At 39.1% G+C, this 144179-nt stretch overlaps 3 non-coding genes and 1 pseudogene across 3 annotated transcripts; 3 read left to right on the plus strand and 1 right to left on the minus strand.

Moving 5' to 3' along the window:
* The first annotated feature begins 31186 nt into the window (after positions 1 to 31186).
* On the plus strand, positions 31187 to 98240 carry LOC148580175 (uncharacterized; annotated as a pseudogene).
* LOC148580176 (small nucleolar RNA R71) lies at positions 42225 to 42332 on the plus strand. The gene has a single exon (XR_015895601.1). It is a non-coding gene; the product is annotated as a small nucleolar RNA R71 (small nucleolar RNA).
* On the plus strand, positions 57793 to 57899 carry LOC148580177 (small nucleolar RNA R71). The gene has a single exon (XR_015899293.1). It is a non-coding gene; the product is annotated as a small nucleolar RNA R71 (small nucleolar RNA).
* Positions 85672 to 85779, minus strand: LOC148580178 (small nucleolar RNA R71). The gene has a single exon (XR_015894728.1). It is a non-coding gene; the product is annotated as a small nucleolar RNA R71 (small nucleolar RNA).
* Positions 98241 to 144179: the final 45939 nt, after the last annotated feature.

Raw genomic sequence — 144179 nt, forward strand, 5'->3', positions numbered from 1 at the left:
GTAGAACTTACAGAACCACTGGAAACACCTATCCCAAGGCCATTACCACCCAATACAAGCTTCAAGTGGGTACAATCCTTAACCTTTAACTTTATTTTTCCACTTTAATATGGTTTGCTTGAAACAGATGGCCAGCTTAGAGCTCTCTGCGGCTTTAAGAGTAAGAGGGAAATGGCTCATACTCAGAGCTGGTGCACAAGGTTCAATAAGGTTCCACGCTTCAACTCGAAGTGCACGGATTGGTCTCATGTTCAATCGAATGGATCTCGGAAAATGTTTGGTCATCCTGGTGAGAATCTACTTTCTAAACCGCCCGGATGGAAAAATATAGATCAAGACGAAGGCGGATTTAACAGCAAAGTTTGGGATCTTGGAATCTATTCTGACATTCGTCACCCCGGGAGCCTGAGGACCTGTTTGAAGCTGCTCAAAAGTTTCACATGCCTAGTTTGGGATCCCGGAGGCTGTTGGCATTCCAAACATTGGTGGAGATTTCTGGATGAATTAAAGCACAAGCCACCATAACAGGAAGCTCATCTAATGTCCAACTTATGGACTTTAACTAAAAGTGCTAGTGGGAGACAACCCACCATGGTATGATCGTTCCTATTTCCATTTTATTTCGTTTTGTTTATTTTTATATTATTTTATTTTCATTGAACCTGGATAGTATTCGTAAGCATTTGCATTAGCATTACATACTGCATAACTGCATAATTGCATATTAAAAAAAAAAAGAAGGCATGTGATAAACCAATATTTTATGGTTTATATTCTGTTTAATTGCGTGGTTTTATCATGATCCTGACCCACTTATTCATTAAAATAGCATGCATTTATATTTCCTTCCTGAAATTATTACATGAGTGAAAAACTGCTTCCTAGAGACTTTTAATTATACATTTTACTTCTCCTTTATTCCATTCGATGCCGTGATCTGTGTGTTAAGCGTTTCAGGCTATATAGGGCAAGAATGAGTTAGAGATTGGAAAGGAAGCTAGCAAAAATGGAAGAAACACAAGAAATTGAGGAGATGACCAGCGAGAAGCGACGCGGCCACATGGACGACGCGACCGTGCGGAGAAGATCAAATCGCAGTGACGCGGCCGCATGGATGACGCGACCGCGCGAAATGAAAAAGCACGAGCGACGCGGAGGCGTGGACGACGCGCCCGCATGGTGAAGCGAAACGCGAATGACGCGTCCGCATGAGCGACGCGATCGCGTGGCATGCGCGATCTGCATAATTTGCAGAATCGCTGGGGCAATTTTGGACCCTATTTTGACCCAATTTTCAGCCCAAAACAGTAGACTAGAGCCAGAGAACATGCAGAAACCAGAGACAACATTCATTCTACACAGTTTTAGTTTTTTTAGATCTAGTTTTTACTCCTCCTCTAGGTTTTCTCTCTACACATTCATAGTTCTTAGGATTTAATTTTCTCTTACTTTTTTTGGCATTGGAACACTGAGAAGAGTTATTACCTCATCAAGACTTCGTCATTCTAGTTCATTTTCTTTACTTGGCTTCACTCTTCCATGTTCTTTGCTTTGTTAATTTTACCATTGGAATATTTTTAGGATTATTTAATACAAGGATCACCTTTATTTTTAATTGACTATTTCGATTTTTATTTACAATGTCTTCCTTTAATTCCTTTTTATATGCTATGAATTTTACATTCACAATGAGCGAGTAATTCCCTAACTTCATGGGGAATTGATTGACAGGAACCCTTGAGTTGGAAGGCTTGAAAGAAAAATTGTAATTGGGTTTATGGTTGGATTGCCTCTTAATCACTAACACCAATCCCTTTTAATTAAGTGGATTGCAACTTATGAACGGACGTAGCATTCCAACTTGTTTGACTTTCCTTCACCTAGTGAAGGATAACTAAACAGGATAACCTTTAATTGTCAAATAATCCTGAGAGCATTCCAACAATAATAGGGATTCCAACTAATCAATTCCCAGTCAAGGCTTTTATTTACATTATTCAAATTCACCAATTTAATTTCCTGTTTACCCAATTCAAACCTTTTTGAAAACATCTGATTAATAAAATAGCACACTTTTCTGCAACTCGTTGGGAGACAACCTGGGATTCATACTCCCAGTATTTTAATTTCAATTTTCTGTGACACCTTTCTAAATTGATAGGCGGATTTCTGGCGAATTAAGAACTATACTCGCAACGTATATATTTTAATAATTTTTAATTCGCCAATTTCTGCCCGTATCAATTTTTGGCGCCATTGCCGGGGAGTTGCAATAGGGTGCTAAAGTTATTAATTAGAATTTATTTATTTGCATTTTATTTTATTTTGCTTCTATGAGCTGCATGTTTCTTTCGCTAGATGACGCATTCACTTCCTGACCCACGCTTGCCAGTATTCGATCTTGAGATTGAAAGAACCATCTCACGAATAAGGCGAGCTCGGCGTCGGTTAGTCCTCTCTGAGGGCGGATTTGAAACGCCATCTGAGGAAGAAACCAGCACCTGTTCTACTGATTCGGTTGATTTACGTGCAGGTAACATGGCGGCAGCCAGAAGAGTTACCATCCAGGAGGAAGGAGCCCCTAATTTTACAATGCAACCGTTTCAAGTGCATCACCCAGCGGTGGCTACAGATTTCGAAATAAAGACCGCACTGCTCAATTTGATGCCCAAGTTTCATGGCTTACCTGCTCAAGAGCCTATCAAGCACCTGAGAGATTTCCAGGCAGCCTGTTCTACTGTCAGGCGAGATGGTACAGATGAAACTTCAATTCTGCTAAAAGCTTTCCCATTTTCTCTTGTGGAAAAAGCAAGAGAGTGGTACTACACTCAACCCCTAGCAAATGTATCCAACTGGGATACGCTCAGAAGAGAGTTTTTGGAGAAATTATTTCCATCTGAAGTTACTGATAAACTGAGGAAAGACATTTCCACGATTGTTCAAAATGACAACGAGACTCTCTTTGAATACTGGGAGCGCTTCAATAGTCTTCTGGAAGCATTCCCCCACCACATGATCGACAAGATAGTGTTGCTCAGCTACATCACACAGGGTATCAGGCCCCAAGATAAGACCACATTGGAAAGTGCTAGCAATGGGTCTATGAAGAAGTACAAGACCACTGATGAGGCATGGCAATTGATCAGCGACCTAGCTGAATCTACTAGGAACCACAGACAGAAGCAAGGCCGTTCAAAAGTCATTGCAGAAGTACCCTCTAGCAGAGAGACTGCTGCTCTGACTCAGAGTATCTGTGAAATGACCAACTTGCTGAAGCAAATGCAATTGAATCAACAACAAGTTCAGCAAGCTCAACCTCCTTCACCATAGCAAAACCAATAGTTAGTCCCACAGAGAGTTTGCAGAATTTATGCTGATTATAGCCATTATACTGATGAATGCCCGCAACTCCAACAGGAAGACAACATGGTGGCATCCACTCATAACTTCTATGACCGCCCCAACCAAGGGTACAATCAAGGTGGAAATAATAGCCATGGATGGCAGGACAATTCTAACCAGAATTGGAGGGACAACAATAACAGAAGAGGCAGAGATAATAAGGGAAATTAGAGGTGGAATAATAACAACAACAGGCAGGAGAACCAACCTTACAGAGCACCTCACCTGAGGCAGTCCCAAGGACCACAGAATACCCAACAGCAGACCTCTCAATTCACTCATCCTTCTTCATCTCCTAATGAAGAGCTACTAAAATTTTTTGAGCGAAGTCAACAGACCATGGAAAATAACATTAATGCTAGTCTGAATGGTCTGACCGCTACTTTGCAAGCTCTTGTCTCGCAGATTGGATCAATGCGAAATTCCAATAACCAACCTTGAAGTTCCACTGGAATTCCCTCTCAACCATTACCCAATCCGAAGGGGGGCATTAATGCCATCACCCTAAGGTCCGGAAACACACTACAGGAGAGGAATCAGGAGGAACCAAGCTTACCAGACCACGCCTCAGCTGAAGAGGTCGTAGAAATAGAAGATGTTGAAGAGGAAGAGGACATATAGGACATAACTGAAAAAGAAGAAGCCCAACCACAGGAGGAAGCACCAAGAGGCGCAGATACTGCAGAAAACACCACTCCCATTCTATTTCCACAACTTGCAAGGAAGCCCAGGAAGCAACTGGAACCCGATCCCAAAATGATATCAAAAAGGTTGAGGTAACCGTTCCTCTTTTTGATGTTATTCAACAAGTACCTAAATATGCAAAGTTTCTAAAAGATTTATGTATACATAAGGACAAAATTCATGAATTAGAAACTATTCCTTTAGGTAGTTCCATATTTGCTTTAATGGGAGGATTACCTGAGAAGTGTAGTGACCCAGGTCCTTGTATAGTTAGTTGTACTATTGGTGGAGTAGTAATTTATGATTGCATGTGTAATTTAGGAGCCTGTGTTAGTATAATGCCTTTGTCTATATATGATATTTTGAGGCTCCCACCCTTAAAAAAGTCGGCAGCCCGTTTTGTGTTAGCAGATAAAAGCATTATTACAGTGGCTGGAGCTGCTGAAGATGTTTTAGTGAACATTAAAGGGCTTACATTTTCCACTGATTTTTATATCTTGGAGATGCCCCATAATGACTCAGATAAGCCATCATCAATCCTACTTGGAAGACCATTCCTGAAGACATCAAAATTCAAATTGGATGCTTTTTCAGGAACATACTCTTTTGAAATAGATGGCCGCATAGTAATCTTCAATCTGAATGGAGTCATAAACAACCCTCCAGAAGATCATTCTATCTTCCAGTGTGATGTCATAGATCAAACTGTAGCTGAAGTTCACAAGGAAGAGTTAGAAGAGAGGCACATTGGACAAGGTCCAAGTGTGGGAACCATCTTGACTGATAATGAGGGCACCTCAGCATTTGCACAAGCTCCAAACAATCCAGAGCCTACCCATGATCAGAAGTTGGAACTGAAACCTCTTTCTCCACATTTCAAATATGCTTATCTTGAAGATGAACAGAAGTTCCCCATTATCATTGCAAGGGAACTCACTTCCCAACAAGAAGAGCAGTTACTTGATGTACTGAGGAGGCATAAGAAAGCAATTGGGTGGAGTTTGGCAGACATAGTAGGCATCAACCCTCAAGTATGTGAGCACAGAATATTTTTAGAAGAGGGAGCAAGACCTGTCCGTCAACCCCAAAGAAGATTGAATCCCACTATCTTGGAAGTTGTCAAAAAGGAAGTGACTAGACTATTGGAGGCAGGTATCATCTATCCCATTTCAGACAGTGAATGGGTTAGCCCAGTATAAGTGGTACCCAAGAAGTCTGGAGTCACTACAGTAAAGAATGAGCATGGAGAGCTCATAGCAACTAGAGTTTAGAATGCTTGGAGAGTCTGCATTGATTACAGGCGTCTCAACCAAGCTACCCGTAAGGATCACTACCCACTTCCATTTATTGATCAAATGCTGGATCGCCTGTCAGGTATATCACATTATTGCTTTTTAGATGGTTACACAGGTTATTTTCAGATTCATATAGCTCCCGAGGACCAGGAAAAGACCACTTTTACATGTCCTTTTGGGACTTATGCTTACAAAAGAATGCCCTTTGGCTTGTGCAATGCACCAGCTACTTTCCAAAGGTGTATGATGAGTCTTTTCTCTGATCTTATTGAGGACTGTATGGAGGTTTTTATGGATGATTTTAGCGTTTATGGTGATTCTTTTAGCCTTTGCTTAGATGGATTATCTAGAGTATTAGATAGATGTGTTAATACAAACCTTGTATTGAATTTTGAAAAATGTCATTTTATGGTAAAAAAAAGGATTGTATTAGGACATGTGGTTTCTAATAATGGCATTTCTGTAGACCCAGCAAAGGTGAGTGTTATTTCTAGTTTACCTTACCACTCTTTTGTGAGGGAAGTCCGTTCGTTCCTTGGCCATGCAGGTTTTTACAGGAGATTTATTAAGGACTTTAGTAAGGTAGCACTTCCCTTATCCAGATTACTACAAAAGGATATTGAGTTCGAGTTCAGTGAAGATTGCAAGCAAGCGTTTGATAAGCTGAAGGCCGCCCTGACTCAAGCTCCAATTGTGAGAGGACCAGACTGGAGCCAGCCGTTTGAAATCATGTGCGATGCTTCCAACCATGCAGTAGGAGCAGCGCTGGCTCAGCGCGAAGGTAAGGATCCTTTTGTTATAGCTTATGCGTCTAAGACTTTAGACGTTGCCCAGTCCAATTATACTACTACTGAAAAAGAGCTTCTTGCTATTGTTTTTGCTCTGGATAAATTCCGAGCTTATTTACTTGGTACTAGAGTAGTAGTGTATTCGGACCATGCAGCTTTAAAGTATCTATTATCTAAAAAGGAATCCAAACCAAGGCTCATACATTAGATACTGCTATTACAAGAATTTAATTTAGAAATAAAGGATAGTAGTGGTAACCAGAATTTAGTGGTAGACCACTTGAGTCGCCTTGAGCACATTAAGGATGATTCTGCTCCTATAGATGATAATTTTCCATTTGATAACCTGCAAGCAGTATCTGAGGTATCTCCCTGGTATGCACCTGTAGCTAATTATCTAGTTAGCCGCACATTTCCTCCTAACTTTTCTAAGCATCAAAGAGACAAGCTGAAAAGCGAGTCTAAATATTATATATGGGATGACCCATATTTATGGAGATGTGGCGCTGATCAGGTAATTAGACGGTGTGTGCCTCAATCAGAATTCCAGTCCATCTTAGAGGCCTGTCACTCATCTGAGAGTGGAGGACATTTTGGCCCTCAAAGAACTGCTAGAAAAATCTTAGACTGTGGATTCTGGTGGCCTACTCTTTTTAGAGACGCTACTAAATTTTGTAAATCTTGCCCCCCATGCCAAAAATTTGGTAATATATCTAGGAGGGATGAGATGCCTCAACAAATTATGCTTTTCTGTGAAATTTTTTATGTTTGGGGCATTGACTTCATGGGTCCATTTCCAAATTCAAATGGTTATTTTTATATATTATTAGCTGTGGACTACGTTTCCAAATGGGTGGAAGCAATTCCTACCCGCACTGATGATGCTAACACTGTTGTTTTCTTTGTGAGAAACCATATTATCTGTCGCTTTGGATCCCCGCGAGCAATCGTGAGCGATCAAGGCACCCATTTTTGTAATAGGAGACTAACAGGACTAATGAAGAAGCATGGGATAATTCATAAGGTTGCAACAGCATACCATCCTCAGACCAATGGGCAAGCCGAGGTGTCAAATAGAGAGATAAAGCGTATTTTACAGAAGATAGTCAAACCTCATAGAAAGGACTGGAGCACCAGGCTACAAGATGCACTCTGGGCATACAGAACAGCATACAAAACACCCATTGGGATGAGTCCGTTCCGCTTAGTTTATGGAAAAGCTTGTCATCTCCCTGTTGAGGTAGAGCACAAAGCCTTTTGGGCAGTCAAGGAGTGCAACATGGGGATGGAGAACACCGGAGCTGAAAGGAAGTTGCAACTGCAAGAACTGGAAAGCCTTCGCCTAGAAGCTTATGAGAACTCAAGACTATACAAGGAAAAGATGAAGGCTGCACATGATCAGCACATCAAGAGGAAAGAGTTCCAACCTGGGGATTTAGTCCTCCTTTACAAATCTTGTCTGAGGCTCACGCCAGGCAAGTTGAGATCCAGATAGGAAGGTCCATACAGAGTAGAGAAGGCCGAACCGTACGGAGTTTATCACCTAAGTCATCCTTCAAGTTCTGAACTTATCAAAGTTAATGGACAACGCCTGAAGCTATACCATGGCGAGAAGATGCAGAAAAACAAGGAGCTTGAGATCTTCCTCTTGGAAGATCCCCACATAGCAGAAGATTGAGCTAGTGGAGCATCCAACTTACGGACGTTAAAGCAAAGTGCTAGGTGGGAGACAATCCACCATGGTATGATCATTCTTTTCTTTATTTTTAGTTTTTCATATTCAATAACTCTTCTCTTTATCAGTACTTTCGTGCATCTGCATATGCATATTTATAAAATAAAAAAAGGGTGCGCGACGAGACCGCATCACCCATGCGATCGCGTCAAATGGCGAACTACACTTCCCACGCGACCGCGTCATCCACGCGGCCGCGTGACCTGGAGATCGGTATAAACATCCAACGTCCAGAAAGTTAGGCTGGAATCGTGCGGCCACTGTGCGTTTCGCACAAATGGCCCACGCGATCGCGTCCCTCCCACAATACCAATCCCACGCGACCGCGTCAGCGACGCGACCGCGTCGCATGGATTGTACGAACACCCCAAATGAGACAGAGAGTTGCGCTGAAACGACGCTGGATTCGTGCGTTTAGCACAAATTTCAGCGACGCGATCGCATGCCCCATGCGATCGCGTCATTTACTCTTTTTGCCCTCCGCGCGATCGCGTCATCCACGCGATCGCGTTAACCACTTTTTTCGCTCCAGCCACGCGACCGCGTACCCCACGCGGCCGCGTGGATTCAAATTATAACCCCCCCAGGTCACGTGAAACTCTATTCTCGTGCCCCCCTAAACCCCACCCCCTTCATTCTCTCCTCCTCCAACCACAACCACCACCCAGCCACCACCGCGCCACCACCCAGACGCCGCCGACCACCCAGACACCGCCAACACCCACCCCCCTCCCTCCTTCCCCCTTCTTTCTTCCTCTTTCTTCTTTCTCCCTCCTCCTCCGCCACTGCTCCTCCGCGAACCACCACCCACCGCCGCCGCCCGCCCCAGCCGCACCCCCCCACCAGCAACACCACCTCTTTCCCCCTTCCCTTCCCCTACCCCCATCACCCTCTCTTCCCCCCTGCCCCGAACAGCCGCGCCGCCGTGCCCAGCAACGGACGCCACCATCATCACCACCCCAGCCACCTTTCTGCCTATTCTCATTATTCGGCCTTCCAGGCTCCGCAACACGCAATCCCTTTTATCCGTTCATAGTTTATTCTTATTTTTCCATTTATGTTCATGTTTAGGCTAGTTAGATATGCATGTTGTAGTTGATTTTAGGTTGTTAGGTAGCCTAGGATGTGGTTAGTGGATTTAGGTCTGTTTACTTGCACTGTTCATGTTTCTCTTTTATCAAATCTGCTGTTGCTGTGATCTTGTTCATATGCTGTATTTCTTGTATATTGCTGCTCTTTACACTGAATTTTCTTGTTTATATTCATTATATGTAATTGCAGCTTGATTTTTTAATTCATATGAACTGTTTGATTGCTGTTTATTTTCCGGGAAAATCTAATTTTAGCCGGAATGCTGCCCAAATTTTTATAAATCTTTTTGTCTTTCATTCATGTTTTGATTTTGGAATCTTGAGCTCTATTTTCCTCTACTTTAACCAAATCATTCATGAATGCCAGGGCATGCATTCTTATCCTCTTTGATTTCCTGGTTCCTAAACTGCAATTTTGATGTTTGATTCCTATTTTTGCTTTCTTTATCTCTATTTGAATCATCATCAAACTGTTTTACTTTTTTGAATATGAGTTACCTATAGCTTCTACCTGTTATTACTTGTTACTTGGACTATTTTCATTATGCCTCTTACTTTAACCCATTTTTCACTAACTCACTAATTTTAACTCTAACCAACCTAACCTTTTCAAAACTTCTTTTTTTGCTTTTCTTTCACTTTCTTTTAACATTCTAACCAAGGCATGATGTTAATTTTTCTATTTAACTTGCATTTAATTACATTTTGGATTGTGATTTCTTCTTTTCAGACTTTTCACTCCTATACAATCCCAAATGCACATTTTACTTCACTCGTATTCATTATCCTATTGCTTCTTTGCCACTTTGTATTTTCTTTGATTATTTGCCTATTTGCTTTCCTATTTTTATTATATCCTGGTTTTCTATTTTTTAGGATGTCAGATTCTCAGCAAAAGGAAAAAGGCAAGGCCACTACTAGCAAAAGCAAAAGAGGAGAAGCCTCTGTGTCTATCATCGACCTCATGCATGATGCCTCCTTGCGGGAGAAAGCCTTTACCCCGCAGGAGAAGGCCGACCAGCTACTTCCCGCCAATGACTCAGTAAAGTTTGCAAACTGATACCGTGAGCTGAAGTATCCAGTGTTTGCAAACTCCAGGAACCTATACCTGGAGCGGACTTTGAGGATCCCAGAAGAACTCCAGCAATACACCTCTGATCAGATCAAAAAAAGAGGCTGGTTCTTTCTGGAGAGACCTCTGATTGAGGTTAATGCATCTTGGGTTAGGGAATTCTACTGCAACTACTTCAAAACTTCCCTAGATGTAGTGAACCTCAGAGGGAAGCATATTCTGGTTACTAAGGAGGCAATAGAAGAGGTTCTGAAGCTTCTGCCTAAGACTGATCAGACAGATGGCTATCAGAAAGTTGAGGAGGATATGCGCTTTATGCGTTTTGACTGGGATGCAGTCAAGGCGAGGATCACCCTTGACCCGTCAGTTCCTTGGATCATGGGTCAAAACACCACCATTCCCAAGAGGATCAAGCGGATTTACCTGAATGATGAGGCTCGGCTATTGCATCAGATATTCAGCAACTACATTATGCCGAGTACTCACGAAACTGAGATACCAGCCGCTATGATCACCCTTCTATGGTGTGTGATGGAGGGCAAGGACCTGTACCTGCCACGCTTTATTTGGCACTATATGGCCAGGGTCCACGTCCGAGGCACTCTTCCCTTTCCCTATCTGGTTACACAGCTGGGCCGTCGAGCTGACGTACCATAGGAGGATGCTGATGAGAGGCCACCTGCTGCGGAATGCAAGAAGATTATCCTGCACAGCAGGAACTTCCTGGCCTTGGGCTACAGACCTCCATTCCTGACTGCCACTGCTGATGATACAGCTACACCATCTGCCGGTCCCTCTCCCTCCACTGCTGCACCACCTACCCCTGCCACCACCACTGCACCTCCACCTGCCACAGAGCTTGTCTATCATCTGGTGCACCGCTTGTTTCGACGACTTGACCAAATGGAGCATCGCAACAAGCGACGCTATGAGCACCTGAAGCTGATGATACGATCCGGCGACATCCCCTCCGAGCCTGACACACCATCCGAGGCATCTGAGGAGGCGGCAGATGCGCTCGAGGCAGAGACCCATCCCCAGGGAGAGGCAAAGCAGGCAGACACCCAGCAGGCAATACCCCAGCAGATCCAGGCTGCAGATCCTGAGATCCCCATTCAGACAGCCCCTCCTCTCCAGCAGCCAGACATTCAGCCAACCACCACAGAGACCCCAGCTACCATCCCTTCCGGTGATGACACCCCTTCACACCCGGCTTGAGTGAGCGTCGGGAACGATGCTACATTTTAAGTATGGAGAGGTCGCCATCTCTGGCGTATTATTTTGGTGAACCACTACAGACTCTTTTTCTTTTATTTTGGATATTTTTTTGTATTTTTCTCTCTATTTTTATTTTTATTTTCTGAGTTTTTATACATTGCTACTTTTATGTATTTTTACTCTATTTCTGAATTTTGCATTTTTAGTTCATATTTTAGCCACTTAGTTTAGTTGCAATTCTAACTTATTAGTTATAGAAATTGTGGATTAATTAGTATAGTTTACCCTTTTTAGCATAAGATAGCTTAGTTTAAATTGGAAAATATAAAAAGGGAAGTAAACTAGAGACTTTAACAGAATCAAAACAACCCACACCTTGTATATATAGCATTACATGTTAGTTAACAACACTTCATCAAGGAGAAACACTAGAACTTTAAAGCCATTCAATATAAGTTTTACATTGAGAATAATGAGAATTTTTAACTTAAGCTGCATGACATACATAAGTGATAAATGATTTTTGAGCTAGAGAACACATAGCCTGTGAGTTTTGAGCTTAATTGTATGGTTACATTCAAACCATAATTTTTTATTCCTGTGTGTTCCGCCCTTCTTTTATATTCTAGTATTCTTTACTTTGTTTTAATCTATATGTCCGATTATAGAATGTAGATATATACCAAGAGAGTGATTGAGGCCATTATTTGATTTTAGCTCACTTATCCTAAAATAGCCTACCTTTTACATCACCCTTGTTAGCCCCCTTGAGCCTTTAAATCCCCTTTTATTCTATTAGCCACACTACTAGCCTTAAGCAGAAAAACAAAATAAAATCCTAAGTTGAATCCTTAGTTAGCTTAAGATAGAAAATTATGAATAGTTTAAAATGTGAGAAACCTATTGGGAACATGGATGATAAAAACAAAAGGTAGAAAAGTTGAAAGGAATAAAATAACTCAAATTAAGAAATTTTGGGAAGCATGCTCATGAGAAATCAAAGTGATTAAATTACCATGTTGATGCCAGTATATTTTGGCCAGTTTCACTGACCTTTTCTTTACTGTTTTTAGGTTAGTTTCATGCATTTCTTTAGGAAATAAGCTAGTTTTGGGTAGATATTCACCTATGCCTTGATTCAAGCATACATTGTGCATTTTACATAATTTCATGAGGATTTTGCATAAGTTTAGTGACAAATATTATGTTGCATTACTCATGACTTGGACTAGAGCTTTAATGCACTTTATTGCTTGATTTCAGGACCAAAAGGAAGCAAGAAAAGGGGAGGTAACTTGCAAGGTTAATGAGAAAAGTGATTGCCAATAACACTCTCAAAAAGCCATCAATGCCCACGTTAGAGAGTCACGTTAACTAAGTTAACGTGAACTCTAACGTGGAGAAAAGAAGTTGAGCCAACGTTAGTGACACTTAACATTGTCACTAACGTTGGCAATTACTCATAAGTGGCCTCTAACGTTAAGGGGGGAAGAGAAGCCAACATTAGTGACACTCAACATTGTCACTAACGTTGGCCTATGATACAAAGTACTACGTTAACTCCCACGTTAACTTGGTTAACGTGAGAACTAACGTAAGGGATGAAGAGTTGTCGACAACGTTAGTGACACTCAACATTGTCACTAACGTTGAAGCAACCACACAACCCCCAAGAGTCACGTTAACTTCCACGTTAACTAGGTTAACGTGGAAGCTAACGATGAGGAATGAAGGATGAGCCAACGTTAGTGACACTCAACATTGTCACTAACGTTGGAATGGCTAAGGATGGCCACGTTAGAAGCCACGTTAACCTAGTTAACGTGGACTCTAACGTGAGACCAAGGGGCACATTGGAACGTTAGTGACAATGTTGAATGTCATTAACGTTCTCGAAGGATGGCAAAGGCCACGTTAGAAGCCACGTTAACCTAGTTAACGTGGGCTTTAACGTGAAGCAAGAAGGGGCACACTGGAACGTTAGTGACAATGTTGAGTGTCACTAACGTTCTCGAAGGTTAACAAGGCAACGTTAAAAGCCACGTTAACCTAGTTAACGTGGGTTTTAACGTGAGGCAAAGGGGTGCATTGGAACGTTAGTGATAATGTTAAGTGTTACTAACGTTCTCGAACTTATATTCTCACTAAATATTAACACCCCTAACGTCCTGAACTAAAGTCTCCGCCCACTTCGCACTTTCTCTCTGCAAGTAAAGCCAAGCCCAAATAAAGAAAGGAACTGCTTCAAACTCAAGATCCAAAGGCCCAAGACTTGAAGAATCACACTAGAAGCTGAGAAGAGTAGTATATATAGGAGTAGCTTTGAATTGATAAGGAGTTCTGGTGGCTCGAAAAAGAGAACTACTCTCTGTATTTTACTTTCTTTGCAAATTCTAGTTTTAGGATGTATTCTCCATCTTTGTTTTCATTTTCAAGAGCTATGAACAACTAAACCCCTTTCATTGGGTTAGGGAGCTCTGTTGTAATTTGATGGATCAATACTAATTTTCATTATTCTTCTTCTATCTTTCCTCTTGATTTTACTTGAAAGCTTTCGATCTTCATCCAATTGAGTAGTTATCTTGGAAGAGAAGCTATTCAAACTTGGATCTCTTTTGAACCTTGAAAGAGGAATGAAGAGATCAAACTAGAAATGCTTTCTCATGTTGGACCAAATTGGGTTTGGATGGGTATGTGACTATAACCCTCTCAATACTTGATTTGGGAAATGCATGTGGTATAATCAGTGACCATACTTCATCTCTTCTCATGAGCAATTGACCAAGGAATTGGCTATTGATCAAGATTTGAGAGATTGAATTGCAAGAAATTGTAATTTAATCACTTAAGATTGCCAAGGAGATCAATGAGTGCATTGATTGAGGAAGAGATGAAAATGAACTTGATCCGGAGAATTGCAACATCTCCTAAGCCCAATGAACTCCCCATCTCTGATCTTACCCATTCTCTTTAATTTCTGCCATTTACTTTTATGAGCAAATCCCCCATTCCCATTTACAATTCTGCATTTTATTTTCAGTCATTTACTTCCAGTCCTTTAATTCTAGCATTTACTTTTCTGTTATTTACATTCTCGCTATTGTATTTTCTGCAACTCTCAACCCAAATTCTGGATTCGCTCAACTAGAACATTCTTCTAATTAAAGTTGCTTGATCAATCAATCCCTGTGGGATTCGACCTCACTCTATTGTGAGTTTTTACTTGACAACAAATTCGGTACACTTGCCGAAGGGAGATTTGTTGAGAGACAAGTTTCCACCCGCATCACATGTGCATTCAAAAAAAAAGTTATTTTTCAGTATTTAATAAAGGGGATACAAAAGAATTCCCCAAATGCAAAATAAAAGCAATGCACATGGAATAAAAATAAAAATTGAAACATGAGTATGTAACATCAAGTGGGAAAATATGGGAAAATAGGTAAAGAAGTTTTGTTTTACTAAGTATGTATGTTAGGTGAGATCTTAGTCTAATTAAGGATTCACTTACTAGCTCACTTAGCCTTATACATATATCCTTACCTTTACCTTGGCCCCATTACAACCTTAATTAAAGACCTCATAATCTGTGGTATGACTGTATTCTATAATTGTTAATTGGTTAGATGAAGAACAAAGTTATAGAAAGGAAGAATAAAAAGAGGAATAGAGTGATTAACCCAATAAACACTGAGTGACTAGAGAGTAAACACAAATCCAGTAAGGGTTCAATAGCTCATTAACATTTATCTCTGTTTGAATTATCTAATTGTCTTGCAAGTTCATAAAATGCTTTTTCTCCCATCTCAATTGTAAAAGTGCTTATTGATTATCTAAGGCTTGGCTATATATACATATATGACTCCTTGAGAATGTGAATTAATTTAACTACCTGTAAGCTTTATATATGAGTGAATAAATTAGAATTGCATGATGCATTTAGGTAGTTGCATTTAGATTAGATTGCATTGCATGACATTCCATCACTTTAACCTTACTTATTACCTTGGATTTAGCATGAGGACATGCTATTGTTTAAGTGTGGGGAGGTTGATAAACCCATATTTTATGATATATTTTGTGCTTAGTTTGAGTGATTTATTCAATCCTTCACCCACTTATTCATGTTAATTGCATGGTTTTACTTTTCCTTCCTTATTATGCGATGTATGTGAAAAACATGTTTTCTATGCTTTTAAATTAATTATTTTAATCACCTTTAATTCCATTCGATGTCGTGATTAGTGTGTTGAGTAGTTTTCAGATCTTCTAAGGTAGGAATGACTTAAAGGATGGAAAGGAAACATACAAAAATGGAAGGAAAGCACAAAACGGAGCTTCTGAAGAAATTGGCATCCACGCGATCGCATGGGCGACGCGAATGCATGCAAGGTGCAAAGAAGCAGTGACGCGGCCGCATGACTGACGCGACCGCGCACCTTAAGCAGAACGCACATGACGCGGTCGCATGACTGACACGACCGCGTGGCAAGAAAAGCTCCGAATGACGCGACCGCATGACCCACGCGGATGCGTGACAGAGGCCACGCACCAGAAATTGCAGAAAACGCTTCCAGCAATTTCTGAAGCCCTTTTTGGCCCAATCCAAGTCCAGAAGGCATAGACCAGAGGTTATAAAGTGTGGGAACGCATCCATTCAGAGAGAGCTCGCCAATTTAGTTATTTTCCCATGTTTTAGATCTAGTTTTGAGAGAGGTTCTCTCCTTTCTCTCTCGTAGGATTTAGGACTTCTCTTAGTTTTAGGAGTAACTCTCAATCCCAGGTTCTTTATTTTTATTTATTTTTCCAATTTAGTTTATGAACCCTTCATGTTAGATAATAATTTCCCTTATTAATGTTATTTGAGGTATTTCAATTCATGATTGCTTTCTTTAATTTATGTTATTATTGCTTTATATTTGAAGGCATTTTTATTCCAGCAAATTTACTTTTTCCTCTTTTGGTCTTGGTTAAGAAAGCAGTAACTCAGGAGTTATCTTATCTCAACATAATTGATAACTGTTATCTTTGCTAATTGAATTCAGCTTCAATAATCCCAACCTTTTCTTAGGAAATAAATAGGATTCGAAGATCAAACTAATTAGTCCTTTGACTTTTCTTTATTTTAGTAAAGGTTGACCAAGTGGAATTAAGATTCGACTTTCATTGTTATTGATAAGGATAACTAAACCTGGACTTCCAATTTCTCATACCTTGCCCAAAAGTTTGCTTTACAGTATTTATTTATTTTTAATTTCCATTTAAATTATTTGTCATATTTGTTCCTCATTCTTGAAACCCCGAATTTACAATCTCCATAACCAATAATAAGAACATACTTTCGTGCAGTTCCTTGAGAAGACGACCCGAGGTTTGAATACTTCGGGTAACAATTTATTTAGGGGTTTGTTACTTGTGACAACTAAAACGTTTGTACGAAGGAATTTCTGTCGGTTTAGAGACTATATCTACAACGCGAATGTTTTTATGAAATTCTTTACTGGCAAAAATCCTAACGTCAGCGTGCGACGCGATCGCATCACTAAAGCGTTCCCGTCAGTTGTGAAAAATACTCCCACGCGTCCATGTCATTCACGCAGCCGCGTGATCTGAAAATTGGCGTAAAAATCCAACGCCCAGAAATCTAGGCTGGAATCGTGCGGCTGTTGTGCGTTTAGCACAAAACGGCCCATGCGTTCGCATCCCTGACGCGAATGCGTCACTTGCACAAAACCCATCCCACACGAAAGTGTGAGCGACATGTTCGCGTCACGTGGATTGCACAACACCCCAAAGGAGACAGAGAGTTGCGCTGAAACGACGCTGGAATTGTGCGTTTACCACAATTTCCAGTGACGCGGTCACGTGCCTCACGCGACCGCGTCATTCAGCCTTCTACCCATTCCATGCGATCGCGTCACTCACGCGATCGCGTCAACCCTTTTCCACCCTAGCCACGCGACCGCGTGCCCCACGCGTTCGTGTGGATTTAAATTCATTAACCCCCAGTCACACGAACCCTACCCCGTCGCGCCCCCCATTCCCCTTCTTCTTCCTTTCTTCTCTGCAACCCTCCCCTGCGCCCATCAACCTCCCCACACTTAAAAACAAAAATAACCAATAATATACTTTTGTTCCTAAGGATTTTATGGTTTATATTTGAAGAGAGGGAAGATTGAAGGTTTAGAATTCAAAATAAATTCTCGTTGCAAGTATAGTTTCTAAACCAAGCAATCAACCTTTCTTACAAACGTTTTGGTTGTCACAAGTAACAAACCCCTAAATAAATTGATAACTGAAGTATTTAAACCTTGGTCGTCTTCTCAAGGAACTGCAGGGAAGTATGTTCTTATTATTGGTTATGAGTTTTGTAAATTGGGGTTTTGAAAGTAAGGAACAAGTAATTTAAATGACAATTAAAATAAATAAACAACTGTAAAATAAACTCTTAGCAAGGTATGAGAATTTTGGAAGTCCTATCCTAGTTATCCTTATTAATGGTGATGAGAATTGAATTTTAATCCCACTTAGTTAGCCTTTACTAAAGCAAAGGAAGGTCAAGTGGACTAATTAGTTTGATCCTCAGGTCCTAGTCAATTTCTAAGAAAAGACTAGAGTTATTGGAGTTGAATTCAATTGGTAAAAATAACAATTATCAATCACGATGAGTTTGACAACTCAAGAGTTACCAGTTAATCAACCAAGCCAAAAGGAAGAAAATGTAAATTATTAATATAAATAAAGGAAAGTAATCATAATTTTGAAATACCTCAAGTCATATTAAATATAAAATCAAATCTAAACATGAATGGTTCATAAGCCAATTTGGCAACAAAAGTAATTAAAGGAAAGCATTAAAATATCTGAAAGCAAAAGGGAAATATAAAGTAAAGGAATATTGAACCTGATAAGGAGTTGGAATACTAAATTGAAATAATAAGAAATCCTAATCCTAAAAGCTAAGAGAGAGGAAAGAACCTCTCCCTCTAAAAACTACATCTAAACTATGAAAAATGAATAATTGGAGATCTCTCCCATATGGATGCATTCCCCCACTTCATAACCTCTAATCTGTGCCTTCTAGACTTGGATCTGGGCCAAAAAGGGCTTCAGAAATTGCTGGGGGCATTTTCTCTAATTTCTGGTGCGTGGCGTCTGTCATGCGTCCGCGTGGGTCACGCGGTCGCGTCATCTGGAGTTTTCCTTGTCACGCGTCCGCTTAGGCCATGCGTCCGTGTCATCTGTGTTCTGCTCATTGCCTTAGAAGATCTGAAACTACTTAACACACAAATCACAGCATCGAATGGTGATAAAAGGTAATTAAAATAAATAATTTCTGAAACATAAGAAACATGTTTTTCACATATATCACATAATAAGCAAGGGAAAGTAAAACCATGCAATTTACATGAATAAGTGGGTGAAAGATTGAATAAATCTCTTGAATTGAGCACAATATATATCATAAAATATGGGTTTATCAACCTCCCCACACTTAAACAATAGCATGTCCTCATGCTAAGTCCAAGATAAAGAATAAGGTAAGGTTAAAGTGGTGGAATCTCATGCAATGCAATCTGTCTAAATGCAACTACCTAAATGAGTCATGCAATTCTATTTTTTTTATTCACTTGTATATAAAACTTACATGTAGTTAAATTAATTCACATTCTCAAGGAATCATATATGCATAGCCAAACCCTAGATAATATTAAAGCACTTTTACAATTGAGATCGGTAAAAATATTTTTCAAACTTGCAAGACAATTAACAATTTAAGCAGAGATATATGGTGATGAGCTATTGAACCCTCACTGGATTTTGTGTTTACTCTCTATTCACTCAGTGTTTATTGGGTTAATCACTCTATTCTTCTTTTTATCCTTACTTTCTATAACTTTGTTCTTCATCTAACCAATCAACAATTATAGGATACAGTCATACAAAAATCATGAGGTTTTTTTCAAGGTTGTAATGGGGCCAAGGAAAAGGTAAGGGTATATGTATAAGGCTAAGTGAGCTAATAAGTGAATCCTTAACTAGTCTAAGATCTCACCTAACACACATATTTTGTAATTCAAAGCTTCTTAACCTATTTGCCCAGATTTTTCACACTTTGTACTGCAAGCTCATTAACTTAAATTTTATCCCATGTGCATTGATTCTTTTTATTTTGCAATTGGAGAATTTTTGTATCCCTTTTATTTAAATACTGAAAATAAACTTTTTTTTAATGCACACGGTAATTCAATTGATTTCACATGAGCATGCTTCCCAAAATGATTATTTTGAGTATTTTTATTCTTTTTAACTTTCTACCTTTGTTTCTATCATCCATGTTCCCATAAAGTTCCCCACACTTAAACAATACACAATTTCTATCTTAAGCTAACCAAGGATTCAACTTGGGATTTTTATTTTGTTTTTCTGCTTAAGGCTCGTAATGTGGTTTATATAACAACAGGGGTTTAAAAGCTCAAGGGGGCTAACAAGGGTGATGTAAAAGGTAGGCTTATTTGGGATAAGTGAGCTTAAACAAGTAATGGCCTCAATCATCTCTTAGTATGTATCTATACTCTATAATTGGACATATAGATTAAAACAAAGCAAAGAACATCAGAATAAAAAGAAGGGCAAAACACACAGGAATAAAAATTATGGTTTGAATGTAACCATACAATTAAGCTCAAAACTCACAGGCTGTGTGTTCTCTAGCTCAAAAATCATATATCAGTTATACATGTCATGCTAACTATCACATGCTAAAGGGTAAACTATACTAATTAATCCACATATTCTATAACTAATAAGTTAGAATTGCAACTAAACTAAATGGCTAAAATATGAAATAAAGTACAAAATGCAGAAAATAGAGTAAAAACACATAAAAAGAACAATGTATAAGTACTGAAAGATAAAAATAAAAATAAAGATAAAAATACAGAAAAATAACCAAAATAAAATAAAAGAGTATGTAGTGGTTCACCAAAGAACACTCAAGCTAGGTGTGAAGGAGTGTCATCACTGGAAGGATGGGCTGCTGGAGTCTCGGTGGTGGCCTGAGGATCTGCAGACTGGATGAGCGTGGGAGGATCTGTCTACTGTAGAGGAGGCTCTGACTGGATAGAAATCTCCGGATCGGCGGTCTGTATCTGGTGTGGCTCCTCCTACTGTAGCGCAGCCTGCTCCGGGCCTGCCTATGCAGCATGGGTGGGTGTCTCCTCCTCGTCAGTGTCCTCCTCCACCTCAGATGTATCAGAAGGGGTGGCAGGCTCGGAGGAGATGTCGCCACCGGAATGGATCGTCAACTTGACGTGCTCATAGTGTCACTTGTTGCGGCGCTCCATACGGTCCAAGCGGGCGAAGAGGCTATGCACCAAATGGTAAATAGGCTCAGGAGCAGCTGGAGGTGCAGTGGGTGGGGCAGGTGCAGCAGTGGAAGAAGAGTGGGCAGCTGATGGTGTGGCTGTCTCATCAGAAGCAGGAAGGAATGGAGGTCTGTAGCCTAAAGCCAGAAAGTACCTGCTGTGAGGAATGATCTTCTTGTAGTCCGCAGCAGGTGGCTTCTCATCATCATTCTCCCAAGGCACGTCAGCTCGACGGCCTAGCTGGGTGACCAGGTAAGGGAAAGGGAGGGTGCCTCTGACATGGACCCTGGCCATGTAGTGCCTGATGAAACGAGGCAGATACAGGTCCTTACCCTCCATCACACACCAGAGGAGGGTGATCATAGCAGCAGACAGCTCCGTCTCATGAGTGCTCGGCATAATAAAGTTACTCAGGATCTGGTGCCAGAGCCGAGCCTCATCATTCAAGTATATCCGCTTGATTCCTTTAGGCATGGTGGTGTTCTTACCCATGACCCATGGGACAGTAGGGTCAAGGGCTATCCTTTCCTTGACAGCGTCCCAGTCGAATCTCAGAAACCTCATATCCTCTTCAGCCTTTTGGTAACCGTCAGGCTGATCTGACTTAGGCTGAAGGCACAGAATATTCTCAATGGCCTCTTCAGTGACCAGTATCTATTTCCCTCTGAGGTGCACTGCATCCAGGGAAGTCTTGAAATAATTGCAGTAAAACTCTCTTACCCAGGAAGCATTGACCTCAGTCAAATTTCTCTTCAAGAAGAACTAGCCTCTTTGTTTGATCTGATCGGAGGTGTACTGCTGTAGTTCTTCTGGAATTTTCAAAGTTCTCTCCAGGTATAGATTTCTGGAGGTAGCAAACACTGGATACTTCAGCTCACAGTATCAGTTTGCAAACTTAATTGGATCAGTGGCAGGGAGGAGCTGGTCAGCCTTCTCCTGCGGGGTAAAATGCTTTTCCCGCCAGGAGTCATCATGCATAAGCTCCAGGAGAGACATAGAGGATTCACCTCTTTTCTGTTTGCCAGTTGTTGCCTTTCCTTTTCCCTTTCTTTGAGGGTCAGACATCCCGAAAAACAGAAATCTAGGATATAATAAAAGCAGGAAAACAAGTAGGCAATTAACAAGATAAGCACATAGTGGAAAAGGAGCAGTAGAATAATGAAATGAGTTGAATAATTAAGCATTTTGGAGTGTTTTGGAGTTAAAAAGCTGAGATGATAAAATTACAATCCAAAATGTAATATAAATAGAATTCATGTTAATTAGAAAAAATCATAATCATGCCTTGAGTTAAAAAGTAAAAGTAAGGAGTTAGTCAAAAATCAAAGGGGGTTGTTAGAAAGTTAAAAGTGGTTTTAAATTGAAAAAGAGGTTAGGAAGCAAAAATCAGTGAGTTAGTAAAAAGAAAGTCAGAATAAGTGGCATGATGATTGGTTTCGAAGTAACAAGAATTTCACAATTTGAAGCAACAGACAACTCATATTCAAGCAAGGAAATTAAGTTGTTGATGATTCATATAGATATACCAATAACGAAAATTTGAAATCAAATCATCAATAATGTGATTTATTAACCGGGGAAACAAAAGGAATAAGAATGATGGCCCGTGCACTCATGAATTGGTTTGGTGAAAGCTAAGGAAAGCAAAATTGAAAATGCCAAAACCAATACATGAATGAGAATCAAAATGATTTACAGAAAATTGGGCATCATTCCGGCTAAAATTGGATCTTCCCGGAAAATAAACAGCAAGTAGAATAGTTCATATAAATTAAAATAAACTGCAAATAGATATAAATAATATGAACATGAAAGAGCAGTCGCAATAGCAGCATGAATAGTAAGAACATCATATGAACAATACTAACATCACAGCAACAGCAGAATTGCGAAAATTATAAAATAGGTAGTAAGAACAGCGTAATTAATCAGGCCTAAATCCATTAACCACATCCTAGCTACCTAACCACCTAGAATCCACTACAATATACATCTCTAACTATCCTAAATTTAAACATAACTGAAAAAAAATATGCAAATAACTAGGAATGAAAGAAAGGTGGCGTTCGGTGGAACCTGGTAGGCATATGAACTAAGCTAAGGAACTGAGAGATGGCGGGGGTTTTGTTGTGGTGGTGCTGCGGCATAGCGTGGCGCGGCGGCGAACCTTGGTGGCGGCAGGGATGGTGTTGTGGTGTTGGGTGAGGGCTGGGGTGCAGGGAGGGAAGGTTAAGGGGGAAGGAAGGGAGGGGGTGGGCGTTGGTGGTGGGACGCGCGGTGGTGAGGGTGGTTGCGGAGGGGGTGGTGGTCGCGAGGGGGAAGCAGTGGTGGTGGAGAGAAGAAGAGAAGAGAAAGAGAAGAAAGAAAGGGAAGGAAGAAGGGGGGTGGGTGTTAGTCGTGGCTGGGTGGTCGACGGTGGTGCGGCCGGTGGAGGTGGCTGGGGTGGTGGTGATGGGCGCAGGGGAGGGTTACAGAGAAGAAAGGGAGAAGAAGGGGAATGGGGGGCGCAACGGGGTAGGGTTTTGCGTGACTGGGGGTTAATGAATTTGAATCCACGAGAACGCGTGGGGCACGCGGTCGCGTGGCTAGGGTGGAAAAGGGTTGACGCGATCGCGTGAGTGACGCGATCGCATGGAATGGATAGAAGGCTGAATGACGTGGTCGCGTGAGGCACGCGACCGCGTCGCTGGAAATTGTGCTAAACGCACAATTCTAGCGTCGTTTCAGCGCAACTCTCTGTCTCCTTTGGGGTGTTGTGCAATCCACGCGATGTGAACGCGTCGCTCACGCTTTTGCGTGGGATGGGTTTTGTGCAAGTGACGCGTTCGCGTCAGGGATGCGAATGCGTGGGCCGTTTTGTGCTAAACGCACAACAGCCGCACGATTCTAGCCTAGATTTCTAGGCGTTGGATTTTTACACCGATTTCCAGATCACGCGGATGCGTGGGGGGTGTTTTTCGCAACTGACGCGAACGCGTTAGTGATGTGATTGCGTCGCACACCTTCTTTTTTTTCTTTAATATGCAATTATGCAGTTATGCAGTATGTAATGCTAATGCAAATGCTTACGAATACTATCTTGGTTCAATGAAAATAAAACAATATAAAAATAAACAAAACGAAATAAAATGGAAATAGGAACGATCATACCATGGTGGGTTGTCTCCCACCTAGCACTTTTAGTTAAAGTCCTTAAGTTGGACATTAGATGAGCTTCCTGTTATGGTGGCTTGTGCTTAAATTCATCCAGAAATCTCCACCAATGTTTGGAATGCCAACAGCCTCCGGGATCCCAAACTAGGCATGTGAAGCTTTTGAGCAGCTTCAAACAGGTCCTCAGGCTCCCGGGGTGACGAATGTCAGAATAGATTCCAGGATCCCAAACTTTGCTGTTAAATCTGGCTTCGTCTTGATCTATATTTTTCCATCCGGGCGGTTTAGAAATTAGATTCTCACCAGGATGACCAAACATTTTCCGAGATCCATTCGATTGAACATGAGACAAATCCATGCACTTCGAGTTGAAGCGTGGAACCTTATTGAACCTTGTGTACCAGCTCTGAGTACGAGCCATTTCCCTCTTACTCTTAAAGCCGCAGAGAGCTCTAAGCTGGCCATCCGTTTCAAGCAAATCATATTCAAGTGGAAAAATAAAGTTAAAGGTTAAGGATTGTACCCACTTGAAGCTTGTATTGGGTAGTAATGGCCTTGGGATAGGTGTTTCCAGTGGTTCTGTAAGTTCTACTCCCTTGTAATCTTCTGTGAATTTCTCCACTTCTTTGCAAAATTCTTCAAATACATCTGTGTCCTGATCAAAGTCTTCTATGTCTTCCTCATCGCTCAAGTCATAAATTGGAGGTTGAGAAAAATCTACCTCCGCATCATCTTCGTATTCGCTTGGGGAAGATTCTTCAATCTCGGAGAATTCACTCCCGGATGTAAGTTCATTACTAGGAGAACTTGACTTGAGACTATCATCATCAAGAAAACGTGCGTCTGGGGTTATTCCATTTAGTTCTTCATGAAATACCTGCTTTGGGGGTTGTGCACTACCTTCCTTAGCATCAATTGTAATGTCCTTGACGGAATTCTTTACTACTCTGGATTCCCATGAAGGTTCAGCATCTCCTAAATCTTTGACCAGTACTTCTTCTTCTTGGATAATTTGAGCTTCCTCCAATTGTTCCAGAACAAAGTTATGCTTATTGCTGTCCACTGGGGGTTTCTAGTGTCTCCTTCATGCTACGTTTGTCATTAGATTCTCCACATAAGACTATTGGAGTTCCTTGAGTGTCTAAACGTCTGGAAGAAAATTGATGTATTGCTTGCTCCAGCTGATGAAGGGTTGTATGAAGTTGATCTACTGTTTCCTTGAGGCGAACCTGTGATTCTCGAGGTGATGGACTTGGACATGGTACATAGGGAAGTGGTGGTGTTTGGGATTAATTGGATTGGAATTGGGGGAAATAAGGATCGTATGGTGGTGAATGGTGAAAAGGAGCTTGTGAGTGTGGTGGTCCAAAGTCATGTTGAGAGGATGGTCTATAGGCACAAGGTGGGGCTTGTTGGTAGTTACAAGGCTGTCTACCATATCTATTAGCTTGGTTTGCGTTGTATAATGGTCTTTGTCCATGACATCTTGGAGGGTGTTGTTGCCTAAAGGGTTGATCAAATCCTCTTGGCTCCATCCATCTTTGATTTCTCTGACCTTGATGCATGTTCCTGCTATAACTTCCGTTCGCTTCAACAATATTAGAACCAAACTCAAAGCGAGAGGGGTGAGAATTCATAGTAGCTAAAAGAGGTAAAAAGGGAAAAACAAAAAAAAACAATTAAACAAATAAAAGAAAAATATTTACAATAACCAATAATAAGGCACACGATTGCAGCTCTCCGGCAACGGTGCCATTTTGAAGCGAGGGAAGATTGACGGTTTAGAATTCAGAATAAATTCTCGTTGCAAGTATAGTTTCTAAACTAAGCAATCAACCTTTCTTACAAACATTTTGGTTGTCACAAGTAACAAACCCCTAAATAAATTGATAACCGAAGTATTTAAACCTCGGGTCGCCTTCTCAAGGAACTGCAGGGAAGTATGTTCTTATTATTGGTTATGAGTTTTGTAAATTGGGGTTTTGAAAGTAAGGAACAAGTAATTTAAATGACAATTAAAATAAATAAACAACTGTAAAATAAACTCTTAGCAAGGTATGAGAATTTTGGAAGTCCTATCCTAGTTATCCTTATCAATGGTGATGAGAATTGAATTTTAATCCCACTTAGTTAGCCTTTACTAAAGCAAAGGAAGGTCAAGTGGACCAATTAGTTTGATCCTCAGGTCCTAGTCAATTCCTAAGAAAAGACTAGAGTTATTGGAGTTTAATTCAATTGGTAAAAATAACAATTATCAATCACGATGAGTTTGACAACTCAAGAGTTACCAATTAATCAACCAAGCCAAAAGGAAGAAAATGTAAATTATTAATGTAAATAAAGGAAAGGAAAGCAATCATAATTCTGAAATATCTCAAATCATATTAAATAGAAAATCAAATCTAAACATGAATGGTTCATAAGCCAATTTGGCAACAAAAGTAATTAAAGGAAAGCATTAAAATATCTGAAAGCAAAAGGAAAATATAAAGTAAAGGAATATTGAACCTGATAAGGAGTTGGAATACTAAATTGAAATAATAAGAAATCCTAATCCTAAAAACCTAAGAGAGAGGAGAGAACCTCTCCCTCTAAAAACTACATCTAAACTATGAAAAGTGAATAACTGGAGATCTCTCCCATATGGATGCATTCCCCCACTTCATAACCTCTAATCTGTGCCTTCTGGACTTGGATCTAGGCCAAAAAGGGCTTCAGAAATCGCTGGGGGCATTTTCTGTAATTTCTGGTACGTGGCGTCTGTCACGCGTCCGCGTGGGTCACGCGGTCGCGTCATCTGGAATTTTCCTTGTCACGCGTTTGCTTAAGCCATGCGTCCGCGTCAGTCACGCGTTTGCGTCGCTGTCTTTTCGCACTAGGCATGCGGCCACGTCGTCCATGCGTTCGCGTCGCTGCCAGTTTCTTCAAAAACTCCATTTTGTGCTTTCCTTCCATTTTTGTATGTTTCCTTTCCATCCTTTAAGTCATTCCTGCCTTAGAAGATCTGAAACTACTTAACACACAAATCACGGCATCGAATGGTAATAAAAGGTAATTAAAATAAATAATTTCTGAAACATAGAAAACATGTTTTTCACATATATCACATAATAAGGAAGGGAAAGTAAAACCATGCAATTTACATGAATAAGTGGGTGAAGGATTGAATAAATCTCTTGAATTGAGCACAATATATATAATAAAATATGGGTTTATCTTATAGCAGATAAATCCTCGTTGCAGGTATAGCTTCCTACCCAACAAAAGTCCTTTCTTACAAACGTTTTGGTTGTCACAAGTAACAAACCCCTAAATAAATTGATAACAGAGTATTTAAACCTCAGTTTGTCTTCTAAAGGATTGCAGAGAGGTATGACTTATTATTAGCTATGAAAAAGGTAGAATTTTAGGTTTTTAATGTATAAGATAAAAAGCAAGAATAGTATATGGCAAGAAAGTAAATTGTAAGGAATTAATTTAAATAAATAATAAAACTCTTGGCAAGGTATAAGAACTGGAAGTCCTATCCTTATCAATTGTGATGAGAGTTGGATTTTAATCCCACTTAGTTAAGACAAGTGGACTAATTAGCTTGATCCTCAAGTCCTAGTCAATCCCTGTGGGAAGACTAGCTTTAGAGCGATCTAGATCAATTAGTAATATGCCAATTTCAACCACTGCTTTATTTGATAACTCAAGCGTCACCAATTACTTAACCAGAGCCAAAAGGGAAGAGAATCTACTCGAATGAAAATAATTTGGATAAATTGAAAGCATTCTTAGCATAAATAAAACAATCTTATAACTGAAATACCTCAAATTATATTAAATAGAATATTCAAATCTAATATGGAAAAGTTCATAAATTAAATTGGAAAAATAAATAAAAGGAATATTGAACCTGTGATGAAGAAACAGTCTTGAAGGTAAGAGAAATCCTAAATCCTAATCCTAAGAGAGAGGAGAGAACCTCTCTCTCTAAGAACTACATCTAAACCTAAAATTATGAATTATGAATAAAATTTAATGTTAAACTTGTTTGAAGAAATATTATACTGGAACATGGTTTAGAGCTCGAACACACAAAACCTGTGAGATTTTTGAGCCTATTTGAATTGGTTGCATTTTCCCAACCAATATTTTTTTTTGTGTGTTTTTCTCTCTAAAATTGTGATTTTTGTCTTTCTTAATTCTATATTTCCATGGTTTGATGTATGCATGCACTTATATGATTGAGGCCTTTGTTTCACTGAGCTTACATACCCATATGGCCTTACCTTTCATTATCCTTTGCAAACCAATTTGAGCCTATTTTACCCCTTTGTTCTTTACTTTAGCACATCATTAACTCTAAGCGAAAAACAATAATGTCCTTAATTTGAATCCTTGGTTAGCTTAGACTAGTGAAAGTGTTCATGAATTAAGTGTGGGGAAAAGTGGGTTTGGAAACGTTTGGTTTAAGAATTGGGCATTGTATATCTTTATGAAAATGTGAAAGAAATATTTAGGACATATTCATGCATTCAATAATTTAATCATAAGCATTGAAAAAAAAATAATAATACTAATATAAAAAAAGAAGAGAAAAAAAGAAAAATAGCAAATAAGAAAAAGGGGATAAAATGCCCCAAAGTAAATGGTGAAAGCAATGCATATGTACTGTACTTGAAATTAGAATGCATGAATATGTGGAAAACATGGTTAATGGATTGTTAGATGTGATATTATGATTACATGGATTGTCTAAAGTTAGGTGGAAAGTTTAAGTTAATTAAGGATTCAGATTTTAATCCACTTGGCCAAATACAATCCTACCTTGACCAAGTTTGATAAACCTACCCCATCGCACCACCATTCCCTTTCTCCCCCCTCCCCAACCACCCTCTGTTCCCTCTCTCCTCCCCAACCTCCTCAAACCTCAACCACCACCACACCACCAGCGACCGCCCAGAACCACCAGCGACCGCCCAGAACCACCGCGATGCCACCCCCCTCTCCCCTCTCTTTCCCTCTTCCTTCCCTCCCCTTCTTTTCTCTTGTCCTCCCTCCACCACCGCTGCCCCCTCCGCGGCCAACCACCACCACCGCGCCCTCACCACCGCACCTCCCTGCACCCCAGCCCTCACCTAACACCACAACACCATCCCTGCTGCCACCCTACGCCGCCGCAACACCACCGCAACCACACCCCCGCCATCTCTCAGTTCCTTAGCTTAGTTAATACGCCTACCAGGTTCCGCCAAACGCCACCTTTCTTTCATTCATAGTTTTTTGCTTATTTTTTTTCTTTTCTTCCCGTTTATGTTTAAATTTAGGATAGTTAGAGATGTATGTTGTAGTGGATTCTAGGTGGTTAGGTAGCTAGGATGTGGTTAGTGGATTTAGGCCTGTTTAATTGCGCTGTTCTTGCTACTTGTTTTCTAATTTTCGCAATTCTGCTGTTGCTGTGATGTTAGTATTGTTCATATGATGTTCTTACTATTCATGCTGCTATTGCGACTGCTCTTTCATGTTCATATTATTTATATCTATTTGTAGTTTATTTTAATTTATATGAACTATTCTGCTTGCTGTTTATTTTCCGGGAACATCCAATTTTAGCCGAAATGCTGCCCAATTTTCTGTAAATCGTTTTGATTCTCATTCATGTATTGGTTTTGGCATTTTCAATTTTGCTTTCCTTAGCTTTCACCAAACCAATTCATGAATGCACGGGCCAACATTCTTATTCCTTTTGTTTCCCCGATTAATAAATCACATTATTGATGATTTGATTTCAAATTTTCGTTATTGGTATATCTATATGAATCATCAACAACTTAATTTCCTTGCTTGAATATGAGTTGTCTGTTGCTTCAAATTGTGAAATTCTTGTTACTTCAAAACCAATCATCATGCCACTTACTCTGACTTTCTTTTTACTAACTCACTGATTTTTGCTTCCTAACCTCTTTTTCAATTTAAAACCACTTTTAACTTTCTAACAACCCCCTCTGCTTTTTGACTAACTCCTTATTTTTACTTTTTAACTCAAGGCATGATTATGGTTTTTCCTAATTAACATGAATTCTATTTATATTACATTTTGGATTGTAATTTCTCATCTCAGCTTTTTAACTCCAAAACTCTCCAAAATGCTTAATTATTCAACTCATTTCATTATTCTACTGCTCCTTTGCCACTATGTGCTTATCTTGTTAATTGCCTACTTGTTTTCCTGCTTTTATTATATCCTAGATTTCTGTTTTTCAGGATGTCTGACCCTCAAAGAAAGGGAAAAGGAAAGGCAACAACTGGCAAATGGAAAAGAGGTGAATCCTCTATATTTCTCCTAGAGCTTATGCATGATAACTCCTGGCGGGAAAAGCATTTTACCCTGCAGGAGAAGGCTGACCAGCTCCTCCCTGCCACTGATCCAATTAAGTTTGCAAACCGATACTGTGAGCTGAAGTATCCAGTGTTTGCTACCTCTAAAAATCTGTACTTGGAGAGAACTTTGAAAATTCTAGAAGAACTACAGTAGTACACCTCCGATCAGATCAAACTAAGAGGCTGGTTCTTCTTGGAGAGGAATTTGACTGAGGTCAATGCTTCCTGGGTAAGAGAGTTTTACTGCAATTATTTCAAGACTTCCCTGGATGTAGTGCACCTCAGAGGGAAACAGATAATGATCAGTGAAGAGGCCATTGAGGATATTCTGCGCCTTCAGCCTAAGTCAGATCAGCCTGACCGTTACCAAAAGGCTGAAGAGGATATGAGGTTTCTGAGATTCGACTGGGACGCTGTCAAGGAAAGGATAGCCCTTGACCTACTATCCCATGGGTCATGGGTAAGAACACCATCATGCCTAAAGGGATCAAGCGGATATACTTGAATGATGAGGCTCGACTCTGGTAGCAAATCCTGAGTAACATTATTATGCCGAGCACTCATGAGACGGAGCTACCTGCTGCTATGATCACCCTCCTCTGGTGTGTGATGGAGCGTAAGGACATGTATCTGCCACGTTTTATCCGGCACTATATAGCCATGGTCCATGTCAGAGGCACCCTCCTTTTCCTTTACCTGGTCACCCAGCTAGGCCGTCGATCTGACGTGCCTTGGGAGGATGCTGATGAGAAGCCACCTGCTGCGGACTACTAGAAGATCATTCCTCACAGCAGGAACTTTCTGGCTTTAGGTTATAGACCTTCATTCCTTGCTGCTTCTGATGAGACAGCCACACCTTCAGCTACCCCCTCTTCTTCCACTGCTGCACCTGCCGCACCCACTGCACCTCCAGATGCTCCTGAGCCTATTTACCATTTGGTGCATCGCCTCTTCACCCGCTTGGATCGTATGGAGCATCGCAACAAGCGACGCTATGAGCACCTCAAGTTGATGATCCGTTCTGACGGCGACATCCCATCTGAACCTGACACCCCTTCTGATACATCTGAGGTGAAGGAGGACACTCACGAGGAGGAGACACCCACCCAGGCTGCACAGGCAGGCCCGGAGCAGGCTGCGCCACAGCGGGAGGAGCCACAGCAGATTCAGGTCACAGATCCAGAGATTCCTATCCAGTCAGAGCCTCCTCAATAGCAGACAGATCCTCCCATGCTAATCCAGTCTGCAGATCCTCAGGCCACCATCGAGACTCTAGCAGCCCATCCTTCCAGTGATGACACTCCTTCACACCCAGCTTGAGTGAGCATCGAGGACGATGCTTTATTTTAAGTGTGGGGAGGTCGCCATCTCTGGCGTATTCTTTGGTGAACCACTACATACTCTTTTATTTTATTTTGGTTATTTTGCTGTATTTTTATCTTTATTTTTATTTTTATCTTTCAGTACTTATACATTGTTCTTTTTATGTGTTTTTACTCTATTTTCTGCATTTTGCACTTTATTTTATATTTTAGCCATTTAGTTTAGTTGCAATTCTAACTTATTAGTTATAAAATATGTGGATTAATTAGTATAGTTTACCCTTTAGCATGTGATAGTTGGTTTAAATTAAAAATAAAAAGGAAGTAAACTAGAGACTTTAACAGAATAAAAACAATCCACACACCTTGTATATAGAACATAACATGTTAGTTAGTTAACAACATTTCATCAAGGAGGAACACTAAAACTTTAAAGCCACCCAAGAAATTTTACATTGAGAATAATGGGAACTCTTAAATTTTACTTGCATGACATGTATAACTGATATATGATTTTTGAGCTAGAGAACACACAGCCTATGAGTTTTGAGCTTAATTGTATGGTTACATTCAAACCATAATTTTTTATTCCTGTGTGTTTTGCCCTTCTTTTTATTCTGATGTTCTTTACTTTGTTTTAATCTATATGTCCAACTATAGAGTATAGATACATACTAAGAAATGATTGAGGCCATCATTTGATTTTTCCTCACTTATCCCAAATTAGCCTACCTTTTACATCACCCTTGTTAGCCCCCTTGAGCTTTTTAAATTCCCTCTCGTTCTATAAACCACATTACTAGCCTTAAGCAGAAAAATAAAATAAAAATCCCAAGTTGAATCCTTGGTTAGCTTAAGATAGAAATTTTGTATTGTTTAAGTGTGGGAAACTTTATGGGAACATGGATGATAGAAACAAGTAGGAAAGTTAAAAAGAATAAAGATATTTCAAAATAAAAAAAATTGGGAAAGCATGCTCATGTGAAATCAAAACAATTGAATTACCATGTGCATTAAAAAAAAGTTTTTTTTCAGTATTTAAATAAGGGGATACAAAAACTCCCCAATTGCAAAATAAAAAGAACCAATGCACATGGGATAAAATTTAAATGCATGAGCTTGCCATACAAAGTGAGAAAATCTGGGGAAATAAGATAAGAAACTTTGAGTTACAAAATATGTATGTTAGGTGAGATCTTAGACTAGTCAAGGATTCACTTATTAGCTCACTTAGCCTTATACATATACCCTTACCTTTACCTTGGCCCCATTACAACCTTGAAAAAGACCTCATGATTTGTGTATGACTGTATTCTATAATTGTTGATTGGTTAGATGAAGAATAAAGTTATAGAAAGTAAGGATAAAAAGAAGAATAGAGTGATTAACCCAATAAACACTGAGTGACTAGAGAGTAAACACAAAATCCAGTGAGGGTTCAATAGCTCATCACCATATATCTCTGCTTAAATTGTTAATTGTCTTGCAAGTTTGAAAAATATTTTTATCCATCTCAATTGTAAAAGTGCTTTAACATTATCTAGGGTTTGGCTATGCATATATGATTCCTTGAGAATGTGAATTAATTTAACTACATGTAAGTTTTATATACAAGTGAATAAAAAAATTAGAATTGCATGACTCATTTAGGTAGTTGCATTTAGATAGATTGCATTGCATGAGATTCCACCACTTTAACCTTACCTTATTCTTTATCTTGGACTTAGCATGAGGACATGCTATTGTTTAAGTTTGGGGAGGTTGTGATAAACCCCGATTTTGTGGTTTATCTTGTGCTTATTTTGGGGGATTTTATCAATATTTCTCACACTTATTCGCAAGAAATGCATGGTTTTGTGTTCACTTCCCAATATTGCTCCATGATGGAAAACATGCTTATTTTGCCTTAAAATTGCCATATTTTAATCCTCTTCTGTTGCCATTCGATGCCGTGATGTATTTGATGAGTAATTTCAGGAATTATAGGGTAGGAATGACTTAGAAGAGAGGGAGAAAGCATGTACAAAGAGGGAGGAACATGAAGAATTGAAATCTTGGGAAAAGAAGCATCGGCGCGCTCGGGCACTCCACGCGGACGCGTGGATGGGATTGGCTGGAAGCGGCGCACAAGGATGGACGCATCCGCGCAGATCAGAAGATTCCTATCGACGCGCACGCGCACTTGGCGCGCACGCATGGATCGCAAAAGCAATCAGCGCGCACGCACGCATGACACACACGCGTAGGAGGCTGCACGTGACCTCATTAAAGGAAATCGTGCCTGGCAATTTCTGAAGCTCATCAGGCCCAATTTCAAGCTGTTTCTGCATAGAAAAGACCCAAGGATGCTAGGGGGAAAGGGGGGATCAATCATTTTTACACTAAGACATAATTTTAGCTAGTTTTTGGTTCTTTGGTTATTCTAGGGAGAGAAACCCTTGTTCCTCTCTAGATATAGTTTTAATTTGATCTTCCCTTGTTGATTTATGAATTGGATCTTATTAATTACTAGTTTTAATTGTTCAATTTTAATTCCTTGTTACAATTTTGCTTATATCTAGTGATAGTTTTATGAATTCTTGTCTATTGTCATTTTATACCCATTTCATGAATGTTGTGAATCTTGACTTGTTGATGTTACATTGATGATTCCTATGTTTAATCTTGTTGTTTGGATGATTGTATGTTGATAATTGTTATTGGGTACTTGTAGATTTCAATTTAATTGCTATTTTAAACATGTCTTTATTTAATGCTTACCAAGTGTTCAATGAATTGTTTACTTTGATTATGGAGTAGTCTTCTTTACTCTTGGCTAGGTCAAGGAAATTGGGTAAACTTGAGTCATTCGGTCTAATGGATTTGATGATTTGAGAGCCCTTGGTGGTCAATTTGATACTCATTGATGCCAACCCACTACTAATCCAATTAGTAGGTAGGTTGGGACTTATGGGTTGATGTGATCAAAGCCATTTGACGTACTTCAAGTCTAGGAGTAGATGTCACGTACTTAAGACTTTGAGGGTAGACTTAATGAGCTTGGTTCCTCATAATTGTCAAGATACGGTTGTTAGACAAGGATTATGACCCCAATTCCCATGCCTAGCCAAGAATTGCTTTTATTATTCATATTTGAAAACCAATTTTCCCAAATTATTTGCTTTAGTTACAGTTACTTGCTTGGTTTATAATAGAATTAAGTGGAATGTTGCTTGTTCATTGGAATTGCTCATGTTTTGCTTAGATAGTTGAATTAGTTTGTTGCAATTTAAGATTACTTGCTTGTTAAGATTCCCATTTATTTTCATGCTCATAACTCACAACCCCGGATTTCTAACCAATGTTGAAGCACATGTTTGCCCATTCCATGTGAGACGACCCGAGGTTTGAATACTTCGGTTATTTCTATTGGGGTTGAACTTGTGACAACCAAATCCCTCTCTAAATTTGACCCCCGAGGATTGTTGTTGGTAGAGCTATACTTGCAACGTGGTTTTATTGGAGAAAATCTTTACCAATACACCCTTGGGAGCCTGTCAAATTTTTGGCGCTGTTGCCGGGGAATGGTTGCAACATATGCCTTGATATTGGTTATGTGAATATGTGAATATTATTGATATTTTACCTCTTTCAATACTTAGCTATAGTTTAGATTTCTTTTACATTTGTGCTATGACTTTCAAGTTTGATGATTCGGTCTCAACTGAATTCTAGCTTAGCCAATTTTGATCCAGAGATCGAAAGAACTTCATTACACACTCGGCAAGCTAGACGGCGGTTGGACTATAGGCCTAGTACTTCGGCCTCTCTTGAGGAAAATACCGAATCACTAGACGTCACCGAGAGTGACTTGGAGTCCGCTACTTCCTATTCTTCTGTTGACACTACTAATACATCTTTGCATCCTACAGGTGAGCCACACATGGCGGAGCCACGCCGGATCACTTTGCATGATCAAGGAGCTTCGGATATCATACTTCAACCGTTGTAAGCAAGGTATCCTAACTTTGATCCAAATTTTGAGTTGAAGAGTAGCTTGATAAATCTACTTCCTAAGTATCATGGGTTGCCGGGTCAAGACCCCATCCGACATTTGAAGAATTTTCAAGTTGCTTGTTCTACGGCTCGAATGCATGGAGCCAATGAGGTAGCTATCATGGTTTTTGCATTCCCTTTCTCTCTTGAAGCGCAAGCAAAAACATGGTTCTACTCGCTACCGGATGATATTGTGACTAATTGGGATTTCTTGAGAAGAGAGTTTCTTGATAAGTTCTTCCCACCGGAGAAGACCGACTACATCCGAAAAGAGATTTCAGGTATAATGCAAAGAGACCAAGAGAGTTTGTACGAGTATTGGTCTCGGTTCAAGAGGCTATTGGAGTTATGTCCACACCACGGAATGACCACTCACTTGCTCATTAGCTACTTTACTGGAGGTCTTTGTGCGGAAGATAGAAGATTGCTCACCGCTTCTAGTGGCGGTTCCCTTTTGAAAAACAAGACGGAGGGAGAGGCTTGCAATTGGATAAAGGATGTTGCCGAAGCTACACAACACACAAGGGTGAGAAGTAATCCTCTTAAGGGTATGGTAGAACCATCCCCTCCGAAGCAAGTCTAACCAAGGCACTTGGGGATATGACCACCATCCTTACACAAATCCAAAGGGATCAAAAGGAGTACTACTCCATCCAAGCCGTCCAAGCTCCACCTCCGGTTGCTCAACTTGAAGGCCATCCTAGAATTTGTGGTTTATGCTCTAGCACCACACATTACACCGACCAATGCCATCAAATTCAAGAGGAACATGCCCTTGTGGTAGCCAATGTGAATTACAACAACCGTCCACCCTACCCTTCTCGAGGTCAAAATAACTACCATCAAGGTGGTAATCAACATCAAAGGTAGAGAGATAATGCACAAGGAAGCAATCAAAACCAAAGGTGGAACAACACTTCTTCTCATCACAACAACAACCAATCTTCATCCCAATACCACCATAACAACACCAACTACCAAGTCAACCAAGGCCACTCCAACCAAAACCAAAACAACTACACCAAGTACCAAGCACCACACCATAGACAACAAAATCAAAACCAAACTCCTCCATCTTCCAACAATCAAGTTGATGAGCTTAGAGCCGCTATGGAAAAATGAGATGAGAGTAACAAGGCTCAATTCGAGGTCTTGAATACTCAATTGGCCAACCTCACCAACATGCTTTCAAAGATGAACATGTCAAGCCAATCACCAACCCCCAATAACAACACCAATCAACCCTCAAGTTCCTCTAACCTTCCATCCCAACCCCAACCAAACCCAAGAGGCGGTCTCAATGCCATCACTCTACGGTCGGGGACTACATTAGAGAAGATACCTCCAAGGGTCATGGGAGAAATTCATGAGGAAGAGGTAGTTGTTGAAGCTCCACATGAAGAAAAGGTGGTAGACAAAAGGCATGAGGAAGAAGGAGTAAACCTCAAGGAACCCAAGAGGAAAGCTATAGTGGATGAGTCAATTCTTATTCCATTTTCTTCCATGGTGAAGAAGGCGAAGAAGACACCGGAGTTTGATTTGAACATGCTTCAAGTGTTCAAAAAGGTTGAGGTAACCATACCACTCCTTGATGCTATTCAACAAATTCCAAAGTATGCAAAATTTTTGAAAGACTTGTGTACACACAAGGATAGGATAGGAGAATTGGAGACATTATCCTTGGGTAGTTTAATTTCTTCCTTGATGGAACCTATTCCAAGAAAATGTGGTGACCCTGGACCGTGCTTAGTGTCTTGTTGTATTGGTGGATACACTTTTCATGATTGTATGTGTGACTTGGGAGCTTGTGTAAGCATCATGCCACTTTCTATCTATGTGCGATTGAATTTAGCTCCATTAAAGAAGTCAGCGTCGAGGTTTGTCTTAGCCGATAAGAGTGTGATCACAGTAATGGGGATAGCGGAAGATGTACTCGTGGCAATTAAGGATTTGGTTTTTCCGGTTGACTTTTACATCCTTGAAATGCCTCCAACAGAAAATAGAAGCTCCTCCTCTCTTCTACTTGGTAGACCCTTCCTCAAAATCTCCAAATTCAAGTTAGATGCCTTCACCGGTATATATTCCTTTGGGGTTGGAGACAAGACTATCAAGTTCAATTTAGAGGAAGCCATGAAACATCCTCCCGAAGAACATTCCGTGCTCCGATGTGATGTGATTGATGAAGTGGTAGCAAAAGTGCAAGAAGAAGACCATGACAATTCAGTCTCAAGTTTTCACTTGACACCTTCACGCCACAAGCACATGGTTAGGGACAACTTGGTTTAGCTGCTTAGGCCAGGATTTTATTCCTTTAGGCCCTCCTATCCACTGATGCTCAAAGCCTTGGGATCCTTTTTGTTGCCCTTGCCTTTTGGTTTTAAGGGTTATTGGCTTTTCTGCTTGCTTTTTCTTTTTCTTTCTATATTTTTTTTGCTACTTTTTTTCTTTTTTCTTTTTTTTTTCTGCAAGCTTTGTTCTTTGCTGCTTTTTCTTGCTTCAAGAATCATTTTTATGATTTTTCAGATTATCAAATAACATGTCTCCTTATCATCATTCTTTCAAGAGCCAACATATTTAACATTCTTAAACAACAACTTCAAAAGACATATGCACTGTTCAAGCATTCATTCAGAAAACAAGAAGCATTGTCACCACATCAATATAATTAAACTAAGTTCAAGGATAAATTCGAAACTCATGTACTTCTTGTTCTTTTGAATTAAAATAGTTTTCATTTAAGAGAGGTGATGGATTCATAGGACATTCATAACTTTAAGACAAAGTTACTAAATACTAATGATCATGTAATGAAGACACAAACATGGATAAGCACTTAACATAGAGAAAACGAAAAACAGAGAATGTAAGAACAAGGAATGAGTTCACCTTAGTGATGGTGGCGTTTCCTTCTTGAGGAACCAATGATGTCCTTGAGATCTTCTATGTCTCTTCCTTGTCTTTGTTGCTCCTCCCTCATTGCTTTTTGATCTTCTCTTATTTCATGAAGGATGATGGAGTGCTCTTGATGTTCCACCCTTAATTGTCCCATGTTGGAACTTAATTCTCCTAGGGAGGTGTTGATTTGCTCCCAATAGTTTTGTGGAGGAAAATGCATTTGAGGCATCTTTGGGATCTCATGGTGATGAGCTTCATGCGTCTCTTGAGATCCATGAATGGGCTCTCTTGCTTGCTCCATCCTTTTCCTAGTGATGGGCTTCTCTTCCTCAATGGGAATGTCTCCTTCTATGAAAGCTCCAGCTGAGTAACATAGATGGCAAATAAGATGAGGAAAAGCTAGCCTTGCCCCAGGAGAGGGCTTTTCGGCTATTTTGTAGAGTTCAAGGGAGATAACTTCATGAACTTCTACTTCCTCTCCAATCATGATGCTATGAATCATGATGGCCCGATCCACAATAACTTCAGATCGGTTGCTAGTGGGGATGATGGAGCGTTGGATGAACTCCAACCATCCTCTAGCCACAGGCTTGAGGTCCAGTCTTCTTAATTGAACCGGCTTGCCTTTGGAGTCAATCTTCCATTGAGCTCCTTCCACACATATGTCCATGAGGACTTGGTCCAACCTTTGATTAAAGTTGACCCTTCTAATGTAGGGGCGTGCATCTCCTTGCATCATAGGCAAGTTGAACGCCAACCTCACATTTTCCGGACTAAAATCTAAGTATTTCCCCCGAACCATTGTAATATAATTCTTTGGATTCGGGTTCTTACTTTGATCATGGTTCCTAGTGATCCATGCATTGGCATAGAACTCTTGAACCATTAGGATGCCGACTTGTTGGATGGGGTTTGTTAGAACTTCCCAACCTCTTCTTTGGATTTCATATTGGATCTCCAGATACTCATTCTTCTTGAGCTTGAAAGGGGCCTCGGGGATCACCTTCTTCTTGACCACAACATCATAGAAGTGGTCTTGATGAGCTTTGGAGATGAATCTTTCCATCTCCCATGACTCAGAGGTAGAAGCTTTTGTCTTCCCTTTCCCTTTTCTAGAGGATTCTCCGGTCTTAGGTGCCATCAATGGTAATGGAAAAACAAAAAGCTTATGCTTTTACCACACCAAACTTAGAATTTTTCTTGTCCTCGAGTAAGAAAAGAAAGAATAGATGAAGAAGAAGAAGAAGAATTGTGGAGAAGAGGGGGAGAGGTATATTCGGCCAAGAAGAGAAGAGAGTGGTGTGTTGTGTGAAAATGAGGAAGAATGGAGGGCTTTATATAGGGAATGGAGGGGGGGTTAGGTTCGGCCATTTAGGGTGGGTTGGGTGGGAAATTGATTTTTAATTTTGAAGGTAGGTGGAATTTATGAGGTAGGTTTATGGGGAAGAGTGGATGGATATGAGTGGTGAAGTGGTGATAGGGAAGAGAGATTGAGGTGATTGGTGAAGAGTTTTGGGTAAGAGTGTTTATGGGATTGTGTGAAAGAGGGGTGAGAAGAAGTGAGTGGAGGTAGGTGGGGATCCTGTGGGGTCTACAGATCCTGAGGTGATCCTGTGGGGTCCACAGATCCTGAGGTGTTCAAGGATTTATAACCTTACACCAAATTAGGCATGTAAAATGCCTTTGCAAACAACTCTGGGCGTTCAGCGCCAGATTGGTGCTTGTTCTGGGCGTTGAACGCCCATTTGTTGCCCATTTCTGGCGTTGAACGCCAGAACCATGCTTGTTCTGGGCATTCAGCGCCAGCTCCTCTCCAGGGTGCAATTCTGGCGTTCAAACGCCCAGATGCTGCCCATTTTGGGCGTTCAACGCCAGAACCATGCTCTGTTCTGGCATTGAACGCCAGCCAGGTGCTTCTTACTGGCGTTTAAACGCCAGTAAGGTCTTTCTCCAGGGTGTGATTTTTCATCTGCTGTTTTTGATTCCGTTTTCAATTTTTATATTTATTTTGTGACTCCACATGATCATGAACCTAATAACACATGAAAAACCATGAAAATAAAGATTAGATAAAAATTGGGTTGCCTCCCAACAAGCGCTTCTTTAATGTCAATAGCTTGTCAGTGGGCTCTCATGGAGCCTCACAGATGTTCAGAGCATTGTTGAGACTTCCCAACACCAAACTTAGAGTTTGGATATAGAAGCTCAACACCAAACTTAGAGTTTGACTGTGGGGGCTCTGGTTGACTCTGTTTTGAGAGAAGCTTTTTATGCTTCATCTCCATGTTTACAGAAGGGTAACCTTGAGTTGTAAACACAAGGGAGTCCTCATTCAATTGAAGGACTAATTCACCTCTGTCAACATCAATCACAGCTCTTGCTGTGGCTAGGAAGGGTCTTCCAAGGATGATGAATTCATCCTCATTCTTCCCAGTATCTAGGACTATGAAATCAGTAGGGATGTAAAGGCCTTCAACCTTTACTAACACATCCTCTACTTGTCCATAAGCCTATTTTCTTGAATTGTCTTCCATCTCTAATGAGATTTTAGCAGCTTGCACCCCATAGATTCCCAGTTTCTCTATTACAGAGAGGGGCATGAGGTTTATCCCTGAACCAAGGTCACACAGAGCCTTTTCAAAGATCATGTTGCCTATGGTACAAGGTATTACGAACTTTCCAAGATCCTGTTTCTTCTGAGGCAATGTTAGTTGATCCAGATCACTTAGTTCATTGGTGAATAGGGGAGGTTCATCTTCCCAAGTCTCAATACCAAATAATTTGGCATTCAGCTTCATGATTGCACCAAGGTACTTGGTGACTTGCTCCTCAGTAACATCCTCATTTTTTTCAGAAGAGGAATACTCATAAGAGCTCATGAATGGCATAAGGAGGTTTAATGGAATCTCTATGGTCTCTAGATGAGCGTCAGATTCCTTTGGTTCCTCAGAGGGAAGCTCCTTATTGATCACTGGACGTCCTAGGAGGTCTTCCTCCTTGGGATTCACATCCTTTCCTTCCCTTACAGGTTCGGCCATGGTGATTATGTCAATGGCCTTGCACTCTCCTTTTGGATTTTCTTCTGTATTGCTTGGGAGAGTACTAGGAGGGATTTCAGTGATCCTTTTACTCAGCTGGCCCACTTGTGCCTCTAAATTTCTAATGGAGGACCTTGTTTCATTCATGAAACTCACAGTGGCCTTAGATAGATCAGAGACTAAGTTTGCTAAATTAGAGGTATTTTGTTCAGAGTTCTCTGTCTGTTGCTGAGTGGATGATGGAAAAGGTTTACTATTGTTAAACCTATTTCTTCCACCCTTATTAAAGCCTTTTTGAGGCTTTTGATCCTTCCATGAGAGATTTGGGTGATTTCTCCATGATGAGTTATAGGTGTTTCCATAAGGTTCACCCATATAATTTACCTCTGCTATTGCAGGGTTTTCAGGATCATAAGCTTCTTCTTCAGAAGATGCTTCTTGAGTACTGTTGGATGCAGCTTGCATTCCATTCAGACTCTGAGAAATCATATTGACTTGCTGAGTCAATATTTTGTTCTGAGCCAATATGGCATTCAGAGTATCAATTTTAAGAACTCCCTTCTTCATAGGCATCCCATTACTCATAGGATTCCTCTCAGAAGTGTACATGAACTAGTTATTAGCAACCATGTCAATGAGTTCTTGAGCTTCTACAGGCATTTTCTTTAGGTGAATGGATCCACCTGCAGAAGTATCCAATGTCATCTTAGCCAATTCAGATAGACCATCATAGAATATATCCAGGATGGTCCCTTCTGAAAGCATGTCAGAAGGACACTTTTTGGTCAATTGCTTGTATCTTTCCCAAGCTTCATAGAGGGATTCACCTTCTTTCTGTCTGAAGGTTTGAACATCCACTCTAAGCTTGCTCAGCTTTTGAGGAGGGATGAACTTGGCTAAGAAAGCCGTGACCAGCTTGTCCCAAGAGTTCAGGCTATCTCTGGGTTGAGAGTCCAACCACACTCTAGCTCTGTCTCTTACAGCAAAAGGGAAAAGCATGAGCCTGTAGACTTCAGGATCTACTCCATTAGTCTTAACAGTATCACATATCTACAAGAATTCAGTTAAGAACTGAAAATGATCTTCAGATGGAAGTCCATGAAACTTGCAGTTCTGCTGCATCAGAGAAACTAATTGAGGTTTCAGCTCAAAGTTGTTTGCTCCAATGGCAGGAATGGAGATGCTTCTTCCATGTAAATTGAAATTAGGTGCAGTAAAGTCACCAAGCATTCTCCTTGCATTATTGTTATTGGGTTCAGCTACCATCTCCTTTACTTGTTCGAAATTTTCAATAAGGTTGTCTCTGGATTGTTGTAATTTAGCTTCTCTTAGTTTCCTCTTCAGAGTCCTTTCAGGTTCTGGATCAGCTTCAACAAGAATGCCTTTTTCCTTGTTCCTGCTCATAAGAAAGAGAAAGAGAAGAGAACAAGAAAAGAAGAGGAATCCTCTATGTCATAGTAAAGAGATTCCTTATTGTTAGTAGAAGAAGAAAAGGAATAGGGGTGAAGCAGAATGAAGAATCCAAACACCAGGGTAAGGATAGGAGCAGTGATGTGAGATGAAGAGAAGTGTTAGTAGATGAATAAATAATTAGAAGGAGATGAGGGAGAGGGATTTTCGAAAATTATTTTTGAAAAAGGGTTAGTGATTTTCGAAAATAGTTTTTGAAAAAAAGTTAGTTTTCGAAAATTAAAATCAAAAATTAAAATAATTAGTTAATCAAAAAGAAATTTTGAAAAAGAGGGAAGATATTGAAAAAGATAAGAAACAAACAAAAAGTTAGTTAGTTAGTTGAAACAAATTTGAAAATCAATTTTGAAAAGATGAGAAGATAAGAAGTTAGAAAAGATATTTTAAAATCAAATTTTTGAAAAAGATAAGATAAGAAGATATTTTTGAAAAGATATGATTGAAATTGGTTTTGAAAAAGATTTGATTTTTAAAATCACAATTAATGACTTGATTCATAAGAAATCACAAGATATGATTCTAGAACTTAAAGTTTGAATCTTTCTTAACAAGTAAGTAACAAACTTGAAATTTTTTAATCAAAACATTAATTGATGATGTTATTTTCGAAAATTATGTGATAAAGATAAGAAAAAGATTTTTGAAATTTTCGAAAATAACTAAGAAAATTGAAAAAGATTTGATTTTTGAAAAAGATTTTGAAAAAGATAAGATTTTTTTAAATTGAAAATTTGATTTGACTCAGAAGAAACAACTAGATTTTAAAAATTTTTGAAAAAGTCAAATCTAATTTTCGAATTTTATGAGAGAAAAAAGGAAAGATATTTTTTTGATTTTTGAATTTTTAATGATGAAAGAGGGAAACATGAAAATGAGGCAATGCATGAAGATTTTGGATCAAAACAATGAATGCATGCAAGAATGCTATGAATGTCAAGATGAACACCAAGAACACTTTGAATGTCAAGATGAACATCAAGAACTTATTTTTGAAAATTTTTATATGCAAAGAAAACATGCAAGACAACAAACTTAGAAATCTTTAATGCTTAGGCACTAAGAATTCAAGAATGCATATGAAAAACACCATACAACACAAAACAAGAAAACATCAAGATCAAACAAGAAGACTTACTAAGAACAACTTGAAGATCATGAAGAACACTATGAATGCATGACTTTTTCGAAAAAATGCAAGATGAATATGCAATTGACACCAAACTTGAAATTAACTCAAGACTCAAACAAGAAACACAAAAATATTTTTGATTTTTATGATTTTCTATTTTTTTTTTGGATTTTCTTTTAATTTTTTCGAAAATCATTTTGAAAAAGAAAAATAAGGATTCCAAAATTTTTAATATGAATTCCAGGAATCTTATGCTCTTTAGTCTAAAGCTCCAATCAAAGGGTCAGGCATGGCTTAATAGCCAGCCAAGCTTTAGTATGTAACTCAGACATGACACGCCTGACATTCCCTACCCAGAAGGATTAGACATGGCTTTACAGCCAGCCAGGCTTCAACATGCTTCATGAAACACTAGAATTCATTCTTAAAAATTATTAAGAAAAATATATTTTTGAAAACATTTTTTTTTCGAAAACAAAGGAGAAAATTTTTGAAAGATTTTTGAAAAATTTTTGAAAACTTTTTGAAAAGAAAACGAAAAGAAAGTTACCCAATCTGAGCAACAAGATGAACCGTCAGTTGTCCAAACTCGAACAATCCCCGGCAACGGCGCCAAAAACTTGGTGCACGAAATTGTGATCATCAATGGCGCCATCAACATGGTACGCTCAATTGTAATCTCAAATTTTTATCACAACTTTGCATAACTAACCAGCAAGTGCACTGGGTCGTCCAAGTAATAAACCTTACGCGAGTAAGGGTTGATCCCACGGAGATTGTTGGTATGAAGCAAGCTATGGTCATCTTGTAAATCTCAGTCAGGCGGATATAGAATGGTTATGGAGTTTTCGAATATTAATAATAAAATAGGGATAGAAATACTTATGTAAATCCTTGGTGAGAATTTCAGATAAATGCATGGAGATGCTTTCGTCCCTCTAAACCTATGCTTTCCTGCTGTCTTCATCCAATCAGTCTTACTCCTTTCTATGGCTGGCTTTATGTAAGGACATCACCGTTGTCAATGGCTACTTTTGATCCTCTCTGGAAAATGGTCCGATGCGCTGTCACTGCATGGCTAATCGTCTGGAGGCGTTACCCTTGCCAATGGCTGCATCCTATTCTCTTATGAAAATGGTCCAAATGCTCTGTCACAGCACGGCTAATCATCTGAGGTTCTCGATCATACTGGAATAGGATTCACCCTCCTTTTGCGTCTGTCACTATGCCCAGTACTCACGAGTTTAAAGCTCGTCACAGTCATTCAATCCCAGAGTCCTACTCGGAATACCATAGACAAGGTTTAGACTTTCCGGACTCTCATGAATGCCGCCATCAATCTAGCTTACACCACGAAGATTCTGATTAAGAGATTCAAGAGATACTCATTCAATCTAAGGTAGAACGGAAGTGGTTGTCAGGCACGCGTTCATAGGGAATGATGATGATTGTCACGTTCATCACATTCAGGTTGAAGTGTGAATGAATATCTTAGAAGCAGAATAAGTTGAATTGAATAGAAAAACAGTAGTACTTTGCATTAATCTTTGAGGAACAGCAGAGCTCCACACCTTAATCTATGGAGTGCAGAAACTCTACCGTTGAAAATACATAAGTGAAAGGTCCAGGCATGGCCGAATGGCTAGCCCCCAAAACGTGATCACAGGATCAAAAATACAATCCAGGATGTCAAATACAATAGTAAAAAGTCCTATTTATACTAAACTAGATACTAGGGTTTACAGAAGTAAGTAATTGATGTATAAATCCACTTCCGGGGCCCACTTGGTGTGTGCTTGGGCTGAGCTTGAATGTTACACATGAAGAGGCTCTTTCTGGAGTTGAACGCCAGGTTGTAACGTATTTCTGGCGTTCAACTCTGGTTTGTGACGTGTTTCTGGCGTTTAACTCCAGACAGCAGCATAGAACTGGCGTTCAACGCCCTTTTATGTCGTCTAAACTCGGCCAAAGTATGGACTATTATACATTTCTGGAAAGCCCTAGATGTCTACTTTACAACGCAATTGGAAACGTGCCAATTTGAGTTTTGTAGCTCCAAAAAATCCACTTTGAGTGCAGGGAGGTCAGAATCCAACAGCATCAGCAGTCCTTCTTTAACCTCTGAATCTGATTTTTGCTCAAGTCCCTCAATTTCAGCCAGAAAATACCTGAAATCACAGAAAAACACACAAACTCATAGTAAAGTCCAGAAATGTGAATTTAACATAAAAAATAATGAAAACATCCCTAAAAGTAACTAGATTCTACTAAAAACATACTAAAAACAATGCCAAAAAGCGTATAAATTATCCATTCATCAGCTACCCCATTGTTGAGGAGACGGATGACCAAGAAGATGAACATGAAGAAGTTGTCGAGAATGAATCCCATGAGATTGATGAAAAGAAACCTCAACTTGAGATAAAAAGTGAATTGAAGCCCCTTTCATCTCATTTGAAGTATGCTTTATTAGAGGATAACCAAAGGTTTCCGGTCATTATTGCTAGTGAGCTCTCAAATGAAGAAGAGGGAAAGCTCTTAGATGTTCTCAGAAAGTACAAGAAAGCAATAGGATGGAGCCTAGCAGATATTGTGGGAATTGACCCCCGCAAGTGCATGCATAGGATATTTCTCCAAGATGGAGCTAAGCCGGTTAGGCAACCGCAAAGGAGGCTCAACCCAACCATACTCGATGTAGTGAAGAAAGAGGTCACTCGATTACTGGATGCGGATATCATATACCCAATTTCTGACAGTGAGTGGGTGAGACCGGTTCAAGTTGTCCCCAAGAAGTCGGGCATCACAACGGTCGAGAAGGACGACGGTGAAATGGTCACTAAAAGAGTACAAAATGTGTGGCGAGTATGTATTGACTACAGAAGATTGAACGCCGCCACATGGAAGGACCATTACCCCTTACCCTTTATCGATCAGATGCTAGATCGCTTGGCAGGTAAATCTCACTACTGCTTTCTTGATGGATTTACTGGCTACTTCCAGATACATATTGCTCCTGAAGATCAGGAGAAGACCACGTTTACTTGTCCATTTGGCACCTTTGCCTATAAAAGGATGCCATTTGGACTATGTAACGCACCCACTACTTTTCAGCGGTGCATGACGAGTGTCTTCTCCGATCTAATGGAGAATTGCCTGGAAGTCTTTATGGACGACTTCAGCATTTATGGTACTTCATTCGATTTTTTTTTAGAGAGCTTGGCCAAGGTCCTAGCTAGATGTGTTGACACTAACCTTGTCTTAAATTTTGAAAAATGTCACTTTATGGTACAACAAGGTATAGTGTTAGGACATGTAGTATCTCATGAAGGCATTTCTGTAGACCCGGCCAAGGTCGATGTTATCACCACTTTGCCTCACCCCTCATCCGTGAGGGAGGTCCGCTCGTTTTTGGGACATGTAGGATTTTATAGGTGCTTTATCAAAGACTTCAGCAAGATTGCTTTGCCATTGTCGCGCCTACTCCAAAAAGATGTGGATTTTGAGTTTGATGGTGAATGTGTAAAAGCTTTTGAAGAGCTAAGGAGAGTTCTTACCACGGCACCAATTGTGCGAGGCCCCAACTGGACGTTGCCATTTGAGATAATGTGCGATGCGTCAAACCATGCTGTGGGTGCCGCGCTTGCACAGCGCAATGGTAAACTCCCTTATGTCATTGCTTATTCTTCTAAGACACTAGATGCGGCACAATCCAACTATACCACTACTGGAAAAGAACTCCTAGCTATTGTTCACGCTTTAGATAAATTCAGATCTTATTTGCTAGGTTCAAAGATAGTGGTATACACGGATCATGCAGCTTTAAAGTACTTATTGACAAAGAATGAGTCAAAGCCTAGACTCATACGTTGGATCTTGCTTTTGCAAGAATTCGACATTAAGATTAGGGACCGAAGTGGATCTCAAAACCTGGTTGCGGATCATTTAAGCCGCATTGAGAATTTAAAAATTGATCCATTTTCGATCAATGACTCATTCCCATTGGATAGTTTGCATGCTGTGTCGGATAGCTTTCCTTGGTTTGCCCCAATGGCGAACTACTTGGTTGCAAGAATCTTCCCTCCAAACTTTTCGAAAAACCAAAGGGACAAGTTGAGGAGTGATTCCAAATACTATATTTAGGATGACCCTCACTTGTGGAAGAGGGGTGTAGACCAAGTAATTCGAAAATGTGTCCCGGAGTCTGAATTCCAAACAATTCTTGAAGCTTGTCATTCGTCCGAATGTGGTGGCCACTTTGGCCCACAAAGGACCGCTAAAAAAGTGTTGGATTGTGGATTCTGGTGGCCAATCTTATTCAAGGATGCTAACCGGTTATGAGTGTCTTGCCATCAGTGTCAGAAGTCAGGAAACGCATCCCAAAGGGATGAAATGCCTCAGCAACCTATGTTGTTCTGTGAGATATTTGATATATGGGGCATTGACTTTATGGGACCGTTTCCCAACTCTAGTGGGTATCTGTATATTTTGTTAGCGGTTGACTACGTGTCAAAGTGGGTAGAGGTCGTACCTACCTACCTTGACGACGCCAATGCCGTTGTTTCTTTCATTAGGAATCACATTGTATGCCGTTATGGGTCGCCACGAGCAATCGTAAGCGACCAAGGATCCCACTTTTGTAACAGGAAGGTAGAAGCATTGCTCAAGCTCTATGGAGTGTCGCATAAGGTTGCTACTACTTATCATCCGCAAAAAAATGGACAAGCGAAAGTGTCCAACCGGGAAATCAAGAGAATCTTGAAGAAAGTGGTCAATCCACAAAGAAAGGATTGGAGCCTCCGATTAGGAGATGCACTATGGGCATATAGAACGGCCTACAAGACTCCGATAGGGATGAGTCCTTTTCGGATCGTCTACGGTAAGGCGTGCCACCTTCCGGTGGAGATTAAACATCGAGCCTATTAGGCGGTAAAGCAGTGCAACATGAATTTAGCCAAGGCAGGTGAAGCTAGGAAGTTACAACTAGAAGAGCTTGAGTGTTTGAGGAACGAGTCATATGAGAATGACCGAATTTACAAGGAAAAGACTAAGGCACTTCATGACCATCACATCCGGAAGAAGGACTTTCAAGAAGGTGATGAGGTCCTCCTCTACAACTCAAGGCTCCGATTTATGCCTGGCAAGCTCCGTTCTAGATGGAAAAGACCTTTCAAGGTGAATGAGATGAAGCCCTACGGAGTGGTGGAATTGTTTGATCCTAAGAGTGAAGCAACTTTCAAAGTGAATGGACATAAAGTGAAGAAGTATCATGGTTGCAAGCCCCCAAGAGAGCTAGAGGTGTACATATTGGAGGATGCACCAAGGAGAGAGGAAGCTTAAGAAAAGGACCGTCCAACTTAAGGACGTTAAAGAAAAGTGCTTGGTGGGAGGCACCCCACCGTCGTAAGATCTTCCTTGTTTATACCATCTTGTTCATATCTTTAGTTTCTTGTGAATTTTGTGATCTTTTCATGATTGATTGAGTGGATAGGAATGCTAGCTTTGTTGATTTTTTTGGATAGGTAGAATGTTCATGTAGATAGGATGTGAAAAAGATAAAGAAAACAAAAATTTTTCTTTGAAGAAGGGCACTGACGTGCTAGCGCACAGTGCGCGCACGCGCCAGTGGCGAAATTCCACTCTTGGGCTAAATATCCGAGAGTCGTGCCCACTTTGTGCCCAACTCGCGCCAGGAACCGACGCGTTCGCGTACATGCCGCCTGCACGCACCCTTGCAATTCAACCATCGACGCACCAGCGCACGGTGCGCGCGCGCGCCGATTGATGCACGGAAAACTTGTCTCTCAACAAATCTCCTTTTCGGCAAGTGTACCGAATTTGTCGTCAAGTAAAAACTCACAATAGAGTGAGGTCGAATCCCACAGGGATTGATTGATCAAGCAACTTTAATTAGAAGAATGTTCTAGTTGAGCGAATCTAGAATTTGGGTTGAGAGTTGCAGAAAATAAAATGGCGGGAATGTAAATAACAGAAAAGTAAATGCTAGAATTAAAGGACTCGAAGTAAATGACTGAAAATAAATTGCAGAATTGTAAATGGGAATGGGGGATTTGCTCATAAAAGTAAATGGTAGAAATTAAAGAGAATGGGTAAGATTAGATATGGGGAGTTCATTGGGCTTAGGAGATGTTGCAATTCTCCGGATCAAGTTCATTTTCATCTCTTCCTCAATCAATGCACTCATTGATCTCCTTGGCAATCTTAAGTGATTGAATTACAACTTCTTGCAATTCAATCTCTCAAATCTTGATCAATAGCCAATTCCTTGGTCAATTGCTCATGAGAAGAGATGAAGTATGGTCACTGATTATACCACATGCATTTCCCAAATCAAGTATTGAGAGGGTTATAGTCACATACCCATCCAAACCCAATTTGGTCCAGCATGAGAAAGCATTTCTAGCTTGATCTCTTCATTCCTTTTTCAAGGTTCAAAAGAGATCCAAGTTTGAATAGCTTCTCTTCCAAGATAACTACTCAATGGGATGAAGATCGAAAGCTTTCAAGTAAAATCAAGAGAAAAGATAGAAAAAGAATAATGAAAATTAGTATTGATCCATCAAATTACAACAGAGCTCCCTAACCCAATGAAAGGGGTTTAGTTGTTCATAGCTCTTGAAAATGAAAATAAAGATGGAGAATACATCATAGAACTAGAAATTGCAGAGAAGGTAAAATACAGAGAGTAATTCTCTTTTTCCAACTTTCAGAACTCCCTTTTAACAATTCAAAGCTACTCCAATATATACTACTCTTCTCAGCTTCTAGTTTGCTCTTCAAGTCTTGGGCCTTTGGATCTTGAGTTTGAAGCAGTTCTTTTCTTCATTTGGGCTTAGCTTTACTTGCAGAGAGAAAGTGCTAAGTGGGCAGAGATTTTAGCTCAGGGCGTTAGGGGTGTTAACATTTAGTGAAAGTATAAGTTCGAGAACGTTAGTGACACTTAACATTTTCACTAACGTTCCAATGTACCCCTTTGCCTCACGTTAGAGCCCACGTTAACTAGGTTAACGTGGCTTCTAACGTGGCCTTGCCAAACTTCAAGAACGTTAGTGACACTCAACATTGTCACTAACGTTCCAGTGTACCCCTATTTGCTTCACGTTAAAGCCCACGTTAACTAGGTTAACGTGGCTTCTAACGTGGCCTTGCCAAACTTCGAGAACGTTAGTGACACTCAACATTGTCACTAACGTTCCAATGTGCCCCTAGATCTCACGTTAGAGTCCACATTAACTAGGTTAACGTGGCTTCTAACGTGGCCATTCTTAGCCGTCCCAACGTTAGTGACAATGTTGAGTGTCACTAACGTTGGCTCATCATTCATTCCTCATCGTTAGCTTCCACGTTAACTAAGTTAACGTGGAAGTTAACGTGGCTCCTTGGGGGGTTGTGTGGTTGCTTCCAACGTTAGTGACAATGTTGAGTGTCACTAACGTTGTCGACAACTCTCACTTCTCACGTTAGCTCCCACGTTAACCAAGTTAACGTGGGAGTTAACGTGGTGTGTTGCATCCTTAGGCCAACGTTAATGACAATGTTGAATATCACTAACGTTGGCTTCTCTTCCCCCTTTAACGTTAGAGGCCACATTAACTAGGTTAACGTGGGCTCTAACGTGGCCACTCATGAGTGTTTGCCAACTTTAGTGACAATGTTAAGTTTCACTAACGTTGGCTCAACTTCCCTTCTCCACGTTAGAGTGCACGTTAACTTAGTTAACGTGACTCTTAACGTGGGCAATGATGGCTTTGAGAGTGTTATTGGCAATCACTTTTCTCATTAACCTTGCAAGTTACCTCCCTTTCCTTGCTTCCTTTGGTCCTGAAATCAAGCAACAGAGTGCATCAAAGTTCTAGTCCAAGTCATGGGTAATGCAGCATACAATTTGTCACTAAATTCATGCAAAATCCTCATGAAATAATGTAAAATGCACAATGTATGCTTGAATCAAGGTGTAGGTGAATATCTACCCAAAACTAGCTTATTTCCTAAAGAAATGCATGAAACTACCCTAAAAACAGTAAAGAAAAGGTCAGTGAAACTGGCCAAGATGCCCTGGCATCACAACACCAAACTTAAAGCTTGCTTATCCCTAAGCAAGTACTGGAACAAGAGAATGATGAATGGAATATCCAGAGGAATGAGTCATTCTTGTGGAAGTCATGTTACTGATTTTATGGTGGTTTCATACATAGCAACTTAGGTTCATTCCATTATTGGCTTTCAGACTTTTATCATGTCCCTAAACACTTACTTTGTTTATATCCCATGAGACTTTTATTCATTGATCCTTTTATTGTTATTTCAAGGGTTATTTGTGTTATTTAGGCTAAGTGCTCTGTAAGGGGGCAACTCTTTAAGATAAGCTTTCAGCCAACACTCCCAAACCAGTTGGTTCAAGGTGCTAGGTGTTGAAGCACCCCTAAGGACTTACTCCCTCAAGTCTCTCCCCCATACATACACACCACAGGCATATAGTTCATTTATTTTCTTTCTTGAGACCTTGGTGTCTAGCACCTCTTTGGGTTACTAAATGCTCTGTAGTGAGGGTTACTCTTGATAGTGGATTTTCAGCTGATAATTCCGGATTAGTTAACCCAAGTTACCAGGTGATAAAGCACCCCTGAGAGCTTATTCATCCAAGTAGATCCCTCACACAGGAGTACCACAGACACTTGTCTCAAGGTCCAAACTATTGGTGCCTAGCCTTATTGTTTACTCTTTTTCTTTTGTTTTTTCACTTCCATTGTTCTTTCCCTTTTCTCTTATTAGGATCTTGTTATTAACTTAGTCTCATGGGTATATCCAAAGTCAAGTATTCTGGATAGATAGTTGTCCTCCTAGCCTTGTGGTTGAACCAACTTAGCTAACTTATGACTACCCTAAAGATTCATGAATGCACTTCCACATTATGAACACTACTCTGGTCCTTTAAAAACATAAACATTCTCTTCTTAATTTGATTTAAAGGGACAAGCTTACAAGAAAGTAAAGTAAGGATACAGTGACATAAAGACTAGTGCACATAGACTTTCTTCAATACCAAAAACTTAAAAGACAATTGAAAAAGGTTTAAACATAACATGGAAGCAAGTTCTATTTCATACAAGATCTTCCTTATTTAAAACATAGAGAAAGATGGAACAAAGAAGGAACTCCACCACCTTTTACTGTTGTGGATGTCCATGCTCTTTTCCTTGCTTGTCCTCCTTGTTTCCTCTTGCATTTCCTCGCATCCTTGCCAATCTTGCTTGCTTCCAATCCTCAAGTGCCTTCCTCACTGACTCATGACTCTCTTCCACCCTTTGTCTTTCCTTTCGTGCTAATTCATCCTTCATTTCGTCATAATTGGCTATTCCTGGATGCAATATTGGCCGCTGTCCCACTAAGTAACTGAGCCTGGCTTGAGTGTTTATATGATGTCCTGTTTCGCTCATGTAAACTCCTTCTGCGAATGCCCTTTGCTCGTCCAATAGTTCTGCCTGTTCTATTTGTCTTCGATGCATCTTATGTATGTGCGCCCCTTGATGTGCTTGGATGTTGATTAGCCTCTGGGTGGATTCTTGTTGCTTGTTTTGCCTTTGTTCCATCCTGTTGAATGTTTCTCCCCATTGTTGTCCTTGACTTAGTTACTGTTCCATCATTTGCCTTTGCCACTCACCTTGTTGAGTCATCCATCTTGAAAGTATTTCCTCTTGCTGCCCCATCATCTGTAGTTGAAGCTCTTTCTGTGCTCCTTGGCTTTCCAAATATTGTCTAGACAAGCCATCAATGGCCTCCTGCGATTGGTGCATGTCCAAGGTCTGTTGTGCTTGACCCTCTAAGACTTGTCCTTCCACTACTTGAGGGGCTGTTTTCTTCCTTTGCTTCCGCTGAGGCAAAGGGGATGTTGCAGCTTTCATCCTTCGTACAGTTATTGGGATGCCTTCCTTTATCCACATGGGGTTCTCATCTTCAAAAACTACCCCAGCTTTCTTGCATATTCGGTAAATAGTGATGGGGTAACCTAACATTCCTCTTGAGTCGCTTTTCTCTGCCATCTTTCTAATACCTTCAGCTATGAGTTCATGAACCATGATTTCTCCTTCCTTCAGTATACAGTGCACCATTGTGGCTCTCTTGACATTCACCTCCGAGTTGTTTGCAGCTGGGAGAATAGACCTTCTCACTGGCTCAAACCACCCCTTGGCTTCAGGAGTGAGATCTATTCTCTTGATGAACTTTGGGTTATTTCCCGCACCCCTTTCCTAGTCAGCTCCTGGTACACAAATATCTTGCAGAATCTGGTCATAATTGGAGTTGTCTGATCTTGAGTGATAGCTTTCTTCTTCAAATTGTATAGACCGTAGCTTCAATGCCCTCATGACATTCATGGGACCAAAGTCCACCATCTTTCCTCTCACAAAGCTTGTGTAAGACTCATCCTTCTTATCATATCGAACCGTATTTGCATAAAATTCTCTTATGAGATTTACATTCACCTTAATGACCGGGTCAGTGAGGAGCTCCCATCTTCTCCTTTCTATCTTCTCTATAATTTCGGGGGACTCAGTCTTTGTAACTTGAAATCCCAGCTCATAAATGATTTCCTTATCAACCATCCACCCGTATTGCAATGCATGATGCAAGCTTCTAAATCTCCTTTCATCATATGGGTGTTCTTCCATGGGTTCCTTTCCCTTCCTTCTTTTAGAACCCGAAGACGCCATGAATGATAGTTAATATGTGAAGGTGGTAAGGTTGTGGAAACTTTTGGTTGTTTAGGGTTTTATGGCAATGAAGAGAGTGAGGGGAGGAATGTTTGTAATCGGATAGAGGGTGTCTTGTACCAAAAGGAAGAGTGGTGAAGGGTGTGTGATGACAATGAAGGGTGGTACGGACAAGGGTCATTTATATAGAGAAATTGTGAGAGAATGGAGGGTGTAGATTGATGAAGTGGTCACTTGATGGACGGTTGGGGTTATGCATGGCTAGAAGACAAGGATCATCACTTTATGATGGGGATTGCTCGGTCTTCTAGGGGTGCCATTTTTTCAATGTTGCATGGCAACATTTTTCGATGTATTCCCTTTTTAGAACAAGTGTGTAGCCCCTCCTTTTGTGGTGTCCGAACCTTCTTTGTTTGGTTGTCCAATTTATCCCTTTTTATGCTCCTTTTCTTTTCCTATAAAGACAAACTAAGAAAAGTAAGAAAAGATATTAAAATGACCATATGAACTTTACAGCTAATATTAATAAAAGGGAAGAAAGGATTTGATTTTTTTATTTATGAATTCCAACTAACTAACTAACTATTGGTGGGTCCTTATATGCATCTTGGTGGCACTATGGGGTGACACCAAACTTAGTTTGAAGCAATGTGATGAAAAGTTTTGTTCAAAGCTCCCAAGACTAGCATGCATCTTGGTTTGCTTTGAACACCAAACTTGTTCTTCACTATATACTGCATGATAAAGATTTCACCAAGTGTTTGTCAAGTTTGGGTTGAAATTCATAAACATTGATTTATTCATTATTTTAAAAACATATAAAACATGGGTTGCCTCCCATGAAGTGCTTCTTTAGCGTCACTAGCTTGACGTTTTTCCTTCATCAGGGTGGTTGGTAGTGCTTAAAGTCCTCCCCTCTTGCTGTGGACTTATATCCATTGGTTGGATCAATGATCTCCACATGTTCCAGGGAAAGAACTCTGTTGATAGTGAAGACCTTGGGTAACTGAGATGGTACAGTGGGGAGATTAGGGGGAATATCTGGGAAGTAAGCTGAGACAACTCTATCCCCTGGAGAGAAATCTTCCGTAGAGATTTTCTTGTTCCTCCACCTCCTTGGTACCTTCTTCTTTGTTTCTTTTGATGTTGCCTTCCCCTTGGTGACCTCTTTTTCTAAAGGAGTTGTAGTGCTGTCTTCACCTGCCTCTAGAGGTTTAGGTTCCTCCAACTTTTCCTTGAGCTGTGGCAATTGCTGTTTTCCTTTTTATCTATTAAGGGGATCTCAGAATGAACTGGCTGTGCTTCAGTGCTTGTTTCCTCCTTTAGTGTCTCATTATCATTTGTGCTTAGTTCCTTGTCCTCTTGATCTGTTTCTTGTGAGAGTTTGAAAACATTGAAGCTGAGTCGTTCATCATGGATTCTCAATATTAGCTCCCCTTTCTCTACATCGATAAGTGCTCTGGCCGTAGCTAGGAATGGTCTTCCCAATATGATTGGATGAGTGTGACTCTCTTCCATGTCCAGGATGACAAAGTCTATTAGGAGAAAGTATTTCCCAACTTTTAGCAATACATTTTCCACCAGTCCTATTGCTTGCTTTTGAGTTTTGTCAGCCAGTCTGATGATTACATCTGTGGATATTATCTCATTGATCTGCAGCCTCTTTGCCAGGGATAAGGGTAGTAAGTTGATGCTAGCCCCCAAATCACATAGTGCTCTATCGAACATAGTTTCACCTATGGCACAAGGGATGTGAAAACTCCCTGGATCTCTTCTTTTTGTAGGCAACTCAGGTTGAATAAGGGCACTACATTCCTTGTTCATCACTATAGTCTGGCCTCCTTTGAGTGAGCCTTTCCTGGGAAGAAGTTCCTTCATATACTTGATGAATGCAGGCATTTGTTGAATTGCCTTGATGAATGGTATGTTCACATGTAGAGATGCAAACAAGTCTAGGAACCTTGAGTATATTCTTTTTCCCACAACACCATTGAGCAGTTGAGGGAAGGGTGCATAGAGCTTCAGCAGCTCTTGTTGTGAGATTTCTGGTTCTTGGCGATCTCTATCCTCCTCCTTTGTTGAGTTGTCTTCAGGTTGTTTGCAAAATTTTCCTTGCTTGTCTTCAGTCTATTGATCACTCGCAGTGACCATTTTGCAATCTTCCCATCTTACTTTCTTTGCTTCTCCTTTGGGGTTTTTCTCCGTGTCACTTGGGAAGCTATCAGTAGGTTTGGGAATCTTCTCAACTAAATATCCCACCTGAAATTCCAGCTTCCTGATGGTCTCTCCCTGGTTCTTAATATTGGCTCGCACCTCCTCTTTGAACACCTTATTTTCTTGAATCTCTTGGCATATTCCTTCAAGTAAGGCTTCAATCTTAGAGAGCTTGTCATCAATTGATGAGTGATTCGGAGCAGATGTGCTGTTTTGGTTTTGATAGGCGTGTGGAGAAGTGTTGTTGTGGGGGTGTTGAGATGTCCTCTGTGTGAATTGCTGGTGAGCTGCATTGTTGTTGGAGTTATAACGTCTCTGGTCTTGGTTTTGATCTTGCTCACTTCCCCACCCAAAGTTTGGGTGGTTTCTCCATCCAGGGTTGTAGGTCTTGGAGTATGGATCATAGTTTTTCCTTGGTGAATTCCCAATGTAGTTGGCTTGCTCCTGACTCCCCTCTGCTTCTTCATTCACTCCTTTTTGGGTTGTTGATGAAGTGGAGATTGCTGCTACTTAGTTCATCTCCATCTTCTTGGTGAGGTCAGCTGGCTACTGGGTAATGAGCTTGTTTTGGGCTAACAGAGCATCTACATTGTTTAGCTCTATTACTCCTCTTGTGTTCCCTCTTTCGGAAGCATAGAAGTAGTCGTTCTCTACTATTTCAATAACATCTATGGCTTCTTCAATAGTCTTCTTCTTGTTCAAAGATCTTCCGGATGAATGGTCTACGACCTTCTTTGACTTATAAGAGAGTCCTTCATAGAAAATGTGCAGCTGCACCCATTCGTTGAACATGTCAGGTGGACACCTCCTTGTTAAGTCCTTGAACCTCTCACATGCTTCATATATAGTCTCACCATCTTGTTGCCTGAAATTTTGGACCTCAACTCTCATCCTATTAATTCGTTGAGGAGGGTAAAATCTTGCTAAAAATTTGTTCACCACGTCTTCCCAAGTTATCAAGCTTTCCCTTGGGAAGGATTTCGGCCACTTGGCTGCTTTGTCCCTAAGTGAGAATGGAAATAGGAGCAGTCTATAGGTGTCAGGGTGAACACCATTAGACTTCACTGTGTCACATATTCTCAGGAAGGTGATCAAATATTGATTGGGGTCTTCTTGAGCACCTCCTCCAAACGAGCAGTTGTTCTGAACAAGGGTGATGAGCTGTGGTTTAAGTTCAAAGTTGTTGGCATGGATTGTTGGATTTTGGATGCTACTTCCACAATTGCCTGGGTTTGGATTGATGTAAGAGCCCAAAACTCTTCTATCCTCCCCAGCATGATTTGCTCTACCTCCTCCCCCATGGTTGTGATCCTCTTCTCCATGATGGTTTTCCATGTTGTCTTCCATGTTTGTTTCAAAGAATTCCTCTTCTTCCTCAGCACCAACCACTTTCTTTCCTCTTGCCTCCCTTCTTAATCTAAGGAAGGTCCTCTCAGGTTCAGAATTGAAGGAAGTTGAAACCCCGCTTCTTCTCCCTGTCATACAACCATCAAGTGCAAGCAAGAAAAGATAGATGCAGAAAGTATTTGTGTCAGAATTACTGTTAGTTGTGGGTGATGCAATATATCAAACAGTTAGTGGGTTAGCAAACAGAATTGAAAATAACAAAGTAAAACAAAAGAGTAGAGGGGGAAGGGAAGAAGTTTGACGAAAACAAAAAGTAAATCACTCAAACAGAAAATGAAATTCACAAAAATAAAAATGCTCAATCTAGTGATCTTCCAATTTAATCATTGTTGATGCACAATCAATCCCCGGTAACGGCGCCATAAACTTGATGCACGAAAAACTTGTCTCTCAACAAATCTCCTTTCGGCAAGTGTACCGAATTTGTCGTCAAGTAAAAACTCACAATAGAGTGAGGTCGAATCCCACAGGGATTGATTGATCAAGCAACTTTAATTAGAAGAATGTTCTAGTTGAGCGAATCCAGAATTTGGGTTGAGAGTTGTAGAAAATAAAATGGCGGGAATGTAAATAACAGAAAAGTAAATGCTAGAATTAAAGGACTCGAAGTAAATGACTGAAAATAAATTGCAGAATTGTAAATGGGAATGAGGGATTTTCTCATAAAAGTAAATGGCAGAAATTAAAGAGAATGGGTAAGATTAGAGATGGGGAGTTCATTGGGCTTAGGAGATGTTGCAATTCTCCGGATCAAGTTCATTTTCATCTCTTCCTCAATCAATGCACTCATTGATCTCCTTGGCAATCTTAAGTGATTGAATTACAATTTCTTGCAATTCAATCTCTCAAATCTTGATCAATAGCCAATTCCTTGGTCAATTGCTCATGAGAAGAGATGAAGTATGGTCACTGATTATACCACATGCATTTCCCAAATCAAGTATTGAGAGGGTTATAGTCACATACCCATCCAAACCCAATTTGGTCCAGCATGAGAAAGCATTTCTAACTTGATCTCTTCATTCCTCTTTCAAGGTTCAAAAGAGATCCAAGTTTGAATAGCTTCTCTTCCAAGATAACTACTCAATGGGATGAAGATCGAAAGCTTTCAAGTAAAATCAAGAGAAAAGATAGAAGAAGAATAATGAAAATTAGTATTGATCCATCAAATTACAACAGAGCTCCCTAACCCAATGAAAGGGGTTTAGTTGTTCATAGCTCTTGAAAATGAAAATAAAGATGGAGAATACATCATAGAACTAGAAATTACAGAGAAAGTAAAATACAGAGAGTAATTCTCTTTTTCCAACTTTCAGAACTCCCTTTTAACAATTCAAAGCTACTCCTATATATACTACTCTTCTCAGCTTCTAGTTTGCTCTTCAAGTCATGGGCCTTTGGATCTTGAGTTTGAAGCAGTTCTTTTCTTCATTTGGGCTTGGCTTTACTTGCAGAGAGAAAGTGCTAAGTGGGCAGAAATTTTAGCTCAGGGCATTAGGGGTGTTAACATTTAGTGAAAGTATAAGTTCGAGAACGTTAGTGACACTTAACATTTTCACTAACGTTCCAATGTACCCCTTTGCCTCACGTTAGAGCCCACGTTAACTAGGTTAACGTGGCTTCTAACGTGGCCTTGCCAAACTTCGAGAACGTTAGTGACACTCAACATTGTCACTAACGTTCCAGTGTGCCCCTATTTGCTTCACGTTAAAGCCCACGTTAACTAGGTTAACGTGGCTTCTAACGTGGCCTTGCCAAACTTCGAGAACATTAGTGACACTCAACATTGTCACTAACGTTCCAATGTGCCCCTAGATCTCACGTTAGAGTCCATGTTAACTAGGTTAACGTGGCTTCTAACATGGCCATTCTTAGCCGTCCCAACGTTAGTGACAATGTTGAGTGTCATTAACGTTGGCTCATCATTCATTCCTCATCTTTAGCTTCCACGTTAACTAAGTTACGTTAACTAAGTTAACGTGGAAGTTAACGTGGCTCCTTGGGGGGTTGTGTGGTTGCTTCCAACGTTAGTGACAATGTTGAGTGTCACTAACGTTGTCGACAACTCTCACTTCTCACGTTAGCTCCCACGTTAACCAAGTTAACGTGGGAGTTAACGTGGTGTGTTGCATCCTTAGGCCAACGTTAGTGACAATGTTGAATGTCACTAACGTTGGCTTCTCTTCCCCCTTTTAACGTTAGAGGCCACGTTAACTAGGTTAACGTGGGCTCTAACGTGGCCACTCATGAGTGTTTGCCAATGTTAGTGACAATGTTAAGTGTCACTAACGTTGGCTCAACTTCCCTTCTCCACGTTAGAGTGCACGTTAACTTAGTTAACGTGACTCTTAACGTGGGCAATGATGGCTTTGAGAGTGTTATTGGCAATCACTAGCTTATTTCCTAAAGAAATGCATGAAACTACCCTAAAAACAGTAAAGAAAAGGTCAGTGAAACTGGCCAAGATGCCCTGGCATCACCGATGGAGATATGTAGACTCTCTGGTACAAAAACCAGAGAGTTGTGCCACAATTGGGCCAACCTTGTGCCAAAACTGACGCGTTCGCGCAAGGTACGCGTCCGCGCCCCTGCCTCACTGATTCACTCTGGTACAAAAACCAGAGACTTGAGCCAACTTTGTGCCACTTCTGTGCCTGAGGCACAACTCCCCTCGCGCGCGCGCCACTTACGCGCACGCGTCCCCAGCTAGCATCCTCACCGACGCGGCAACGCACCTTGCGCACGCCCGCTGGTTGCGCGAGTCTGTTTTATACTTCGCGCCTTGCCCTGTTTTTCTTTCTCTCAAACCCTTTTCTTTCTTAGCTTTTCCTTCTCCCTCCATCATCTCCCTTCTCCTCTTTTTCTTCCCTACCCCACCACTGTCTTCGGCCACTCACCGGCGATAACCAACTTTTCCGATGGCACTACACCTCTCCCATTTTCTTTCTCATCTTCACAAAAGAAGATTCAACCTTGTTCCTTCATACTTTTCAAGGTTTCACTTCTTTTACTTCTCTTCTTTATTTTCTCTTGCATTATTTCCTCTAGTTAGATGATTCTTATTGCTTTACTTAGTTTCCCTTTTACTTGCATGATGATGTTTCTTGCTTTTTGTTTGCTTACCTTTCCTTTCTCCTTATTTCTCCATGGATGTTAAATTTGAGCTTAATTTGCATTAATAGATCTTTTGTCATTCTTTTTCTTATCTTTCCCATTGTGTGATGTTTATGTGATGATTGATGTTCCATTTTGAGCTTTGAATTGGTTTAGTATCTCATAATTGCTCATTGCTTGATTATTGCAAGCCAAGTGTTCGAGGAAATGCACATATACCATTTTGGTTCATTTTAGTCATATATTTTTCAAATTGGTGCTCCCTCCTCATTTACTTACTTTTTCTTAAATGCATTGAGTTTAATTTGTGTGCTTAAAGTTTATACTTTCCAATTAGATATTAATTGAACATGACTTGCTCTTTATTATGGATGCTTGAGACTACTCTTCTCATGCCATTGCATGCTTTACTTCCTCTTGCATCCCATGCAAAGTGTTGTGACCCTTGCTTTTACATTCATCATGGGCACCACAAGTCACTTGCATGTTTTTTGTCAAATTGATTCTTGGGTTTAATGTTTTCCTTCCTTCTCTTCCTTTTCAGGATAGCTACCAAGAAAGGCAAGGAGATAGCTTCGAGGAAACCGGCCGCAAAAAGGGCACCCAAAAAGTCAAATTCTAAGGTGCGCTCTTCATTAGGAGCCAAACCCCTATCTAAGAAAGGGAAGACACCCGCTCCTTTTGATGAGAATGACAAGGGAAAACCGGCAAAAGATTCCTCAAGGTTCTCCAACCGCTTTTGTGAACTTATGTTCCCCTCCAAAGCTGTAAGGAACTATCATCCTGAGCATCAACTCGCTCCGCCGGACAAGGTCGCTCCTTATATTTTGCCCCGTATTGAACAGTGAGGATGAGAATTTCTTTTGAGGAAACCAAGGGAAATCGACCTCTCTTGGGTGGAAGAATTCTACACTAACTACCATCTTCCCTCTCTTCAATCGGTATACATGCGCCGAAAGCAAGTCTCAGTTTCGGAAGAGGCTATTCAGCAAGTGCTTAATGTCCTACCAGTGCCAAGTGACATGGATGGCTACCAAGAAGTCTTACGTCAGTGAAAGAATTATGGATTCAATTGGGACTCCATTCTCTGAGTCATTGCTGAGCCAGGGACATTTTGGACCAAGGTCGACTCCGGATGAGGCCCAAGAGCATTGACGCTCGCTTCCTCACTGTGGAAGCTAGAGCTTGGGCCCAGATCCTATCCCACTATGTGCTACCTAGCACCCACAAGTCGTCCCTCACGGCAGACCTCGCCTTGCTTGTTTGGTGTGTTCTCACGGAGAAGCCGGTGAATATTCTGCTTCTTGTCAAGCAAGCGATGAGTTAAGTTCACGACCGGGGTAATTTGCCATTTCCAGCATTGGTGTATGACTTAGTTGCTGCTGCGGGTGTTTCTTGGGAAGCCAAGGACAAAAAGATCATAGTTACGGCTAAGGGCGATGTGGTCCCAAGCGGAAAATACCTACACCTTCCCATGAGCAAACCAAGCCTCGATATGGCCCCGCCACTTCTTTTACCTTCTAGCTCATCATCACCACCACTGAGATCCACACATTAAAGGATAGAAGATCTTCACTGGAAGCATGATAGATATGAGTGGCGCAACCACCACCGGTACACTTACATTAAGAAGCTTCTGCGTTGTGTTACCCCTAGCATGGAGGAACCCGAAATGTTCACATCCACCTCAAACCCAAGTGATGGGAGCTCTGATGATGGGGATAGTGAAGGTTCTGGTCCTGACCGTCCCTTGCGTATTATTCGTAGCACGGAGGACCGTGCTAATTTCTAAAGTGTGGGGAGGTCGTTCGACCGATCTCCATGGGTAACATTCTCTTCCCCTCAATACCCATGGATTTATCTTTTGCTTAGAAGTTAGTATATTGTATGTGTAGTTAGTTTTGCTTGTAAATACCCTTGCATGATAGTTAGTTTCTATAGAGTTACTTAGTCAAAACAATAACTTCCTTTTCAAGAAACTGTGTCCTGGGTGACCTACCGAATTTCTGAAAATTTTTTTTTTTGCAGTAAACTTACTTTAAGAATGTATTTTGGAACATAATGATTGAGCTAAGAACACAAGCATGAAAGTTTTGAGCCTATTGTATGGTTACATCTTTTAACCATTATTTTCATTCTTGTGTGCATATCTCTCTCTCTATGATTGTGATCCTTGCTTTGTCTGATTCTATATGTCCATTGCTTGGTGTATGAATGCATTTACATGATTGAGGCCATCATTTTAGTAGTCACTTTTCCCAAATGGCCTTAACCCTTTTATCTACCATTGCTAACCAATTTTGAGCCCATGATAAACCCTTTTGTTCTTAAATAGAGCACATAAACAACCCTAAGTGAAAAACCATGAATTTCCCTAAATTTAAATCTTTGATTAGTTTAGGTAAGTTAGGATGTGTGTCATTCAAATAGGAGGGTATACTTGGGAAATTCGGGTAGATATATAGGTGTGTAATTGTAGTGTAATTGCTCCATGATGGAAAACATGCTTATTTTGCCTTAAAATTGCCATATTTTAATCCTCTTCTATTGTCATTCGATGCCGTGATGTATTTGTTGAGTAATTTCAGGAATTATAGGGTAGGAATGACTTAGAAGAGAGGGAAAAAGCATGTACAAAGAGGGAGGAACATGAAGAATTGAAATCTTGGGAAAAGCAGCATCGGCGCGCCCGCGCACTCCATGCGGACACGTGGATGGGATTGGCTGGAAGCGGCGCACAAGGATGGATGCATCCGCGTGGATCAAAAGATTCCTATCGACGCGCACGCGCACGCCTGCATGGCGTGCATGCGTGGGAAGCTGCACGTGATCTCATTAAAGGAAATCGTGCCTGGCAATTTCTGAGGCTCATCAGGCCCAATTTCAAGCTGTTTCTGCATGGAAAAGACCCAAGGATGCTAGGGGGAAAGGGGGGATCAATCATTTTTACACTAAGACATAATTTTAGGTAGTTTTTGGTTCTTTGGTTAATCTAGGGAGAGAAACCCTTGTTCCTCTCTAGATCTAGTTTTAATTTGATCTTCCCTTGTTGATTTATGAATTGGATCTTGTTAATTACTAGTTTTAATTGTTCAATTTGAATTCCTTGTTACAATTTTGCTTATATCTAGTGATAGTTTTATGAATTCTTGTCAATTGTCATTTTATACCCATTTCATGAATGTTATGAATCTTGACTTGTTGATGTTACATTGATGATTCCTATGTTTAATCTTGTTGTTTGGATGATTGTATGTTGATAATTGTTAGTGTGTACTTGTAGATTTCAATTTAATTGCTATTTTGAACATGTCTTTTGTTAATGCTTACCAAGTGTTCAATGAATTGTTTACTTTGATTATGGAGTAGTCTTCTTTACTCTTGGCCTAGGTCAAGGGAATTAGGTAAACTTGAATCATTGGGTCTAATGGATTTGATGACTTGGGAGCCCTTGGTGGTCAATTGGATACTCATTGACGCCAACCCACTACTAATCCAATTAGTAGGTAGGTTGGGACTTATGGGTTGATGTGATCAAAGCCATTTGACGTACTTCAAGTCTAGGAGTAGATATCACGTACTTAAGACTTTGAGGGTAGACTTAATGAGCTTGGTTCCTCATAATTGTCAAGATACGGTTGTTAGACAAGGATCGTGACCCTAATTCCCATGCCTAGCCAAGAGTTGCTTTTATTATTCATATTTGAAAACCAATTTTCCCAAATTATTTACTTTAGTTACAGTTACTTGCTTGGTTTATAATAGAATTAAGTGGAATGTTGCTTGTTCATTGGAATTGCTCATGTTTTGCTTAGATAGTTGAATTAGTTTGTTGCAATTTAAGATTACTTGCTTGTTAAGATTCCCATTTATTTTCATGCTCATAACTCACAATCCCGGATTTCTAGCCAACGTTGAAGCACATGTTTGCCCATTCCTTGTAAGATGACTGATAAACCACTATTTCATGGTTTATATTGTGTTTAATTGTGTGGTTTTATCATGATCTTTGCCCACTTATTCATTAAAAAAGCATGCATTTATATTTCCTTCCTAAAGATGTTTTATGGTTGAAAACTTGCTTCCTAGAGATTTTTAATTATGTATTTTATTTCTCCTTTATTCCATTTGATGCCGTGATCTGTGTGTTAACTGTTTCAGGCTTTATAGGGCATGAATGAGCTGGAGATTGGAAGGGAAGCCTGCAAAAATGGAAGGAACACAAGAAATTGAGGAGATGACCAGCGAGAGGCGACGCGGTCGCATAAATGACGCGACCGCGCGGAAAAGAGCAATTTGCATCGACGCGGCCGCATGGACGACGCGTCCACGTGGCAAAGTAGAAACGCGAATGACGCGTCCGCATGAGCGACGCGATCGCGTGACGTGCGCGACCTGCATAATTTGCAGATTCACTGGGGGCGATTTCGGGCCCTATTTTGACCCAGTTTTCGGCCTGGAACAGCAGACTAGAGCCAGAGAACATGCAGAAACCAAAGAAAACATTCATTCTATACAGTTTTAGTTTTAGATCTAGTTTTGCTCCTCTCCTAGGTTTTCTCTCTACACATTCATAGTTCTTAGGATTTTAGTTTCTCTTACTTTCTTTTTTTGGCATTGGAACACTGAGAAGAGTTATTACCTCATCAAGGCTTCGTCATTCTAGTTTGTTTTCTTTACTTGGTTTACTCTTCCATGTTCTTTGTTTTGTTCAATTTTACCATTGGAATATTCTTAGGGTTATTTAATACAAGGATCACTTTTATTTTTAATTGACTAATTTAATTTTATTTACAATGTCTTTCCTTAATTCCTTTTTACATGCTATAAATTTTACCTTTACAATGAGTGAGTAGTTCCCTAACTTGATGGGGAATTGATTGAAAGGAACCTTTGCGTTGGAAGGCTTGAAAGAAAAATTGTAATTAGGTTTATGGTTGGATTGCCTTCTAATCACTAACACCAATCCCTTTTAATTAAGTGGATTGCAACTTGTGAACGGACGTAGCATTCCAAGTTGTTTAACTTTCCTTCACCTAGTGAAGGATAACTAAACAGGATAACCTTTAATTGTCAATTAATCCTGAGAGCATTCCAACAATAATAGGGATTCCAACTAATCAATTCCCAGTCAAGGCTTTTATTTACATTATTCAAATTCATCAATTTAATTTCCTGTTTGCCCAATTCAAATCTTTTTGAAAACCTCTAATTAATAGAATAGCACACTTTTCTGCAACTTGTTAGGAGACAACCTGGGATTCATACTCCCAGTATTTTAAATTTCAATTTTCTGTGACACCTTTTTAAATTGACAGGCAGATTTCTGGTGAGTTAAGAACTATACTTGCAACGTATATATTTTAACAATTTTTAATTCACCAATTTCTGCCCGCATCAATTTTTGGCGCCGTTGCCGGGGAGTTGCAATAGAGTGCTAAAGTTATTAATTAGAATTTATTTATTTGCATTTTATTTTATTTTGCTACTATGAGCTGCATGTTTCTTTCGTCAAATGACACGTTCACTTCCTGATCCGCGCTTGCTAATATTCGATACTGAAATTGAAAGGACTATTTCACGAATAAGGCGAGCTGGGCGTCGGTTAGTCCGCTCTGAGGGCGGATCTGAAAGTGAACTTAAGGAAGAAACCAGCTCCCGTTCTACTGATTCGGTTGATTCACGTGCAGACGACTTGGCAGCTAGGAGAGTTACCATCCAGGAGAAAGGAGCCCCTGATTTTACAATGCAACTGTTTCAAGCGCATCACCCAGCGGTGGCTACAGATTTTGAAATAAAGACCGCACTGCTCAATTTGATGCCCAAGTTTCATGGCTTACCTGCTCAAGAGCCCATCAAGCACCTGAGAGATTTCCAGGCAGCCTGTTCTACTGTCAGGCGTGATGGTACAGATGAAACTTCAATTCTGCTGAAAGTTTTCCCATTTTCTCTTGAGGGAAAAGCAAGAGAGTGGTACTACACTCAACCCCTAGCAAATGCATCCAACTGGGATACGCTCAGAAAAGAGTTTTTGGAGAAATTCTTTCCATCTGAAGTTACTGATAAACTAAGGAAAGACATTTCCACGATTGTTCAAGATGACAACGAGACTCTCTTTGAATACTAGGAGCGCTTCAATAATCTTCTGGAAGTATGCCCCCACCACATGATCGACAAGATAGTGTTGCTCAGCTACATAACACAGGGTATGAGGCCCCAAGATAAGACCACATTGGAAAGTGCTAGAAGTGGGTCTATGAAGAAGTACAAGACCACTGATGAGGCATGGCAATCGATCAGCGACTTAGCTGAATCTACTAGGAACCACAGACAGAAGCAAGGCCATTCAAAAGCCATTGCAGAGGTATCCTCTAGCAGAGAGACTGCTGCTATAACTCAGAGTATCTGTGAAATGACCAACTTGCTGAAGCAAATGCAATTGAATCAACAACAAGTTCAGCAAGCTCAACCTCCTTCACCACAGCAAAACTAACAGTTAATCCCACAGAGAGTTTGCGGAATTTGTGTTGATTATAGCCATTATACTGAGGAATGCCCGCAACTCCAACAGGAAGACAACATGGTGGCATCCACTCATAACTTCTATGACCGCCCCAACCAAGGGTACAATCAAGGTGGAAATAATAACCATGTATGGCAGGACAATTCTAACCAGAATTGGAGGGACAACAATAACAGAGGAGGCAGAGATAATCAGGGAAATCATAGGTGGAATAATAATAACAACAGGCAGAAGAATCAACCTTAAAGAGCACAGAATACTCAACAGCAGACCTCTCAATTTACTCATTCTTCTTTTTCTCCTAATGAAGAGTTACTACAATCTTTTGAGCGGAGACAACAGACCATGGAAAATAACATTATGAATAACATTAATGCCAGTCTGAATGGTCTGACCTCTACTTTGCAAGCTCTTGTTTCACAGATTAGATCAATGCAAAATTCCAGTAACCAAACTTCAAGCTCCACTGGAATCCCCTCTCAACCATTACCTAATCCAAAGGGAGGCATTAATGCCATCACCCTGAGGTCCGGAACCACACTGCAGAAGAGGAATCAGGAGGAGCCAAGCTCACCAGAGGATGTTGAAGAGGAAGAGGACATACAGAACATAGCTGAAAAAGAAGAAGTCCAACCACAGGAGGAAGCATCAAGAGGCGCAGACACTGCAGAAAACAATACTCCTATTCCATTTCCACAACTTGCAAGGAAGCCCAGAAAGTAGCTGGAACCCGATCCCAAAATGGTAGAAATATTCAAAAAGGTTGAGGTAACTGTTCCTCTTGTTGATGTTATTCAACAAGTACCTAAATATGCAAAGTTTCTAAAAGATTTATTTATACATAAAGACAAAATTAATTAATTAGAAACTATTCCTTTAGGTAGTTCCATATCTGCTTTAATGGGAGGATTACCTGAAAAGTGTAGTGACCCAGGTCCTTGTATAGTTAGTTGTACTATTGGTGGAGTAGTAATTTATGATTGCATGTGTGATTTAGGAGCATGTGTCAGTATAATGCCTTTGTCTATATATGATATTTTGAGGCTCCCTCCCTTAAAAAGGTCGGCAGCTCATTTTGTGTTAGCAGATAAAAGCATTATTACAGTGGCTGGAGTTGCTGAAGATGTTTTAGTGAACATTAAAGGGCTTACATTTTCCAATGATTTTTATATCTTGGAGATGCCCCATAATGACTCAGATAAGCCATCATCAATCCTACTTGGAAGACCATTCCTGAAGACATCAAAATTCAAATTAGATGCTTTTTCAGGAACATACTCCTTTGAAATAGATGGCCGCATAGTAATCTTCAATCTGAATCGAGTCATAAACAACCCTCCAGAAGATCATTCTATCTTCCAGTGTGATGTCATAGATGAAACTGTAGCTGAAGTTCACAAGGAAGAGTTCAAAGAGAGGCACACTGGACAAGGTCCAAGTGTGGGGACCCTCTTAACTGACAATGAGGGCACTTCGCCATTTTCACAAGCTCCAGATAATCCAGAGCCTACCCATGATCAGAAGTTAGAGTTGAAACCCCTCCTTCCACATCTCAAATATGCTTATCTTGAAGATGAGCAGAAGTTTCCGGTTATCATTGCAAGGGAACTTACTTCTCAACAAGAAGAGCAGTTACTTGATGTACTGAGGAGGCACAAGAAGGCGATTGGGTGGAGTTTGGCAGACATAGTAGGCATCAACCCTCAAGTATGTGAACACAGAATATTTTTAAAAGAGGAAGCAAGACCTGTCCGTCAACCCCAAAGAAGATTGAATCCCACTATCTTGGAAGTTGTCAAAAAGGAAGTGACCAGACTATTAGAAGCAGCTATCATCTATCCCATTTCAGACAGCGAATGGGTTAGCCTAGTACAAGTGGTGCCCAAGAAGTCTGGGGTCACTACAGTGAAGAATGAGCATGGAGAGCTCATAGCAACTAGAGTTCAGAATGCTTGGAAAGTCTGCATTGATTACAGGCGTCTCAACCAAGCAACCCGTAAGGATCACTACCCACTTCTATTCATTGATCAAATGCTGGATGGCCTGTCAGGTAAATCACATTATTGCTTTTTAGATGGTTACACAGGTTATTTCTAGATTCATATAACTCCTGAGGATCAGGAAAAGACCACTTTTACATGTCCTTTTGGGACTTATACTTACAAACGAATACCCTTTGGCTTGTGCAATGCACCAGCTACTTTCCAAAGGTGCATGATGAGTCTTTTCTCTGATCTTATTGAGGACTGTATGGAGGTTTTTATGGATGATTTTAGCATTTATGGTGATTCTTTTAGCCTTTGCTTAGATGGATTATCTAGAGTATTAGATAGATGTGTTAATACAAACCTTGTATTGAATTTTGAAAAATGTCATTTTATGGTGAAACAAGGGATTGTATTAGGACATGTGGTATCTAATACTGGCATTTCTGTAGACCCAACAAAGGTGAATATTATTTCTAGTTTACCTTACCCCTCCTCTGTGAGGGAAGTCCATTCGTTCCTTGGCCATGCAGGTTTTTACAAGAGATTTATTAAGGACTTTAGTAAGGTAGCACTTCCCTTATCCAGATTACTACAGAAGGATATTGAGTTCGAGTTCAGTGAAGATTGCAAACAAGCGTTTGATAAGCTGAAGGCCGTCCTGACTCAAGCTCCAATTGTGAGAGGACCAGATTAGAGCCAGCCATTTGAAATCATGTGCGATGCTTCCAACCATGCAGTAGGAGCAGCGCTGGCTCACCACGAAGGTAAGGATCCTTTTGTTATTGCTTACGCATCTAAGACTTTAGACGCTGCCCAGTCCAATTATACTACTACTGAAAAAGAGCTTCTTGCTATTGTTTTTGCTCTGGATAAATTCTGAGCTTATTTAATTGGTACTAGAGTAGTAGTGTATTCGGACCATGCAGCTTTAAAGTATCTATTATCTAAAAAGGAGTCCAAACCAAGGCTTATACGTTGGATACTGCTATTACAAGAATTTGATTTAGAAATAAAGGATAGGAGTGGTAACCAGAATTTAGTGGTAGACCACTTGAGTCGCCTTGAGCACATTAAGGATGATTCTACTCCTATAGATGATAATTTTCCATTTGATAACCTGCAAGCAGTGTCTGAGGTATCTCCCTGGTATGCACCTGTAGCTAATTATCTAGTTAGCCGCACATTTTCTCCTAACTTTTCTAAGCATCAAAGAGACAAGCTGAAAAGCGAGTCTAAATATTATATATGGGATGACCCATATTTATGGAGATGTGGCGCTGATCAGGTAATTAGATGGTGTGTTCCTCAATCAGAATTCCAGTCCATCTTAGAGGCCTGTCACTCATCTGAGAGTGGAGGACATTTTGGCCCTCAAAGAACTGCTAGAAAAATCTTGGACTGTGGATTCTGGTGGCCTACTCTTTTTAGAGACGCTGCTGAGTTTTGTAAATCTTGTCTCCCATGCCAAAAATTTGGTAATATATCCAGGAGGGATGAAATGCCTCAACAAATTATGCTTTTCTGTGAAATTTTTTATGTTTGGGGCATTGACTTCATGGGTCCATTTCCAAATTCTAATGGACATTTTTATATATTGTTAGCTGTAGATTACGTTTCAAAATGGGTGGAAGCAATTCCTACCCGCACTGATGATGCTAACACTGTTGTTTCCTTTGTGAGAAACCATATTATTTGTCGCTTTGGATCACCACGAGCAATCGTGAGCGATCAAGGCACCCATTTTTGTAACAGAAGACTAACAGGATTAATGAAGAAGCATGGGATAATTCATAAGGTTGCAACAGCATACCATCCTCAGACCAATAGGCAAGTCGAGGTGTCAAACAGAGAGATAAAGCGTATCCTGCAGAAGATAGTCAAACCTCATAGAAAAGACTGGAGCACCAGGCTACAAGATGCACTCTGGGCATACAGAACAGCATACAAAACACCCATTGGGATGAGTCCGTTTTGTTTAGTTTATGGAAAAGCTTGTCATCTCCCTGTTGAGGTAGAGCACAAAGCCTTTTGGGCAGTCAAGGAGTGCAACATGGGGATGGAGAACGCCGGAGCTGAAAGGAAGTTGCAACTGCAAGAATTGGAAAGCCTTCGCCTAGAAGCTTATGAGAACTCAAGACTATACAAGGAAAAGATGAAGGCTGCACATGATCAGCACATCAAGAGGAAAGAGTTCCAACCTGGGGATTTAGTCCTCCTTTACAAATCTCGACTGAGGCTCATGCCAGGCAAATTGAGATCAAGATGGGAAGGTCCATACAGAGTAGAGAAGGCCGAACCGTACGGAGTTTATCACCTAAGCCATCCTTCACACTCTGACCTTATCAAAGTTAATGGACACCGTTTGAAGCTATACCATGGCGAGAAGATACAGAAAAATAAGGAGCTTGAGATCTTCCTCTTGGAAGATCCCCACATAGCAGAAGATTGAGCTAGTGGAGCGTCCAACTTACAGATGTTAAAGCAAAGTGCTAGGTGGGAGACAACCCACCATGGTATGATCGTTCTTTTCTTTATTTTCAGTTTTTCCTATTCAATAACTCCTCTCTTTATCGGTACTTTCATGCATCTGCATTCACATACTTTTATTAAAAAAAAATGCCACGCGACGCGACCGCATCAGCGACGCGTCCGTATCACAAGGAGAGGGGAGAAAAATAAAAACGAACAGAGAGTCACGCTGGAGTGTGGCTGGAGGCCTGCCAATGGCACAATTCTACCCACGCGGACGCATGCCCCACGCGTCCGCGTCACCTGAAAATAACGACCTCCCACACGACCGCATGACCCGCGTGGCCGCGTACCCTGATTTTCGACGTAAAAAGGGTGCACAACGAATTATTGTGCGCGAGTGGTGATGGATTGGTGCCAATGGCACAATTCTACCCACGCAGACGCATGGCTCACGCGTCCGTGTCGTTCCCTTCTGAAGCCCACTCACGCGATCGCATGCCCCATGAGATCGCGTCACCCCAAATTTGGCACATATATCAAGTTGAACAAAGAGTTGTGCTGGCGCGATGCTGCACTCGAGCCAGAAGCACAACATGGGTCACGCGACCGCGTGACCGACGCGGCCGCGTCAACCACCTTAAGCGCAAGTCGCGCGACCGCGTGGCCCATGCGATCGCGTCGCTTGCAGCGCACAGTTTCTCTAACTTTGCCAAATATCATAACTTTTTCTCTCCAAATCCTATTTTTCTCTTTTCCCTCCTTATTTCTTCCTTCTCTCTTCTTCCTTCTATCTCACCTTTCACTCTTTCTCCCTCACCTTCATTAACAAGGTTTTATTTTCTTCTTCACCCCTTTCTTTTCTATCATTCCTCTTATTTTATATGTTATCTTCTTTTCTTTTCTTTTTCTTTTCATTATTCATATTTTTTTCTTCTTCTATCCTTTTTACATGGTGTTATCAATTTATGTGAGTCATTATTCTTTATTATATGCTTGTGAATTGTTGCAAATTGTTTGATAATTATATATTATTTTCTTTAAAGGGTTGCTTGCATGTTCACTTTAATACTTTCTATACTTTATTTACCTTGCATGCTATGTGTTTGTGAAAAAGCCCATATGGCATTATGCACTTCTCTATGTTATTCTAAATATTCAATGCTTGCTTTTCACAAATTCCCTTTACTATTCTATTAATTGAATTTAATTGTCAATACAAACGTGATGGTTTGTTACAAAGTAATGCTTGGTCTATGCTACTCGTGTCCTTCGCCGGCATGCCAATAAACACCTTGCATTCACTTGTTATCATATGCACTAACTATTTTCCATTAATGATCTTTCACATGTACTCATGAGCGTGTGTTACCATCATTTACCTTTTAATGTGCATTTATAACCATTATTTTTTGTTCTCTTCATTGCTATATATCTCTTTGAATTCAATTTACTCTCTCTCTTCCCTTTTCAGGATGGCCACCAAGAAAGGAAAAGAGAAAGCTACCCCCAAACAATCAGCAAGAAGAGGAACAAAAAGAGCATTAGTGGCAAAGCCTTCTTCAACTGCAGTCAAGCCCTCAACAAAACGAGTTAAGAGGATTATCAAGGTTGATGAAAAAGAGAAAGCCTTTCCAGTGAAGGACACTGCGCAATTTCCCAATCGCTACTGTGAGTAGATGTTCCCCATCCTGGCAGAAAGGAGCTATAACAACGAACACCTTCTTATCCTCCCGCCCAATATTGCTACTTTTGTTGAGCCGCAAATTGAACGAAGACAATAGGGTTTCCTACAGAGACAACAGAAGCAGGTCAATCTTTCTTGGGTAGTCGAGTTCTACTTTATGTTCTACCTGCCTACCCTGCAGTCTGTCTTTGTCCGTCAGAAGCAAGTCCCCATTACAGAAGAGGCTATTCAACAAGCTTTGAGTCTTCCCCATACTCCAGAAGGAATGGACGCCTTCCAAGAAGCTGCACTCAAGAGCCAGATGTACCAATTTGACTGGGAAGATGTTCTCAGAGTTATCGCATTACCTGGCAGCCGTTGGATCTACAGATACCATCGTACCCGCCCTAAAGGAATATCGGCTTCAGCACTTACCTTGGAGGCTCGCGTATGGGCACAAATCATGTCCTATTACATCTTTCCGAGCACTCACGATTCCTCCTTCACTGCGGACATGGCCGTTCTACTATGATGCATCCTTACAGACCAGCCTCTGAATCTACCAAAACATATCCGGAATGCCATGGGACACGTACAAATTGCGGGCAACTTACCTTTTCTCACCTTGGTCTCAGATCTTGTCTCAGCAGCCGGAGTTTCCTACAGAGCTGGAGACACCAAAGCCATGCTTCCACGGGATGATCAGTATGTCCCCAATGGGAAGTACCTCAAACTTCCAGTAGCCACTACGAGCTTTTCCACTGCTCCGGTTGAAGATATTCCTTTTTCAACACCACAAGCACCTACAACAGATAAACTGCTCCACCAGATAATCAAAAGATTGGATCGGCAAGAACAAAAAGCGAAGTTAAGAGAGCGCCGTAACGAGCGCCGATTCAAACACCTCAAGGAGCTACTCAAGGGAAAATTCAAGGACTCAGACACCCCGGACTCCACTTCTTTTACCAGCACAGGGAGCCATGATGGTCCCGACTGTGGAGATACTGCTACCAGCCCACCCCTGCTCCTGACAGATAGCACCGAGGACGGTGCAAAGCCTTAAGTGTGGGGAGGTCGGTCAGTACCTGACTTCTGGAGGTAATTTCTCTTCCCTAGCACCAATAAATTAGGATATTTAGTTAGATTTTCTTTCCTTTATAGAATAGGATAAATTGCATAGTAATAGATTAGTTGCATGCATGCTCTACTTGATTGAAAAGACAATAAGTTTCTTCTAAGACTCTATCTTTGGAACAAAATTTCACTAATTTTAAAAAAGATATTTTTTATGTTAATTTTGCTTGAAGTTGTATTTGGAACATGATTTTTGAGCTAGAGAACACACAACCTGTGAGATTTGAGCCTTTATGAATGGTTACATTATTTAACCATAACTATTTTATTCTTGTGTGTTTACTTCTCTATGATTGTAATCTATATTTTGTTTTATCTTATATGTCCAATATTTATTATATTTGTATGCTTGCATATGATTGAGGCCATTATTTGTTTAAACTCACTTATCCAAATTAAGCTTACCCTTTTCAATTACCTTTGTTAACCACTTTGAGCCTTTAAATCCCATTTGTTCTATATTTCACCACATTACTAGCCTTAAGCAGAAAAACAATTGTATATCCCAAATTGAATCTTTGGTTAGCTTAAGATAGAATTGTGTGTGCTAGTTAAGTATGGGAAATTGTGGGAACAAAAGTTATTAAGGGAATGTGTCATGATAATTTAATGGGAATTTGGATACCTACCCATGTGAAACTATAAGAATCAAAAATCTATGTGCATTGATAAGCTATGTTTATTTTTATGTTTCTATTTAAAAAAAATCAATAAATAAGGGGACAAATTACCCCAATGCTGAATTAAGAATTCAAAAATCAATGCACATATGATAAAATTAAAATAAAAGGTTGATACATGAGTATGGAACGTAAAAGGGAATTCTGGGTAGCTAGGTGTGAATTCTAAGTTATATAGAGTATATATAGGTTATGTTAAAGCTTAGGTTAATTAAAGATTCAATTTATAAGCTTACTAGCCATATATGAATCCTTACCCTTACCTTGGCCCCATTACAACCTTGAAAAGACCTCATGATGCTTGCATTAGTATTGTAAATGTTGTTGATTGGTTAGGAGAAGAACAAAAATTAGAAAGCATGATTAGAGAAGGATAGAGTGATTACCCTATACACTAGAGAGACTAGAGTGTACATACACCATCAGTGAGGGTTCCATGCTTGAATTTCTATGTTCCCTGCTTTCATGAGCTATCCTCTTGCATTTTTATCTGCTCTTACTTTATAAGAATTGAATTAGTGGAATTTGAATTATAATTGTTTTGAAGAACTTACTTACTTTTGATCAAGTGGACAAGAATCATATAGTTGCATTCATACATATAGGTTGCATTGCATTTCATAGGTTTTACATGTTCTTACTCATTTCATTTATCTCCTTCAATTAAGCATGAGGACATGCTAATGTTTAAGTGTGGGGAGGTTGATAAACCACTATTTCATGGTTTATATTGTGTTTAATTGTGTGGTTTTATCATGATCTTTGCCCACTTATTCATTAAATAAGCATGCATTTATATTTCCTTCCTAAAGATGTTTTATGGTTGAAAACTTGCTTCCTAGAGACTTTTAATTATGTATTTTATTTCTCCTTTATTCCATTCGATGCCGTGATCTGTGTGTTAAGTGTTTCAGGCTTTATAGGGCATGAATGAGTTGGAGATTGGAAGGGAAGCCTGCAAAAATGGAAGGAACACAAGAAATTGAGGAGATGACCAGCGAGAGGCGATACGGTAGCATGGATGACGCGACCGCGCGGAAAAGAGCAATTTGCATCGACGCGGCCGCATGGATGATGCGACCGCGCGGATGGAACAGCACGAGTGATGCGGCTGCATGGATGACGCGTCCGCGTGGCAAAGCAGAAACGCAAATGACGCGTCCGCATGAGCGACGCAATCACGTGATGTGTGCGACCTGCATAATTTGCAGATTCGCTGGGGGCGATTTTGGGCCCTATTTTGACCCAGTTTTTGGCCCGGGACAGCAGACTAGAGCCAGAGAACATGCAGAAACCAAAGAAAACATTCATTCTACACAGTTTTAGTTTTAGATCTAGTTTTACTCCTCCCCTAAGTTTTCTCTCTACACATTCATAGTTCTTAGGATTTTAGTTTCTCTTACTTTCTTTTTATGGCATTGGAACACTGAGAAGAGTTATTACCTCATCAAGACTTCTTCATTCTAGTTCGTTTTCTTTACTTGGTTTACTCTTCCATGTTCTTTGCTTTCTTCAATTTTACCATTGGAATATTCTTAGGGTTATTTAATACAAGGATCACTTTTATTTTTAATTGACTAATTTAATTTTATTTACAATGTTTTTCCTTAATTCCTTTTTATATGCTATGAATTTTACCTTTACAATGAGTGAGTAGTTCCCTAACTTGATGGGGAATTGATTGAAAGGAACCTTTGAGTTGGAAGGCTTGAAAGAAAAAATGTAATTGGGTTTATGGTTGGATTGCCTTCTAATCACTAACACCAATCCCTTTTAATTAAGTGGATTGCAACTTGTGAACGGACATAGCATTCCAACTTGTTTAACTTTCCTTCACCTAGTGAAGGATAACTAAACAGGATAACCTTTAATTGTCAATTAATCCTGAGAGCATTCCAAAAATAATAGGGATTCCAACTAATCAATTCCCAGTCAAGGATTTTATTTACATTATTCAAATTCATCAATTTAATTTCCTGTTTGCCTAATTCAAATCTTTTTGAAAACCTCTGATTAATAGAATAGCACACTTTTCTGCAACTCGTTGGGAGACGACCTGGGATTCATACTCCCAGTATTTTAAATTTCAATTTTCTGTGACACCTTTTTAAATTGACAGGCAGATTTCTGGTGAGTTAAGAACTATACTTGCAACGTATATATTTTAACAATTTTTAATTTGCCAATTTCTGCCCGCATCAACGACCTGAGGTTTGAATACTTCGGTTATTTCTATTGGGGTTAAACTTGTGACAACCAAATCCCTCTCTAAATTTGACCCCCGAGGATTGTTGTTGGTAGAGCTATACTTGCAACGTGGTTTTATTGGAGAAAATCTTTACCAATACACCCTTGGGAGCCTGTCAGGTTGATAAACCCATATTTTATGATATATATTATACTCAATTCAAGAGATTTATTCAATCCTTCACCCACTTATTCATGTAAATTGCATGGTTTTACTTTCCCTTCCTTATTATGTGATATATGTGAAAAACATGTTTCCTATGTTTCAGAAACTATTTATTTTAATTACCTTTTATTACCATTCGATGCTGTGATTTGTGTGTTAAGTAGTTTCAGATCTTCTAAGGCAGGAATGACTTAAAGGATGGAAAGTAAACATACAAAAATGGAAGGAAAGCACAAAATGGAGTTTTTGAAGAAACTGGCAGCGATGCGAACGCATGGACGACACGGCCGCATGCCTAGCGCGAAAAGACAGCGACGCGAATGCGTGACTGACGCGGACGCGCGCTATGAGCAGAACACAGATGATGCGGACGCATGGCCTAAGTGAACGCGTGACAAGGAAAACTCCAGATGACGCGACCGCATGACCCACGCGGACGCATGACAGACGCCACACATAAGAAATTACATAAAATGCCCCCAGCGATTTTCTGAAGCCCTTTTTGGCCCAGATCCAAGTCCAGAAGGCACAGATTAGAGGCTATGAAGTGGGGGAATGCATTCATTCAAAAGGGAGATCTCCAATTATTCACTTTTCAGAGTTTAGATGTAGTTTTTAGAGGGAGAGGTTCTCTCCTCTCTCTTAGGTTTTAGGATTAGGATTTCTTATCAGGTTCAATTATTTCAATTTAGTATTCCAACTCCTTATCAGGTTCAATATTCCTTTACTTTATATTTCCCTTTTGCTTTCAGATATTTTAATGCTTTCCTTTAATTACTTTTGTTGCCAAATTGGCTTATGAACCATTCATGTTTAGATTTGATTTTCTATTTAATATGATTTGAGGTATTTCAGAATTATGATTGCTTTCCTTTATTTATATTAATAATTTACATTTTCTTCCTTTTGGCTTGGTTGATTAATTGGTAACTCTTGAGTTGTCAAACTCATCGTGATTGATAATTGTTATTTTTACCAATTGAATTAAACTCCAATAACTCTAGTCTTTTCTTAGGAATTGACTAGGACCTGAGGATCAAACTAATTGGTCCACTTGACCTTCCTTTGCTTTAGTAAAGGCTAACTAAGTGGGATTAAAATTTAATTCTCATCACCATTGATAAGGATAACTAGGATAGGACTTCCAAAATTCTCATACCTTGCTAAGAGTTTATTTTACAGTTGTTTATTTATTTTAATTGTCATTTAAATTACTTGTTTCTTACTTTCAAAACCCCAATTTACAAAACTCATAACCAATAATAAGAACATACTTCCCTGCAGTTCCTTGAGAAGATGACCCGAGGTTTAAATACTTCGGTTATCAATTTATTTAGGGGTTTGTTACTTGTGACAACCAAAATGTTTGTAAGAAAGGTTGATTGCTTGGTTTAGAAACTATACTTGCAACGAGAATTTATTCTGATTTCTAAACCGTCAATCTTCCCTCTCTTCAAGATCTCTCTCTTCATGTCCCAATTTCTAGCCCTAGATTCTGCACATTTTTATGTTTGATTTTTGAGTAGATTTTGTGGTTTTGCTTGTTTAGGTGATCTCTAGTAGCGGGTAAATGTTGGATTTTACCCCTAATCACGTTGGGTAAGGTAAGGCTTCAATAAATCCTTGTCTTTAGTTGTTTTGGGTATCTTAGGTTTTGATGTTGGTATGTATATGTGATATCAGATTGAGTTTTGGTGTTTGTTGGAGTTGATTAAGGCTTTGGAGCAAACTTGGTGGCTTCATTTTGATGTTTGGAACATTTTGGGAATCGGCCAAGGTATAGTTTCGGTTTCCTTTATGTAATATGTAATGTTCATAGACACTTAAGTTAGTTGACCCTAAGATAGGATTGAATGTTGTCGGTGTATGAATATTTATATGTGAATTAATGATAATTGTGGGTTGTATTGGATTATTGTGGTTGAGGATGATTATTGGAAATTGTGGTGTTAATGAGTATTGATGATTAGTTTTGTTGATGAGGTTGTTGGTATTTAAGGATTGATGATGAATAATGATGTTGTTGGTATTTAATGATTGTGAAGGTTGATGGGGAATATTAATTTTATTGGTACTAATTATAATTGTAATGTTGGTTGATGTTGGTGAGTGTGTATGTTGAGTGTGGTAATATGAATATGGATCATGATTGATAATGTTGAGGTTAAGTGATGAGGATTTTGAAGTAGTTGTTGATGTTTGATGTTGGTTAAGGATTATTTATGATGGTTTTGGATGTTGATGAGTAAGGAATTTGATGGTATTGAGTAGTGTATTTGGGATTATGGATGGTTGAGTTGGAAAAGGAAGGGTATGGGCTTTAATGTTGTTTTGGTAATGTTTGGGTTGTGGTTGGTTTGGTTATAAATTGTGAATTCTGGAAAATTTGGAGTTTTGAGGCCTTTGGTAAAAATGGATTTTTGGTGAACTTTGTCTGATCATAACTTTTTCCTCGATTTTAAAAATCTAATGAAATTTGTCTAGAATTAAAGATCTTTGAAAACCCTTTAAATCGATATAAAGTTTGTGAAATTTGGAATTTTGTAGAGGAAGTTATGATCATTCAAAGTTGGTGTTAAAAATCTGAAATTATGCAAAGTTGCAAAATTTCAGGATTTTCTGATATGTGCGCACGCACAGCCTTGTGCGCACGCACAACCCTACAAAAATATTATTCTGTGCGGACGCATAGACCTGTGCGTACGCACAGGCAAGGGAAAGCGCTCTGGTGGTAGCGCTAGCATAAGTTGTGCGCACGTACATCAATGAGGAATTTTGACCTGTGCGGACGCACAAGTCGGGAAGGATCAGTACCTGTGTGTATGCACACCCCTGTGCGGACGCACACGCCCTGTTTCAAAATTTTAAACTTTGTTTTCAACTATTTCACCTTCCCGACAAGGTTGTAAGCTTCTATAACACCATTTTAAGACTCTTGGGATTATTTTAGAGCATTGAAATAGGCAAAAGGTTTTAGGGGTTTAAGTTGGGTTTTCCCTTAAAAAGTTATCAAACGGAGGGTTAGGCTTCTAGTGCATTGAGGATGAGTCTGGTTGAGAGAGAAAAAAGAGTGGTGAATATAGTGATTACTGACAGTGAAATTGAACAAGTGACGGACTAATGAATTCAGAAAGGAATAAATAATTGATGATGGTTACTATGAGCTTGATGAGTGATGAGCGGATAATTTATACGCTTTTTGGCATTATTTTTAGTATGTTTTTAGTAGGATCTAGTTACTTTTAGGGATGTTTTCATTAGTTTTTATGTTAAATTCACATTTATGGACTTTACTATGAGTTTGTGTGTTTTTCTGTGATTTCAGGTATTTTCTGGCTGAAATTGAGGGACTTGAGCAAAAATCAGATTCAGAGGTTGAAGAAGGACTGCTGATGTTGTTGGATTCTAACCTCCCTGCACTCAAAGTGGATTTTCTGGAGCTACAGAACTCAAAATGGCGCGCTTCCAATTGCGTTGGAAAGTAGACATCCAGGGCTTTCCAGCAATGTATAATAGTTCATACTTTGGCCGAGTTTAGCTGACGTAAAAGGGCGTTGAACGCCAGTTCTACGCTGCTGTCTGGAGTTAAACGCCAGAAACATGTCACAAACCAGAGTTGAACGCCAGAAATACGTTACAACCTGTCGTTCAACTCCAGAAAGAGCCTCTGCACGTGTAACATTCAAGCTCAGCCCAAGCACACACCAAGTGGGCCCCGAAAGTGGATTTATGCATCAATTACTTACTTCTGTAAACCTTAGTAGCTAGTTTATTATAAATAGGACTTCTTACTATTGTATTAGACATCCTGGATTGTATTTTTGATCCTGTGATCACGTTTTGGGGGCTGGCCATTCGGCCATGCCTGGACCTTTCACTTATGTATTTTCAACGGTAGAGTTTCTGCACTCCATAGATTAAGGTGTGGAGCTCTGCTGTTCCTCAAAGATTAATGCAAAGTACTACTGTTTTTCTATTCAATTCAACTTACTCTGCTTCTAAGATATTCATTCGCACTTCAACCTGAATGTGATGAACGTGACAATCATCATCATTCCCTATGAACGCGTGCCTGACAACCACTTCCGTTCTACCTTAGATTGAATGAGTATCTCTTGGATCTCTTAATCAGAATCTTCGTGGTGTAAGCTAGATTGATGGCGGCATTCATGAGAGTCCGGAAAGTTTAAACCTTGTCTGTGGTATTCCAAGTAGGACTCTGGGATTGAATGACTGTGACGAGCTTCGAACTCGTGAGTACTGGGCGTAGTGACAGACGAAAAAGGAGGGTGAATCCTATTCCAGTATGATCGAGAACCTCAGATGATTTGCCGTGCTGTGACAGAGCATTTGGACCATTTTCACAAGAGGATAGGATGCAGCCATTGGCAAGGGTGACGCCTCCAGACGATTAGCCATGCAGTGACAGCGCATCGGACCATTTTCCAGAGAGGATCAAAAGTAGCCATTGACAACGGTGATGTCCTTACATAAAGCCAGCCATAGAAAGGAGTAAGACTGATTGGATGAAGACAGCAGGAAAGTAGAGGTTTAGAGGGACGAAAGCATCTCCATGCATTTATCTGAAATTCTCACCAAGGATTTACATAAGTATTTCTATCCCTATTTTATTATTAATATTCGAAAACTCCATAACCATTCTATATCCGCCTGACTGAGATTTACAAGATGACCATAGCTTGCTTCATACCAACAATCTCCGTGGGATCGACCCTTACTCGCGTAAGGTTTATTACTTGGACGACCCAGTGCACTTGCTGGTTAGTTGTGCGAAGTTGTGATAAAAAGTTGAGATTACAATTGAGCGTACCATGTTGATGGCGCCATTGATGATCACAATTTCGTGCACCAAATTTTTGGCGCCGTTGCCGGGGATTGTTCGAGTTTGGACAACTGACGGTTCATCTTGTTGCTCAGATTGGGTAACTTTCTTTTTGTTTTCTTTTCAAAAAGTTTTCAAAAATTTTTCAAAAATCTTTTAAAAATTTTCTCCTTTGTTTTCGAAAAAAAAAAATGTTTTCAAAAATATATTTTTCTTCAGAATTTTTAAGAATGAATTCTAGTGTTTCATGAAGCATGTTGAAGCCTGGCTGGCTATAAAGCCATGTCTAATCCTTCTGGGTAGGGAATGTCAGGCGTGTCATGTCTGAGTTACATACTAAAGCTTGGCTAGCTATTAAGCCATGCCTGACCCTTTGATTGGAGCTTTAGACTAAAGAGCATAAGATTCCTGGAATTCATATTAAAAATTTTGGAATCCTTATTTTTCTTTTTCAAAATGATTTTTGAAAAAATTAAAAGAAAATCCAAAAAAAATTAGAAAATCATAAAAATCAAAAATATTTTTGTGTTTCTTGTTTGAGTCTTGAGTCAATTTCAAGTTTAGTGTCAATTGCATATTCATCTTGCATTTTTTCGAAAAAGTCATGCATTCATAGTGTTCTTCATGATCTTCAAGTTGTTCTTGGTAAGTCTTCTTGTTTGATCTTGATGTTTTCTTGTTTTGTGTTGTATGGTGTTTTTCATATGCATTCTTGAATTCTTAGTGCCTAAGAATTAAAGATTTCTAAGTTTGGTGTCTTGCATGTTTTCTTTGCATATAAAAATTTTCAAAAATAAGTTCTTGATGTTCATCTTGACATTCAAAGTGTTCTTGGTGTTCATCTTGACATTCATAGCATTCTTGCATGCATTCATTGTTTTGATCCAAAATCTTCATGCATTGCCTCATTTTCATGTTTTTCTCTTTCATTATTAAAAATTCAAAAATCAAAAAAATATCTTTCCTTTTTTCTCTCATAAAATTCGAAAATTAGATTTGACTTTTTCAAAAATTTTTAAAATCTAGTTGTTTCTTATGAGTCAAATCAAATTTTCAATTTAAAAAAAATCTTATCTTTTTCAAAATCTTTTTCAAAAATCAAATCTTTTTCAATTTTCTTAGTTATTTTCAAAAATTTCAAAAATATTTTTCAAAAATCTTTTTCTTATCTTTATCACATAATTTTCGAAAATAACATCATCAATTAATGTTTTGATTCAAAAATTTCAAGTTTGTTACTTACTTGTTAAGAAAGATTCAAACTTTAAGTTCTAGAATCATATCTTGTGATTTCTTATGAATCAAGTCATTAATTGTGATTTTAAAAATCAAATCTTTTTCAAAACCAATTTCAATCATATCTTTTCAAAAATATCTTCTTATCTTATCTTTTTCAAAAATTTGATTTTAAAATATCTTTTCTAACTTCTTATCTTCTCATATTTTCAAAATTGATTTTCAAATTTGTTTCAACTAACTAACTAACTTTTTTTTTGTTTCTTATCTTTTTCAAAACTACCTAACTAACTCTCTCTCTCTAATTTTCGAAAATATCTTCCCTCTTTTTCAAAATTTCTTTTTAATTAACTAATTATTTTAATTTTTGAATTTAATTTTCGAAAACTAACTTTTTTTCAAAAACTATTTTCGAAAATAACTAAGCCTTTTTCAAAAATAATTTTCGAAAATCCCTCTCCCTCATCTCCTTCTAATTATTTATTCATCTACTAACACTTCTCTTCATCTCACATCACTGCTCCTATCCTTTCCCTGGTGTTTGGATTCTTCATTCTGCTTCACCCCTATTCCTTTTCTTCTTCTACTAACAATAAGGAACCTCTTTACTGTGACATAGAGGATTCCTCTTCTTTTCTTGTTCTCTTCTCTTTCTTATGAGCAGGAACAAGGAAAAAGGCATTCTTATTGAAGCTAATCCAGAACCTGAAAGGACTCTGAAGAGGAAACTAAGAGAAGCTAAATTACAACAATCCAGAGACAACCTTATTGAAAATTTTGAACAAGTAAAGGAGATGGCAGCCGAACCCAACAACAATAATGCAAGGAGAATGCTTGGTGACTTTACTGCACCTAATTCCAATTTACATGGAAGAAGCATCTCCATTCCTGCCATTGGAGCAAACAACTTTGAGCTGAAACCTCAATTAGTTTCTATGATGCAGCAGAACTGCAAGTTTCATGGACTTCCATCTGAAGATCCTTTTCAGTTCTTAACTGAATTCTTGCAGATATGTGATACTGTTAAGACTAATGGAGTAGATCCTGAAGTCTACAGGCTCATGCTTTTCCCTTTTGCTGTAAGAGACAGAGCTAGAGTGTGGTTGGACTCTCAACCCAGAGATAGCCTGAACTCTTGGGACAAGCTGGTCATGGCTTTCTTAGCCAAGTTCTTCCCTCCTCAAAAGCTGAGCAAGCTTAGAGTGGATGTTCAAACCTTCAGACAGAAAGAAGGTGAATCCCTCTATGAAGCTTGGGAAAGATACAAGCAATTGACCAAAAAGTGTCCTTTTGACATGCTTTCAGAATGGACCATCCTGGATATATTCTATGATGGTCTATCTGAATTGGCTAAGATGTCATTAGATACTTCTGCAGGTGGATCCATTCACCTAAAGAAAATGCCTGCAGAAGCTCAAGAACTCATTGACATGGTTGCTAATAACCAGTTCATGTACACTTCTAAGAGGAATCCTGTGAGTAATGGGACGCCTATGAAGAAGGGAGTTCTTGAAATTGATACTCCGAATGCCATATTGGCTCAGAACAAAATATTGACTCAGCAAGTCAATATGATTTCTTAGAGTCTGAATGGAATGCAAGCTGCATCCAACAGTACTCAAGAAGCATCTTCTGAAGAAGAAGCTTATGATCCTGAAAACCCTGCAATAGCAGAGGTAAATTATATGGGTGAACCTTATGGAAACACCTATAACTCATCATGGAGAAATCACCCAAATCTCTCATGGAAGGATCAAAAGCCTCAACAAGACTTTAATAAGGGTGGAAGAAATAGGTTTAACAATAGTAAACCTTTTCCATCATCCACTCAGCAACAGATAGAGAACTCTGAACAAAATACCTCTAATTTAGCAAACTTAGTCTCTGATCTATCTAAGGCCACTGTGAGTTTCATGAATGAAACAAGGTCCTCCATTAGAAATTCAGAGGCACAAGTGGGCCAGCTGAGTAAAAGGATCACTGAAATCCCTCCTAGTACTCTCCCAAGCAATACAGAAGAAAATCCAAAAGGAGAGTGCAAGGCCATTGACATAATCACCATGGCCGAACCTGTAAGGGAAGGAGAGGAAGTGAATCCCAAGGAGGAAGACCTCCTGGGACGTCCAGTGATCAATAAGGAGCTTCCCTCTGAGGAACCAAAGGAATCTGAGGCTCATCTAGAGACCATAGAGATTCCATTAAACCTCCTTATGCCATTCATGAGCTCTAATGAGTATTCCTCTTTTGAAGAAAATGAGGATGTTACTGAGGAGCAAGTCACCAAGTACCTTGGTGCAATCATGAAGCTGAATGCCAAATTATTTGGTATTGAGACTTGGGAAGATGAACCTCCCTTATTCACCAATGAACTAAGTGATCTGGATCAACTGACATTGCCTCAGAAGAAACAGGATCCTGGAAAGTTCGTAATACCTTGTACCATAGGCAATATGATCTTTGAAAAGGCTCTGTGTGACCTTGGTTCAGGGATAAACCTTAGGTCCCTCTCTGTAATAGAGAAACTGGGAATCTATGGGGTGCAAGCTGCTAAAATCTCATTAGAGATGGCAGACAATTCAAGAAAACAGGCTTATGGACAAGTAGAGGACGTGTTAGTAAAGGTTGAATGCCTTTACATCCCTGCTGATTTCATAGTCCTGGATACTGGGAAGAATGAGGATGAATTCATCATCCTTGGAAGACCCTTCCTAGCAACAGCAAGAGCTGTGATTGATATTGACAGAGGTGAATTAGTCCTTCAATTGAATGAGGACTCCCTTGTGTTTACAACTCAAGGTTACCCTTCTGTAAACCTGGAGAGGAAGCATAAAAAGCTTCTCTAAAAACAGAGTCAACCAGAGCCCCCACAGTCAAACTCTTAGTTTGGTGTTGGGAGGCCACAACCAAACTCTAAGTTTGGTGTTGAGCTCCCATATCCAAACTCTAAGTTTGGTGTTGGGAAGTCTCAACAATGCTCTGAACATCTGTGAGGCTCCATGAGAGCCCACTGTCAAGCTATTGACATTAAAGAAGCGCTTGTTGGGAGGCAACCCAATTTTTATCTAATCTTTATTTTCCTGGTTTTTCATGTGTTATTAGGTTCATGATCATGTGGAGTCACAAAATAAATATAAAAATTGAAAACGGAATCAAAAACAGCAGAAGAAAAATCACACCCTGGAGGAAGACCTTACTGGCGTTTAAACGCCAGTAAGAAGCACTTGGCTGGCGTTCAACGCCAGAACAGAGCATGGTTCTGGCGCTGAACGCCCAAAATGGGCAGCATCTGGGCGTTTGAACGCCAGAACTGCACCCTGGAGAGGAGCTGGCGCTGAACGCCCAGAACAAGCACCAATCTGGCGCTGAACGCCCAGAGTTGTGTGCAAAGGCATTTTACATGCCTAATTTGGTGCAAGGTTGTAAATCCTTGAACACCTCAGGATCTGTGGACCCCACAGAATCACCTCAGGATCTGTGGACCCCACAGGATCCCCACCTACCTCCACTCACTTCTTCTCACCCCTCTTTCACACAATCCCATAAACACTCTTCCCCAAAACTCTTCACCAATCACCTCAATCTCTCTTCCCTATCACCACTTCACCACTCACATCCATCCACTCTTCCCCATAAACCTACCTCATAAATTTCACCTACCTTCAAAATTCAAAATCAATTTCCCTCCCAACCCACCCTAAATGGCCGAACCTAACCCCCCTCCCTTCCCTATATAAAGCCCTCCATTCTTCCTCATTTTCACACAATACACCACTCTCTTCTCTTCTTGGCCGAATACACCTCTCCCCCTCTTCTCCACAATTCTTCTTCTTCTTCATCTATTCTTTCTTTTCTTACTCGAAGACGAGCAAAATTCTAAGTTTGGTGTGGTAAAAGCTTAAGCTTTTTGTTTTCCATTACCATTGATGGCACCTAAGACCGGAGAATCCTCTAGAAAAGGGAAAGGGAAGATAAAAGCTTCCACCTCCGAGTCATGGGAGATGGAAAGATTCATCTCCAAAGCTCATCAAGACCACTTCTATGATGTTGTGGTCAAGAAGAAGGTGATCCCCGAGGCCCCTTTCAAGCTCAAGAAGAATGAGTATCCGGAGATCCGATATGAAATCCAAAGAAAAGGTTGGGAAGTTCTAACAAACCCCATCCAACAAGTCGGCATCCTAATGGTTCAATAGTTCTATGCCAATGCATGGATCACTAGGAACCATGATCAAAGTAAGAACCCAAATCCAAAGAATTATATTACAATGGTTCGGGGGAAATACTTAGATTTTAGTCCGAAAAATGTGAGGTTGGCGTTCAACTTGCCTTTGATGCAAGGAGATGCACGCCCCTACACTAGAAGGGTCAACTTTAATCAAAGGTTGGACCAAGTCCTCATGGACATATGTGTGGAAGGAGCTCAATGGAAGATTGACTCCAAAGGCAAGCCGGTTCAATTAAGAAGACTGGACCTCAAGCCTATGGCTAGAGGATGGTTGGAGTTCATCCAACGCTCCATCATCCCCACTAGCAACCGATCTGAAGTTACTGTGGATCGGGCCATCATGATTCATAGCATCATGATTGGAGAGGAAGTAGAAGTTCATGAAGTTATCTCCCTTGAACTCTACAAAATAGCTGAAAAGACCTCCCCTGGGGCAAGGCTAGCTTTTCCTCATCTTATTTGCCATCTATGTTACTCAGCTGGAGCTTTCATAGAAGGAGATATTCCCATTGAGGAAGAGAAGCCCATCACTAAGAAAAGGATGCAGCAAGCAAGAGAGCCCATTCATGGATCTCAAGAGACGCATGAAGCTCATCACCATGAGATCCCGGAGATACCTCAAATGCATTTTCCTCCACAAAACTATTGGGAGCAAATCAATACCTCCCTAGGAGAATTAAGTTCCAACATGGGACAATTAAGGGTGGAACATCAAGAGCACTCCATCATCCTTCATGAAATAAGAGAAGATCAAAAAGCAATGAGGGAGGAGCAACAAAGACAAGGAAGAGACATAGAAGAGCTCAAGGACATCATTGGTTCCTCAAGAAGGAAACGCCACCATCACTAAGGTGGACTCATTCCTTGTTCTTACATTCTCTGTTTTTCGTTTTCTCTATGTTAAGTGCTTATCCATGTTTGTGTCTTCATTACATGATCATTAGTATTTAGTAACTTTGTCTTAAAGTTATGAATGTCCTATGAATCCATCACCTCTCTTAAATGAAAACTGTTTTAATTCAAAAGAACAAGAAGTACATGAGTTTCGAATTTATCCTTGAACATAGTTTAATTATATTGATGTGGTGACAATGCTTCTTGTTTTCTGAATGAATGCTTGAACAGTGCATATGTCTTTTGAAGTTGTTGTTTAAGAATTTTAAATATGTTGGCTTTTGAAAGAATGATGATAAGGAGATATGTTATTTGATAATCTGAAAAATCATAAAAATGATTCTTGAAGCAAGAAAAAGCAGCAAAGAACAAAGCTTGCAGAAAAAAAAAAGAAAAAAAAAATAGCGAAAAAAATAGAAAGAAAAAGAAAAAGCAAGCAAAAAAAGCCAAAAGCTCTTAAAACCAAGAGGCAAGAGCAAAAAGCCAATAACCCTTAAAACCAAAAGGCAAGGGCAACAAAAAGGATCCCAAGGCTTTGAGCATCAGTGGATAGGAGGGCCTAAAGGAATAAAATCCTGGCCTAAGCGGCTAAACCAAGCTGTCCCTAACCATGTGCTTGTGGCGTGAAGGTGTCAAGTGAAAACTTGAGACTGAGCGGTTAAAGTCAAGGTCCAAAGCAAAAAAAGAGTGTGCTTAAGAACCCTGGACACCTCTAATTGGGGACTTTAGCAAAGTTGAGTCACAATCTGAAAAGGTTCACCCAGTTATGTGTCTGTGGCATTTATGTATCCGGTGGTAATACTGGAAAACAAAGTGCTTAGGGCCACGGCCAAGACTCATAAAATAGCTGTGTTCAAGAATCAACATACTGAACTAGGAGAATCAATAACACTATCTGAACTCTGAGTTCCTATAGATGCCAATCATTCTGAACTTCAATGGATAAAGTGAGATGCCAAAACTATTCAAGAAGCAAAAAGCTACAAGTCCCGCTCATTTGATTGGAGCTATGTTTCATTGATAGTTTGGAATTTATAGTATATTCTCTTCCTTTTATCCTAATTGATTTTCAGTTACTTGGAGACAAGCAACAATTTAAGTTTGGTGTTGTGATGAGCGGATAATTTATACGCTTTTTGGCATTATTTTTAGTATGTTTTTAGTAGGATCTAGTCACTTTTAGGGATGTTTTCATTAGTTTTTATGTTAAATTCACATTTCTGGACTTTATTATGAGTTTGTGTGTTTTTCTGTGATTTCAGGTATTTTCTGGCTGAAATTGAGGGACTTGAGCAAAAATCAGATTCAGAGGTTGAAGAAGGATTGCTGATGCTGTTGGATTCTGACCTCCCTTCACTCAAAGTGGATTTTTTGGAGCTACAAAACTCAAAATGGTGCGCTTCCAATTGCGTTGGAAAGTAGACATCTAGGGCTTTCCAGAAATATATAATAGTCCATACTTTAGCCGAGTTTAGACGACGTAAAAGGGCGTTGAACACCAGTTCTACGCTGCTGTCTGGAGTTAAACGCCAGAAACATGTCACAAACCAAAGTTGAACGCCAGAAATACGTTACAACCTGGCGTTCAACTCCAGAAAGAGTCTCTGCAAGTGTAACATTCAAGCTCAGCCCAAGCACACACCAAGTGGGCCCCGGAAGTGGATTTATGCATCAATTACTTACTTCTGTAAACCCTAGTAGCTAGTTTATTATAAATAGGACTTCTTACTATTGTATTAGATATCCTGGATTGTATTTTTGATCCTATGATCACGTTTTGGGGGCTGGCCATTCGGCCATGTCTGGACCTTTCACTTATGTATTTTCAACGGTAGAGTTTCTGCACTCCATAGATTAATGTGTGGAGCTCTGCTGTTCCTCAAAGATTAATGCAAAGTACTACTATTTTTCTATTCAATTCAACTTATTCTGCTTCTAAGATATTCATTCGCACTTCAACCTGAATGTGATGAACGTGACAATCATCATCATTCCCTATGAACGCGTGCCTGACAACCACTTCCGTTCTACCTTAGATTGAATGAGTATCTCTTGGATCTCTTAATCAGAATCTTCATGGTGTAAGCTAGATTGATGGCGGCATTCATGAGAGTCTAGAAAGTCTAAACCTTGTCTGTGGTATTCCGAGTATGACTCTGGGATTGAATGACTGTGACGAGCTTCGAACTCGCGAGTACTGGGCGTAGTGACAGACGCAAAAGGAGGGTGAATCCTATTCCAGTATGATCGAGAGCCTCAGATGATTAGCCGTGCTGTGACAGAGCATTTGGACCATTTTCACAAGAGGATAGGATGCAGCCATTGGCAAGGGTGACGCCTCCAGACGATTAGCCATGCAGTGACAGCGCATCGGACCATTTTTCAGAGAGGATCAAAAGTAGCCATTGACAACGCTGATGTCCTTACATAAAGCCAGCCATAGAAAGGAGTAAGACTGATTGGATGAAGACAGCAGGAAAGCAGAGGTTTAGAGGGACAAAAGCATCTCCATGCATTTATCTGAAATTCTCACCAAGGATTTATATAAGTATTTCTATCCCTATTTTATTATTAATATTCGAAAACTCCATAACCATTCTATATCCGCATGACTGAGATTTACAAGATGACCATAGCTTGCTTCATACCAACAATCTCCGTGGGATCGACCCTTACTTACGTAAGGTTTATTACTTGGACGACCCAGTGCACTTGCTGGTTAGTTGTGCGAAGTTGTGATAAAAAGTTGAGATTACAATTGAGCGTACCATGTTGATGGCGCCATTGATGATCACAATTTCGTGCACCAATGAGTATGGAAGGAGAGTGTGCAGGGCCTATATCCCTGGCGTTGCAGGTTTCTCTGCTGCATGAGTAGATATTGTTGAAAGTGATTTGAGATTAGGAATGGTGATGTCTGGTAGTGACTTGAGAATGAGGTTATTGGATTATTGATAGTGTGCAGAGCCTATATCTCCGGCGTGGCAGATTGTTCCGCTATATGACCAGTCGTTGTTGATAGTGTGTGGAGCCTATATCTTCGGCGTGGCAGATTGTTCAGCTGCATGACCAGTCATTGTTGATAGTGTGTGGAGCCTATATCTCCGGCGTAGCAGATAGTTTTGTTGTATGACTTGTTGTGGTTATTTCCTTCTCTGCTGTAGGAAGTGTGCGGGGCCTATATCTCTGGCGTAGTAGACTCCTTACTAGATGAGTGTGCAGGACACTATATCACTGACGTAGCAGAAGAGCTGCTGCATGAGTGTGTAGGGCACTATATCCCTGGCGTGGCAGAAAAGGCTACATCCGGGAGGATGTGTCGGATTAGCATTTATGGACCGACAAGTGATATCACGAGCCAATAGAATAGACATTCATCATATGCATCTAGTATATGCTTGCTTGCTTTGTTTACTTGAGTTTGCCTAATTGTATAACATGCTTACTTGCTTCTTGAATTACTTGCTGTAAATGAATACTATTTGTGATTTACTTGTCTGCATTAATTGTGATTGTTTGGTGCTGAGGAGGTTGGGTAGGCAGTGGCGATGGGATCACACGGAGGGTAGGGTGGCGAGGGCTGTAGGATACAGCGGTGTGACTAGTTTAGTTAGAATTCCCCTAAGTTTAGATAACCCGGTTTATGGTTTAAGTCCCTGATTTATTTATTTTATTTTAAGCTTGAATATCAGTTTGGTGTGAAGCTCTAGGATTGCCTTCGGCGTCCCGGGGCCTTACATCTTACATATTGGGCACTGTTACCATACTAAGAACCTCCGGTTCTCATTCCATACTTTGTTGTTGTTTTTCAGATGTAGGTCGTAGTCCACCTCGGTGAGATTGCGAATATGGTGACAGAGCGGAGTATGGTTCCTCCTTAGTTTATTTATGTTTTTCCTTATTATAGTTACTCTCACATCTTTTGTATATTTATCTTTATAGCCTTAGAGGCTTATTTAAGAGAATAGTTGTATAAGCTATTTTTAACTCAAAAAAAAAAAAAAAAACTGTATGTCTGTATATACTAATTGGCTTAAACTCCGCAAGCCATGACTAGTCCCCTATGATTATTATACTACTATATCTATATATATCCCATTCTTTTGCATCCACATCTTGTTTCTTATGCGTTAGCTTCGTGTGAACATTCCGAGCTTCTGAAATTCTATTTTTTTTAAGCTTAATCCTTCATCAAGCTTCTAGAATATATTATTTCCTTCTATATATAAATATGTCAAAGCCTTAGAACTGTCGTAATCTCTGATTAACCTTTACTTTATGGCTAGAGTTAAGGCTTAGGGTAATTGGGGTGTTACAAACCATACCCCAACGTTCGTATTCCCTCCCGTTCAACTTCCCCACCATCGCCCACCATCATCACTCAACCTCCACCGCCATCGCCATCGCAACCGCCGACCACTACCGTCGACTACCATTCACCCCTTCATACCACCCCCTCTCTTCTTCCTCCTCTCTCACGTCTCTTCTCTTTCCCCCTTGCCCAACTCCCCTCTCCTCTGCCACCGAACAGACGCCGTGCCCCTCTCCCTCTTCTCACCTACGCCGGCGACCTCTCCATGACTCCTTTCCCCCTCTCTTCATCCTCGTCTCTTACCCCTTCTCTCTTCACACGGCGACCCAACCCTCTTTCCCTCCTGTCCAAACCTGAGCCTAGGACCACCGCTCCAGCATCTCCGTCCCCACCGTCGCGAACCACCACCACCCTCCTCTCACTGATATCCACACACCACCCCTGCTCAGTTTCCCCCTTTCACTGCCTTCGAAAGCCAGGACAAGGCAAAACCCCTGTTTTCATTTCTCGGCAACTCTCCGCCGTTGCCATTGAAGCAGCAACACACCGCCGCAGCACCACCAGGGCGCCGCTCCTGCTCTGGCCGTTCACTTCTCTCCCTCCACCTTCCCTTCCCTTCCTCTGTTCAAATTCTTCTTCTTAGGTTATCCATTTTCTTTCGTCAGGTTCTGTCTCATTCATTATTTTACTGCTAGTTAATTTTGTTTAGCTTAATTTAGTTAGAAATGCACATTAGTTGATTAGGTGGTTAGAAAATCTGGACTGGTTAGTGGATGTAGGTTTTGTTTTGTTTACTGCTGCTGTTCGGAATGAATTTGTCTTTCCTCTGGAAGTTGCCCTGGATGAACTTGTTTATTGTGCAGTTTGGAATGACTAATTTTCTATCTGAAACTAGTTTCTTTGTTACTGGTGATGACTTGCCCTATGCTGATTTGGTTTCTTGAAGTTGCATAGTGTTTTTGTTGCTTTATTCTTGCTGAGGGCTGCTATGAATTTCAATTGTGACTGCTGCTATACTCTTGCTGATGGTTGTTGTTTGGAATGCACAATTTCTGGATTTTGTTTGCAGTGATGACAATTTTACTTAATGCATGAGTTGAAGTTGTAATGCTGCTATTTTATGCCAATTTGAACTTAATCTCTTGATTTAGGATTCTTAATTGTTTGAATTCATGTTGAGTACTTGTGATTGGTTATGGAATTCAAAGAAAAGAATGCTAATTGAGTCCATTATATGTTGTGGATTGCTGCTGTTTCGATTACTGCTGGATTAATTCACTGTTGTTCGGGTTGCTCATTTATGATGGAATCACTGATTTTGAATTTCTATTTATGATGGAATCACTGATTCTGAATTTTTGTTTATGATGTGAAATCACTGATTCTAGTTTGATTTTTCTGATTAAATTGATGGTTAAATTACTGTTGAGTTCATTTGGTTAGTGTTTGACTGATTTTCCGTTGAACTTCTAAGATATTGCTGCTGGGAGTGTTGAATTATTGTTGCTGGAATTGTTTGGAAATAGTTAACTATATTCATGAATTATTGTTTGGGGCTGAATTGCTGGAAATTCACTGTTGGGTTTGGTTGAAAATTTTCTTGATTATGTGGAGATTTGCTGATTTACTACCAGTTTTGATAACTTTTGAGGCTGAAATTGACGGGATAAATGTGTGATTGTTGCATGTTTAATTATCTGGAATTGTTTTGATCATTTGGATACTTATTACTTCATTGCGTTATAGTTGTTTTTGCTAAAACTTTGATGCTGTTAGGTTGCTTTGGAGTAGGATTTATACAACTTCATAGATAATTAATCATGCTATTATGCTTCTTAAATTTAAATTTCATTTGGTTTGAACTGGCTTGCCTGAACTGCTGCTGAAGTTTTCTTTCAATTCTGCACTTGAGTGTTTGAATTCATATTGCCTGCTTGTTAAATAGTTCATTGTTTTGGTGCTGTATTTTTGTTCTTGCTATATTTTGGCTCACTTTCTGATTTCCTATGAAGTCATATATGATTTTTTGTGAAGTTGAGTGTTAAAGCATTCATAGGAAATCTGAATTGATTGTTTGAATTTGGGAAATAGGCCAATTTACTGCTATAATGCTGCGGATTTCTCCTAAACCTATTTCATTAAATGATATTGTTTTACTTGGTGCAACAAAATTCTAATTGACAGAATTCTGTGTCAAAAAGAATCTTGTTGGCTTAAAGGTTTTGGAAATTTTCTCAAGAGTCTCCTTACAAGTTTTGGTCAATTCTCTAAAATATTTGCTTGTTTTATCTTGTATGTTATTTTTAAGCATTGAAAAATCCCTGTTTTAGTTTCGATTTGACCATAAACTTGGTTTCATTTAACTTCGAGTCTCTTTTGCATGCTCTCACAAGGTTGGATTTCTTTTTACCTATGTGGCTGAATTTGATTCAATTTTCTCCATGTCTAAGTTGCCTTGAGTCACATAGTAACTAAGCTTGTCAATTTTCCATTTCAACCATGTGATTTTCATACCTCATATGAATTTGGTGTTTGAATCTCTCAATGTTTTTAACTTGCTAACACCAAATTGCTTAAACTTATGCCAATTTACTTGTGATTGAGATTTACTTGATTATGTGCTCTACATGTATATGTGAATCACTTGTTTTGGCATCTTGAACTTCTGAAAAGTGAATAGAAACTTGCTTGTTTTGACATTTTTGAAACTTTTTGGAATCAAGGAACTTGTGACTATGTACCTAAATTTTGATTTTCCTCCCATTTCTTTTACTAACTGTTTCTCTCTTTTTACATAACTTTTAAGCTTTGATTTCTTTTTCAACTAACTTTTTCTACTTCTTTTCCTTTTCAACTAATTTTTCTTTTTCTTTGCCTGTCTTTTAACTTTGCTTTTCCTTTTTCATCCAACTTTTCTTTTCACTTTCAATTAACTATTTTCCTTTTTACTAACATAACTTTTAACTTTTAACTTTCTTTTTCCTTTTTCAACTAACATTAACTTTTAACTTTTAAGTGTTTTCTTTCTCCTTATGCATAGTAACAATGCTCCTTCCTTCCTTTATTCTTTGATAAACAAGCAAGTTAGCTTTCCTCATGTCCTGATGAGTTGATACCTCCGGCAAAAGAAAATAGACTTCTCGGTCTGTTGATACCTCTGATGCTGCATTCGATGCAAGGCATATCAGTGGGAATGACAAGGAAGCTCAGAATACACCTCTCACTGATAAACATAAGTTCAGCAATGCATATTCGGAGCGGAAGTTTGAAAAGTTCCTAAAAAAAACTTACATGTTGAGCAGGAACTCCATCTCCCGGATGAGTTGAGCCAGTATACGGATGATCGGATTGCTCAGCAGGGTTAGAGTTTCATAGTCGGGAGCTTCCAACGGTGAATGAATCATGGGTCAAGGAATTTTATGCGAACTACTACACTGGGGCCCTTGATGCAGTTTACCTGAGCGGCCAGCAGATTCTGGTCACTGAGGAGGCAATTGAGCATGCCCTCAAGTGGTAAAGATGCATATGAAGAGGTTGAAGGTGAGAGGCTCATGAAGACTTTTGATTGGGACCAAGTCTTAGCTGTGATTACTGAGCTTGGGAGTCAGTGGATATATGGTGCTGATAAGACGACTCCCTTGGGTATCCATGTCCGTTCTTTGACATATAAGGCCTATATTTGGTAGCAGCTACTGTCCAACTATGTGATGCCAAGCACCCATGAGATGAGGGTTACTGTAGATATGGCTGTTATGGTCTGGTGTGTCTTGGAGGGCCGTGAGTTACACCTTCCATGGCACATTAGACGGTCCATGAGGCGGGCTCACTATGTGGGCAAGCTAGCCTTCCCGTGCTTCGTTACTCAGCTAGCCACGGAGGTTGGGGTTCTTTGGATGACTACTGATCAGAGACCGACAGTCGCCGGCCATAAAAAGATCATTCCACATGGCGACTGGCCGGGACTTGAGCTAGCACTTGGACGACGCAGCAGACAGACACCAGCACCTTCTATAGAGGCGGGACCTTCCACATTAGTCCCTTCAGCTTCAGCACCTACCGATGCAGCACCACCAGCATTCCCACAGCCACTCTTCAGCCTGATCTACCAGTTGTCTGACGACATAGCCAGTTCAGAGCGTCGCAACCAGCAACATTTTGAACAGCTAGAGCATCGCAGCCAGGGATGTTATGAGCATTTGAGGAGGCTTATTCTCTCCGGCGGTGTTGACATTTCACCTGAGCCAAACACTCCACCCGAGCATTCTGAGGAGGCCCGAGACCCACCAGCAGATAGAGGAGCCGATGCGAGTGACGAGTCTTTCCACTCTGCTTGATCTGAGCACCGAGGACGGTGCTACATCTTAAGTGTGGGGAGGTTGTCCTTCAACAAACATATTTTGGGTGACAATTTCATTTCCGAACACTTGTAGTTTAGTTTTTATTATTATTATGCTTTTTAGTTGCTTTGTATATATTTTATCCTCTTGAGAGACTACTTAGTTTAGTTTATTGCACTTTCTTAGTTTATTGAACTTTTTGATTTTGCTTGTACGTAACTTAGTATTATATAGTAGTTATTCATATTTTGACATTTCGCTCTTAATTTTGAATTGTGCATATGCTCTTTTTGGTTTTTAGTTATGATTGTGATTTGGATGATGTGATGATTGCACCTAGTTTGATTTCCTATACACTTGCTATTTTGGTTTGATTGAAATTAGGAATTAAACTTAGGATTTTTGCCCTTTTTCATCCAATCACACTATATATGTATATAGAATAAATGTTAGTTAATTTAATGAAATTTTCAAGAAACTTACTTTTTATAAAGGGCATTGAAATTCAAATTGAGTTGAGTTGAAATTCTTTGAAACCTGCATGATTTATACATTGTGGAATATGGTTTTTGAGTTAAAGAACATACAACTTGTGAGTTTTGAGCCTTATTGTGTGGTTACACCATTTGACCACTTATTCCATTCTTGTGTGTTGCTCTTCGCTATGATTGCAATCTTTGGTTTGTTTAAGTCAATATATCCATTGTTTAATGTATATTCATACAATTATGTGATTGAGGCCATCACTTCATTATAGCTCACTTAACCCAAAAAGCCTACCATTTTATTCACCTTTGTTTGCCACTTTGAGCTTATGAATGCCCCCTTTTTGTTCTTTATTTTGTCACATCATTAACCTTAAGTGAAAAACAATGAAATGTCCTTTATTTGAATCTTTGAGTAGCTTAAGTTAGTGAAAGTGTGTAATGTTTAAGTGTGGGGAAAATGTGGGAACTTTGGGTGATGAAAATGTATTTTATGCTTATTGAAAAATGTTGGAAATTTGGGTACATGCTCATGTAATATTATAGAAACTATATGCATTGATGAGTTGGTATATATTATGTTAAAAAAAAGGAGAAGAAAAAAAGAAAAAAAAAATAATAAAAAGGTGACAAAATTAGCCCAATGTGAAATCTAATAAAAAGCAATGCATATGTGATTGAATTTGATGCATGAGTGTGTATATATGTACAAGTGAGATTATGGGTAGCTAAGCTTGATATTAGAATTGTATAAATTGTATAGGTTGTGTATGTCTTAGGTGAGAATTTAGGCTAATCAAAGATTCAAATGCAAGCTCACCTAGCCATATACACATCCTTACCTTTAACCTTAGCCCCATTACAACCTTGAAAAGACTTCATGATTTTTGCATATGTAAATTAAATTTTTGTTGATTGGTTAGATGAAGAAAAACCTTTAGAAAGCATGATTAGAGGAGAATTGAGTGGATTGACCCTAAACATTTGAGTGATCAGAGTGCATATACATATCCGGTGAGGGTCCAATCACTCAATTCCATATTTCCACCTTTAATCATTGTTATCTTGCAAGTTTGTTAAATTCTTTTATGACTCAATTCAATTGTGAATGTGATTTGGTTATAATTGCCTTAGCCCTTAATTGTGTATGGATGCTTTCTTGAAAATGGACTTATTTGGACTAATTAAATACATATAGATAGTTAGATAGTATAGTTACATACATATAGATAGATTGCATATAGTTAGTTACATTGAATAATTGTTGATTCCCCTTCTTATCTTCCTTTGGTATAGCATTAGGACATGCTATTGTTTAAGTATAGGGATGTGATGAATCCACATTTCATGGTACTTATTTGCTTTAATTAGGTGGATTTCATTGACTTTTCTTGTATTTATCCGTTGAAATAGCATAGTTTCATGATGTCTTCCTAATTTGTGCTTGAAAGTGAAAACATACTCTTTAGGCCTTTTTATTGCTAAATTTTATTCACTTTGATCCCATTTGGTGCCTTGATGGTTTTGATGAGTGATTTCAGGTTTTCAAGACAAGTTTCGGTTGAAGAAGTGAAGAAAGAGCATCCAAAAGGGGAGAAATCATGAAGAAAATAGAGTTTGGAAGCTGCTGCAAAGATGTGTACACACAGTGATGCGTGCGTACGCACAACGGACTTCGTGCAAGGATGCGTACGCACTGAATGTTGTGCATACGCACGATGGAAATTATGCACAACTGTGCGTACGCACCGTAGGTCTTGCGTACGCACGCGTGCATATGCGTGAGGACATTAATGCAAATTACTGGGGGTGAATTCTAGGCCTTCAAAACCTAGTCCAACTCATTTTCTGAAGCTATTTAAGGCCAAAGTAAAGAGGAATGAAGGGGGCAATTAGGTTTAGTTTTTATTATGTTTTCTCTTAGTTTCTAGAGAGAGAAGCTCCCCCCTCTCTCTAGAATTAGGTAAGGTTTAGTTAATTTCTCCTTAATTTCTGTCTTTAATTCTTGTTTTAGTGTAGTTTCATTTATGTTTTCATGCTTTCTTGTCTTTATCTTCTTCATCTCTTTTGTTATTTTCTCTTTTATGTTAATATTCATGTTATGAAAACTCTTGTCATTTTAATTCCAATCAATGCAAAATTATCATTCAATTTTATTTATTGCTTTCTTTAGTTGTCATTGTCATTTTCTTGCTTTTGGTATTTTAGATTTTATTTTTAATACAATTTAATATTATTTTATTTTCATGCACACCAATTGTTTGATAAAATGCTTGGCTTAGTTTTTACTTAGTTTTTCTACACTTTTGGCTTGAAATTGATGACTTTGGTGATCCTTGAGCCATTGATGTCCATTCTTGTTTGATACATTAGAGTAGTTAGTTGATTTGGTCTCCCTTGACTCTATGTGACCCCTTAGTGTTGACATAGGACTTAGGGATTGGAATTAACTATGCCTATTTGACTTATTTTCGATGTAAGGTTGACTAAGTAGGATTAACTCTTCATAATCATCATGTGTTTGTGGTCAATGGCTAGGATAGGTAACCTTAGCTCTCAATTACTTGCCAAGATGTTTTCTTGCATTTTAAGTTTTCTTTCCTTGCATTTAATTGCTTTGATTGTTATTGTTTTGACTTTTAATCCCTTGCATGTTTATTTAATTACTTTGATGTTTAAATTCTTGCATGTTTAGCTTTTACACTTTTGGTTGAGAAATTGGGTGTTTGGGTGGAATTGAGTTGTTGATGTTCATTCCGCATTATGTGAGAATAGTTAATTGGTTTAGTTTGCATTGACGCTAGTCTTTCACTAAGTTATTAGTGAGTTGACTAGGACTTATGGATTGAGATCAATTACACTCTTTGACTAATTCTCAAGGAGGATTGACTAGCTTGGATTGATTCCACACAATTTCCATGTTTGTAGTCCATAACTAGGATAGGAATCCTAAATTTTCAAATTCTCACTAGGAGCTCCTTTTAGTATTTAATTTCCATTTCCATTGCTTTAATTACTTTCCTTTAATTCCTTGCACGATCATTTAATTTCTTGCTATTTACATCTTTTGCTCTCTTTCATTCCCAATTTCCCTTGATCTCATAGCCAATGATATGACACTTAATTGCAATTCCTAGGGAGAACGACCCGAGGTTTTATTACTCTCGGTTATTTTGTATTGGATTTAATGTTTGATCTTGGGAATTAATTGTTGGTCTAGACTATACTTTCAATGATAGAATTCTATTTTGTGAAAATCTAGACTAACAATAATTCTCTTATCACACGCTAAGCCAAGCTACGGAGCTGGGAATGGCACGCCGATCACACGCCGGTCACACGCCAGGCACATATCTCAATTTAATTAGTTTTTCCTTTTTATTTCAATTGTAATTTTTTTTCCTTTTTGTAATTTTTATTTCTAGTAATATAAGTGGTATAAATACACCTTGAGAGTACTGAAAAAGGGGGTTGGTTGGCTAGTAGAGGAATTAGTTTAGTTTTACTCTTACACTTCACTTCATCTTCTTCCATCTCTTATATTTTTTTCTAAGCTATAAGTAGCTAAACTCCCTCTCATTGGAAAAGGGAGCTCTGTTGTACTTGATGGATTAATGATAGTGAATTTCTACTTCTTTTCATCTCTCTTTGATTTGCTAGAAGGAATTTTATTTCTCAAGCCTAGTATTCAATCATATTAGAAAAGAGGTTGAATGCAAATTGGGTTTTATGGGAACCCTGGAAAAGAAAACATGGAACCATGCTTGAAATCCTTTCTTACACTTGAGTAGATCTGGGTTTTGAGATTGGATATGGTGACATGAAATCCACCCACTACTTGGATCTATGAGGATGTGTGGTATAATCAGGAACCAAGTTTATCTCTCTTTATGAGAAATTAGACCAAGGAATTGGCTGATTATCAAGATTTGAGAGATTGAATCACCAAGAAATCGGGATTCAATCAATCATGATTGCCAAGTGGTCAATGAGTTGCATGATGAAGATGAGATGATCTAGATTTGATCCAAAGAGAGCAACATCTCCTAATCCCAATGAATTTCTCCTATTCTTATCTTCCCTATTCTTTATAGCTTTCTTTAATTTCCGCTATCAACCCATTCCCCATTTATAATTCAGTCATTTATGTTTCCGCAATTTACCTTCATGCTCTTTATAATTCTGCACTTTACTGCATTCCTTTATCTTTAAGTCATTTACAATTATGTCATTTATAATTCTTCACTAAACAATTCTTATCGATTAGCTTGACTAAATCACTCATTAACTAAAGTTTCTCAATCAATCAATCTCTATGGAATTCGACCTCACTCTATTATATTCATTATAGTGAACTTAAAATCCAGTCAACAAGTTTATGGCGCCGTTGCCGGGGATTGATTTTGGATTGACAATGATTAAGTTTATGGGTATTTAGATTAAGCATTTTTATTTACCTTGTTAGTTACTTGAATTTCAGTTCATATTTTCTTTCTTTCTTTTAGCACTTGAATTTCCAGTTGTTCATTGTATATATATCCATTCTAATAAGAAACACAATAACTGTTTGATGCTTTGCGTCAACCAAATTTGACTTATCTACCTTTCTTCCAAAGAGGGTGATAACCATTGCTTTAGATTGGGTTTGGTGTTCTGTATGACAGGGAGGAGTGGAGCTGTAACCTCCTACAATTTTAAACCTGAAAGGACATTTCTAAGATTGAAAAGAGAAGCAGTGGCAAGAGGCAAAAGGGTAGTTGGTGAAGAAGAAGAAGAAGAGAATCTAACTCAAAGTATGGATGGTGAAGCACACAATCATCAAGATGAAGTAGTGGGCAACCATGCTCTCCTACAAGAAAGGAGAGTGCTAGACTCTTATATCAATCCCAATCCTGGGAATTGTGGGAGTAGCATTTTGAAACCCACCATACATGTGATGCCAGGGAATCTTGGCTAGTTTCACAAGCCATTTTGAGTTTGTTTTAGGTTAGTTTCATGCAATTTCTTAGGCAATAAGCAAGTATTTGGTTGAATATGCATTCATATCTTGATTCAATCAAACATTGTGAATTCTAAACATTTTCATGAGAATAAGGCAAGCATTGATTGATGTAATGAGTAATGCATTATCTCATGATTAGAGCAAGGCTTTGATGCAGTTTATTTGATTAATTTCAGGTAGGAAAAAGCAGAGAAGAGCCACGTTATTGGCCACGTTAATGCCACTAACATGGCCATTAATGTAGAGGAAAGGACAACTTGCAACGTTAGTGGTGAAGTTAGCACCACTAATGTGTTCGAAAGCCAAACAAGCCCATGTTAGTGGCGACGTTAGTGCCACTAACGTGGGTACTAACGTGGAAGAAGGAAGAGCTGAAGACGTTAGTGGTGAAGTTAACACCACTAACGTGAGGAATGGCCAAGGAAGCCCATGTTAGCGGCCACGTTAGTGCCATTAACATGGGCACTAATGTGGATAAAGGGGGAGTTTGCAACGTTAGTGGTGAAGTTAGCACCACTAATGTGTTCGAAGCCAAGGTTTGCCCATGTTAATGGCCATGTTAATGCCACTAACGTGGGCCATTAACGTGGAGGAAAGGGTGTCTTGGACGTTAATGGTGAAGTTAACACCATTAACGTGATCAAGGGTTAGGAAAGGCTACGTTAGTGGCCACGTTAGTGCCACTAACGGTGGGGTTAACGTGACTCAAAGGGGTTGGGGACGTTAGTGACTAAGTTAGTGTCACTAACGTCTTCGAACTAGGAATTTACACTCAACGTTAACCACACTAACGGCCTGACTAACGTGAAAGCCACACAACTCAAACTCTTCCAGCAAGCTGATCAAAGTCCACTGAGATTGTAACTGCTTCAACTAAGCTCAAGGGCTCACATCCAGAGACTTGAAGACTGGTGCACGAAATCACAATCACACTTTTGCAATTTCACACAACTAACCAGCAAGTGCTCTGGGTCGTCCAAGTAATACCCTACGTGAGTAAGGGTCGATTCCACGGAGATTGTCGGCTTGAAGCAAGTTATGGTTATCTTGTAACTCTTAGTCAGGATATCAATAACAATTCTTAGTTTTAATTAGAATGAGTAAAAGAACATATATTAAATAATACTTGTTATGTAGTAATGGAGAACAGGTTGAAGTTTTGGAGATGCTTTGTCTTCTGAATCTCTGCTTTCCTGCTGTCTTCTTCTTCATGCACGCAAGGCTCCTTCCATGGCAAGCTGTATGTTGGGGGATCACCATTGTCAATGGCTACCGTCCGTCCTCTCAGTGAAATGGTCCAAATACGCTGTCACCGCATGGCTAATCATCTGTCGGTTCTCACTCATGTTGGAATAGGATCCATTGATCCTTTTACGTCTGTCACTACGCCTAACACTCGCGAGTTTGAAGCTCGTCACAGTCATCCCTTCTCGGATCCTACTCGGAATACCACAGACAAGGTTTAGACTTTTCGGATCTCAAGGATACTCCCAATTAATTCTAGCTTATACCACGAAGACTCCGATCTCATATATTCGAATGCTCTGTTGTCAGGAGAGGCAATCAAACTCGTGAATCAGGAACCAAAGAGATATACACTCAATCTAAGGTAGAACGGAAGTGGTTGTCAGGCACGTGTTCATAGGTTGAGAATAGTGATGAGTGTCACGGATCATCACATTCATAATGTTGAAGTGCGAGTGAATATCTTAGAATAGAAACAAGCGTGATTGAATGGAAAACGGTAGTAATTGCATTAATCCATCGAGACACAGCAGAGCTCCTCACCCCCAACCATGGAGTTTAGAGACTCATGCCGTAGAAGATACAAAATTCAGATGTAAAAAATGTCATGATGTACAAAATGAATCACTAAAAGTAGTTTTTATAATGAACCAGTAACCTAGGTTTAGAGAAAATGAGTAAGCTAAGATAGTTAGTGCAGAAATCCACTTTGGGGCCCACTTCGTGTGTGCTTGGGCTGAGTATTGAAGTTTTCACATGTAGAGACTTTTTTTGGAGTTAAACTCCAGCTTTTAACGCCAGAAAAGGGTAGAAAGTTGGCGTTTAAACGCCATTTTGCGTTATCAAAACTCGGGCCATGTATGGACTATTATATATTGCTGGAAAGCCCAGAATGTCCACTTTCTAACGCAATTGAGAGCGCACCAATTGGACTTCTTTAGCTCCAGAAAATCCACTTCAAGTGCAGGGAGGTCAGAATTCAACAACATCTGCAGTCCTTTTTCAGCCTCTGAATCAGATTTTTGCTCAGGTCCCTCAATTTCAGCCAGAAAATACCTAAAATCACAAAAAAAACACAAAAACTCATAGTAAAATCCAGAAATGTGATTTTTATTTAAAAACTAATAAAAATATAAAAAAAGTAACTAAAACATACTAAAAACTGCCTAAAAACAATGCCAAAAAGCGTATAAATTATCCGCTCATCACAACACCAAACTTAAATTGTTGCTTGTCCCCAAGCAACTGAAAATAAAATAGGATAAAAAGAAGAGAATATGCAATGAATTTCAAAGTTATCAATGAAGATTAGCTTCAATTAGATGAGCGGGACTTGTAGCTTTTTGCTTCGGAACAATTTTGGCATCTCACTTTATCCTTTGAAGTTCAGAATGATTGGCATCTATAGGAACTCAGAATTCAGATAGTATTATTGATTTTTCTATTTTAGTATGTTGATTCTTGAACACAGCTACTTTATGAGTCTTGGCTGTGACCCTAAGCATTTTGATTTCCAGTATTACCACCGGATACATAAATGCCACAGACACATAACTGGGTGAACCTTTTCAGATTGTGACTCAGCTTTGCTAGAGTCCCCATGACGTTAGGATTTTTGCCAGTAAAGAATTTCATAAAAACAGTCGCGTTGTAGATATAGTCTCTAAACCGACAGAAATCCCTTCGTACAAACGTTTTGGTTGTCACAAGTAACAAATACCTTTAAAATTGATAACCGAGTATTTAAACCTCGGGTCGTCTTCTCAAGGAATTGCAGGGAGGTGTTCTTATTATTGGTTATGAGTCTTGTAAATTGGGAGTTTTGAAAGTAAGGAAGCAGTATGTTGAATGATAAGAAAAATAAATAATAATAATAAAATAAACTCTTGGCAAGGTATTAGAAATTGGAAGTCCAGACTTAGTTATCCTTATCAATAATAATGAAAATTGAATCTTAATTCCACTTAGTCAACCTTTACTAAAGTAAAGGAAAGTCAAGGGATTAATTAGTTTGATCTTCGAATCCTATTTATTTCCTAAGAAAAGATTGGGATTATTGAAGTTCAATTCAATTGGCAAGATAACAATTATCAATTATGCTGTTGAATTGGATAACTCCTGAGTTACTGATTTCTTAACCAAAACCAAGAATGTAAAAAGCTAAATATAAATCACAAATCTGAAAATACCTCAATTGCATTAATAAAGAAAATCATAACATGAAAGCTATAAGCCAATTATTCAAAAGATAAATATCAATTAAAGTACTAAGGTGAATAAAAATGGAAACAAAATTAAACAGAAAAGAACATTAAACCTGGGATCGAGAGTCACTCCTAAAACTAAGAAAAGTCCTAAATCCTAATCCTAAGAGAGAGAGAGAGATGAGAGAACCTCTCTCTCTAAAACTATATCTAAAACATGAAAAGTGAGTTATGAGAGCCTGTTCATGAATGGATGCATTCCCCCACTTTATAGCCTTTAATCTGTGCTTTCTGGGCCGAAAACTGGGTCAGAAACAGCCCAGAAATCGCTGGTTGCGAAATCTGCCACGCTGGTTTTTCGTCACTGCGATGCGGCCGCATGGAGCACGCGGTCGCGTCACCTAGTATCAGGGAAACCATAGCAAATTATATATCAAATCGAAGCCCCGGACGTTAGCTTTCCAACGCAACTGGAACCGCATCGTTTGGACCTCTGTAGCTAAAGTTATAGCCATTTGAGTGCGAAGAGATCAGGCTGGACAGCTTAGCAATTACTCCAACTTCTTGTATTCCTTCCACTTTTGCATGCTTCCTTTCCATCCTCTGAGCCATTCCTGCCCTGTAATCTCTGAAATTACTTAACACACATATCAAGGAATCTAATGGTAATAAGAGAGGATTAATAATAAGCAAATATAAGATCAAAGAAGAATGTTTTCAATCATAGCACAAAATCAAGAAGGAAATATAAAACCATGCAAATATTATGAATAAGTGGATAAAGGGTTGATAAAATCCACTCAATTGAGCACAAGATAAACCATAAAATAGTGGTTTATCAACCTCCCCACACTTAAACATTAGCATGTCCTCATGCTAAGCTCAAGAGAAGCTATAAAGGTGAAGAGGAGTAGTAGAATGTATGAAATGCAACCTATCTATATGAATGCAACTACATGCAAAATGTTTCTACCTACTTGGTTAAGAGTAAATAAGTTCTCCAAGACAAATACAAACCAATTTCCACTAATTCAAATCATACAATAAAAAGCAAGTAAACTTGTAAGAAGATAGCTCATGAAAGTAGGGAACATAGAATTTAAGCGTTGAACCCTCACTGGAAGTGTATATTACTCTAATCTCTCAAGTGTATAGGGTAATTCACTCTAGTCTTCTCTAATAATGCTTTTTAAAACTTTGTTCTTCATCTAACCAATCAACAAATATTTAGCATTCAAATGCAAACATCATGAGGTCTTTTCAAGGTTGTAATGGGGCTCAGGTAAAGGTAAGGATATATATATGGCTAAGTGAGCTATAATTTGAATCTTTGACTAACCTAAGTTCTCACCTAACATACATACACTCTATATAACTTTAAAATCATACCTAGCTACCCATAATTCTCACTTTTGTATGATTCCCATACTCATGTACCAAAATTTGATATTTCTTTACTTTTGTCACATGTGCATTGATATTTTCATTAACTTAGCATTGGGGTAATTTTGTCCCCTTATATATATATTTTTTTTCTTTTAACATAAAAGCAAACATAACTTATCAATGCACATGGATTTTCCATTATTTTTCTATTTTGGTTTTTCATGAGTAGGTTCCCAAATTCCCAATATTCAAATAAATTAGAAACATGATACATTTCCTTATTAACCCATGTTCCCACAGTTTTCCCACACTTAGTTGATGTACAATCTCTATCTTAAGCTAACCAAAGATTCAATTGTGATATTACTTTTGTTTTTCTGCTTAAGGCTAGTGATGTGGTAAAATAGAACAGAAGGGGATTAAAAGGCTCAAAGTGGCTAACAAGGGTGATTTAAAGGGTAGGCTTATTTGGGATAAGTGAGCTAATAACAAATAATGGCCTTAATCATATGCAAGCATGTAAATACACTAAATAATGGACATATAGATTGAAACAAAATATAGATTACAATCATAGAGAAGAAAACACACAAGAATAAAAAATTATGGTTAAATAATGTAACCATGTAAATAAGCTCAAAACCTCACAGCTTGTGTGTTTTTTTGCTCAAAAATCATGTTCCAAATACAACTTCTGATAAGTTTAACACAAAAATTTTGATTTTAAATTAGTGAAAATTTTTCAAAAATAGGGTCTTTAAAAAGAAACTTATTATTTCTCAACCAAGCAATAGCTAAATGCATAAAATCAAACAAACATGCAATTAAATATGCAGATGCAATAATGAACAAACAAAGAAAATAAAACAATGGTGTTGAAAAGAAAATACTAACCCATGGAGATCGGTATCGACCTCTCCACACTTAAAGATTGCACCGTCCTCAGTGCATGTTAAGATGTACAAGTGGATGGGCTGCTCCAACTGATGCTTTTCTCCAAAGATTTGTGCAGATGGACTTGTCTATCTCCCCATGTAAACGTCTTCCGGTTCTCTTTCTGGTGGCCATCCTGAAAGAAAAAGGGAAGAAAGGTAACCCAATAATAGAGATAAGAAAATAAATGAAGTATGGTTGGATTAATGCCAATTGGTAAGGGTCTCATTTACATGGAAGCTTCAACATGTACGTGAGAAAACAATAGAAGCCATGGCATACCAGTGGTGCAAAATTTGCAACAATGGGGAAGAGAGTGGGTAACGAAAGACAATGTAAGTTCATGTCAATGTAAAAGGAATATCAGTAACATAAAAATTAACATTGATTTGAATAATATTACCCAATCAGAATAAAACAAGTCATGAAGCACCCAAAATAATTCAAGAGAAAATGCAATAGTTAAATAAGAAAATTTTAACACCAAAGGAGAAATAATTAATTTTAGAAAAGAAAATAAAAATATGCACAAAATTAAGATGTAATGAATGAAATATGCAAATAAATTAAGTAAAATAAAATGGAGGTGAAAGAAAATTAGAAAGGAAGAAGAAAGAAATAAGAAAAGATAAGAAAAATAAGGATTAGAGAAGAAAAGATAAGAAATTTGGCTGATCTGGATATTCTGTGCGCTGCATGTGACGCGGACGCGTGAGTGACGCGGTCGCGTGGTGCGCAAGAAGGTCAGGTGACGCCAACGCGTGGGTCACGCGATCGTGTGGCCTGTTTTGTGCGATTGGCGCGAGTGCAGCCTCGCGATCGCGCAACTCTCTGTTCGAAACTCTTTTTGCCAAGATTCTGGGCGACGCAATCGCGTGAGTGGCCTTTCTTTTAAAAATGACGCGGACGCGTGGGGCCCGCGTTCGCGTGGTAAGGCTTGGGCTTCCAGCACGAGTCTAGCCCAACTCCAGCTCAACTTTCTGCCATACACCCTTTTTACGCCGATTTCAGGTCACGCGGCCGCGTGGGTGACGCGGTCGCGTGGGAGGCTATTTTTCCAAATGACGCGGATGCATCATCGACGCGGTCGCGTGGAGTCAATTTGTGCTAATGGCGCGCCTCCAGCCACGCTTTCGCGTGACTCTCTGTTCAACTTCATTTTCTTCCGAACGCACATACGACGCGGACGTGTCGGTGACGCTGTCGCGTCGCGTGCAAAAATCCCTCTTTTTTTTTTGATAATCTGAAAAAAATGCAGAATGCAGTGTTAATATGAATGTGATGCAAAACTCCAGGTTCAATATAAAATAAAATAAAACTCGAGAACAAACAAAACTAAATAAAAATGAAAAAGGAACGATCATACCACGGTGGGTTGTCTCCCACCTAGCACTTTTAGTTAAAGTCCTTAAGTTAGACATTTGGTGAGCTTCCTGTTATGGTGGCTTATGCTTGAACTCATCCAGGAATCTCTACCAATGTTTGTGATTCCAATATCCTCCAGGGTCCCAAACTAGGCACGTAAAGCCTTTGAGCAGCTTCAAACAGATTCTTAGGCTCCCGGGGTGTCGGATGTCAGAACAGATTCCAGGATCCCAAATCTTGCTTTTACACCCATCTTTGTCGGGATTTGTATTTTTCCAACTGGGTGATAAGTAATTTGAATTCTCACTGCAGCTACCAAATAGCTTCCTAGACCCATTTATTTGAGCTTTATACCAACCTTTGCGTTTAAACTTAAAGCTTCCAACCATGATGAACCTTGCAGGACAATTCTTACCACTGGCCATCTTCCTCTTACTCTTAATGTTACAAAGAGCTCTAAGTTGACCATCCGTCTCCAGTAGCCCATATTCAAGTGGAATTAGAAAGCTAAGGGATATGAATTTTACCCACTTGAATGTTGTGAAAGATGATGGCAACTTAGGGGGAGGTATTTTTAATGAAATTGCAAGCTCCACTCCCTTGTTCTCTTCTCTGATAATTACCACCTCTTTGCAATCTTCTTCAATTTCAACCTCTTCCTCTTGGTAGCTTTCTTCCAATTCAATCTCCTCTTCATTGCTTTCCAAGGGCATGGGAGGTTGTGCTTCTTCTTCTTGAATCTCCATCTCTTAATCAACCTCTTCCAAGTCTTTAACTATGATATGCTTTGGAGGTTGTACACCCTCCTCAGCATTAATTTCAAACGTCTTGGAAGGGGGTTCTATGACTGGACTTTCCCATGGAGGTTCTGCATTTCCTAAGTCTTCAACCAATTCTTCTTCTTCAATAATTCCAGCTTCCTCTACTTGTTCCAGTACAAAGTCATGCTCCGTACTGTTCACTGGAGTTTCTAGTATCTCCTTCATACTACGTTCTTCATTAGATTGTCCACATGAAGCCATGGGGGTTCCTTGAGTGTTCGAACGTCGGGAAGCTAATTGACTCATTATTGCTTGCTCCAATTGACGAATGGTTGCATGAAATCAATCCACTGTTTCCTTGAAATGATCCTTTGTCTCTTGATGCACTTGGCTTTCATAAATAGGATCATAGTGCTCTTAGATTGATGGATATGGAGATGGTGAATATTGAAGTGGTGGTTCTTATGGGTAATTGGTTTGGAATTGGGGTGGTTCTATATATGGTTCATATGGCTCATAAGGTGGTTGGTATGGTGGTTGAGGGTTAGGGTCATATGGAGGTGAATGGCGGAAAGGGGCTTGTGAGTATGGTGGTCCAAAGTCATGTTGAGGAGAGGATTCATAGGCATATGGTGGTGGTTGTTGATAGTCCATTGGAGGTGGTTGTTGCCATGAGGGTTGATCAAATCCTTGTGGCTCCTCCCATCTTTGATTGTTCCAACCTTGATGCCTGTTCTCATTGTAATTTCTTCTTCCTGCAACATTATTGTAACCAGACTCATAGCCAAAGGGTGAGAGTTCATAGTAGCAAATAAAAATTAAAAACAAAAATAAAAACAAATTTAAATTAAAAGGTTATTTATATTTCGAATTTCAAAATTAAATTTTGAAATTTTGAATTTTAAATTTTTGAAATTTGAATTTTTGAAATTTGAAATTTGACTTTTGAAAAATAAAAATTTTAAAATAAAAACCAATAACCTCTTAACTTAAGAAAAAGCAAAAATAAAAAACAAAAATAAAAACAAATAAACAAGCAAAAATAAAATATTTACAATAACCAATAATAAGGCACACATTTGTAATTCCCCGGCAACGGCGCCATTTTGACGTTAGGATTTTTGCCAGTAAAGAATTTCATAAAAACAGTCGCGTTGTAGATATAGTTTCTAAATCGACAGAAATCCCTTCGCACAAACGTTTTGGTTGTCACAAGTAACAAACCCCTTTAAAATTGATAACCGAGTATTTAAACCTCGGGTCGTCTTCTCAAGGAATTGCAGGGATGTGTTCTTATTATTGGTTATGAGTCTTGTAAATTGAGGATTTTGAAAGAAAGGAAGCAGTATGTTGAATGATAAGAAAAATAAATAATAATAAAATAAACTCTTGGCAAGGTATTAGAAATTGGAAGTCCAGACTTAGTTATCCTTATCAATAATAATGAAAGTTGAATCTTAATTCCACTTAGTCAACCTTTACTAAAGTAAAGGAAAGTCAAGGGATTAATTAGTTTGATCTTCGAATCCTATTTATTTCCTAAGAAAAGATTGGGATTATTGAAGTTCAATTCAATTGGCAAGATAACAATTATCAATTATGCTGTTGAATTGGATAACTCCTGAGTTACTGATTTCTTAACCAAAACCAAGAATGTAAAAAGCTAAATATAAATCACAAATCTGAAAATACCTCAATTGCATTAATAAAGAAAATCATAACATGAAAGCTATAAGCCAATTATTCAAAAGATAAATATCAATTAAAGTACTAAGGTGAATAAAAATGGAAACGAAATTAAATAGAAAAGAACATTAAACCTGGGATCGAGAGTCACTCCTAAAACTAAGAGAAGTCCTAAATCCTAATCCTAAGAGAGAGAGAGGAGAGAACCTCTCTCTCTAAAACTACATCTAAAACATGAAAAGTGAATTATGAGAGCCTGTTCATGAATGGATGCATTCCCCCACTTTATAGCCTCCAATCTGTGCTTTCTGGGCTGAAAACTGGGTCAGAAACAGCCCAGGAATCGCTGGTTGCAAAATCTGCCACGCTGGTTTTTCGTCACTGCGACGTGGCCGCATGAAGCACGCGGTTGCGTCGCCTAGCGTCAGGGAAACCATAGCACATTATATATCAAATCAAAGCTCCAGACGTTAGCTTTCCAACACAACTGGAACCACATCGTTTGGACCTCTGTAGCTAAAGTTATAGCCGTTTGAGTGCGTAGAGGTCAGGCTGGACAGCTTAGCAATTTCTCCAACTTCTTGTATTCCTTCCACTTTTGCATGCTTCCTTTCCATCCTCTGAGTTATTCCTGCCCTGTAATCTCTGAAATTACTTAACACACATATCAAGGCATCTAATGGTAATAAGAGAGGATTAATAATAAGCAAATATAAGATCAAAGAAGCATGTTTTCAATCATAGCACAAAATCAAGAACGAAATATAAAACCATGCAAATATTATGAATAAGTGGGTAATGGGTTGATAAAATCCACTCAATTGAGCAGAAGATAAACCATAAAATAGTGGTTTATCACCCCAATTAGAGGTGTCCAGAGCTCTTAAGCACACTCTTTTTGTTTTGGACCACGACTTTAACCGCTCAGTCTCAAGCTCTTCACTTGATACCTTCACGCCACAAGCACATGGTTAGGGACAGATTGGTTTAGCCGCTTAGGCCAGGATTTTATTACTGTGGACCCTCCTATCCACTGATGCTCAAAGCCTTGGATCCTTTTTATTTTACCTTTGCCTTTTGGTTTAAAGGGCTATTGGCTTTTTCTGCTTGCTTTTTTTTTCTTTTTTTTTCTTTTTTTTCGCAATCTTTTCACTTCTTTTTCTTGCTTCAAGAATCAATTTATGATTTTTTAGATTATCAATAATATTTCTCCTTTTCCATCATTCTTTCAAGAGCCAACAATTTTAACATTCATAAACAACAAATTAAAAAAAAAATGCACTGTTCAAGCATTCATTTAGAAAAGAAAAAGCGTTGCCACCACATCAAAATAATTAAACTATTTTCAAGATATAATTCAAAACCATGTACTTCTTGTTCTTTTGTAATTAAAAATATTTTTCATTTAAGAAAGGTGATGGATTCATAGGACATTCATAGCTTTAAGACATAGACTCTAAATTTTATTAATCATGAAATAGAAATAAGACTTAAAATAAACATAAAAGCAGACCAATAATAATAGAAGACAGAAAATTAAAAACATAAAATAAATGACTCTTAAAATAGATCTCTAATAACAAAAGTTATCACAGAGTTAGGACTCAACAACCTGCATTGGGGGAGGTAAGTACTCCTTCAAGTTATGGGACGCCTGGCTCTTCAAGGGAGAGCTTCTGGCACTTCAGCTCCTGTAGCTCACGCCCTTGCTTCTCCTATTCTTTAAGAAGCTTACAAAGCATGCTATTTTGATTTTGTTGTTCCTCCTTAAGTTGATCCATAGCTTCTTGCAGCTCGATGACAGATGCTTCTAGGCGGGTCCAGTAGTCAATCTGAGGGATTTCTGGGAGGAACTCTTGCGCCCTCCTTTTGATGGAGTTATCTTGCAATTGTTGTCCTTCCATTCACTTCTTGGTGATTGGGTGCTCGACTGGGATGAACTCATCTACTCCTATCTTTACCCCAGCATCTTTATATAGCAGAGGGATTAAGCTTGGGTAAGCCAATTTGGCTTCAGTGGAGTTCTTATTTGCAATTGTGTAGATCTCACAAGAAATCAGATGATGAATCTCCACTTCGTTTTCCAGCATAATACAATGAATCATCACTGCTCTTTTGACAGTGACCTCAGAGCAGTTGCTAGTCAGTAGTATGGAATGCCCAATGAAGTCCAGCCAGCCCCTAGCAACTGGTTTGAGATCTCCTCTTTTAAGTTGGTTTGGGACACCTTTTAAGTTGGTTATCCACTTGGCTCCAGGGATGCATATGTCCTCTAGAACTTGGTCCAACTATTTATCCATTCTCACCATTCTCCTATTAAAGGATTCTGGATCATCTTACAGTTGAGGTGGCTTGAAGACCTCTCTTATTTTGTCAAGGTGGAAGTAAATAATCCTCCCTCTGACCATAGTTCGAAAGGTATGGAAGGTAGTTCCAGTCATTCTTGGCTTATCTGTTAGCCACAGATTTGAGTAGAATTCTTCAACCATGTTTCTTCCAACGTTTGTTTCAGGATTGGCTAGAATTTCCCAACCTCTGTTTCGAATCTGTTCTTGGATCTCCAGATATTCGTCTTCTTTTAGATCGAACTTAACTTTCGGGATCACTGACCTCAAACCCATTATTTTGTGATAATGGTCTGCATGTTCTTTGGTTAAGAACCTCTCTTGAATCCAAAGTGGTTTTGGAGTATTCTCTTTCTTACCTCTTGAAGTGGTTTATTTTCCCTTAGGAGCCATGATCTTGATGAGTCTTAGCTCGGTGATCACGGAAAAATACACCAAACTTAGAGGTTTACTTGTCCTCAAGCAAAAGAAAGGAAATGAGAGGAATAGGAGGAGATTCAAATTTGAATGGTAGAGGTATGGGGATGGCCGAATGTGTATTTATAGGTGGAGGGGTGGGGTTTCAAAAATTTTGAAAAAGATATGATTGGTAAAAATGAATCATGATATAAAAAAGATATAAAGAAGTTAATTCTGAAAAATTGTTGATGCATCTAAGAATTAAATGAAGATATGATGAGTTGGAAAATATTTGGAAAGGAATTAAAAAGATAAATAAGTTTTTGAAAAAAATTTAGAAAGGATTTGAAAGAAAATTGAAAAGGGATTTAGAAGAGTATTAAATTTTTGAAAATTGAGTGTGAGTGATGAAGATTTGTAACATGTTTTATGCAGAAAATTATGAATTAAAACTTGAAAGTTTGAAAAAAATTTGAAGTGAAAGCAAAATCCCCTCCCCCTGTCTTTTCTGGCATTAAACGCCCAGAATGGTATCCATTCTGGCGTTTTAACACCCATATGTTGGCCATTGTGGGCGTTTAACGCCAGAAATCTTTTATCACTGGGCGTTTTTCTAAATGCCCAAGATGCTGCAACTCTGGCGTTAAACTCCCAGAATGGTACCCATTCTGGCGTTTAACGCCCAGAATGGTATCTTTACTGGCGTTAAACGCCCAAAATGGTACCCATTCTGGCGTTTAATGCCCAAAATACCCCTTACTGGCGTTTTCGTGCCAGTGAGCTCCTTTTCTCTGCTTTATGCTCTGAATCCTTCTGTAACTCTGTAAACTCCTACAATTGATAATTAATCTTGAAGAAAATTTACATCAAACTCATATAATTATTATTTAAATAACAAATAAACTTTGGTAATAGCTGGGTTGCCTCCCAGCAAGCCCTTCTTTATTGTCTTTAGCTGGACTTTACTGAGCTTTAATCTAGTCTCAGTTTTGAGCACTCTTGCTCAACATTGCCTTCAAGATAATGCTTTACTCTCTGTCCATTAATAATGAACTTTTTGTCAGAGTCAATATCCTGAAGCTCTACATATCCATATGGTGACACACTTGTAATCACATATGGTCCCCTCCACCGGGATTTTAATTTCCCAGGGAATAATCTGAGCCTAGAATTAAACAGCAGAACCTTCTGTCCTGGCTCAAAGACTCTGGATAACCGTTTCTTGTCATGCCAACTTTTTGCTTTCTGCTTGTAAATTTTTGCATTTTCGAAAGCATTGAGTCTGAATTCCTCTAGCTCATTCAACTGGAGCAATCTTTTCTCTCCAGCTAACTTGGCAACAAGGTTTAGGAATCTGGTTGCCCAGTAGGTCTTATGTTCCAGTTCCACTGGCAGGTGACAGGCTTTTCCATACACAAGCTGGTATGGAGAGGTCCCTATAGGTGTTTTAAATGCAGTTCTGTATGCCCATAGAGCATCATCCAGACTCCTTGCCCAATCCTTTCTACAGGTACTCACAGTTCGTTCCAGGATTCGTTTTAGTTCTCTATTTGAGACTTCAGCCTGCCCATTTGTCTGTGGATGATATGGAGTTGCCACTTTGTGGTTAATTCCATATTAGATTAGAGCAGAGTCAAGCTGTTTATTGCAAAAATGAGTCCGTCCATTACTGATTAGTATTCTAGGGACACCAAATCTACTGAAGATATGCTTCTGGAGGAACTTCAGCACTATCTTAGTATCATTAGTGGGTGTGGCAATTGCCTCTACCCATTTAGATACATAGTCTACTGCCACCAGAATGTAAGTGTTTGAGTATGATGGTGGGAAAGGCCCCATGAAGTCAATACCCCATACATCAAATAACTCAATCTCTAAGATCCCTTGCTGAGGCATGGCGTAACCATGAGGCAGATTACCAGCTCTTTGACAACTGTCACAGTTATGTACAAACTCTCGGGAGTCTCTATAGAAGGTAGGCCAGTAGAAGCCACATTGGAGAACTTTTGTGGCTGTTCGCTCACCTCCAAAATGTCCTCCATATTGTGATCCATGGCAATGCCATAGGATCTTCTGTGCCTCTTCTCTAGGCACGCATATGCGGATCATTCCGTCTGCACATCTCCTAAAAAGATATGGTTCATTCCACAAGTAGTACTTTGCATCAAAAATTAATTTTTTCGTTTGCTGTCTACTGTACTCTTTGGGTATGAATATCATAGCCTTATAGTTTGCAATGTCTTCAAACCATGGTATTTCCTGAATAGCAAAGAGTTGCTCATCCGGAAAGGTTTCAGAGATCTTAGTAGGAGGGAGGGATGCCCCCGCTACTGGTTCTATCCAGGACAGGTGATCAGCTACCTGGTTCTCTGTCCCTTTTCTGTCTCTTATTTTTATATCAAACTCTTGCAGAAGCAACACCTATCTTATGAGCCTGGGTTTTGAATCCTGCTTCGTGAGTAAATATTTAAGAGCAGCATGGTCAGTGTACACAATCACTTTTGATCCTACTAAATAGGATCTAAACTTGTCAATGGCATTAACCACTGCAAGCAGCTCTTTTTCTGTGGTTGTGTAATTTTTCTGTGCGCCATTTAGAACACGACTGGCATAGTAAATGATGTGCAGAAGCTTATTGTGCCTCTATCCCAATACTGCACCAATGGCATGGTCACTGGCATTACACATTAATTCGAATGGTAATGTCCAGTCTGGTGCAGAGATGACTGGTGTTATGACCAGCTTAGCTTTCAGAGTTTCAAACGCCTGCAGGCACTCCGTGTCAAAGACAAATGGCGTGTCAGTAGCTAGCAGATTGCTCAGAGGTTTTGCAATTTTTGAAAAATCCTTTATAAACCTCCTGTAGAATCCTGCATGTCCCAGAAAGCTTCTGATTGCCTTAGCATTGGTGGGTGGTGGTAATTTTTCAATTATCTCTACCTTAGCTTGATCCACCTCTATTCCTTTGTTCGAAATTTTATGCCCAAGGACAATTCCTTCAGTCACCATAAAGTGACATTTTTCCCAGTTTAAAACCAGGTTAGTCTCTTGGCGCCTTTTCAGAACAAGTGCTAGATGATCAAGACAGGAGCTGAATGAGTCTCTAAATACTAAGAAGTCATCCATGAAGACTTCCAGAAATTTTTCCACCATCTCAGAGAAAATAGAGAGCATGCATCTCTGAAAGGTTGCAGGTGCATTGCACAGACCAAAAGGCATCCTTCTGTAGGCAAATACTCCAGATGGACATGTGAATGCTGTTTTCTCTTAATCTTGAGGATCTACTGCAATTTGGTTATAACCTGAATAGCCATCCATAAAGTAGTAATAGTCATGACCTGCTAGTCTTTCTAGCATCTGGTCTATGAATGGTAAAGGAAAATGATCCTTTCTGGTGGCTGTATTGAGCCTTCTGTAGTCAATACACATATGCCACCCTGTAACTGTTCTTGTAGGAACCAGTTCATTCTTTTCATTGTGAACCACTGTCATGCCTCCCTTTTTGGGTACAACTTGGACAGGGCTTACCCAGGGGCTATCAGAAATAGGATAAATAATCCCAACCTCTAGTAATTTAGTGACCTCTTTTTGTACCACTTCCTTCATGGCTGGATTCAGCCGCCTTTGTGGTTGGACCACTGGCTTAGCATCGTCCTCTAATAGGATCTTGTACATGCATTTGGCTAGGCTGATTCCCTTAAGGTCACTTATGGACCACCCAAGAGCTATCTTGTGTGTCCTTAGTACCTGAAGTAGTGCTTTCTTTTCCTGTGGCTTCAAGGCAGAGCTTATGATCACAGGAAAAGTGCTATCCTTTCCCAGAAACGTATATTTCAGGGATGGTGGTAGTGGTTTGAGCTCGGGTTTAGGAGGTTTATCCTCTTCCTGAAGAGTTTTCAGAGGCTTTTCTGTTTCCTCTGTTTCCTCCAGATCAGGCTGAACATCTTTAATGATGTCCTCTAGCTCTGATTCGAGACTCTCAGTCATATTGATCTCTTCTACCAAGGAGTCAATAATATCAAAGCTCATGCAGTCATTTGATGTGTCTGGATGCTGCATAGCTTTGACAGCATTTAACTTGAATTCATCCTCATTGACCCTCAGGGTCACTTCCCCTTTTTGGACATCAATGAGAGTTCGTCCAGTTACTAGGAAGGGTCTTCCTAGAATGAGAGTTGCACTCTTGTGCTCCTCCATTTCCAGCACACAAAGTCAGTGGGAAAGGCAAATGGCCCAACCTTGACAATCATGTCCTTAATTATGCTTGATGGATATTTAATGGAGCCATCAGCAAGTTGAAGACATATCCGGGTTGGTTTAACCTCTTCAGTCAAGCCAAGCTTTCTGATAGTGGATGCAGGGATTAGGTTGATACTTGCCCCAAGGTCACATAGAGCTGTCTTGGTACAAGCACCCTCTAATGTGCATGGTATCATAAAGCTTCAAGGATCCCTAACCTTCTCTGGTAAGCTTTTCAGAATGACTGCACTGCATTCTTCAGTGAGGAAAACTTTTTCAGTTTCTCTCCAATCCTTCTTATGACTTAAGATCTCTTTCATGAACTTAGCATAAGAGGGTATTTGCTCAAGTGCCTCTGCAAACAGAATATTTATTTCAAGAGTCCTGAGATAGTCTGCAAAGCAGGCAAATTGTTTATCTTGTTTCGCTTGGCGGAGTTTCTGAGGATAAGGCATCTTGGCTTTATATTCTTCAACCTTAGTTGCTACAGGTTTATTTCCTATAGAGGCGGGTTGAGAAGCCTTCTTAGGAGGGTTACAATCAGCACTTGCAGGTGTCTGATCCCTCATTGGCGTTTGAACGCCAGGATTAGGGGTTGGATGGGCGTTTAACGCCAATTTTCCACCCTTTTCTGGCATTTGAACGCCAGAACTGGGCATGGAATGGGTGTTTAACGCCAGTTTTTCACCCCCTTTCTGGAGTTTGAATGCCAGTAGTGGGCATCCACTGGGCGTTTGACGCCAATTTTTCACCCTTTTCTGGCGTTTGAACGCCAGAAGCATTCCTCTCTGGGCTCTTACTGTCCTCAGAGGGATTTTGAGCACTGGTTTGGTCATCATCTGTCAGTTGTTCCTTTTTTGGCTTTCTGCTACTTTGAGCTGAATTATTCAATGTTTTTCCACTCCTTAATTGAACAGCTTGGCATTCTTCTGTTATCTGTTTAGATAGCTGCTGTCTTGCCTAATCTAATTGTGCTTCCATATTCTGGTTAGCATTTTTAGTGTCTTGGAGCATCTCCTTGAATTTTGCAAACTGTTTTGTTATAATAAGCAATTGCTGATTGAGTTCAACAACTTGTTCTTGAGGACTAAGTTCAGTGGATACTGCTTTAGCCTCTTTTTTCGGGGAGGACTCACTGCTTAAGTACAGATGCTGATTTCTAGCAACTGTATCAAAGAGCTCTTGAGCTTCTTCAATTGTCTTTCTCATGTGTATAGATCCACAAGCTGAGTGATCTAGAGATATTTGAGCTTTTTCTGTAAGCTCATAGTAAAAGATGTCTAACTGCACCCACTCTGAAAATATTTCAGAGGGGCATTTTCTTAGCATCCCTCTGTACCTCTCCCAGGCATTGTAAAGACATTCATTATCCTCTTGTTTAAAGCCTTGGATGTTCAGCCTTAACTGTGTCATCTTTTTTGGAGGGTAAAATTGATTCAGGAATTTGTCTGATAACTGTTTCCATGTTCTTATGCTTGCTGTAGGTTGGTTATTTAACCACCTCTTAGCTTGATCTTTTACAGCAAATGAAAATAGTAATAATCTGTAGACATCCTGATCCACTTCTTTATCACGTACTGTGTCAGCAATTTGTAAGAACTGTGCCAGAAACTCAGTCGGTTCTTCCTGTGGAAGACCGGAATACTGGCAATTTTGCTGCACCATGATAATGAGGTGAGGATTTAGCTCAAAACTGCTTGCTTTGATGGGGGTATACAGATACTACTCCCGTATGCAGCAGTAATGGGGTTAGCATATAACCCCAGATTCCTTCTGGACTCTTCATTTCCACTTAGGTCCATGATGGAGAAAAGGGAATTGATGTGAATTGTAAATAAAATATATTTTTATTTTTATTTTTATTTTATTTAATTAAAAACAAACCGAATAAATAAAAATAAGATAAAATAGAATAATTAGAAATTAAAATATAAATTTCAAAAACTAAAATAATTACTTAATTAAGAAAATTTGAAAAATTTTGGATAGGATTTTTGAAAAGGATTTTGAATTTTGAAATTTCAAAACTAAGATAAGATAAAATATAAATTTTAAAATAAAAATCTAAATTTTTAAATGAAATTTTCGAAAATTCAATTAAATAAATAGAAAAGATATTTTTGAATTTAATGAGGAAAGAGAAAAATAATAAAATGACACCAAACTTAGAATTTTTAGATCAAAACAGAGAAAACAAACAAGAAAACTTTGAACGTTAAGATGAACAACAAGAACACTTTGAAGATCAAGATGAACACCAAGAACAATTTAAAAAAAAAAATTTTTAGAAAATAGAAACACAAAGGACACCAAACTTAAAAATTTTTATATTTTGGACACTAATAATTCAAAAAATTGAAAGAAAAATAAAAACGTGCAATTGACACCAAACTTAAAACATGAAACTAAACTCAAACGGAAGACTAAATTATGAAGTTATTGGTTTTAAAAATTTTTCGAAAATAATTTAAAAAATGAAAATAAGGATTCTAAAATTTTAACCAAAAACAATAATAGAAGACTCTAAACCAAAAAGATAAATTTTTCCTAATCTAAGCAACAAAATAAAGCGTCAGTTATCCAAACTCGAACAATCCCCGGCAACGGCGCCAAAAACTTGGTGCGCGAAATCACAATCACACTTTTGCAATTTCGCACAACTAACCAGCAAGTGCACTGGGTCGTCCAAGTAATACCTTACGTGAGTAAGGGTTGATCCCACGGAGATTGTCGGCTTGAAGCAAGCTATGGTTATCTTGTAACTCTTAGTCAGGATATCAATAACAATTCTTAGTTTTAATTAGAATGAGTAAAAGAACATAGATTAAATAATACTTGTTATGCAGTAATGGAGAAAAGGTTGAAGTTTTAGAGATGCTTTGTCTTCTAAATCTTTGCTTTCCTGCTGTCTTCTTCTTCATGCACGCAAGGCTCCTTCCATGGCAAGCTGTATGTTGGGGGATCACCATTGTCAATGGCTACCGTCCGTCCTCTCAGTGAAAATGGTCCAAATGCGCTGTCACCGCACGGCTAATCATCTATCGGTTCTCACTCATGTTGGAATAGGATCCATTGATCCTTTTGCGTCTGTCACTACGCCCAACACTCGCGAGTTTGAAGCTCGTCACAGTCATCCCTTCCCGGTTCCTACTTGGAATACCACAGACAAGGTTTAGACTTTCCGGATCTCAAGGATGCGGCCAATTGGTTCTAGCTTATACCACGAAGACTTTGATCTCACAGATTCGAATGCTCTGTTGTCAGGAGAGGCAATCAAACTCATGAATCAGGAACCAAAGAGATATACACTAAATCTAAGGTAGAACGAAAGTGGTTGTCAGGCACGCGTTCATAGGTTGAGAATAGTGATGAGTGTCACGGATCATCACATTCATCATGTTGAAGTGCGAGTGAATATCTTAGAATAGAAACAAGCGTGATTGAATGGAAAACGGTAGTAATTACATTAATCCATCTAGACACAGCAGAGCTCCTCACCCCCAACCATGGAGTTTAAAGACTCATTCCATAGAGGATACAAAATTTAGATGTAAAAAATGTCATGATGTACAAAAGGAATCACTAAAAGTGGTTTTTATAATGAACCAGTAACCTAGGTTTACAGAAAATGAGTAAGCTAAGATAGTTAGTGCAGAAATCCACTTTCGGGGTCCACTTGGTGTGTGCTTGGGCTGAGCATTAAAGTTTTCACATGTAGAGACTTTTCTTGGAGTTAAACGCTAGCTTTTATGCCAGTTTGGGCGTTTAACTCCAGCTTTTATGCCAGTTCTGGCGTTTAACGCCAGAAAAGGGTAGAAAGTTGGTGTTTAAATGCCAGTTTGCGTTATCAAAACTCAGGCCAAGTATGGATTATTATATATTGCTGGAAAGTCTAGGATGTCTACTTTCCAACACAAATGAGAGCACGCTAATTGGGCTTCTGTAGCTCTAGAAAATTCCCTTCGAGTGCAGGGAGGTCAGAATCCAATAGCATCTGCAGTCCTTTTTTAGCCTCTGAATCAGATTTTTGCTCAGGTCCTTCAATTTCAGCTAGAAAATACCTGAAATCACAGAAAAACACACAAACTCATAGTAAAGTCCAAAAATGTGATTTTATTTAAAAACTAATAAAAATATAATAAAAATTAACTAAAATATACTAAAAACTGCCTAAAAATAATGCCAAAAAGCGTATAAATTATCCGCTCATCACAGACTTAATTGAAGATCAGAGAGGTAGTATATATAGGGGTAGTTTTGAGCTAGAAAAGAGGATTAGAACCGGGGGGATCCAAGATTGTAAACACTCTGTATTTACTCTTTTCTGAATTCAGTTTTACTTTTAATGGAATTTACATTTTCATCTTCGATTCCCAGAGCTATGAAAAACTAAACCCCATTTCATCGGGTTAGGGAGTTCTGTTGTAATTCAATGGATCAGTTATAGTTCTTATTCTTCTTCGTCTTTCCATTCTCTTTGATTTGCTTGAAAGCTTTCTCTCTTCATCCAATTGAGCAATTGTCTCGGAAGAGAAATTGCTCATACTTGGATTTCCTCTGAACCTTGGAAGAGGAATGAGGAAATCATGCTAGAAATACTTTCTCATGTTGGACTGGATTGTGGGTTGGATGGATACAGTGACATATAATCCTCACAATACTTTGATCTACAAAAACATGTGGTATAATCAATGATCGCACTTCATTTCTTCCCATGAGAAATTAGATCAAGGAATTGGGCAATTGTTCAAGCTTAGAGAGATTGAATTGCCAAGGAATTGGGATTCAATCACCTAAGATTGCCAAGAGATCAATGAGTTGCATGGATCGAGTAAGAGATGAGAATGAACTTGATCTAGAGAATACAATATCTCCTGAACCCAATGAGCTTCCCCATTCTTATCTTCCCATTCTTTATATTCTGCTATTTACATTTATGCTCATCACCCCATTCCCATTTAAGTTTCTGCAAGTTTAATTTCCTGCAATTACTTTATGCAATTTACATTCAGCTCCTTTACCTTCAGTCATTTACATTTCTTGCAATTTACGTTTCCCGCCATTTAATTTTTTGCAAATCCAAATTCAAATTTTCTCAGTTCAACTAGAACACTTCTCTGATTAAAGTTGCTCAACCAATCAATCCCTGTGGGATTCGACCTCACTCTATTGTGAGTTTTTACTTGGCGATAATTCGGTATACTTGCCGAAGGGAATTTGTAGCGATACAGATTTTTATGCATCAACATGCCAACAATTTTGAGCTCAAACCACAGCTAATCACCCTTGTTCAGAATAACTGTTCATTTAGAGGAAATTCTCAAGAAGATCCAAATCAATATTTAACCACATTTTTGAGAATCTGTGATACAGTGAAGGCTAATGGTGTTCACCCGGACACCTATAAGCTACTTTTGTTTCCCTTTTCTCTTAGGGATAAAGCATCTAAGTGGTTAGAATCCTTTTCAAATGAAAGTTTGACAACTTGGGATGATGTAGTGAACAAGTTCTTGGCAAAATTTTATCCTCCCCAAAGAGTTAACAAGTTGAGAGCTGAGGTACAAATATTTAGACAACAAGATGGGGAGACTCTCTATGAAGCTTGGGAGAGATACAAAGAGTTGACAAGGAAATGCCCACTGGATATGTTCAATGAGTGGGTTCAGCCGCACATTTTCTATGAAAGATTATCTCAATAGTCAAATATGCCCACGCGACCGCCTCGCTGACGCGCTCGCGTCGTTTACGAAATAGCCTCCCCACGCATCCGCATCACCCACGCGACCGCGTGGCCCTGCAAAATCAACGTAAAGGGGTGTATGGCAGAGAGTTATGATGGAGTTGGGCTGGAATGATGCTGGAAGCACAAGCCCTACCACGCGACCGCGTGCCCCACGCAGCCACGTCGTTTTCAAAATATGGCCATTCACGCGGTCGCGTCACCCAAATATTTGGTAATGAGAGTATGAACCAGAGAGTTGCGCGATCGCACGGCTGCACTCGCGCCAATAGCACAAATTAGGCCACGCGATCGCGTGACCCACCCGTCTGCGTCACCTGAACTTATGATACACCACGCGATCGCGTGACCCACGCGTCCGCATCGCCTTCGCCGCACAGCTTATCCAGATCAGTGGTAGATATCTTATCTTTTCTTCCCCAATCCTAGTCTTTTCTTTTCCTTCTTATTTCTTTCTTCCTCCTTTCTTACTTTCTTCTTCTTCATCCCTTAAACCTCTCATCCATCTTCACTTCCATTCTTTTTTACTTAATCTGCATACTTTCATTCATTGCATTTTAATTTTGTGCATCTTTTTATTTTATTTTTTTTAAATTTATTTTTTTTCCTTTGGTGTTAAATTTTCTTTTTCAACTGTTTTATCTTTTCTGGTATTATTTTGGTGCTTAGTGACTTGTTTCACACTGTTGGGGGACATTATTTAGCTATCAATGCCAATCTTTTATGTTACCTGTATTCCTTTTGCATTGACATAAGCTTATACTATCGTGCATTACCCACACCCTCTCCCCCATTGTTGCAATTTTTACACTATTGATATGCCATTTGCTTCTACTGTTTTCTCACTTGCATGTCGTAGCTACCATGTAATTGAGACCCTTATCATTTAGCATTAACCCAACCATATTTTATTTGCTTTCTATCTTTGTTTCTGGATCACTTTTCTTCTTTTCCTCTTCTTTCAGGATGGCCACCGGAAAAGGAAGGGAAAGGAGAAGCTTCTATATGGGGCAACAGAAAAGTCCATCTGCACAATCTCTAGAGAAAAGTATCAGTGGTAGTAGCCCGTCCACTTGCACATCTCAGCATGCACCGAGGATGGTGCAATCTTTAAGTGTGGGGAGGTCGATACCAATCTCCATGGGTTAGTTACTCTTTTATCTCAACACCAATGGTTTATTTTCCTTGTTAGTTGTTGCACTTGCATGTTTGATTGCATATTTATTTGATTTTGTGCATATTTTACCACCACTTGGTTAAAGTAATATTTTCTTTTCCAAGAAATTATTTTATAGCATTTCACTAATTGAAATTAAAATTTTTGATAAACTTGTTTGAAGAAATATTATACTGGAACATGGTTTAGAGCTCGAACACACAAAACCTGTGAGATTTTGAGCTTATTTGAATTGGTTGCATTTTATCAACCAATATTTTATTTTTGGAGTGTGTTTTTCTCTCTAAAATTATGATCTTTGTCTTGCTTAATTCTATATTTCTATGGTTTAATGTATGCATGCACTTATATGATTGAGGCCTTTGTTTCACTGAGCTTACGTACACATATGGCCTTACCTTTCATTATCCCTTGCAAACCAATTTTGAGCCTATTATACCCCTTTGTTCTTTACTTTAGCTCATCACTAACTCTAAGCGGAAAATAATAATGTCCTTAATTTGAATCCTTGGTTAGCTTAGACTAGTGAGAGTGCTCATGAATTAAGTGTGGGAAAAAGTGGGTTTGGAAACATTTGGTTTAAGAATTGGGTGTTATATATCTTTATGAAAATGTGAAAGAAATGTTTAAGACATGTTCATACATTCAATAATTTAATCATATGCATTGAAAAAGAAAAGAAAAGAAAAAAATTTAAGGAAAATAGAAAATAAATAAATAAATAAATAAATAAGAGAGAAAAAGAAAGGAAAAATGGCAAATAACAAAAAGGGGACAAAATGCCCCAAAGTAAATGCTGAAAAGCAATGCATATATACTGTACTCGAAATTAGGATGCATGAATTGTGGAAAATATGGTTAATGGATAGTTAGACGTGGTATTATGATTACATGGATTGTCTAAATGTTAGGTGGAAATTTTAAGTTAATTAAGGATTCAAATTTTAGTCCACTTGGCCAAATACAATCCTACCTTGACCCTAACTCCATTACAACCCTTAAAAGACCTCTTGATATGTGTATCTGTGCATTAAATTTTTGTTGATTGGTAGAAGAAGAGCAAGCCTTAGAAAGCAAGGTTAGTAGAGAATTGAGAGAATCGAACCTTAAACAGCTGAGCGATTAGAGTGCATACACTTCTAGTGAGGGTTCGATGCTCGATTCTTTGTTCTCGGCTTTCATGAGCTATTTTCTTCTGCAAGTTTACTTGTACTTTATTTTGTGATTTGAATTAGTGAAATCCAGTTCATATTTGTTCTTAAAAGATTTGTTTACTTTTAACCAAGTAGGAAAAAGCATTCTGCATGTAGTTGCATTCATATATATAGGTTGCATTTCATACTTATCTACCATTCCTCTTCACCTTTATAGCTTCTCTTGAACTTAGCATGAGGACATGCTAATGTTTAAGTGTGGGGAGGTTGATAAACCACTATTTTATGGTTTATCTTCTACTCAATTGAGTGGATTTTATCAACTCTTCACTCACTTATTCATACTAATTGCATGGTTTTACAAATTCCTTCCTAATTTTGTGCTATGATGGAAAATATGCTTCTTTGGCTTTTATTTTCCTATGTTTAAATCCTCTTTTATTACCATTCGATGCCTTGATATGTGTGTTAAGTGTTTTCAGAGATTACGGGGTAGGAATGGCTTAGAGGATGGAAAGGAAGCATCCAAAAGTGGAAGGAATACAAGAAACTGAAGGAACTGCTAATGCTGTCCAGCCTGACCTCCTGGTACTAAATCGACCATAACTTGAACTACAGAGGTCTAAATGACGCGGTTTTAGTTGCGTTGGAAAGCTAACCTCCGGGGCTTCGCAACGATATATAATTTTTTATAGCTGCTCCGAATCCAGGTGACGCGAACGCGTGGATCACACGGACGCGTGACCTGGCAAAAACACAATCCACGCTAACGCGTGGACGACGCTTCCGCGTCACTTTGCAGTGACCTGTACGTACCAGAAATCGTTGGGGGTGATTTCTGGGCTATTTTGGCCCAGTTTTTGGCCCATAAAACACAGATTAGAGGCTATAAAGTGGGGAAATGCATCCATTCATCAACATCATACATTCACATTCACAATTATTAGGATTTAGATGTAGTTTTTAGAGAGAGAGGCTCTCTCCTCTCTCTTAGGTTTTAGGAATTAGGATTTTTCTTATTTTATGGTTATTTCTTCATACTAGGTTCAATGTTGCTTTAATTTATTTTCTACTTTTATTTATTCTATTACTTTAATTATTATTTATCTTTTCAATTTGATTTATGAACTTTCCTATGTTAGAATTGATATCTTTATTCAATATAATTCGAGGTATTTCAGATTAACGATTTTTATATTCTATTCATGATGCTTTCAATTTAATTTAGATTTATTTTCCCTTTTGTCTTTGGTTGATTAATTGGTAACACTTGAGTTATCAAACTCAGCTGTTGATTAAAATTGGAAGGAAAATGTAAAACATGCGAATTATATGAATAAGTGTGAGAATAGTGGATAAAATCCACTCAATGAAGTACAAAATGTACGACGAAATAGTGGTGCATCAAATCTCCCCACACTTAAACATTAGCATGTCCTCATGCTAAGCTCAAGAGAAGCTATAAGAGTGAAGAAGAATGGTAGAAAGTATGAGATGTAACCTATAAATGCAACTATATGCTAAGATGTTTCTGTCTACTTGGTTAAAAGTAAATAAGCTCTTCAAGACAAACATAAATCAGATTTTAGTAATTCAAATTATACAATCAAAGACAAGTAAACTTGTACGAGGATAATTCATGAAAGCAGGGAACATAGAATCGAGCATTGAACCCTCACTGGTAGTGTATATGCACTCTAATCTCTCAAGTGTCTAGGGTCAATCTCTCTACTCTTCTTTAATCATGCTTTCTAAAATTTTGTTCTTCATCTAACCAATCAACAAATATTTAGTATACCAATGTAAACATCATGGGGTCTTTTCAAGGTTGTAATGGGGCTAAGGTAAGGGTGAGGATATATGTATGGCAAACTGAGCTAAAATATGAATTTTGACTAACCTAAGTTCTCACCTAACATACACACACTCTATGTAATTCTAAAATCATGCCTAGCTACCCAAAATTCTCACTTTTGTATTACATACTCATGTACCAACTTTTCTTTAATTTTATCACATATGCAATGATCTTTTATTGAACTTAGCATTGGGGGTAATTTTATCCCCTATTTATTTATATTATATTATATATATATATATATATATATATATATATATATATATATATATATTCTCTTTTTCTTTTTCTCTTTTTTTATTTTTTTTATTGATTAAAAATATAAAAGTAAAAATAACATATCAATGCACATGGATTTTTAATTTTTCTGGTCTCACATGAGTAGGTACCCAAATTCCCAATATTTTGTCAATGAAACACTATACACTTCCATCAACCTAAGTTCCCACAGTTCCCCACACTTAATTGACACGCAATCTCTACTTAAGCTAACCAAAGATTCAATTAGGGTAATTAATTATTTTTTCGCTTAAGGCTAGTGATGTGGTAAAATATAGAACAAATGGGATTAAAAGGCTCAAGGTGGCTAACAAGGGTGATTGAAAGGGTAGGCTATTTGGGATAAGTGAGCTAACAACAAATGATAGCCTCAATCATATGCAAGCATGTAAGTAGACTAAACAATGGACATATAGAATGGAACAAAGCAAAGATTGCAATCATAGAGAGAAAAACACATAAGAATAAAATATTATGGTTAAATAGTGTAACCATGTAATCAAGCTCAAATCTCACAGGTTGTATGTTCTTTGCTATAATTCATGTTCCAAATACAATCTTCAAACAAATTTAACACAAAATTTTAATTCGAATTAGTGAAATTTTTCAAAAATAGGATCTTAAAAAGGAACTTATTATTTTTCAACCGAGTAGAACATACATGCAAACACTTATTATTATGCAATCTATCCTATCTAAGAAAAGAAAGAAAAAATATAACCTATTGGTGGTAAGAAAAAGCAATTACCTCCAGAAGTCAGGTACGGATCGACCTCCCCACACTTAAAGCTTGGCACCGTCCTCGGTGCCATCAGTCAGGAACAAAGGAGGGCTAGTAACAGCATCTCCACAGTCAGGGTTGTCATGACTCCCGGTGTTGGTAGGTGAGGTGGAGTCCGGAGTTTCTAGATCTTCCTTAGGTGGGTGGTTGCCAACAATCAGCTCCTTGAGGTATGTAAATTGGCACTTGTTACGGTGCTACATTCGCTTTGCCTGCCGGTCTAGCTGGTCCAACCTTTGAAGTATCTAAAGGAGCAGCTGATTTGTTGAAGGTGCTTGTACTTTTCGTTCCTCTCCTCGCCGGTGGCTTGTTAGTGGCTCTCTCTGTACCCTTCCTGGTGGCCATCCTGAAAAGGGAGAGAAGAAAGGGACATGAAATCAAATATCTAGAACCAGGAGGAGGAAAATACAAGTGATAATCAATGCCAAGGTAAAGAAGAATGTCGTAAACACATGTTCGCGACTCCATGTAATTAGGACATCAATGGAAATATAGCATGATGAATTGAGGCAATTAAATGCAAGATGTTTATTGGCATGCCGGCAAAGGCATGAGTAGCATAGATCAAGCATTAATAGCTCAATTTGATTATCAAATGTAACAAAGTAACAATCACGTTTGTGTTGAAAATTATTTTCAATCAATAAAAATTGCAAGGGTTTTGTGAAAAACAGGCAGTAGAGTAGAGGAATAGAATAATGAAGAATTTGCAATGCCATACGGGCTTTTCACAAACACTTGGTATGCATATAAAGCATGTTAAGGAAAGTATGAAATCAAAACATGCATGCAATCCAAAAATTAATATTAATTGTCAAATCACTCTTGATGACATCCACAAGCTCAAGTATAATAATATAAGATCCAAATAATATTCCAACAATAATATAAAAATTAATGCATGAAGAAAAAAGAAAAGAATGGAAAAGAAGCCATAAATAACTAAGCATGAAAGAGAAATTGAAAAGGAAGAAGAATAAATAAATGCAGTAAATTAAAAGAGAAGAAGAAAAGGAGTAGGAATGAAAAAGAATTAGGATTGGGGGAGGGGAGATGTGAAATCAGGCGGTGATCTGAGTGAATTGTGCATCGCATGCGACGCGTACGCATGGGTCGCGTAAAGTTCCAGTTACGCGTACGCGTCAAGGACGTGCACGCGTGGATCGCCACATATTGAAAATGACGCGCACGCGTCAGGGACGCGTTCGTATGGATAAATTTATGCCTGTAGCACTATTCCAGCGTGGGGGGCAGCACAACTCTCTATTCAGCACGCTATTGACGCCGATTTCCATGCCCACGTGTACGCGTCGCTAACGCTTACGCGTGGGTCAAACTTTTTGCAAGGGACGCGTACGCGTGAGGTACGCGTACATGTGAGGTGCCTTGTGCGCCACATACCCCTCCCGCATGTCTCTCGCACAACTCTCTGTTCAAGTGCGTATATGTAGCGCGCGTCATGGACGCTTGTGCGTCGATCTCCCCCTTTTTTTTATGCAGAATGCAAAATGCAGAATGCAGAATGTAGATGCTGATGATTATGCAGAAATTATGAATGAAAAACTTGTGAAAAATAAAATAAAACTAGGAATAAAAAGGAACAATCATACCATGGTGGGTTGTCTCCCACCTAGCACTTTTAGTCAAAGTCCTTAAGTTGGACATTTGGCGAGCTCCTTGTCATGGTGGCTTATGCTTGAACTCATCCTGGAACTTCCACCAATGCTTGGACTTCCAATAAGCTCTATCAATACCAGGTAAATTCTTCAAGTTTTGATGGGGTTCTTCACAAGCTTTGAGCTCCCAAAATCAATCCTCATATATTCCTGGATCTCAAATCTTGTATCTACACCTGTCTTGAAGTGGATCACTATTGTCCCAATCGGGTGGCAAGCAGTCTGAATTCTCTACGGAGTACCAAACTCATCTTTTAGATCTAACCAAATTATCACCAGTTGAGCCCTTACATCTAGCTCTTGAAATATCAACCTTGATGAGCCTTGATTTGCAACTCCAACCACTAAACAGTCTTCTCTTACGCTTTATTCCACAAAGCCTTCTAAGTTGACCATCCATTTCAAGAATACCATACTCAAGTGGAATAGTAAAGCGAATAGAGATAAGTCTTACCCACTCAAATGAAGGGGTAGATGGTAACCTAGGTAGAGAAGTCTCCAATGATCTTGACAATGCATGTTCAACTCCCGTCCATCCTTTTCGAAAGGCTTCTACTTCCACATCATTCGCAGACTCAATCAGAGAAGAGTCTTCATATTCAAGGAGTTCATTTGCGGATATAGATTCATCACTAGAAGGGCTTGATACATGATCCTCATCACCAAGGGAACTTGCTTCTTGATCTATCCCATCCAAGTCTTCATAAGGAATATGCCATGGAGGTTGTGCACTGGCCTTCTTGACATCAATTTCAATCTTCTTGGAGGAGTACTCTACAACTCTAGATTCCCATGGAGGTTCAGCATCTCCTAAATCTTCAACCACTTCTTCCTATGCAACTATTATGGCTTCCTCCACTTGTTTTAATACAAAGCCACGTTCCTCATTGTCCACTGAAGTTTCTAGTGTCTCTTTCATACTACGCTCTTCTTTAGATTCTCCACATGTAGTCATGGGAGTACTTTGAGTATTCAAATGTTGGGAAGCTAATCGGTTTACTACCTCGGTTAAGGCAGCCGTGAATTCTAGTACCTTCTTTTCCATCTCTTCTTGCCCTTGAAGAAGTACACCAAGGGTTTCATTCATTGGAGATTGGGGTGTATATGAGGGTTCATTACTAGGGAGGAAGGATTCATGATACGGAAGTGGTTCTTCTTGATAAGGATATAGCGGTTCAACGCTCTCCATCTTTTCCACTTGTTGCTCAACACACTCATTTGTGGGAATTCTTTGTTCATTGCATGAGTCTCTTGGGCCAAAGTTTTGATGGATGGTTGCTTGAAGTTGATCCATTTCTTCCTTGAGACGATCCCTTGACTCTTGTCCAGCTTGAATAACATGATTAGGATCATATGGCTCTTGGGTTGATGGATATAGACATGGTATATATGGAGGTGGTGGTTCTTGGGAGTAATTCGGTTGGAATTCGGGTGGATCTATGTATGGCTCATAAGGCTCATAGGGTGGTTGATATGGTGGATAAGGGTTAGGATCATGTGAGGGTGTTTGGTAGTAAGGGGCTTGTGAGTATGGTGGTCCAAAGTCATGTTGAGGAGGGGGTTCATAAGCATAGGGTGGGGCTTGTTGGTAACTACAAGGGGGTCCACCATATCTATCATCTTGGTACGCACCTCGGAATGGCTCTTGACCATAGTAATTTGGTGGAGGTTGGTTGTCACGAAGAGGTCCACCATAACTATTGTCTTGGTATGCATCATAGAATGGTTGTTGGTTATAGCGCATTGGAGGGGTTGTTGCCAAGAGGGTTGATCAAATCCTTGTGGTTCCTCGCATCTTTGATTGTTCTAACCTTGATGCATGTTTTCATTATAGCGTCTATTCCCTACAACAACATTGGAACCAAACTCATAGAGACAGGGGTGAGAATTCATAGTAGCTAATAAAAATTAAAAATAAAAACAAATAAACAAGCAAAAGCAAATATTTACAATAACCAATAATAAGGCACATGTTTGTAATTCCCCGACAACGGCGTCATTTTAACGAATGGATTTCTGCCAGTAAAGAATTCACAATAAATTCCCGTTGTAAGTATAGTTTCTAAACCAACAAAGAATCCTTTCGTACAAAAAATTGTTTGTCACTAAAGCAAACCCAATAAAATTAATAACCAAAGTATTTAAACCTCGGGTCGTCTCTCAAGGAATTGCAGGGAGGTATGATTTATTATTGGTTATGGAAAAGTGTATTTTTGGGTTTTTGAAATAAGGAACAAGGAAGGTAAATTGCAAGAAATTAAATTAATAACTAATAAAGCTCTTAGCAAGGTATGGGAACTGGAAATCCTATCCTAGTTATCCTTATCAATTGTGATGAGAATTGTTTATTTCTCCCACTTAGTTAACCCTTACTAAATAAAGAAAAGTCAAGTGGACTAATCAACTTGATTCCTCAAGTCCTAGTTAACTCCTAAGGAAAGACTAGCTTTAGAGGGATCCAAATCAACCAGCAAATTCCAATTATCAATCAACAAAGGAGTTTGATGACTCAAGTATCACCAATTACTCCACCAAAGCTAAGAATGTAAAAAGCTAGATTAAAATCATAAATATGAAATACCTCAAATTGTATTAATTAAAGAAATCAAATTAAACATGAGAATCCATAAACCAATTAGCAACATAAGGTAATCAATGGGGGAAATAGATAAAGTAGAATACTAAGACAAATAAAAGTAGAAAAGAAACTAAATTAAAGGAACATTGAACATGGAATTGAGAAGAAGAAGAAATCATAATCCTAAAACCTAAGAGAGAGGAGAGAGCCCCTCTCTCTAGAAAACTACATCTAAAATCTAAAATTTGGGAATAATTGTTGTCTCAATGAATTGATTGATTTCCCCATTTTGTAGCCTCTAATCTATGTTTTCTGGGCCGAAAACTGGGTAAAAAATAATCCAAAAATTACCCCCAGTAATTTCTGATACGTCCAGCACGCGGCTCTGTCACGCGTACGCGTCGTTCACGCGTATGCATGGATTGAATTTTTGAAAGGTCACGCGCACACGTGACCCACGCGTGCGCGTCGTCTAACAGCATGGCAACTATGGCAAATTATATATCGTTGCGAATCTCCAGATGTTAGCTTTCCAACGCAACTAAAACCGTGTCATTTGGACCTCTGTAGCTTAAGTTATAGTCAATTTAGTACGAAGAGGTCAGACTGGACAGTTCAGCAATTCCTTCGATTTCTTGTATTCCTTCCAGTTTTGCATGCTTTTTTTCCATCCTCTAAGCCATTCCTGACCTATAAACCCTGAAAACACTTAACACACATATCACGGCATCGAATGGTAATAAGAGAGGATTAATAATTAGCAATTTTATGGCCAAAAAAGCATGTTTTCAATTATAGCACAGAATTAGGAAGGAAAATATAAAACATGCAAATTATATGAATAAGTGTGAGAATAGTGGATAAAATCCACTCAATAAAGTACGAAATGTACCACGAAATAGTGGTGCATCAGTCGTCTTGAGACAAAACCTTTAGAGTTGTGGTCAATAAAGGAAACAAAGGAGGAATGAAAAGAAAAGAACAATCAAAAGAAAATTGATAACAAATCCTACTACTTCAAAATGACAATCAATGGAAAGGGCTCCAGAAGCAAGAACTTAAAAAGGTCCTCAAAAGTCTAAGAGTTCATTGTAATATAAAAATCACAAAGTTCATGCATGATTTGATACTTAGCCTCTATCTTTAATTGTGAATATATTCTCTTAAGGGTCAAGTCTCAATCAATTAAGAATAATTCACATCGATTTACTTGGGGACAAGCAAAACTTAAGTTTGGTTTGTGATGACTTGCATCATCTACCTCTTTCTCCTAACTAAAAGGTCCATAGAATTAGTAAATTCTCATTCAATTGATGCAATTACCTGAACTAAATGATGAATTTTATGGTACATTGCTTTGAAAGGGATCTTGTTTGAATTTTAGGTGAAAATAGCAACAAAAGAGGAAGAAAACAAGAAAAATAAGCTGGACGTGTGTACTAGGGTTGCCACTTGATGTAAACGCCAACAATTTGAATGGGTGTCGCACGCCTGAGTAGGGTGTGGCATGCCAGCTATTGCTTCCAGAGAGAGCCTATGATGAATTACAATAGGCGTGGCACACCAGCTATCAATTCCAAAGAAGGGACTCCAAGCTTTACAATGGGCGTGGCATGCCAAGGCCAGGCGTGGCATGCCAACTACAAATACCAGAGAAGGATCCTTGAAGACGTGCAAGGGGCGTGGCACGCCATGCTCGGCATGGCACGCTAACCCTATCATCCACAATGGGCGTGGCACACCAGGTCGAAGGGGTGGCACGCCAACACAACTGAACAGAGGAGAATGGAGGAAGCATCACCTAGACGTGCCACTTGAGACTTGAGGCGTGGCATGCCAAGTTAAAGAATCTATGGGCGTGCCACTTAGTACTAGAGGTGTGGCACGCCAAGCTCATGAGCCCTCAACACCACTATGGGCATGCCACGCCAGACCTAGGCGTGGCACACCAGAGAGGGTAAGTGAAGCTCCAAAAAGGGCGTGGCATGCCAGATTGAAGGCATGGCATGCCAGCACAAGCCTCCAGTGAAGAAGATCAATGGGCATGCCACTTGAGACTTTAGGCGTGGCACGCCAAGGAAAAATAATAATGGGCGTGCCACTTGATGTTTGGGGCGTGGCACGCCAACCTTACTCGCATCATGGGCATGTCACTTGACTCCTGGGTGTGGCAAGCCAGCTTACGGAGCCAGAGGGGAGTACTCATACTTTATTGAGGGCGTGGCATGCCAGTTCAACATTCCAGAGGAGAGATTGAAGGCCTTATTGAAGGCGTGGCATGCCAGATCTGGGAGTGGCACGCTAGTTTATTTGACCCAAAAAGAAAGATGAAGAGTTCAACAAGGGCGTGCCACTTGACTCCTGGGCGTAGAACGCCAGTTATATTGACCAGAAGAGAAGAAGGAGGGCTTTGCTGAAGGCGTGGCACGCCAGTTCTAGGCGTTCCATGCTAGCTCATTTGACCAGAAAGGATTATCACTTGGGCGTGCCACTTGAGTTCGAAGGTGTGGCACGCCAGACTAGCTGCACAAAGAAGGCGTGCCACTTGGAAGCCAGTCGTGGCATGCCAAGCCAAGCTAAGGAGCTGGGCTGGCATGCCGATCAGACGCTGGTCACACTCCAGGCACATGTCTCAATTTAATTAGTTTTTCCTCTTTATTTCAATTGTAATTTTCTTTTTCTTTTGTTAATTTTTATTTCTAGTAACAGGAGTAGTATAAATACCCCTTGAGAGTACTGAAAAGGGGGTTGGATGGCTAGTGGAGGAATTAGTTTAGTTTTACTCTTACATTTCGCTTCATCTTCTTCCATCTCTTGTACTTTTCTCTAAGCTAGGAGTAGCTAAACTCCCTCTCATTGGGAGAGAGAGCTCTGTAGTTCTTGATAGATTAATGATAGTGAATTTCTTCTTCTTTTCATCTCTCTTTGATTTGCTATATGGAATTTTGTTTATCAAGCCTAGTATTCAATCATCTTGGAAAAGAAGTTGAATGCAAATTGGGTTTCATGGGAACCTTGGAAAAGGAAACATGGAACTATGCTTGAAATCCCTTCTCACACTTGAGTAGATCTGGTTTTTGGGATTGGATATGGTGACATGAAATCCACCCACTACTTGGATCTATGAGGATGTGTGGTATAATCAGGGACCAAGCTTATCTCTCTTCATGAGTAATTAGACTAAGGAATTGGCTGATTATCAAGATTTGAGAGATTGAATCACCAAGGAATTGGGGTTCAATCAATCATGATTGCCAAGAGGTTAATGAGTTGCATGATTGAAGATGAGATGATCTAGATTTGATCCAAAGAGAGCAATATCTCCTAATCCCAATGAATTTCCCCTATTCTTATCTTCCCTATTCTTTATAGCTTTCTTTAATTTCTGCTATCAACCCATTCCCCATTTACAATTCAGTCATTTACCGTTCCGCAATTTACCTTCATGCTCTTTATAATTCTGTACTTTACTGCATTCCTTTATCTTTAAGTCATTTACAATTCTATCATTTAGAATTCTGCACCCAACAATTCTTATCGATTAGCTTGACTAAATCACTCTTTAACTAAAGTTGCTCAATCAATCATTCTCTGTGGGATTCGACCTCACTCTACTGTGAGTTATTACTTGACGACAATTTGGTGTTCTTGCCAATGACGGATTCATTATATTCATTATAGTGAACTTAAAATCCAGTCAACAGTATACAACTCAAGTAAGATGACATGATCTAAGCACTTAAGCTAGCAAGCTAAAATGACAATAAAAACAAACAAACAAAATGCAAAGGATCATGATAACAAGGTACAATTATACTTCCACTTAAAGCACTTCAAATTGGAATAGTTAAGTAACAATACAACCTCTTGGTGTCTTCTTTACTTCCTCCTTGTCTTCATCCTTTGTAGCTTTTGTATTATTCTCTATTTCTTTAGATGATGGTGCATATTTCCTTCAAGAGATTGAATGGCTTCCTGCAAAGATATTGGAAGTTGCTTGTCCCCCAAGAACTTGAAAGATGGTTAGCATGCATGTATACTTGTGATTTTCTGAACTTAAGTTGGTGTGTGAACACCAAACTTAGTTCTTTGCCTACTTCTATATACAGCAGGTTGAATACATGCAGGAAACATCATGTGCTTTTATTAAGAAAACAAACTATGAACTAAAAATTAAATAACTGTTAAGTAGTTTCCTTGATTGTTTGGAATTAGTGACCAGTCATGCTACCTGGAGGGTTGCAATGTGTTTTAATATAATCTGTGGTGGCACACCAAACTTAACCCCTTGCACGCAGGGAAATCTACTTAACTCTCTTATTAAAAAAGTAAAAGAAAAGACTTAAGAAAGTTACCTCTGGTTGGGTTGCCTCCCAACAAGAGCTTCTTTATCGTCATTAGCTTGATGTCCCTCATTCTTATTCAACTCAGCTCATGAATGCTCTCCTCCTTGTCCTAGGGTCCTCCCAAGTAATGCTTCACCTTGTGACCATTTACTGTGAATGTATCCTTTGTAGCTTCATTCAAAAGTTCAAGATTTCCATGTGGGAAAACCTTGGTCACCAGATAAGGGCCGGTCCATTTGGACTTGAGTTTGCTAGGAAAAATCTTGAGCCTGGAATTATACAATAGCACTTTCTGCCCTGGCTCAAAATCCCTTCTTAAAATTTTTTTGTCATGCCATCTTTTGGCCCTCTGATGAGCGGATAATTTATACGCTTTTTGGCATTGTTTTTACATAGTTTTTAGTATGATTTAGTTAGTTTTAGTATATTTTTTATAGTTTTGAAATAAAAATCACATTTCTAGACTTTACTATGAGTTTGTGTGTTTTTCTGTGATTTCAAGTATTTTCTGGTTGAAATTGATGGACTTGAGCAAAAATCAGATTCAGAGGTTGAAGACGGACTGCAGATGCTGTTGGATTCTGACCTCTTTGCACTCGAAGTAGATTTTCTGGAGCTATAGGAGTCCAAATGGTGCGCTCTCAATTGTGTTCGAAAGTAGACATCCAGGGCATTCCATCAATATATAATAGTCCATACTTTGCCTGAGTTTAGACGACGCAAACTGGCAATTCAACGCCAGCTTTCTGCCCTATTCTGGAGTTAAACGCTAGAAACAGGTTACAAACTGGCGTTTAACTCCAAGAAAGACCTCTACACGTGAAAGCTTCAATGCTCAGCCCAAGCACACACCAAGTGGGCCCGGAAGTGGATTTCTGCATCATTTACTCATTTCTGTAACCCTAGCAACTAGTTTAGTATAAATAGAACTTTTTACTATCATGTTAGGGATCCGATCTTTGATTAGTCTTATGCTATCTTAGACCTTTATGGGGGTTGGCCATTTGGTCATGCCTGGACCATTATCACTTATGTATTTTCAACGGTAGAGTTTCTACACACCATAGATTAAGGTGTGGAGCTCTGCTGTTCCTCATGAATTAATGCAAAGTACTATTATTTTTCTATTCAATTCACGCCTATTTCTTCTCTAAGATATTCATTCGAACACAAGAACATGATGAATGTGATGATTATGTGACGCTCATCACCATTCTCACCTATGAACGCGTGCCTGACAAACACTTCCGTTCTACATGAAAGCAAGCTTGAATGCATATCTCTTAGCCTCCTGATCGTGAGATCAGAGTCTTCGTGGTATAGGCTAGAATTATTGGCGGCCATTCTTGAGATCCGAAAAGTCTAAACCTTGTTTGTGGTATTCTGAGTAGGATCTGGGAAGGAATGGCTGTGACGAGCTTCAAACTCGCGAGTGCTGGGCGTAGTGACAGACGCAAAAGGATTACTGAATCCTATTCCAGTATGATCGAGAATCGACAGATGATTAGCCGTGCGGTGACAGCGCATCTTGGACCATTTTCACTGAGAGGACGGGAAGTAGCCATTGACAACGATGATGCCCTACATAAAGCTTGCCATGGAAAGGAGTATGAAGGATTGGATGAAGACAGTAGGAAAGCAGAGATTCAGAAGGAACAAAGCATCTCCATACGCTTATCTGAAATTCTCACCACTGAATTACATAAGTATCTCTACCCTGTTTTATATTTAAATTATATTTTAATTATCAAATATCTATAACCATATGAATCTGCCTAACTGAGATTCGCAAGATGACCATAGCTTGCTTCAAGCCGACAATCTCCGTGGGATTGACCCTTACTCACGTAAGGTTTATTACTTGGACGACCCAGTGCACTTGCTGGTTAGTTGTGTGAGATTGTGAAGAAGAACTAAGATTAAGAACGTGCATATTAAGTTTTTAGCGCCGTTACCAAGGAATGAACGATCACGATTTTGCCACACCAAGTTTTTGGCGCCGTTGCCGGGGATTGTTCGAGTTTGGACAACTGACGGTTCATCTTGTTGCTCAGATTAGGTAATTTTATTTTAATTTTAAGTTTTTTTTGTTTTTATTATTTTTATTTTCGAAAAATTTTCAAAAGAAAATAAATAAATAAATAAATAAATTATTCTATGGCTTCAGAATTTTTAAGAATGAATTCTAGAGTTTCATGATGATCTGTTGAAATCTGGCTGGCTGTGAAGCCATGTCTAATCTTTTGGACCGAGATTTCAACTTATCATCACAAGAGTCTGTGGACTCTCATCAATTCAGTTGTTGTATGCCTGATTTGTATCTGCTAAAGCTTGGCTGGCCAGTGGCCATGTCTAGTGTTTTGGACCGGAGCTTTCACTGAAAGCTTGGCTGGCTAGTGAGTCATGTCTAATTCCTGGACCGGAGCTTTAGACTAACATTGAATGATTCCTGGAATTCTCATTAAAAATTTTTGAAATCCTTAATTTTTTTTTTCCAAATAATTTTCGAAAAATAAAAAAAATTTAATAAAATCATAAAACCAAAAATAATTTTGTGTTTCTTGTTTGATTATAGTGTCAATTCTTAAGTTTGGTGTCAATTGCATGCTTTTATAATTTTCTTTAATTTTCGAAAATTCATCATATGTTTTCCATGATCTTCAAGTTGTTCTTGATGAATTCCTTTGTTTGATCTTTAAATCTTTCTTGTTTGGTGTCTTTTCTTGTTTTTCGCATGCATTTTCAATTTGTTAGTGTCTAAAGTTTGAAAATTTCTAAATTTGGTGTCTTGCAAGTTTTTCTTTTATTAAAAATTTTCAAAAATAAGTCTTGATGTTCATCTTGATCTTCAAAGTGTTCTTGGTGTTCATCTTGACATTCATAGTGTTCTTGCATGCATCATTTATTTTGATCCAAAATTTTCATGCATTGAGTCTTTTTGATGTTTTTCTCTCTCATCATTAAAATTCAAAAATAAAAAAAATATCTTTTCCTTATTTCACTCATAATTTTCGAAAATTTGATTTGATTTAGTCAAAAGTTTTAAAAATTTAGTTGTTTCTTATGAGTCAAGTCAAATTTTCAATTTAAAAACCTTATCTTTTTCAAATTTTTTTTAAAAATCAAATCTTTTTCATTTTTCTTTCATAATTTTTGAAAATTTCAAATTGATTTTCAAAAATCTTTTTCTTATTTTGTTTCATAATTTCAAAATCTTTACTAACAATTAATGTGATTGATTCAAAAATTTTAAGTTTGTTACTTGCCTAGTAAGAAAGGTTCAATCTTTAAAATTTTAAAATCATATCTTTTTGTTTCTTGTTAGTCAAGTAATCAACTTTAATTTTCAAAATCAAATCTTTTTAAATTTCTTTTTCAATTCTTTTTTCAAAATAAATGTCAATCACATCTTTTTCAAAATCAATTTCAAAATCTTTTCTAACCTCTTATCTTTTTAAAATTTATTTTCAAATCTTTTTCAAACTAATCCTATCTTTTGTTTGATTCTTATCTTTTTTCAAAACTACCTAACTAATTTTCTCTCTCTAATTTTCAAAAATCACCTTCCTCTTTTTCAAATTTCTTTTTAATTAACTAATTATTTTAAATTTTAATTTGATTTAATTTTATTTTTCTTTCTTAATTTTCGAATTCTAACCAAAATTCAAAATAAAAACAAAAATATTTTTCTTTTCTTTTCAATTATTTTCGAAAATTCTTCTCTCTCACCTCCTTCTAATTATTTATTTATCTACTAACACTTCTCTTTCTTAAAAATTCGAACCCTCTCCCTCTTTCTGTGTTCGAATTTCTTTTCTTTTTCTACTCACACAAAGGAATCTCTATACTGTGACATAGAGAATTCCATATTTTCTTTTGTGTTCTCTTCTTTTTCATATGAGCAGGAACAAGGATAAGAACATTCTTGTTGAAGCTGATCCTGAACCTGAAAGGACTCTGAAGAGGAAGCTAAGGGAAGCTAAAGCACAACTCTCTGGAGAAAATCTAACAGAAATTTTTGAAAAAGAAGGAGACATGGCCGAAAATAATAACAATGCAAGGAAGATGCTTGGTGACTTTACTGCACCAAATTCCAATTTACATGGAAGAAGCATCTCAATCCCTGCCATTGGAGCAAACAATTTTAAGCTAAAGCCTCAATTAGTTTCTCTGATGCAACAGAACTGCAAGTTTCATGGACTTCCCTCAGAAGATCCGTTTCAGTTCTTAACTGAATTCTTGTAAATCTGTGATACTGTTAAGACCAATTGGGTTGACTCCAAGGTCTACAGGCTTA

The sequence above is a fragment of the Arachis ipaensis genome, chromosome B10, assembly GCF_059453495.1.
Source record: "Arachis ipaensis isolate K30076 ecotype BB chromosome B10, ASM5945349v1, whole genome shotgun sequence".
NCBI classification, from domain to species: domain Eukaryota; kingdom Viridiplantae; phylum Streptophyta; class Magnoliopsida; order Fabales; family Fabaceae; genus Arachis; species Arachis ipaensis.